This window comes from Argiope bruennichi, chromosome 9 (assembly GCF_947563725.1).
Source record: "Argiope bruennichi chromosome 9, qqArgBrue1.1, whole genome shotgun sequence".
Taxonomy (NCBI): Eukaryota; Metazoa; Arthropoda; class Arachnida; order Araneae; family Araneidae; genus Argiope; species Argiope bruennichi.
The window spans coordinates 73871211-73972852 of record NC_079159.1 but is presented as its reverse complement, the minus strand read 5'-3'; the positions used below and the strand labels follow the sequence as shown (position 1 = coordinate 73972852).

Genomic DNA, 101642 nt, shown 5'->3' with positions numbered 1-101642 from the left:
TTCTAATTTGGTTTCTTAGAAAAAGTAATTTTCTTATGAGGAGAGCTCTAGCCAAGATTCTCAGGGGATCAGAGAAATGGAAGACTATTCATAGCTATAATCTTTTCTTCCCAGATTCCATCTGTGAATTTTGTAATATACCCTGATTATCAAACTGCATTGTATCTTCTTCATTTTTCCAGCTTACTCGAAAACTAGATGTTGATCGTCTATCAGTCTACACTTTTAGAAACATGTAAACACGATAACAAAAAAGCAAAGACTTAAATAAATGAAATTCGGCATGTTATTGTGTGGCTACAAATAAAGCTCTGTGTCAAATTTTTGTTTCAATCGGTAGTCAAAAATTTGTGAAAAACACAATTTTGATTTTTGAATACTATTAACGCATGCCCGGGAGTATTTACAAAAAAAATTCGCCAAAAATTACTTGACAAATTTAGTAAAAAAGACTAAATTCATGCCAAAAATTACTATTTCATAATTATGGTGCGCCAATAAAAAGCAAAGTATTCTCTGGGATTACACCATTGTCAGAGAATAAGCGAGAAAATTTTGGGGAGGCCACTTCCACTGATTTTTTTTCATCATGCATACAGTATCATGCAATTTACCAGTGGTATCTGCCTATAAACATCATAAAATCAGCTTAATAGAATGTTTAGTATAGCACATATTAGCATAGATGCTAAATTTGTAGCTTTAAATTTAATGGATTGCAATGTAAATTACTTTTCTAACATATTTCTCCATCATCTTGTATCTATGGATGACATTGGCCAATAAACATTATCATGTTAAAATCACATTTATTGAATTTTTTTAGCAAAACGCATATTATATAAATACATGCATTACATATTGTTGGTTCTTCTCAATGACATTAATTATGGGCTATTTTGACATCACGTGATCTAGATCAAGGACTTAAATTGCTTGTTGATCTCAAATATTAAGGTGTTAAAAACTATCATAAGGGCTTATTCTTTCAGACATTTTCTTTTTTAAACAAAATAAGTCGAAGAAACTTTTTAAAATTTAACCAAATAATTGTTTTTAAGTGATATTTTAAAAATATTTTTGATTGTTTTATTTTCACATTTATTTTTCTACTTTGGATCATAGCAATATTTTATGGTGAACATAGGATAAGAAGTTAGAAAAATATTTAAGAAACCTCGATTTAGATGAGGGGAGAGGTGGGAGGAAGCAGAATAAAATCTTATAACTTTAAACGAGAAATTCTTGAATTTATATAAATTTATTCATTTTGTGTGTCTCGGAAACGGGTGTCTTTCCTGATAAAACACGATTTTACACATACACACTCGCGCAATTTTTTAATAACTATTAGAATAAATATATTCAACAAGTATGTGTATATTCAACAAGTGTTTCGAAGTGTGGGCAGTGCACTATAGCATGGTCAGAACTACATGAATGAAACGTATGTTGCGAGTCCCCGGTTCGAGTCGCACTTTTCGCCTTGTTTTTTTACTTATGTATTTATGTTTAATATTGTTGCTTTTTAAATTTATTTATACAGATGTCTTTCCAGAAGAAAAAAAAAGAATTTACATAAAAAAAACTCCTTATTTTTTATTACTAAATATTAACGTGGTTATACATAAAAGGTTTTGCTTTTTAAGTTTATCTATATAGGTGACTTCTCTGAAAAAACACGATTTTACACACATTTTTTTTTTTTTTGATTAACTATTAGAGCCATTTTCTATCTGCTCTCATACTGACAATGCCATACAGCGCCACCTCGTAAATTTTTGTAGTACTTGCATTGTTGCCATAAACTACTGGTGTATCAAAATTTTGTGTGATGACGCTGATGGATATGAGATGATGTAAGAAGGAAAACTATTCATATGTGATCAGTATGTGATTCGTGTCTAAATAATTCTTGTCTAATTCGTGTTCTTAAAAAAAAAAAAAAAAAACCTGCGGACCGAAGTTTGGTCTATCAGAAATTTAATGTTAAACGTGGATAATAATACCTTGTCTGCGTCTAACAACTATTTAAAAAAAATGTTTGTTTTTATATTACAAAATTACAATATCGTACAATTGTATCATCACAAAGCTTGACTAAAGAAATTTGTTGCTTTAATTGAAATGCATTGAAACCTCTTCCCTTGAAGAGGATTTCGGTTTAAATGTAATCCCGTTAAATTCTTAGTATCATGTTATTAGAGAGGCGAAAAGCAAGGCTCCATGCAGGTCAATAGTAACAATAATTGCCCGCGGCAGGCATAAGCGTCAATCCCACCGAGATAAAAAATTCCCGTGTCCTGTTTTCATCACGAGCGCCAAATTTCATCGAGGGTTACCATAATTTACTCGTTATCGCTATTCAAGAATATTCATTTTTAATGCACACAGGAAGAGAAAAAAAATGTGAGAAGTGTTCGATATTTTAATTTAAAAAAAAGCGTAGATATAAATCATGTAATATAATTTAAGGAATTCATTTCAATCTAATGCATTCTCTTTCAACAATTGTTCTTACAATATATTCGAGTTTATTTTGAAATATGTGCTAATTTTTTTTTAATATCATCTCTTATTATTTTCCTAAAATTGATAAATTTTAAGTTTTAACAATAAATAATTAAAAAATAATAAAGATAGATCATATTAAAGGATCTGATGACGAGTTATTTTTCATTAATTGACTTATTTTAATGTTTGGTACATTATATTTGGAATACATTATAATTACATTAATTAATGTTTGATAGATTAATTAATTATAATTGGTTATTTTTCTGCATCGTTTTCTTTTTTGCAATAATAAACTAATAAAATATGAAACTGCATTCTAATCAAGCTATTTTCTTGGACCAGAATAAAGGAAATTAAAAAATTAAATTATTATAACAATAGAATTTTCAAAGAATGTTTCCTTTTGCCATGATCAATTATTAACATCATTTATGATTTACTTAATTTTACTTATTTATTTATTATTTGCTTTGTTTTGCATACGTGATAAAAGTTATAAATAAGGATTTGTTTGGAAATAAAAATGAACCTTGGATTTATGATTAATATTTTAATGTTGATGCATTTGTATTTTTTTTTTAATTTATCCCAATAAAAAATGCTCACCTATGAGGTCTTTCTAAAAACTGTTAGGATTATTTCTTTTTTAATTAATAGCGTTTAATATGAAAGCATCTTATAGCTTTTTAAAAAAAATTAGATTTTTGAAAAGTTGAAAAAAGGCTGTATACTTTTCTCTGATGCTCCATAGTGAGCCAATAATGCCTGATTTCAAATTTCTGTGTAATGCTATAAGAATTCTGTTTTAATTTAGTTAGAAATAAATTCATTAAATTTTCATTTGAGCGAGTTCTAAATATTGTAGTCAGTTCTGTAGATAAATAGCAAGTGAAACTATCTTTTTAGCTAACAGAATAATTATACTGATTTATTCAAAATTTGCTGAAGTTAGAAAGACTGAAGGTCAAGATTCCTATGTAAACAATTTTGTAAACTGTGTATTAAAGAGAGATTAGTAACTAAAGGCTTTAATATTATTGCAATGATATTTTAAAAGTAATATTTTCTCAGAAGACATTAATATTTTCATTTATCAAATTCTTATTATAAATCATGTTGGAAATTTAAGCATTACTTTAGGAACATATATTTATTTATTTTTATTATTTATTTATTTATTTTGCTTATTTATATACTAAATTACTAGTTAAGTCATAAATTTCAAAGAGATTGCGAATTGCTTTTGAATTATTCTTGAAGATTATTGCATTCATACTTCTAAAATTTCAGTTTTCGCTTTCTATGAAAATTTATTATATAATGTTGAAAAATAACATTTCATACATCAAAATAAAAATACTTGTTTCACCTCCATTTGGCGATGATGGAAGAAACTGAATGGAAACTCATCGGGTTCATCCCGGCAACCCTTTGGAAAAGTCGTCTGCTCGAGAGGAAGTATGGAATTGACCGGCTAAGAGCGCGCGGAGATTTCCGTTTTCGAACACCTCTGGAATATATTCGCTTGAGTAAGCATACGAATGCGGGAATATTCAAACCAACGATTTGTTTATTTTTTACCGAAACACTTTCATTTGATCAGCAGACGATTTTTTTACAGTATAATTTAGCTTTCATTGAAAAGAAAAACTAATATATTTAAAAAATGGTTCACATGAGAAGTTGTAGTGGTTTTACAGACCTCAAGTCAGGAAGTATTATAGTCTGTCATTATGCTATGGTGAGTGATTATTCTTTTATTTTACTGATAAAAATAAGCTTTTTATGTTACTTAATTAAATATTCTGTAATTAGTATTTATAAGTAATTATCATCAAAAACTAATAAAGAAAAATTATGTAATTAGTACTGGACAACTTACAGCAATGAATTGTTAAAATATTCTTCCTATTTTTTTAAGTTAATTACAATTACATCTTCCATATCAAAAAAATAGATACAAATCGTTATTTCTTAAATATAAAATATGTCTTAACTTTAAAAATCCTAAAAATTAATGCTTAAGTTCCGAAATATAAAATCCATTGTAGAATTAATTAATTTTTATTAAGTTAATTTAATTCTTATGCATTAAGGTTTTCTGAGAGAAACCATTACTTTCTTTTTCAAAAACTTTCTCATTCAGAATTGTGAAATTTGTCTCCAATTTGTTTTAAGATTTTAAAAAAATAATATTGAATGTCTTATGAAGAAGCATTAATTTTTTTGCAATTAAAAAATCGTTTCTTATTTTTCTATTACTAACAAATAGAACAAGGCACTAATAGACACTTTTTAACAATGGAAACTAATTAGTAGTAGGTTTATTTTTAAAAAAAATATTAAAGTAATATAAATTTTTGGAGCGAATGTTTAAAAATTGCCGATTAAAAATTTATAGCAAATTAATTTCAGAGAAATATTTTAAACATAGTCTTTAATATTTTTTAAGTATTTAAAAATTGCGTAAATCCAGTTTCTTTTTTTAAAAACTGTCCTTTGTTTAAAATATATAGATAAATTTTTCTCATTATCCAAAATTATTAGATATAAACATTGTTAAATATTTATTAGTTTTAATTACTTGTTTAAAAATGTTGTAAGCTTAAAATTAAAAATCTTGAAGCAAAAATTAAATTAAAAATGTTTATATCCCGTATAATTAAAATTTTGAAACAGACATGAAATTTAAAAATATTGGTTTGTACTATCTTGTAAAAAATGTTTTAAAAAGTTGGTCTACTATAAAAATTTTATGAAAGAAATACCTCCACTGTTTAATATTTTACAATTTTTGAAAATACAACTGCAAAATTATACTAAAAAAGTAGTTTTATTTGTTCTCCCAAACTCATCTTAAAAAAATTTTTAGAATAAAATTTTTTTAATCTAATTAATTGTTTTAATTTAAATTAAATTAAAACAGTATGTATGAATAATTATTTATATCACTAAAGTTACAACCCTTATTCAGATTTATGTATAAATATTTAACTATTCAACAGGAAAATAAAGAAATAATCGAAAATAAGTTGCTCTTGAAATTTATTATATAAAAGATTAAGATTCAATGGTTTTTAGAACATGAAAATAAACAAAATGTAAAATGTATTTTCCATATCGTGTATGAAAAAAATAATTCTATGAAAAGAAAAAGCTTCGCTGATAAAAAAAAAAAAATGAAAATATTTTTTAAAAGGTGATTAGAAAAACACTTTATGAAATAAAAATTTCAAAAATAATATATTTTATAAAATAATAGCTTCAAATTTATAAAATAACAGTTTAAAAAAATAATAGTTTATATATTTGGTGAGTTCTCTCTAAAAAGCGGTATTCTTTCTTGAGTTTTCAAAATTTTAGGGCAGGTTTTGGGAGTACATATTTATATTTATAAACATGCTTTTAAAATATTTAAAAGGATGATACTTGATAAACCATTTTAATTTTTTTGCTCTTAATAAACCCTTTTGAATTTTTTTTTCCCAATTTTAGAATGCATTTTCATAGCAAAATATGTTTGGCATCGGAAATTTGTACATATCTTTTGATATTAAGCAATAAATTTTCAATACAATTCTCTGGTTTTATATACTAATTAATAAGAGAATATTACAAACTGTCCGTTGGCAATCGAAACTTAACTTTAAAATTTCATCCAAGATTTGTTCGAACTAAAGACTTTCATAAGTGAGCTCAACTCATATTGTTCTGTAGTTCCTCGGAGAATCATCGCATGTTTGTAATTACCGTAACTTTTAATTATACCAGCTATAAAAGAAAAAAAAAGATATGGTTCTGACTTTATTAGCTGTTAATGAAAATATTGGGGTGTGTTTCTTGCCTTACCGGCTATTAAAGAAAAAATTATGGTATTGGCAATTTCAGACAGATATTAACATTTGGAATCAAAATCAATAAATTTATTTGTTAAATATATTATTATGTTTATTACGACTGGTGTTTAATGAACAACAGCTATACGAAAATAATCAATAATGATGCTAGTCTCAGCTATGCTATCTGATGGTAGTCTGTGCAATGTTATAGACACGTCCTTCAAACTTCTATTTAACGATAGAGTGAGATGCGGGATCGTATTATTCAGAAATTTAAACACGTTAGTCTATTTTGCGAGTATCTTATGATAAATTTTCATTATCTCAGTCATCATAGTTATATTTCCAGTCCTTCTTGACAAAATGGTTTGAACTTTTGATGTATTTAATATTACGATTAAAACTTTGGAGCAGAAAAACAGTTACAATATTTCAGAGGCATCTTACAACCTAGATCTCATCCCAAGGGATTTCTAATTCTTTTTAAGCTTTTAAGAAATTAATAATAGCATTCGCTTTTGGAACCGGATAATTAAGTTTGGTTTTCGAAATAGTCCCACTTTAAAAGTGTGTGTGAAAAATAATTTAGTTAGTGTTGTTTTTAAAGCATGTTTTTTAATTAGAATTTTGATTTTTTTATTATTGTGGTAATTACATTTAGATTTAATTTCAGAATAAAAGCAATGCTAGAAACTTTTTATAGTTTGCCTATTTTTGAATATTCCTATAATATAATTGAAAGCATAAAATATATTATCTACTTTAACTGATAATTTATTTTTACAGCGAAATTATGTATATTTAAATAATAAATATTTTAAGTATATTAAATATACTAAGATTTATATCATAAATAAAAATTTATACTATAAATATTTTAAAAGCCATAGTAACAGAGAAAAAAATAAAAAAAGAGGATAATCTGCAAATTATAAAACGTATTCGGTAATATACACAGAAATTCATTGCTGAATGATTTTACCTACTATCCTTATACATTTTTTATGAACATGATTTGACTCAATAAGCAAATTATCGAATTAATAAAAACTTATCATTTCCCTTCTCAGATTAAAGCTTAAATGTTAGGTGAAGTCAAGCTAGGCATGCGCAGAGCGAAATGAACAGAACAGGCGAAAGGCTTTTAAAATATTGTGAGTCATTACAAACAAACTGGACCTAAAAGATTAAATTGAATTTTTGAAAGGCTAGTGCATAATAAAAACAAATTTAAATTGATTAGTGATTAATTAATAAATGCCACATTGTTCGAGCATGTGACTTAATCCTACAATTTTTTTGTCTTGAAATTGAGACATCAGATTTAAGAGAGAATATATAATTTTTGATAGATACTATGTGAAATATCTTCTTTGGGACTAAAAATATCAAAATACAGAATTTCGTTTGTTATCAACTTTCGAATATAGCATTTCTCTTTATTCGGTAGTTTTACTTGATTTTGAAAGTTTCCTCTAATATTATAGTTACTTTTAAGTCATTAAACTTAATTTTATTATATACTAAGTTATTTTAAATGAAATATATCTTTTACAGAATATCATTTTTTACTTTTAAAACTCGTTAAATTTGTACCTCAAAGGCAGTGATAGAAAAAGTCACAGATTTCAAAATTTTTCAACAGAATTTCAGATCATTTCACCTTTTAATAACATTAAGAAGTGAAATACGACAAAATAAAATAAAATTCATCAGCACATTTTTGAAGTGAGAATAAAATATTCCCCCGATTTTTTTAGCTGTAAGAAATAATAAAAAGATTTGATATAATTAAAATCTAAGCTTTGTTTTAAAAAAAATAGCTGTTAAGCTGTTTGTTAAAAATAACTATCATTAATTTTTAAGGAAACTCTTATTTTTATGAAGATAATTGAAAGAAGATATATTTAGACATAGTTTATTTTAATTATTATACAGTTAGGTAATAATTGAAGTTCAACAACCGTTTTCATAAAAGAGAAAAAAAATAAATACTGACTTTTTCCTTAATGCCATCTAATAATAAAATTTCTCTAAAAGCAGACGGAAGTCGATGTTCTGAAAACTTCACACACATAATGACGGAGAACTATTGATTTTAAAGGGAAAAAATACCAAATCTTTGACGTAAAAAGAAATATATGCACTTTAATATCTTAATTTCTTTAGGTGAGCCAAAATCACTATATACGATTTTTAATATATTATGTAAAATTTGAGGGAGTTAAAAAACTATAACATATAGAAAAGTTCCGAAATTTGATAAATCTTTGTTTTCTTGCTTTGAGATAAAAAAAAAAAAAAAAAACTTTTTTAATAAATAAATGCCAGTAAATTTGAATTTTGTCAATAAAATGCTTGACATCTACAATTTTCATTATGTATTTAAGTATTTAAAAGGCATTTGAAGCATAACATTCAGAAAACTTCAGTATAATTCAATAGATATATAATTCCAAATATAATGAATATTTTGAAACTTATTCATCCAGCTGTATGTCACATGAATGCATTTATATTGTCATAAGAAATAAAAAAGAATGATTTACATCAGTTTTAAAATGTAAATGTTATTATATTATATTATTTAAAATATAAAATAATAAATCATAAAAGAAAATTATTTTTTACTTAGTTTTAAAAATTTTAATTTCTTATAACATCACCAAAAATTATACAGATGTAAAAACATTTTTTTTTTTTTTTTTTTTTTTAATATTTAACCACTAATTTTCCCTAACGTTTAAGTAAATTTTTTTTAAAAAATCGATTTTTTTTTTCATTCAAAAAAAATTTGGGGTGATTCCCTGGTGCTTTTAATTTTAAAAAATCTTATTTACCCTGTCTTCTTGCAACTTTTGTATTGGCAAGGGTGCTGAACAAAGTTTTTTGAGGAAGCACATAAGTTTGGAGTGTATATAATTATATTACGTTATATATAGTAACATAGATGATTAGCATATTATTTTATAGGATTTGCTTATTTGGATTGCCATTGTATAAAATAATTTATAGAGCTATCTTTAATAAAATTTTGTCGCTCGCAGTAGGGATCAAAATTCTCATCACGACCACTTTTCTTTGGGCGTCCTCAAACGTTCTTGGTTACAAGGTCACTGTGCTGGGAAAAAGTCACTTCCGCGTCAAATATTTGCTCCATTTTTTTTTAACCTGTAGTTTCATTAATCATACAACAAGCAGTTTACGCATTACTTTTTTGTAAGAGCGCGTGTATTATTTCTATATTAAAATAGATTATAGATACTTATAATTTTAACTACATCATAATAAGACGTAGTTTTATAATAATATGTCATAAGACTATATAAAAACTACATCATAATAAGACGTAGTTTTATAATAAGATGCTATAAGACTATATAAAAACTACATCATAAGAGGAGGATACATACTGAAAAATTAGCCATTATGCTCCTCAGTAATGAATACTTTTTGCAATTTAAAATAAATAGGTGATTTTTTTTATCGGAATAAAATTAATTCATTCAGATTTAATCAATATTTTATTATTTTCAGAAAACTTTTAAATAAGAATGATAGTGCACTATTTTTGATTTCAAAAATTTTATTTCAATATTTAAATTATTTTTTTTATAAATAGTATCCATAAATGAATTTTGAAATATGTTTTGGTTTGGTTTGGTAAATAAGAATAATAGTGCACTATTTTTGATTTCCAAAAATTTTATTTCAATATTTAAATTATTTTTTTTATAAATAGTATCCATAAATGAATTTTGAAATATGTTTTGGTTTCTTTGACAACAAAAAAAAAGTATCTGATAGGATCAATATATATATATATATATCTTAAATTGGATTAAAAACAATATAAAACGGGGTTCAATAATCATTTCCCTTTAAGTAGCGTTTATTCTTTTTTTTATATAATTAAACAAATTTGTGCAACTGATGATGAAACATAATGGGCGAACTAGGTGATTGTCGAATTAGTAGATAAAGTTTTATTTATTTATTTTTTTGTTAAGTAATACATTTGTAATTTTAAAACTATTAAATAGGAGATAATTTTTAATTTTTAAACACTTTATCAATTTGTTCATTCTATTGGCAAAATGATGCCATTAAAATATCATTTAATTATTCATGGTTATTTCATGAAGACTGTTAAAAATCCTCGCATGAAAAAGAATCAACCAAAGCTAAACAAAAAATGAGATTTTTGGCTTGCCTGTCAGATTTTGTTTTGCAAAAATCAATGTTTATGTAGGAATGCCAGAATTGCATTTTCTTTAAAAAATTTTAATAAAATAATATCTATAAACTTTGTCTGTTTAAAATTAGTAATAATTAAAACCGATTTGTGAAATAATATTTCAATATATATATTAATATTGCATTTTTATTTATTAATACCGGGCTATTTCAACAGAGACACAAGACTGCTTTCTCAATTTAATTACATTTTAAGTTTAAAAACTTCACTTCATCATTTTTTAAAGGAACTTATAAGTGTTATTTAATATGCACAGTTTTAAATTTTCTCTATAAATCCAGTAAGAATTTTGTATTTAATGAATTTCAAAATCAACAAAAAAAGTCAAATGAAATAATTATATGAGTAAGGACGTAGACAGAAAATTAAGAGAATTCTTAACACAATGAACAGAACTATATAAGGCTTCTAAAATAATTGAATTTTTATCAAATTGCCTATTAAAAATATTGTACTGAAGATACCTTTAAGAAATAGTTAAATAAAATATTTATTGGAATTTTTAGTAATTATTAATCTTGGGAGAATCTTCTGGTCGCCAAAGGCGGCTAATGATAAAATAAAACGGCCGTTAATAGAAGAAAGAGATTGTGACCAGCTTTTGCTTTCAAGTTTCAGAGATATCTAAGAATAAATCAGATTCGATTCTTCTTTCAGTTTAAACAAAGAATAAAGGCTTACCACTTTCTACCAATATAGCATTTGAAAAGGTTCTTTTTATAGGAAACGCTTTTGTAGCAAAATATAAAGGCTGTTATTTTGTCGTCCTTAAACAAAGGGAGCGAAAAATGTTACACTTATTCAGCTTCACTTTACACACACACCAATTAAGTAATCATTAATTCTTGTATGTGCTTGATGTTTTAATTCTTTAAAAGCAAAGTACTGCATCAAAAGCTTCAGTTTTAAAATGTGTATGTTTTTGTGTAGCAATGTAAAGATAAAAATATAGTGTAAAGTTTTATAAAGAGTTTTTATAATAATTTCGCTTTATTATTATAATTATTATTTCACAAAATATTTCATATTTATTCAAAGTAGAGATTATGTTTATTTTTTTATGATAAATAATATATGCATCTGTTAATTTATAAAGTGGGTGACGTTAGAAAATAACCGGACTGTTTATGTCATAACAGAGCAATAAATAAGTCAATGGCAAATGATGCCTTGCAATATCACCCACCTCTCAACACCACATGTCGCCCCATTCATCTGCTAGTTTAATTGGAAATTATTCATTCATAAACGACACGTAAGGGGGAAAAAACTACCTAGGTTTTCAAAGGAAGCAGTTTACTAAAAGAAAATTCTTTTTATACTCGGGAAATGCTCGGTGAAACTGATTCGACAGATACCACTATACTCACATTATACAGTGCAAAGTTTACTTTCAATATAACTTTTTTATTAAATTATTTAATAGAGCTTCATATAGATAGAAAATTATAAAAATGCATACAGAAGCGAACAGAATGATAAAAGGTTTCTAAAATACTATAAGTTGCATGTCCATCAAAATTTGACATTACAAAAAAATTTATTTTAATTTTTAGCAAATATTAATTCCGCCCAAACAAATTGGCAAAAAAGGCAGTTAATAACATATAGCATAACACATAGTTTGTAAAAAATAATATAAAAGGCAGAATAATCTAAAAAGTATTTTTTTTTAATATATTCGAAACCTGTTCATAAATAAAAGTTCAAATAAGTTCTGGATTTTCGAAATATATACAAAAGAAATTGGAAAACGAATATATGAAATCAACTTAAATTAAGATATGATTTATATAACAAAGTACTATTTAATTTTAATTGTTAATTGCAATTAATAATTTTACAATTTTCATATAATAACCGTTGGAATTTATTTCTGTTGAATGAGAGTAAATGCCATGCACGTGTTAATACAATGTTAAAAATATTAAAATGCTGTATTCCGTAACTAAAATCAATATAAAATCGTATATAAATTACTTCTGTGTTAGTAAAAAATTATTTTTTAACGAATATTTATTTAGAACATTTTAACAAAGAAGTTCTTTTTGTTATGTTTCATAAAATAAAGAATTGTTTACCAAATTTTGTTATTATTAAAATATTCGAATGATTTAGCATTTCAAAAAAAAAAAAAAAATTCGTAGTAGTTCTACACAAAAATTATTTAAGCCAATAAAATTGTGTATGTCGCTGAAAGAAACTTAATAATAACTGTAGTATAAGTAGGTGTAATAACTGAAATTGGGTAAAAAAAATATTAAGTATGAATTAAGTTGTAAAAAACAAGAATATAAACATTCCTAACTCTTAATTTTTTTTGCTTCATAGAATTATGAAACAAAATCATAAATATTTTTTTGCAATCATATCTGTAATTTTGCAAAAATAAAATAGATAGCGATATTTAAACTAACATTGAAAGCAATTATTAATATATTTGTTGTAAATTCATGGTAAATATACATTTTTGTTAATTGTGGACACGTAATTTTTTTTGTTAAAAATAACATTTTATTATTTTTAATATACTTAATTATTAATAATATTCTTTTTAGAGGCTTTTACTGACAGTATGAAATTAATTTAAGTGCCAATAATTCAGCTACTAAAAAATATAGATAAAAATCGAGTTATATCTATTTGTTGAAATTTCTTTTATAGACATTTTCTATGGCTGTTTTTTTTTCTGAAAAATTTCAATCCTCAATGACATTTAATCTATCTATACTTATAATAAAGCTCAATGTGTGTGTGTGTGTGTGTTGGCGCTCTACAGGCCAGACCGTTTGACATACAGCTACCAAATTTGGTACATGTATACCTTGGAGGTTGGGAATGTGCACCTGGGGTTTCTTTTTTCGAATTTTTAATTAGAATTTTAATTATTAATTAAAAACTAACTTTCCCGCCAAAAAAATCTTGCATTTTCCCCACCGCCAACTTTTCCGCCAAAAAAATCTTCCATTATCCCCAGCGCCAAACGAGAAAGGCTTCAGTTTTTTTTTTCTCCCAACAGTAATGAGGCTAGGGTTAAAATTTTTCGGCGGATTATTTCAATCGGTTCTGTTTATTTTCTTAATGTTTGATGCATTTAAAATTAAACATTGTTAATGAATCAATCTTTCAGATTCATTCTGAAGTACTTTTGAATTAAAATAAAACAGAATAAAGGAAATTAAAAATTTCTAATCCGCATAGCGTTACCCCAACTGGCGTAGAAAAAAAAATCCCGTATTTGCGTTACGTAACCGGCGAAGAAAATTCACGCATGCGCATTCTGTTCTGATTGTTGCCATGACAACGTTATCAATGAATGATTTAAATTATTTTTGGGTTCGTTGCATGCTTTTGTAAGTAAATTGTATTTATGTTAGTTATATATTTTTTGTATATGCTTATAGTTTTAAGTACATCGTTTTTTAAGTAGTTTTTTTAAAACCTGTTTTCAACCGTTTATTTTAAACGATTCGTTTTATTTTCTTAGTGTTTGATGCATTCAAATTTAAACATTGTTAATTAATCGATCTGCTCATAATGAATCTAAGAAAATTTTGTTGACCAACTCTTGAGATATTACATAAATTTAAAAAGATATTCTTTAGTGCCCATAAAATTTAAACGCTGAGTGACTCTATTTTCAGTAATCAGATTATAAAAAAATGCTTTGTTTCAGTAAAAAATATTATTATATTAATTGAAGATAAATTCTTTCCACTTTAATTTAAAGCATAAATTCTACCGTTTTCAACCGTTTATTTTAAGCGATTCGTTTTATTTTCTTAGTGTTTGATGCATTTAAATTTAAACATTGTTAATTAATCGATCTGCTCATAATGAATCTAAGAAAATTTTCTTGACCAACTCTTGAGATATTACATAAATTTAAAAAGATATTCTTTAGTGCCCATAAAGTTTAAACGCTGAGTGACTCTATTTTCAGTAATCAGATTATAAAAAAAATGCTTTGTTTCAGTAAAAAATATTATTATATTAATTGAAGATAAATTCTTTCCACTTTAATTTAAAGCATAAATTCTACGGGTGCTAACAGAAAATGAGAGAGATACATATTACGTTATGACTGAAGGCCTTTATAATATTATGAATGAATTATATGATAATCAAAATTTGAAGTTTTAAAATATTTTGATGAAGAAGCTATTAAAGTAGAAATTGCATAAAATATTTAATTATTAAAATTTTAACGAACATTAAGATTGGCGAACCGGCTGGTCGCCAAAGGCGGCTAGTACTTATAATAAAGCTCAATGTGTGTGTGTGTGTGTGTGTGTGTGTGTGTTGGCGCTCTACAGGCCAGACCGTTAAACCTACAGCTACCAAATTTGGTACATGTATACCTTGGAGGTTGGGAATGTGCACCTGGGGTTCCTTTTTTCGAATTTTTAATTAGAATTTTAATTATTAATTAAAAACTAACTTTCCAGCCAAAAAAATCTTCCATTTTCCCCACCGCCAACTTTTCCGCCAAAAAAATCTTCCATTTTCCCCACCACCAAATGAGTAAGGCTTCAGTTTTTTTTTTCTCCCAACAGTAATGAAGCTAGGGTTAATATTTTTCGGCGGATTATTTAAACGATTCTGTTTATTTTCTTAATGTTTGATGCATTTAAAATTAAACATTGTTAATTAATCGATCTTTCAGATTCATTCTGAAGTACTTTTGAATTAAAATCAAACAGAATAAAGGAAATTAAAAATTTCTAATCCGCATAGCGTTATCCCAACTGACGTAGAACAAATCACGTATTTGCATTACGTAACTGGCGTTGAAAATTCACGCATGCGCATTGGTTCTGAATTCCGCATTCTGTTGACAATTATTATCAACAGATGCGGACTGGATTTAAATTATTTTTAGGTTCGTTGTATGCTTTTGTAATTAAAATGTATTTATGTTAGTTATATATTTTTTGTATATGCTTATAGTTTTAAGTACATCGTTTTTTGAGTAGTTTTTTTAAAACCTGTTTTCAACCGTTTATTTTAAACGATTCGTTTTATTTTCTTAGTGTTTGATGCATTTAAAATTAAACATTGTTAATGAATCAATCTGTTCATGATGAATCTAAGAAAATTTTGTTGACAAATTCTTGAGATATTACATAAATTAAAAATGATATTCTTTAGTGCCCATAAAGTTTAAACACTGAGTGACTCTATTTTCAGTAATCAGATTATAAAAAAAAGGCTTTGTTTCAGTAAAAAATATTATTATATTAATTGAAGATTAATTGTTTCCACTTTAATTTAAAGCATAAATTCTACGGGTGCTAACAGAAAATTAGAGAGATACATATTACGTTATAACTGAAGGCCTTTATAATATTATGAATGAATTATACGACAATCAAAATTTGAAGTTTTAAAATATTTTGATGAAGAAGCTATTAAAGTAGGAATTGCATAAAATATTTAATTATTAAAATTTTAACGAACATTAAGATTGGCGAACCGGCTGGTCGCCAAAGGCGGCTAGTATCTGATAAACTAAGATTTCATTTATTTTTATCAAACAAAGAGACATCAATTTTTTTTATTTAATAGTTCTATTTATATTTTAAATCTGGAGAATTGAATCTCGATCAATTTCTCTTTAAATAATACTTTTGAGAAGGAAGCATTTCGAAATAAGAGCATTTTGTTTTTTTGTTTTTTCAAGTTATTTTTCTCGTGAGTTCTTTTTTTAAAAGTCAGAAATGATTAAGAACGAACGCGTTTATGTTTCTTCCGCGTTTAGCACTGCTAAGAAAAACTCTACTCCAAAAAGATCTTAGCGTGTCTTGATAGTAGATGCATTTGCAAAGCGGGAAAAATAATCACGATCGTTTAAAAGAAATTTTTTAAAAAGTTCAAAAGTACACAAAAAAGCAAGTGAAGCGTTTTACTTAAACATGCTATTTTTTCATTTGTACGTGTTTTTTTTTTTTTTACTTTAACCCATTTTCAAGCATTTTACTAGGTTTTTTACCGGAAAATTTTAGCGTGAATGCTACTAATAGAGATGTTTTGCTGGAAATATAGCTTTCGAGTGGATAATTAAATGTTTAATTAATTATTTCCAAGATAAATGTTCTCAGGATAGTTAATTAAGTACTCTCAACGCCAGAAGTTAATGATTATGAAAAAGAAAATTTGTTTTGTATACGATTGGTTTTGCGAAATATTGATATTCTTAATTACATAGCTCAATAACATAGACAATTATTATATTGCTGTAGTATTCTAGTACATCCATTCTAATTGTAGCTCAATAATTTAACTATATATCATCAAACAAATAAAAATTGATGATCTAAAGAATTATATTTTTAAATTGCTTGAATCAGTAAACTTGCTACTAAAAAAATTATGAAGCTTAAAATTTTAAAACATTTCTCCAGTGCTATTAATCCTATTTAGTAAAACAGTCTGGATAAAGTAATATTTCAAAAGAAAATAGTTCCTAACTTCTACGGTTGAAACTTAAAAGATTATAAAGTGTTGAATATCATTATTAGGTAGATTCCTTATAAGAAAACTACAGATTGCAATGATTCTCATGACAAGACTTGAGATAATTTCTGCAACTCTTCACCGATTATGGCCCTTAGAACCCTTCGTTCAAAACTTCACACACACACACACACACACACACACACACACACACACACACAACTATGCATACAATGCTTTGGTTATCTTATTGATAAGTCAATTTTATTTGGATTTTAAACGACTTCGAATATGTTGTAAGAAATATAAAAAGCTCTGTTGAATTTGTAGATGGTCCGTCTAACTCAGAGACAATGAAAATGGTGGGGTGAGGTGGGAATTTTCATTTTGCTATAACTTCCTTAATATTAAAGATAGAAAAATAAATCAAATTAGCTCCTCATTGAAGGAACAACTTTTATATTGGCAGTTTTTCGATAGCTGCAATTGCTTCAAAGTTAGAGGCTTAACAGTGATTTTCAACTCTAATTTTGACTGTTTCTAACCTCAACAGTTTGTTTTGTTAGTTTTGAAAAAAAAATGAAATAAAGCTTCTACCTTTATTTCATTTCCATATCTTGAAGTTGTTTAAGTGCAAATGGACAAAAAATTAAAAATGTGAATAAAATTAATTAAACTAAAATAAAAGTAGAGAAAGATTTAATGTCAACTTTATATAAAAATGATCAGCTTAAAAAATTTCCATGAGCTGCGTGTTTTTTTTTTAGTTCTTTTGAGCTTATTTTTTTAAATGATCCTCAATTATTCCGGAGCTTTTGTTAATTTCATGGTCCTTTGGTTTGATATATATCGCGTTACTCAGAGTATATTGCATTAAAAATAATGTAATAATAAAAGACAACTGTTATGACTTTAATTCAAGTATAGGTACTTTTATTAGCCGACTGACAGCGATTAATCGCCAAAAAACGATCGGCAAAAATATGATGTTAGTCTATTGAGTGTGTTCGCCAATGATATGCGGTAAAGGCCAAAATTTAACACTGACATGCAGTAAATACAAAAGTACCGAAGTATATTAAAAAGAAGAAGAAGAAGAAAAGAACTGATGATAAATTTCTCTCTACTCATATTAATAATTACATTCAAAATATTTCAATGCCGAACAGATAACATCTTGATTCTAATATTAATTAAGAAAAGCAGACGAGTTTTCTTCCAATATAAATGAAAAATCAAACGATAAATTCATATTTTCCCACATAAAATGTTATTGTTTGCATTTAATTGAACGTGCTAATATCTGAATAGCTTAAGTTAAAATGTTATTGTTTGAATAGTTAGTTTCTTCAGATCCATATAAAATGCTGTGATAAACTTTCAGCTCTTGCCGACTAATACAAGCTTTGGTCACTTGTTAAAAACTTCGAAAATTTTCAATAATATAAAATACTAAGCAAGTCTAGATTTGTAAATTATTTTTTAATTATTACTTGACTTATTTTATTTAACTTGACTTATTTTATGTTTGTAAAAATGGAATTTTATTATCAATTTTTCACTCACTTCTTGATGGGCTGAAGTTTTGAAATTTTGTACACTAGTGTATTTTCGATGACAATTATCAGTATTTTCTGAATTTAATTATCATTTGATTGATTAAATGAATGATATTTTGATTTCATATAAGTGGCACCATCTCTCTATAAATTTGAGAGAAAATTCATAATAAGACTCCGTAATATTTATAATGATGAATTTCAAATTAACAATTAAAAATTAGTAATAAATAGAATAGAAAAATCTAATTTTAGTGCATTAATAAAAATGACTTCTTAAAAGCTTTTTAAAATTATCGTTTAAAATTTCAAGAGCTATTTACATAACGTTACAGGCTGAAAAATGATAGAAATAAGTAACGATTCTCATATGATGAAAGAATGCTACTTTCCACATTTCCTTATGAAATTCGTATAATTCTTACAGGAACAATGAAATTTCTATAGGAAAATTCGCCAGAGATTAGGATGTGAGTCTTAGCGAATCATCTAAATTTTTATTACTCGAATAACATTAATTCATATTCATTTGTTTTTCAAAGTATTCTGTAGAATTTCAAAGCTGCATTAGCTCTTTGTACAAAGTTAACACTTTTGTTTAAGATAAATTGTTTGCTTTTAAAATAAATTTCATACGTGACAACAATGAGCATTGGAATTCTTCTGTAAATCAGTATATAATTAAATAATTTTTTTAAAAAATTTAAATATTTATTTTGAAATTTAGTGGCAGCGACCTCAAGTATAGCGGACAAGTCAGCCCCTAAGGCCAAAGCGTGATTTTATTGGCGAATGAGGCCTTTTATATACCAGACGTTTTTCTTAATTGTTTTTTAATCTTTTTTTGAGTATCAACATAAAAGTTAATCCTTATTCAGCTTTCGCAAATGCAGTAACAATATTCTTTTCTTCTTATTTTACTTCTCATAACTGCTCATTGTGCATGGTGTATCATCAAAGGTCAAGCAAGTTTCAAAAATACTCAAAAGCCAATTACTATCTAAGCTCAGTTCATGTCTAAATACTGAAATATCTTGTGGCGAAAAAGGCCATTAAAATATTTCCACGATCTTGCATCTCTTCATCCTATTTAGTGCATGCCTTTTTTCCTTTTTTTTTTCTTTTTCAAAAACGTATCTGCTTTAACTGCAACCATTATCACAGTTTAAGTGCTAACTTATTTTCTTCTTGAAAACTGAGCTAAAGTTGTTTAAAAAGTTATATTGCATAGAATATATGATACTTTTCATAAACTTTGTGAAAAATTAACTATACAAATATTTAAATGATGCTACTGTTTTTAAGGAAGTTATGAGATTAAGATTTGACGCATCTATGAAAAATCTTCTATATTTATATTTATTATGCCTGTTTAATTTCGATAAATAATAGCGTTTTTATAATGATAAATTAAAGATTAAGTACTAAAAAGTGGAAAGTGGTTTTGTGGTTTAAAAAATAAATTTTGGATCATGTTTAAATTACAGGTGATGTTTTATTTATATCAATATAACACCTTCTTTTTTAACTTACAGCCGTACGCATTTATGATCATTAAAAAAAAATTCAAAATTAAGCGTAATTTCAAGCTGTATTTTGGTTTACAGTTCGTACAATAAAATACATACTATTTATTTTTTAATTATGACCTATCTATATACGTATGCAATTATACGTATATAGATTCATTTTTGTAAATTGTATACAATTTTTATAATCTGTTTGAATTAAAATGATAATCAAAAAATAAATATATAAATCCTACTTACGGCATATTTACTGGACTGAACTTTGGTCATAAATCGAGGAAAACCTTCATTTTATAAGCATTGCCATACTGGTAAAATGGAATAAATTTCATTAGTATATTTTAATATTAAATTAAAACGAATTAAATTGATTGTTAATCGTAGAAAAACTTTCGGACGGATTCTAATAAAATTTGCCTAGTTTTGTAGCAAGCTACCACAGGAAAAATCCTTCCTAATTTTTTTTTGTTTGATACATTGGTTCTTTTAGTCACAAAGCTAAAAATTCAAGTTTCAAATAAAATATAAGTGAAATTATTATTAATTCACTATATTTGTGGGGGTAAGGGGGGAGGTGGCTGGAGTTGTTATTTTTGTATTAGGAGAAGCTCTTAGGTAAAGAATGAATTTCTCCGAAAAATACAGAACACATTTAGAATCAGGCAATATTTTAAGAAACTTAATCAAATGTTCAAATTTGACATAAAACTGGATTTCTTAAATAGTCTTTATTAGTAGCCGCCTTTTATGAAAAAATTGTTATAAAATCATAATTGTTTTATTTATGATTTTAAAATTATTTTTTTCATCAAGTTTTATGTTCACCAGTTTTATGTTCAAATTTGACATAAAACTGGATTTCTTAAATAGTCTTTATTAATAGCCGCCTTTTATGAAAAAATTGTTATAAAATCGTAATTGTTTTATTTATGATTTTAAAATTATTTTTTTCATCAAGAATATACTGGAAAGATAAAAAAAAAAAGAGTTTTTATTTAAGAAAATAATAAAAAAATATTAAGAAGATAATTTCTAATTTTTTTTCTAAATAATTTCTCCTAATTTCTATAATTAAGAGTGGAAAATTGAAAGGAAATTTGTCAAAAGTTTCTTGAAAATTATGCAACGCCATAACATTTTGGATCAGAAATCATAACAATATTAAGTTCTAATGTTGTCTAAAAATGTAATAAATGCGCCAATTAAGAAATAAAACATTAAGAAAGGCATTTATAATTTCTATTCAATATATGAAATAACTCTTTTAGTCTCAACCTGCTATTTACCTACCATATTAACCAATCAATATTCGGGTATACAACTAGGAAAGCCAGGAATATTCTAGACGAACAAACTTATTACCAAGAGTAGATAGCATTGTATAAAGTTTGTTTTCCTTTCATTTAAGAATTTTCATCGTTCAACGAAAAAAAAATATAATAATAACAGTAATAAATCAAACTGGAAATGAATAGCAAACTCTGGATCAAAAACTGGAGGAAAAAATTGTCTTAAAGAAATCTTTTCTCTTTTTTTTAAACATAGTATTAAGGTCATAACTGTCTTCTTCTTTCAAAGTTTTCTCAATAATATGGTGGAAAAATTTGGAGAAACAGTACAGCTCAGGTGTAATCTTCGTCACCCGAATATGATTCATAATTGCGAGGATCATACCAAAACGGTCTTCGTTTAGCTTCAAATCGAGACTTAAACTGTCTAAACTATAGTCAAATCAAATTAAATACAGACAGTAATTATTAAAATTTAATAATAATTATTTATATCACTAAGGAATTATTTCTAAGAATAAATAGCATTTATTTTGCAAGCTCATATTTCTTTCCGCATTCGAATCTCTCCCAAGATTGCTCCGATAACCCATTTAAATCCTAATGACCTTCAAGGACAATACCACATTCAAAATATATTTTGAACTGGGCGAGAAAAAAAAATTAAATATATAAGGGCGTTTCCTTGAAGGGAATCCTGTCACATCAAATCCCTCATTATCTTGCGAAGCGGTCATCTTTAGGTATAATGAATTTAAAATATCATTAATGCTTCTGTCTTTCAATACCTGTTGCTATATTCAGCCAACCCGTTGAGAGAGATTAACATTAAAATATGTCCATTGATATTCCAAGGGAGGAACAGGTTTTCTAGCGAGAGATACAATTTGATCTGCACTTCTCACCCTACTATGTGGCAGGTCAGCTGTCTACTAATTCTCGGTTCCTTTTTTTTGTTCTATTATGTCATTATGGGCTAAAGACAACTAAATTGAACGCCAGATCGTGAGATTGGCATTGAAAAAAACCGCTTTTTCCTTGTTGGTTGGTTGTTTTTAATGCCATGCTTTGACAGCACGTAACAAAAGATAAACAAATACATATTTTGTGCTGCTGAGGAATTAGTAGAGTTAAAAAGATCCAGGAAGTCATTTATATCTTAAGTAAGTTGAAGGGTTAAGTTTTAGATCCACTGTGAGCTTCAATATATAAAGAAACATGTTTATATCTTCATTAAGGGGATGCTTCATATGGAAAATTAATCTACTGACATTACAATAATTTGAAGGATCAGTGCCATAAGTTTTGTAAAATTTGTTGAAAGTCATGCTTAAAACTTCAATATTTTGTGTACTTAAAGAATTCGACTAGGTTCGGAGTAGATTTTTCTGATAAACAAATATTTTAATGTTTTGATTTTTTTTATTAATATAAGGATAAAATGAGTAATAAATGTGAAATTATCTAAATATATATATATATATATATATAGCTTTTGAAAAAAAAGCATATTTTGAAATTTTAGTATTTATTTACAAAAACTAGGATTGTTCTAAAGAAACAAAAAAGTGTTACAATTTTTTTATTTTTCTTTGTAACATTACATGTGTAATCAAATTAGTAAAAATATCAAGTTAATATTAGCAAAAAGAATAAATATAGAATCAAAAAGGAAGAAATTACGAATCCGGCTTGAAGACTTTCTCAAGGGTCACTCTCAAGCAGGGATTCAAACAAGGGATTTTTTCTGTGAAGGGTCTGACTTTGTCCAACAACTTAGCATTTTTACTAATTTGGTTAAGTTCATCTGTGTTTTAGTAGTAGCAGCATTAGTGTTCTCTAAATAGAATTATATCTTTTTTAGTTTGATTCAGAAATAATTTTTAATTTTTTTAGTTTGTTTTCAGAAATAGATTTTAATTTTAATTGAAATTTCATAATGCATATATTTTTTATTTATTACATATGTAACATGTCGTAGACTGTAACTGACTATTATCTAAGAATTACATTCAAAAACAAAATATGAAATTATCTATGACATTTTAGAATTTTTTCAACAATATTTACATTAAATCATAAATCTACTTTTAGAGCATAAATCCACTTTTAGAACATCAAATCCGTTGTTCATTACGTTCTGCATAACATAAATAGCATTATTTATAAATTTCATAAAGATATCTTGATTATTTTTTGAGATATGACGATACTCGTACAGTAGAATTATGAAAAATTCGTTCTTCAGAAAATGCGTTAATAATGTTTAAATGCTTATAAACGAATATTACTTACAAATCAATGCTATAAATTGGCTTCTAATTGACATAGAGATAAAATAGGGATATCACTGCAGACAGAAACGCGCCTACTTTTTGAAACTGCAAAAAATAAAAATGCAAATTTTTATCCAAATTCAGATTTTCAACCTAGTCTGGTAGTTGAAATTATCAGACTTTTTGAATCTCTATTAAATAAAATAATATAAAAGCTATATTAAAGTATAACTTTGCTCTGTACTAATGTGAAGATATAAATATTTACATGAATACATAAATTAATTATCTGGATTATGTAATATTTAAGTGAATACATTTATGGGAGTAAAAAATGATGATTTTATATTTCAATGCTTCGACCATACTGGTAGATTAGATTCACTTTTCAATTGTATTTATGAAATTCGTCATTAAAAAATTATTCCCCGCTTATATAAACACTTTTTTTATCCTTATATTTATCATTTCTGTATAATATATTAAAATAAAGATTTTAAATCTTTACGAGTAACGAAAATTTAAAAAAAAAAATCGAAAATTGAGTCTACAAAATAATTCTCTTTATATCTGTTAATTGGAAATGCCCATTTCCAGTTTAAATTACGCATTAATATTGCGAATTTTATATTAGAAGGGACTGAAAAGTGAAAGTGTAAAAATAAATTTTCCCCCATAGACTCATAACAGAATACTTCTTTATTGTTGAATAAAACATGTTCTATACTTTTGAATGAAATACTTTATCAAAAATTGAGAAAATGAATTTGAATGGTTTTATAGAATGGCAAAGTAAAAATTATAATTATTCAAAAAAAAATCATTACATAAAAATTAGCTTTAGCTTTAATATTATTCATAAAATGGTTCATTTTAATTTCTTGATTCCAACTGGAATCCTTTAAAAAATACATGCCTTTGATTTTAAATTGAAAAGAAACGAAAATGTAGTTTGAAATTTTTATCAAATAAATATATTGCAGATGGTGAGAGTTGATATACGTTTTCATATGCATGTTGTTTTAATTAACAGCGAAACATAAATCAACCTATATAATCCAAATAATTTTCTAAAATGGAATTGTATTCTAAACCGGTTTATAAAATCTTAATTATTGTATTTTGAGATATTTTGAATATCCTCATGCAAGTCAATAATTACTAATTAACCGTGTTAGATGAATTCAGAAATTTAAATGCATTGTATTAGCTTTTCATATCCAGTTGCTATAGATTTTTTTCCAATTGTTTAAAGATCTCAAAACCTTGTTTAAACCACTCTTATCGGCTAACTGTAAATTATAAGATTTTTACGAGACATTTCTTATAAATTCGAATTTAAAAGAGAAGTAAATATAGAATATTCTCAGTTGCATATCTGTATTCTCTTTTGAACTGGAGATAAAAAGAAAGAAAGAAAAAGTCTAAAATTATCGAAAGTTCCCTTTTATCTTTCTTTCCTTTATATAATTCAATGGAAAGGCTTTCAAAACCGTGAAATAGCCGTAGACAAGATTTCGGAAAGTGAATTTGAATTCGTTAGGCGGCGAACCGAAACGTAAAAAAAAAATCCGATGCGATTGTTTCATTTACGGACGCGCGCATTTTCTTGAAAGAACAGGAAGACAATACCTGACTTTCCTTAGCGTAGACACACCTATATAGTTTTACAGGGAAATGAATGATCGCTATTGCTAAACAGGTAGTAGGCATTAATTTGACAACGCAGCAAGACTGATTGGTGACAATCATTCTTGTAAATAATACTTTGTTTCGTAATGGTGTGAAGACACAGCAAATGAAATCTAGCATTAAGACAGAGAATTCTTACGAAATTAGGTTCTTCATTTGTTTTTTCGGCCACAACTAAGGATTAAATTTAATTGGTAAATGACGGAGCAATAGCAATGCTTTGTTTTGAATATTTCAAAATTCTAAATGTTGGTCACACACCGTGTTTATTATTTTATTGAGATTTCATAAAACTTCCTCAACAATGACTATGAATATTATTTGTTTTTCTTGACTTCATCATTTTTTTTATTTTTAATGTTTTTGTGCCTATTTGGATAAAAATTCTAAAGAGTGCAAGAATCAGTGGATATTGTAAGTGATATGATTAGAAACACTTATGATTCATAAAAACATAATCAATTTTCTTAAAAATTAATTACTTAAATTATACAGAATGTCTCCTCTAATCTTGTTCAAAGACTACTTTTTAAACTTTTAGTAACTGGGATAGACTACCAATTGAAATAATGCTTTAAATGGAGTAAAATATTACACTTTGTATGTTTGAGTCAATATATGCAGAGCTAAAAAACTACGAAGTTTAAATTTTTAAACAATCCTCTTTTTCTATCAGTCATATTTAATAAAATATTATTGACACATTAAAATTTTAAAGATATCAGAAATTTAAAAATCTACTGTTCTGTGATCAAAACATTAAAAATAAGTTGAGAAGTTTTGAATATCATTATTTTAAGTGATTTTATACTATTTAAACGGCCTCTTGAAAAAGATCCGCTAGTCAATAAACTGTAGTTACTCGAGGCCGCCATTGATTGACCTAAAATGATGAACTTTTGCACTTTATTCTGCGATAACTTAATTAAATACTATTGCTCAAAAGGAAAGTTTCACACTCTTTCAAAATTAAAAAAAAAAGTATTTTTAATGTTATTTATTTAACAGTCATGTAAATTTTTCCTAAATTTTAGCAGTTTTTAAAAAGATATTTCTTTGTTTAATTTTTAGCATTAGATTACATTATTGCTCGAAATTTCATCCATTACTTTATAGTGTTATTTTCCTGATAGCTGCGAAAGAAACATTCTCTTTACTCTCTGTGTAATTTACTAGACGAATAAAAAAGTGAAATTATAATACTACAAAATTTAGAAGATAGATGAACCGAACATTTGCATTTTTAATTACAATTTGATTTTCAGAACTGGTTTAAAATTAGAAAAGTTCATGTACATAATAACAGAAAATATGTCAGATAATTAAAATGACACGGTTTTTAATACCTACCAGTTTGGCGAAACAATGGGCATGAAGTTATATCTGAAAGATTTAATTGAAATAAAATTTACTAATATTTTTGGCGAGCCAGTTTGTCGCCAGAGATGACCGATTTCAAATATAATAATAAATCAGAACTCTAGTTCCATACACGTGACCATATTCATATCAGACTCGGAATATCTAACTTCCGGTTCATTCGTTACGAAATTAAAAATGGGTTATTTAAACAGCATTAAAATTCTATCCTTCATCTTCATTTTTTATATTAGAATTTTTTTATTGCATTTCTCTGGAATTCTGAAAATTTGAAGGCAAATACCTGGGAGATGTTATTAATCAGTTTTTTTAAAATTCTGCATGATTTTGGAATTTTTAATTTAGCCAAGTAATTGATTTCTTCGTTCTAGTTCTCTTCTAAAAATTCTTCCTTCTTCTTCTAGTTCTTTTGGCAAAACTGTTCGTTTAAAAAATTTTCTAAATGAAAGTGATAACAAAAAAAAAAAAAAAAGCGACAGAATGAAGAGTAACTTGATTAACTCTAGTCGAATGCCATCAAGCGTTTATAAACATTTAATGCTAGCAGTATTTAGGTTAGGAATGTAAAGAAGAATTAAAGAAATATGTGTCACAAAGGAAAATTCAAAAATTTAGAAGAATTCACTTTGACCAAGTAAGCATCAAAATTTTTTTAAAAAAAACTTTTACTTTTATGAATTCAAGCTGAATTTATATTAGAATATAATTATTATAGTAAATCCAAAAAAAAAACAAAAAAAAGCGAAAGAAAGATTATTAATAATTAACTTCTAATTTGTTTTTATTTTCTTTCAAAAACATAAAAAGAAATCTTTTTTTTTTTTTTTTTTAGTTTTTATTGACATTGTATTGAAAAAATAAAACTGATAATGCGTTTGAATAAAGTTTACGCTGTTAATTAATACCCATTATAAAATAAATAAAATAGTTTTATGTTATCATGAAGTAATGTTTTAATCTAAACGTAATCCGTTAATTAGATCAGATATTTTTGAATATTTGATTTTAATAACTGCATTTTGTAATTAAAAACGATCATTGTTATGATCAATTTATTTTCTTTTCTCTTTTGCTCGTGTTTTCGTCAAATGAATAATAATATTAGCTGTGAAATCATTTAGTATTATACAGAGAGCATATGAAAGAATTACTGCGTATGAAAGAATGTTCCATGACATGAATATATAGTTCCAAAGTAAAAAAAGAATTTCTTCATTTTTAATCTTTCTTTCTTTCTAGAATTTTTCATATTCCTTTCTATGAGATAAAATTTTTTGAATCCAAGATATTCGTAGCGAAATGAAATAAGCCAATGGAACAAAGTGATAAATTCAAAGAATTTTAGTTAGATAATTATTTAAAAATTATTTAATGAAATATTCTATAAAAAGATGGCTCCCAATGTTTTCCCAAACCAAAATTCTAGCACATTACTCTTTTGGTTCCAAAACTTGCAGTTTTTATAAGCTCTTTAAAAGGGAAATAATACTTTCCTGGAAGAGAGTGTACCATGGGAATGAGTCACATAGTGATGACGATAAAACTTGCAACTTCTTAACAAATGAATGCTTGATTTAGTAATTTTAATTATTTCCCCGAAAATTAAATAAAACGAAGAATACTGAATAGTCAATCCTCTTTTAGTGAATGCCTTGCCATTGATGTGATAGTGGAGTTTGGAGAGACAAGTATAAGTTTAAATGCCATTTTCGTCATTTGATCGCAGTTTAAAATTGAGAGGTTTCTCACAAAATAGCTTTCGTGATATTTCAAAAATACATCAGTTAAACTTAAGCTAAATAAAATTCCCAGCTAATTAATAAGCTTCAAAGTTGTGGACAATCTTGAACATTGAAAGTGATAAGTGGAAATTGACACCAAAGACTTTTATTTAAATGAAATATATACAGACAAGTTGCCTTTAAATAAGTGTGTTCTTTTATCCATAATTTTGTGGAGTTCTAAATATATAACTTAAATTATGCTTTGAATGGTCCAGCAACAAAATATAAAAAGAAATCTCATACAAGCAATTTTTGAACAAGCCAAATCTATTATTGTTTCCTTCTTTAATGTAACTGATAGAGATAAAAATCTGAAAAACAGTTCTTTTAATTAGCAGGATGCATTTCTTAAAGGAGAAAAAAAAAGTATAATATAAGTACAAACGAAGTATTTTGTTTTTAAATAGCACTTACTGATTGCTGCATGTTGTTTAATTTAACAATGGCTCATATATAAATATTAGCATAATTCTTAACATCAGCTTTTTAATATATATATATATATATATATATATTAGCAAATTCCAAACTTTATATATATATATATATATATAGAATGTTATATATGTTATGAAGATCATATTAGAATAAAAACTACCACTTACTGCAGATTTATGCAAATAAAAATATGAAAATGAAAATAAAACTTCAATATATCTTGCTTGGCAATTGTTGTATCGCCCGCCATGTTAAAGAATTTACAGTTCATAAGGTTAATATGGCAACAGAACGATGCTTGCTAGTAAGTCGTGCTAAAGTGTTATGTGTAAATTCATAAATACATTTTATTCAAGCATGATAAATGAACTTCATGATAATGTTTCTCTTTCTTTGTTCTTCAAGATATCATTAAAAGAACACACCTACTTTTTTTTTTACCTCAGGCGATAGTGATGAGCGATACGCCTATAAAGATAATTGTATTGAAATCAAGTTTAAAAGTAGATCAAAATGCTCTAATTTTGTCAAAGATTCTTTAAGCGAAATAGACTTACTTCCTTTTAGGAGTCTTCATTTGCTTTAAGCTATTTACTTTGTCTATATAAAACAATCAGGATATTACCAAATTGTTTATTATTTAAATTTTAGCAATCTACTATAGCAGTTATTAGTCTGTCAGCATATGTAAAAAAAATAGCAATTTATTATTAATGATACTTGTAAAAAATTTTTTCTTTGTCTTAGATTTAAAAAAAATATATATCTCTTCATATTTTTATTTCTTAATATGTAATTTCCTGTAGTCTATATCTTCCATATTTTGAAAATTCGATTACAACCACGTACTTAATAACATTTTTATTATAAATAACTCTATTTTTTTAAAAAAATAATTTTGAAAAGAAGAATAAAAAAGACTGTACAATTATAAAATTTTATTTATTTATTTTATGTTGCTTCATTCATATTTAAAAACTACCTGCCGATGGCGATTAGTTGTCCCTACGGGATTTTTTAATTCTGTTTAATTTCAGTTCAATCTTTTATGCATTGGCAGTTCCTCATTCTCACTGTAAAGAATTTTTAAGCGACGAATTGTAACATACACGAAAACTGTGTACGAAGTTACTGTTAAATAGTCATGCACCTATTATGTTTATTAAATACTTGAAGTATTCTAACAGCTATTACAAATAGTGCCATTTAAAACGTTGCTATTGGATTAATCTATCTTCAAATTGATTGTGTCTTTTGCGGTAATGTAATTTCACTTTCTTATTTCCTCATGTTATTTGTGTAAATTATAAGCAAAAGATTTTTCTTTCTTAGATTAAAATAGCGGAAAAGAATCACTTGATTAAAATTAAATGGAGCAATACTAACGATTTATTCTAATTAATTTTTTTTAAAAAAGACATAAATCCGCATTTACTGTCAATAAAATCTTGAAGTGTTTTCACATTAATCAATTTTTTTCAATAATTGACTCATAATTGTTCATTTCACTTTTATGGTAAGGCGATGAAAAATTAAATTTAGATTATCATATAAACAAAATTCAACAAATAATGATGGGAAAAGGAATAAAATAAGAAAAAATTACTTCATAAAAGTAATCGACAGATACTATTTTTGAGATATCTAAATCTTTCATAATTATTTTAAATCTAACTCAAATCAATAGTTTAATTTATTTTACAGAAATTGTGATATTTTTAACAAATAATAACAGTATCAATGATAATGGGTTTTGATAGATTTTATAGGTAATCAAATATTCCTGTGAATTAATTCTACGATAATTAGAAAAAAGCATTATAACTAAATCTTAGTGAATTAGATGTATATACATCTATAATGACTTTTCAAAAATTTATTTTTATATTGGCCATCTATGGCGACCAGCTGATTCGCTGGGATTAATAGTAACTAAAATTTTCAGTTAAATATTTTATATAACTTAATATTCCTCTTCTGCAGTTCTACAGTTTCTTATAACTTATATAGTTAAATGCTTTTTAGTTTCAAATCCTGATAGACACATAATTCACATAATTTCAGAATTCTTACACCGTTCTATTCATTTCATTATGCCTTTCCCTTGTTTTCTGTCGGCTATCTTAAAATTTGTAAAACAAAATGTATGCATTCTTGTTCTTCTAGCCTTTTAATAATGTAACATAATTTCTAACTTAAAGCATTATAAAATTTGGCATTTTTTTCACATTAACAGCATTTCTGAAATATAAATTTAAATCTTTTCGGAATTCTTCTCGGAATTAAGTAAATATGTTGTTTGCTTTCCTGAAATATACTTTGATATTCATCAGAAGTTTAAGATCACTAGTTTAGAAATTCTCTTTCATTATTTCTTGTATTTATATCGATGGTAATTTGGATTGTAAAACTAAAGTAAAAATATCAAAACTATTTGTAACTTTAATAGTGACTTTTATCAATAACTTTAATCTTTTTCTATAATTTTTTTTCTTCTTCCTTTTCCATTTGTGATAAGTTTAATATTCGTTCAGAATTCTTGCGTATGTTTGTATTCTTGTTAAAAAGTATGCTTAAAATATTTTTCTTCAAATGAATAAATACAGAAAAAATTTCTATGCCAAAAAAAAAAAAGAAAGAGAATCACTGAAAGGATAATTTTTAAAATTTTAAGACGATGTAAAATTTAATTTTGTACTGTAATATTTTCTGAAATTATTGCTGGAAAATGTCAAACTTCAGTTTAATTTTTTAATTAATTAAAATTTTAAACACATTTTTATTTTGTAAAGTATATACTGTCCAAGTTTCGTATTTCTGGAGTAAACAATTTAGACTTTGGAACGCAGCATTGCCTCTGCAGATATATATATATATATATATATATATATATATTTACTATATAGTGATAATGTATGAATCATTTTTCTTCCATCTATATAAATTAGAAATATTGTGTAAAATATTATTTGTCATATTTAGAATGACTGTAATGAAACATAAGTGGCCTAATGACTAAACAAAAAATATATAGAAATATCGTGGCAAAAAAAATATTCAAATATTAACGTGTGAAAAAATATGGCTAAATAAAAAAAATGTTCAGAAATCCCATAATTTAAACCAAGAATGCCAGATCAACGTATCAAAAATAATTTATATATTATTCAGAAGATGTAAAAGTGATTTTCCACTTAAATAATTAATAAAATATTCTGTAAATAATCCTGCTAGTTTATGAGTAACAGTAGATAACGGAAAAAATATTTATTAGAAGCTTTGTAAGTATAATTAAATGAAGATCCTTTATTTTACGATCTCCTTTTTTAGACTTTAATTTATAAAGTATTACTACAAATATTATGAGATCTTCAGAACAATTTTTTTTTCTCAAATTTACTACTAGGTGGCACCGCTAATACAAAATAAAACTTTAATTAAATTACTGGTTTAACTTATAATTTAATTCCAAAAATATTAAAAAATAGCATTACCATCTAGAACACACAAGTGCACAAAAATTTCGAAATTTTTATATGGAACAACTAATTTCTCACGAATTTAGAAAAATTACTATTATACATACGAATATTATGGAATCTTGAATTCGTCTTTCTTTCACCTTGACTACCAAATGATATTACTCATATCGATTCAAAACTCCATTACATTTATCAGTTAACATTCCTATGTGATATTTAAATACTAATATTTGAAAATAACATTTTGAGATCGAGTAACAAATTCAAAAACTCAAGCACATCAAGAAGAGATTGAAAAACTGTCACATAATTCCAAATTTGTAAACGAGAAGTAAATCAAGTTAAATAAAAAATGTTTTAATAAAAGTTAATAGTTTCTGATGATTAAGTTGTAAATTTGTGATATAAATGATTTGCTCATTTATAAAACATAAACTATCTATCATAATATTTAGATATGATTATTAGATTTAGATTGAATATTAGATGAGATTAGTGATAGATTACTATATTTTTCATTTTAAACATTACATAACAATGCTTTTCAGATCATTCCTCCAAGCTAGAATACTTATGAGTCGTTTTGAGGAATAAAATGTTTAATTACTTTAAAAAATCCATTAAAATATTCTGTATTTGAATAGAAGTTTAGGACACAAGAAATTTTAACGATCTATCGAACAAAAGGAGAATTTATATTATTTTGGGTAAAAATAGTAATCACTGAGCATTGATTGTCGCTTTAGTTCAGCTTCGAAAGAAAAATGTACATTTTTTAAAAGAAAAATTGTATTATTTAGTAATTCCAGCTTATTATTCAACAATTTTTTCAATGAAGATAATGGAATTTATTCAAGAAAATTTATATTATTTACTAATTCCAGTTTAATTTTTAATGATTTTTTTAAATGAAAATAATGGAACTTATTTAAGAGTCTTGTTATCTCGTAATTTTATTCTATTATTCAACGATTTTTTTCGTTATGGATAAGACTTTCTTTAACAAACTATTCTGTTCTAGTGATTCACATCAGTAGCAAAAGATTTTATTAACAATATTTCAGCTTTTAAAATGAACTCCTTTCAAATCTTTAAATTTATTTAATATTTTTAAGTTTTTAAGAAAGCTTTCTTAATTTTACTAGTTAGTATGAACTCGATCCTTTCTTTGATGCATAAAGGGATTAGAATACAAAATTGCATTATATGAATGCATTAACTGAAATGAAGATTCAAAGCTTTAAAAAAAGGTTCCTATACAAATTAATTATATATTAACAAGCATAGAAAATGTGTTCATGTTCGGTCTTTCTATCTTTTTTACATTGCGAACTTTTATTATATGATATTCTGATGAGTTGTTAAAAAAGAACTTTTATTTTTATTCTATTTCAATTTGCGATTCAATATTTTCTCTTCCGGGATTTTTCTTAAGACTTGTATGAATTAAACACACGTGTAACTGCTGATTATGAACAGATCACTTCCAAGATTCCTTCCCCTTTAAAAGAATTTCGACACGAGGAAGTCGGAGTTCAAGTTCAGTGTTGAAACATACTTGAAAAACCTTTGAAGGTAACATTCGGCAGACTTGATCGCTTGACCCGAGCTTCGCAGTATTCAAAAAGAAATATCCTTCAATATAATTTGTGACTCAGCAGTTTACTTGTTGACTTTTAAGGCCAATTAAATTTACTAGGTTGCAAAAAATAATGCATTTTTTGGAGCATTTGATGTATTTTATTAGTAAGTTATTAACTCGAAGAATAGAAGCCAGATTAAACTAATTAAGAAATAATTCTTGAATAAACTTATTTGAAATTGGATAGTTCCATTTTAATAGCAATTTCGTATTACTTTGTGCATCTGAAATTCAAATCTTTTCATCATTTGATAGCTTTATTGGAAATAATTAGAATTTGCATGAAAATATTCTATGTAAAATACGTTTTCTGCTATAACAATATTAAGGACTAGATGTTAAAGCGGCAATTTTTCAATATAAAATTAAATCATACTATTCTACAACTGAAATGCAGAAATCAATTAATATTTATTCAGATTTAATTAATAATCAAAAGCTATTACGTCCTTGAGATGCTAGGAAAAGTAACTGTTTATGAGTGTTAATTATTTTATTCCTTAATTCCCAAACACTGTTGAGCATATTTTTATAAACAGCTTTCCGACCATCTTTCATGTCTTTTATTGCTTATTTCTTGAAGAGTATATAATTTAATAATAATGAAGAGTGTTTAATTTTTTTCTTGTTCCAATATCAATGTGCTGTCGGATGAGTTTGGCACAGCTAAGATATATTGAAAGATTTATAATATCTCCAATTATAATAACCTGAAATTGTGACAAGGCAGTATGCTAAATGACAAGCCCCTTGCTCAATTATCCACTTAGTTTGTCGTGGGATGACAATGTTTCTAATCTCAACCTATCTCACGTATTTGACATCTCCATTTTAATAATTGCTGATATTAACACATCATTATCACTTGGCATACTGTTTTATCATGATTGTAGCTCATTATTGCTAGAAGCAAATCCTGTATTTCGTTTCTTAGCGCCCTACATAGCTAGTTCCAGAACTTTTTGATTTACCTACGAACAACTCATTTTGCTTACATTTTATTCACTGATTAAAATTATTTGTCCGATAGTTAGTAAATATTTATTTGATTTCAATATGTTCACAATATTCCAGGGAGTTTTAATTTCAGAATCATTTTGTGCGATGCGATTGTCAGGGAATTTCAAATTGTTTAATTAATTCTGTAAACAATAACTTAGGCACTGAATAGGAAGTGATTTAGTTTTATTTACTTTGTTCTATGAACATAATATTATTATTTAAATATTTTTGTTTTTGAGGTATTCAGAAAATTTTTGTTGATTTAAAAAAAAACAAGTAAAAACGAAATTTCTAAATCGCAATATCCCAATTCATTACTTTCCATTTTCAGATTTCTTTTTTTTCGTTATTGCTTCAAGACGTTTATAGAACAAAAACGAAGCGAGCATTTACAGAAAAATAGTTGTCGGTAATAGTATTATTAATCCTAAAGAAAATCATTACTTAAAGCTTAATTTATTTCTTCAAAGATTTTATTGCATCAGTATGAAGGGAATGTTATACTTTTGAAGTAATTGTTTTAACAAACTTTGTTGCCATGTCAGCCAGTCAATTATATTTTAGGAACAATTGTTAATCAGAAACATTATAAATCAATATAGATAGAAATCTAAAAGAAATCCCTTAAAATATTTATTCTACTCTTAAATCAATCGTCAAAGATTACAAAAAAATATTTTTTAATTGGAATGAGTAAAGATTATAAATATATTCTTGATTAGTGGCGTATTCATACAATATTAATTTATTCTTAATAGAAAAAATACATTTAATTAATTCCCTTTTCTATTCTAACAAGCTTCCTTTTCTTTTTCTTTTCCATTTATAATTCTAACAAAATGGAAAAATAAAGTGCATCGAATTATAGAATTTTCAAAATTTCCATTACTAACCCATATTACTAAAAATAAAGATTACATGGAATACTTAAATAGCTTAAATATTATAATAATTAATTTGGATCAAACGAATGTAATTATGCCATTTCATCTATTATTTAAGAAAAAAATCTATCTTCAGAACTGAATTCATCATCTAAACTATGTGTCGCCAAGATAGAGAATTCATGCATCTAAGAATTAAACCTATATATATATATATATATATATATATATATATATATATATATATATATATATATATATATATATACTCTTGCTAAAAACTCCAACTGAACATTCCCTTTCAACAAGTTTGTTCTCAAGTAGCATCCTATTTTGTGATGTTTTGCTTCTGATTTGAATGGCATTTACGTGGGTAGTCAATAGCACGTTTTTCCGCTTTCTTGGCTGATATTAGAGTATTATTTTTTTAATGCTAGCGTATGTGCACTTCTACTTTGTTTGAATGTAAATGTGGAATCTTAAAAAGAATAGCCTAAAGTGATGCTATTTGGCCACTTAAGTGTAGCCAGAGGGCCAAGTTTGTTGGTGAACTGGGAAATGACTTGATGAGAGAGTAGAATATTTGATAATATCTTAAGCGTAAAATTTCAGTTATTACTTAGTTAGAAATGAACTTGAGATCTCTATCCAAGAGCGGAATCTCAATAAGCAACCCAAAAGGCCTCACCATTCTTGTTTTACCACAGATCCGGATTTGACCTCAATATTCTAGCGCAAAACCTAGGACCAACAAATTAGTATGAATATGTAGTTGCAACAGGAGAAACCCGATAGAGCTAGAAAAAAAATATATACTTTCTTAATCATTTTTTTATTAACCAGATTTTTGAGTATCTAATTATTTTTTGTCTAATTATTTTTTAAGCATATAATCATTTAAGTATATAATTATTAAGTATCTAATCAATTATCTATTCTAATGCATTCAATATTCATTTATTAAAATTGCTACTCTATATTAACCTATTTTTAAATTTTTCTCTAGCCTACATATATTGAATATGCTATAAAATTAATAACAAGGTATTCTTGATTAATTATTAACATCCATTCCAATTGATAGGTCGTAAAATTAAAATGATCGTAAGTTGAATTTATGTTTCTCGACTTCATTTTATTTCAAACGGATTATAAGCGGATATTGTTTCAAATTTAATGGATTTTATTTCAAACGGATATTGTGCGTAAAACGTAAAAATTCAATCTATGTAAATATGCTCATCATATATAATGTTTAAAATACATAATAGATATCTATTTCATTGTAAGTAGTGTAAACAACAACAACAAAAATAAAGCAATCTGAAATTATATTTTATTTTGTACTAGCCGCCTTTGGCGACCAGCCGGTTCGCCAATCTTAATGTCCGTTTAAATTTTAATAATTAAATAGGTTGAATCGGAGTTTAACCCTCTTCTTCGCCAAGTTGCGATAACGCGCCAAAGCTGGCAATCTTTATTATGCACTATGATTGAACATCTGGTCCTTTGCTTTTGTACATTTCGCAAGGCCATTGTTGGCGATTTTTAAAAATTGCGCAAGCAGGGGGTTAAACTCCGATCGTACCATTAAATATTTTACGCAATTCTAACTTTAATAGATTCTTCACAAAATATTTTAAAACTTCAAATTTTGATAGTCATATAATTTACTCATAATATTATAAAGGCCTTGTCATAACGTGATATGTATCTCTCTAATTTTCTGTTACCCCTCGTAAAATTTATGCTTTAAATTAAAGTGTAAATGATTAATCTGTAATTAATATAATGATATTTTTTACTGAAACAAAGCATTTTTTTAATAATATGATTACTGATAATAGAGTCACTGAGCGTTTAAACTTTATGGGCACTAAAGAATATCTTTCTTAATTTATGTAATATTTCAAGAATTTGTCAACAAAATTTTCTCAGATTTATCATGAACAGATCGATTCATTAACAATGTTTAATTTTAAATGCATCAAACAATAAGAAAATAAAATGAATCGTTTAAAATAATCGGTCGAAAACAGGTTTAAAAAAACTACTTAAAAAACGATGTAATTAAAACTATAAGCATATACAAAAAATATATATAACTAACAAAAATACAATTTAATTACAAAAGCATGCAACTAACCTAAAAATAATTTAAATCATTGAAAACAGGTTAAAAAAACTACTTAAAAAACGATGTACTTAAAACTATAATCATATATAAAAAATATATAACTAACATAAATACAATTTACTTAAAAAAGCATACAACTAACCTAAAAGTAATTTAAATCGTCTGTTGATAATGGTTGCCATGCCAACAATCAGAATACAAAGCGCATGCGTGAATTTTCTTCGCCTTTTACGGTAACGCAAATGCGTGAATTTTTCTACGCCAGTTGGGGTAACGCTATGCAGATTATACATTATTAATTTCCTTTATTCTGTGTTATTTTAATTCAAAAGTACTTCAGAATGAATCTGAAACATGGATTAATTAACAATGTTTAATTTTAAATGCATAAAACATTAAGAAAATAAACAGAATCGTTTAAAACAATCCGCCGAAAAATATTAACCCTAGCCTCATTACTGTTGGGAGAAAAAAGAAACGGAAGCCTTACTCATTTGGCGATGGAGAAAATGGAAGATTTTTTTGGCGGAAAAGTTGGCGGTGGGGAAAATGGAAGATTTTTTTGGCGGGAAAGTTAGTTTTTAATTAATAATTAAAATTCTAATTAAAATTTCAAAAAAGGGACCCCAGGTGCACATTCCCGACCTCTAAGGTATACATGTACCAAATTTGATAGCTGTATGTCAAATGACCTGGCCTGTAGAGCGCCAACACACACACACACACATTGAGCTTTATTATAAGTATAGATATAGATATAGATTTTAAAATTTATTTTTTTGTAAGTCGGAAGGCGAAAATAATTTTTCAAAAGAAAATTAAATCAATGAACAAGAATAAATGAAATAACCACAGATATTTTTGGAAATAAATGATTGAGTACTATTAAACAATTTTATTTCACTTTACAATATCTGGATCGTATCTTTTAAATGAACAGCGGTTATAATAATTATGATTTTTGAAAAATTGTTTTGATCAATCTTTTTTTGGAAATGATTTTGTAAAATATTCATATTAAAACATAAAGGATTTATTTCGACATCGGCACCGAAAATTTTCTGATTGCAATTTTAATATATGTAAGAATATTTTTATTAAATGAATGTATTCAAAATACAAAATAAGAGGTTAAAAGAAAATGAATTTCTGTAACAAATTTTTGTTAAAATTGTTATTATTATTATTATTACTATCTTATAAAAAGTATCATTCTCTTTTAATTTCTATTCTGAAGATTATAAAGGATTGCATCACTTTTACGATCTATATTTCAGAAAGCAAGAATTTTCGTCGTTCTTGTTTTGCTTCTTATCAAAGAAATCTCCCCCACCGATAGGCACCTTTTAAGAAGCTTCCGTGATGGTGATTGGTTCTCGTCATCCAAGTGGGTACAGAAATAGTGGGGGGTGGGGGGGGTAGTTATCTTCTTCCAATGAGGGAACGTATTTCCTTAGGGAAGGTTTGTACACGACCGGTGATGGCCCTTAGGACTCAACCTTAGTTCCCGACAATGCTGTCATGGCGATTCTTTCATTCAAATTTAATCGAATGCCTTTAATTAGGCGAGGTGGAGTAGCCTTGTGTGGTTATCAAAGAAATCTGGTTAGGAAATTAGTATTCAAAACAATATTTAAAAAAAAGTTATCATTTTTTATCTTTTGCCATTTTATAAAATTTGTATTTGAATTTAATTTTGAGAGATATTAGTGAAATTATACAATCACTTTTTATATTTAAAAGAAATCGCATATTTTCCGGGATTTATTATTTAATTAGATGATTATGATAATTTTTATCACTATCCATTGAAACATAAGTTGATTAAATTAGCCTTCTTTGAATAGCTGCATAATACCATTTTATTGGTGGATCTCTTGATTATGAATCAAGATCATTTAATGAATAAGACACATGATCCAGCAATCTTCAGAGGATATTTGAACCCATAGATTTAAAGATTGTATATAGAGAAAATCGGATATCGGTCCTATGACCCATCAACCCTAAAATCCAGCTCTAGTTAAAGCATCTGAAGATTTCAAAGGGGGGGGAGGGGGAAGGGAGTAGAAGAAGAAAAGCTGGAGATTCTGAAATAATTTAGAAAATTGATCAAAGCTCCAAAAACGTGAATTATTCGAAGTACTAAAAACTTTGAGAAGAATGCATTTTTATATTGTCCAATAAATACATATTTCCTACTTATTCTTTTCACTTTGCTGGTAATAATAAACGTGTATTACAATACGGAAGAAAATCCTTACAAATGACCGCAAACAATGGATATACTATATAAAAAAAAATGTATTGATATCGGATTCTGTAAATTCTCTTCTGCCATTTTGAGAGAATTATTTTCAAGAAAATTGAATTTTCGTATATTCAACGTTGGAGAAAATTTACCGTACCAAAATTACGATTTCAAGTTGGAATAACACTATAAACCGCTATACTATTTCTTTTTTGTGTGTAAATTGTTTGGTAACAGGATCATGCATTATATATCATATAATGCATGATATATGAATTTATATGTAAAGACAGCATTTTAGAAATTATAACCGAGATTGATCAACATTCAACTCAATATAACAATGACCGATAGATTAATAGAAATAAAAATGTTCAATGACATACATGCTATAATTTTTTATACACATCACTTAAAATTATGAATGGTTATTCTTCTAATATATAGGTTACTATTCCATATAGCGGATTTAAAAAGGGGATTTCTTGTTGGTGCTTTTCAATACATGATAATCTCTTGAATCTGTGAAATTTAATTATTATATGATCAGTGAAATTGATTTTTAAGACATAACTCCCTTCAGGTGTCTTTTACTATTTTATACTTATTTAATTCGAGGAAAAGAATTTTTCAATGTATTAATAATGTCCAAGAGTTACGTCTTCCAAAAGGATTCTTTAGTGACCTAAGACATGATTTATGTAAATGAAATTCACATTTGCTTATTGAAATGCTTATATTTAAGATTTAATAACAAAAATATCTGAAGTTGTATTATAAGAAAAAGTTTATTTTAAACTACAGACTGGACGCATCACGCCCTTGCGCAATAGATGGTTTATTTTGGTATTGAATTGCTCACTAATAGGTGACCCCATTGCTAATTTTCATTGCCAGTGACTCAGAATTACACTTTTCTCTATCCACTAGGGCCTCTCCTTCATGGCTTTGATCCTGCTCACCTGTCGTCTGCACGAAATCGACCGGGAAGTAGGCTACCTGCAGGCCGTGCTCACGGACTGGTTTCCCCCCACGCCACCCCAGCAGCAGCAGAACGACGTCACCACGGTCGCTCCCACTGTCAACCGTCACCTCAATCTACTGCAGGAGGAACTCACGCAGTTCTACTTGCGTAAGATTCTCGCTAATTTGTGGTTTCGGTTCACTATTATGTGTCTCTGGCATGCCAGTAAAGTGAAGGGAAAAGTAAATAATGCACGCAAAGAGAGTTTTTCGAATACTCGAAATAAAATTATTAACATTTTAAAAGTTATACCGAAAACCGAAACACAATTGAATTTCTGTAATTAGTATTTTAATATATTTATCTCTGAATTAAAACGATACCGATTTAGATTAATAAATGGCAACAAGATAATACAAGATAAAATGGGATAAATAAAATCTGATACACATATTGCATGTGCACAGTTTTATGTTAATATGAATTAATGATAAAGGAAATTTAACTTTGGATTTTCAATTTTTATTTTTAATTATTTCAACTGCATATGTATCAGAAAGAATACTTTTTAATATATACAAATTTTTTAAAAATTTGCACTAATTAGCCATTGGCATTGAAGAGAAACCGTACTTATTTAATGAAATGTGAATTTAGTCTATACTTTAATTGCCAAAAAAGATAAATTTATTTATATTTTTAATTTTTTCTCTCCTTAAACCTATTAAATACGAATTAGCGACAAAAGCAATAAGTTTTCCTAATTTTTATTTAACCATTTAGCAAGAATTATGATATTTCCGCGAATAAATTTTGTTTTAATTATAAAATTGTATTTTTATTTCAAATTATTCTGCAAAAAATTGACAATATGAAGCACAATCAAAAAGTTTTATTGAAAATGACTCAAACTTTAACTGGGGAAAAAGTATTATTTGAGCTGTTTGTTTTCCTAAAAAATTCAATCGTTATTTTTAAAAAAAATCTTGCCAATAAATCATAAATATATAGCAGAAATTTATAAATAACATATTTTTATAATAAAATAATAATATGTTTTATAAATATATGACTACTGATTTATCAAATAATTTTCTCGAATTTTAATTTTTAATGGAAAATTTTCAATTTTCAATTTCAATTCAATCAAATTTCAATTCAATTCAAATTTCAAAATCAAATTTCAATTCAAAATCAAATTTCATTTCAATTCAATTTCAATTTCAATCAATTTTCCTATTATTTTATAATTAGATTAGTTTAATTTTCGTACAATGATCTTCTTTGATGAAACTCCTAATAAAAATAAATTTTTGAAGATTAACCTATTTTTGATCATTTATTAATGCTGTATTAAAAAAAAAGAAAAAAAGCGGTTTATTTTCATTCTTAATGCCACATAGTTTTTTTTTCTTTTCCAAATAATAACGATATTAAAACCATTGAAACACAGATTCTGATTAGTTTAATTAAAAATATATCGACTTCAGCAAAACTTCTTTATAATATCAATTAATCCTTGTTACCTCATGATCTGGAATATTCTAATTATTTCAATATATTTTATCTTTTAATATGTAAAAATTACTTTTAGAATTAACCAGTAATTTACAGAAAATTACTTCAGATACTTAGGAATTACTTCATTTTATATTTATTGTATTGCTCATAGGCAATACAATAAATATAAAATTTCTGACTGGCATAACAAGTTTACACTTCTAAAGTTAGAACATGAAACCTATTACTGTCTATATCTGCTGCAGTAACAATAGTTAGAAACTAAAATGCTGATTATCTATAGAAGATATTAATCTTTCTAATGTTCTAAGTAAGACAATGATGAGCTTATTAACAAGAAGCCTTCATTACGTGAGTGCTTTTTTTTTTAATCCAATTGTTGAGTGACAGCCATTAGACGATTTTCTGAAAGAACCAGAACAAAAGCAAGAAGCATTACACTTGGAAACTGTTCCGATTGCTATCACTGTACATCAAGGAAAAATAAAACAAAAATTATTGTTATGGTTCACTCAACATTATTTCCGAACCGTTTACTTTTATAAAGGACCAGTAAAAAGTTCAAGGAACGGACGTTTAATGTCCAAGAACACGCGGCATTTAAAATGTTCCAATTTTTTCCCCGCTTAACTTTTATCATAAAAAAGGCCCATTCCTTTATGAAGTTGAGTTGTTTTCGTGTTTGCAGTAATTTAAGTCATTTCCTAGCTCCAGGTTGAAATTGCTCCCATTCATGAAATGCGGAAAATCTGTTCAGTGCGGTTTAGGTTTCTGAATGAAACATGTCAAATAGACGTTATTTCTTTTGATGTGTTTACATGGAACTGTACTCATTACTCATTTTGAATAGATGTTACAATTTATTTTTTTCTTTTGTAGCTCGAAAGAAGTTATACACGAGTGCTTTCTTAATGAGTTTTTAAAAGTGTTAGAATTTAAATGACAAAAACAGTACCGTTATCTAGAATTTAATTGACGAAAACAATATAGTTATCTAATATATAACAATGAATTTTTGTTTGTTCGTATTTTATGCGTTGCCACACTGTTCATCTGACTGCGATAGAACTTTGCCAGCTTATTGCTTACACTTGCACGAAAATTATAGGCATAGTACAATTATTATATCTAGTATATAAAAATAAATTTTTTTGTTCGTATTTTATGCGCTACCAAACTGTTCATCCGATGGTGATAAAACTAGAAAATCCATGTTTTTCACATGACCAGTTGTATGTTGGATGCTCACGAGTTGGACAACCACAAATTTTATTTGTTTTTGCTGAAGACGGAAAAACAAAAAATGCTGTCTACCCTGAAGTATACGAATAATAAAGCCAAAGAAATTGCATAAATATTATTTATACTTCCCCTTTATATATAATTTAATTTCACTGAATGTATTCATTGCCGACAAGAAAATAAATATCATTCTTTCTGTCATTCATAATTAAACAAGATAGCTATTCCACATTTCAAACGATATTTCTAAAATTACTTCTTCTGCGGCAGCAACGCACCGAGTACTAGCTAGTAATATATATTTTTTAAATTTAAAATTCTTGTTTAAAAGATGTTTCAGACATCACTTATAAATTTTCAGAGAACTAATAATTTTTAAAAATAAAATTATATACTATATATAAAATTCTGTACAATTACTCTTATTTAAAATTGTTATTTTTGGATACAATGAATATTTTGTATTATCAAATTGTTTTTAAAAAATGCTCAATTAAATAATATTTTATACAATTGAATAATATTTTATGGATAATCTTAAGTAAAATATATATTTTTACTGCTACTACAAAATGGTGGAAACGGATGTGTTTAATCCTTAAAAAGAATACCCAATTAACGAAATTAAAATATTTAATAAAAATTCATTTTTATTCAGATTTAATTAATCAAATTTTGCGTCACAACTGTTATTAGGTTTATAAAAATGTTTATATTCTGACTTATAAATTATTTAAAATATTTATAATACATATTAAAATAACGGATTTTATTAATAGATCGGGCCAAAAAAATTCTCATTTAAAAAGAATATAATTTATTTTTAACCTTTGTCTGAAAATGAAGGAGAATTTTAATTGGAATTTGAAATGTGGTTATTTGGAAGAAAGGGATTGTGTATGCTTCTATGTTATTTTTAATTAATATTTTTTAGTTTCTTTTAAAAATATAAATTAAACGGCCATTTTATTTAACAAACTAAAGTAGATATTTTTAGCTTAATTGTTTTGAGGAATTTTAGGATTAAAAATTTAATCTATTTCACTTTAATTTTTGTTTGAGTAAATCAAATATCTTTTAATTTGATCAAACAGGTACTTAAAATATCTTACTAAAATTAATGGAATGTATTATTCCCTTTTTTAAAAAAGCTGTTAAACCATATTTCTTTTTAGATAAAAAAAAAAAAAAAAAAAAAAAGATGGCAAGACCTTTTAAAATTTAAAATTTTTCTTTACTATTTCTTTCCAAAAAGAAAGAGAAAGAAAGTGCCAATTTCACTCAACCATAGAAGTTGTCTACTGTCGTGAAGATTGACTATAACAATTTAAACAATCTCTTCTTCCACTTTAAAGTGGCTACTCATATATAACTAAAAGTTTGTCAGGTAAAACAGCTATAAGTTTATCCATTTTCAACACACCACTTAGATATGCATGTTTACAATCAATCAAACATTATTGATCCTAAACTTCATACAAAACGTGTTGAAGCAAATCCACCAATATATAACTTGCAATGGCGTAGAAATTGATTGGAGGCAGGGGGTGTGTATGTGTTTTGATGCAGGCAAAACATTTGGTTGTTTATGTTTCTTTCATAAGTTAAATGTCATAGGAAACAAGAAAATAATGCTTAGTCTCGGGGACCGATAACCTTTACAAAACCACTAATAAAGATGTGGGGGGAGGGGTGCAAGTCCCCGAACACCATATATACTCTCTCCACTCTATTAGTCACTTGTATAACAACGCTGCTCGTCCAGTTACAGAATAGCGGCTAGTGAGACGCAACTTGATTTTATAGATTATTTGACGTCATTGACCTACCTCAATGATGTTATTTATAAAATAATTCTAGGTTTTTTTTTCATAATGGAATTCTATTTCATGCCAAAAATAATGTAGGCGTAATATTCGACTTGTCGTACTTGGACATTACTAGTTGTTTGAATTATGAGAATCGGTCCCAAACAGGGTATTGAGGAAGTATTTTAACGATTCGAAAATCCTAAGAAAAAAAAAAAAGAATTTTCAAATATTAGTCTATAAAAGTAATGAAGAAAATTGGTTGAAATTCAAAGCATTTCATAATGCTTTATAAAATTATTAAATTTAAATAAATTTCATTTTTTTCTAATTAATTTCTACTTTATTTTTCTGATTTTTTCTGCTACTAGATTGATTTGACTTATGTTTGCGAAATTTTGTTCGGACGAACATAGAATTCCAAAGTTTTTTTTAGTCAACTAGAAACACTGGTGACACACACACACACACACACACACACACACACACACACACACACACACACACACACACACACACTATTATATATATTTTCACAGATTAACTTAAAACTTTTTCATTAATAATCCATTGAAATGAGCTTTTATTTCTGCAATGCGCAAGTATTTTATATTTTTCTGTAGATGAATTAAAGATATGTTCCGAAATTGAATACAACTTGACCTTTATTCGGTTATAATTTCAAAATGTCTTGATAATATAATCTTTAACTATAGTTACATGTGTAGCTAATAACAAATTTTACTAATCTTCTAATTGGTGTTCCCAAATGGATGAGGTTTTATAGGACCTCATTTTATTCATTTTCTTTATATCTGACAATACTGAAAGAAATTTTTTGAAGTTATCATTGGAAAAAATAATTTTCTAAGAGTTGCGAAATGATTTCTTTTAAAAATTCTTTTCCATTTTAGCTGAACTTCAGTCCTCAAGAATAACATTGCTTCTGAGTGTTGTGTTCGTCGCTATATATATTTGCAGTTGGTGGTGGATGGCTTTTGCTATTAAACAAGTCAGCCAAGGTGTAAGTATATATTTTTTTTATTGAATTTTAACCTTACTGATCGATGATTTAAATGAAATCAAACAATTTAAACAATCCCAACAACTTAAATGACGAAAAAATTTTTTAAGGAAAAATTAAAATTTAGTATCTGTAGTTGTAAGCTTATCTTTTATATTTTTATTGGAAATTCATCAAAACGATTTTTTTTTTCGAATTGTGTTTAAACTAAGTACAAATATTAACGAAATCAACATCAATATTTCATTGCACGTTTGAATATCTACGCTATTCGTGTGCTGTATGGGTGCATGTGTGTGTGTGTGGGGGGGGGATCCTGCGTTCGGCCCATCTCAGAAAGATTGTCAGACTTTCCTACAGTATTGTTGCTAGAAGTAATTCATAAACGGAAATGATTATCTGCCAATTTTCTTTAAAGATGGTTTACAACTTACTTATATTGTATGTATTCGCACCACAAAAACGGAGATGAGAACCTTCCGGTATGGTGATTGGTCTCGTCACTTCTGTGAGTAGAGAGATGGTATGGGTAGGCTAACCTCTATTGATGACAGGACGTGAATCGTATGGGAGGTGTTGTACCGTGGCCGGTCATGGTCCGTAAGACTCAACCGCAGTTCCCGCCAATACTGTTGTGGTTAGCCGGTCATTTAGATTATTCTGAATGCCTTCGGGTGGGGTGGAGTACCTCTTGTGATTGCTTATGTTATATACTTATCCCAATTTCATTAAAATCGACAAATAGCTTTTAGATTTGTATTTAGGGTTTTCCGTAGTTTATGAAAACCAGGGACAATTCTATATGAATATTGCATGCATTTTCTGCTTCTTTATGACCTCATTGAATCTTTGCTGATAAGTTTCATTTTTTTCTTTTGAGCGAGAAATTCTAAGCAGATAAAACAGTGACACGTTCGTTATTATAAATAGCATAGCTTATTTCTGAAGTCGCAGATTATTCATCATCAGATATTTAACGAACTAGAATCTGTTTACATAATACAAAACATTTTTTTAAACTTCATGATTTTTAAAAATTTATTTATAAATCTGTTTGATATATTACTATGAAAATATAAGCTCACTATAAGATAATAAAAGTAATGTGATTGCGGAATTAATATGTACTTCTAAATATTAAAATTATACTTTCAGATTTTTGAAAGTAATGAGGAAACATGTAGAAAAACTTTGTTTATATATGTCCTTCTATCTAATATGTTATGCGTAGGGATTGCAATACCTGTATACCGGGATACCGAATACCGGTATTTTGAGCCATTTGTACAATTTCGTAATACCGGTATTCACAAGTTTAAATACCGATTTTTCGGTATTTACTAGAAATTTTTAAAATTGTCTCCACTATATGTTCAGGTATCGCGAACATAGCAAAATAGTATACGTTTTTGTTTTTATGTCTCCATAACGGGCGAAATTAATTAGCTAATTAATGGCTTAATTAATTGCTTAAATATAAATTAGCGAAACATGGATTATCCCTGAAAGAAAATATTGTATCCATAACGACTGATGGAGCAACAATTATGAAAAAAAAGTTGGAAAGTTGATTGGCGCAAATCAGCAGTTGTGCTATGCACATGGAATTCAATTAGGAGTAATAGATGTGTTATACCGAAAAAATAAAGAACAGAAGAATCCAAATACTGTGGATATAGAAATTTCGGATTCCAACTTTGAAAAGAGCAAGAGTGAGAGTGATATTGACAATGAAGATAATGACAATGTAATTGTTGAAGAAGATATCGCTTATGAGGATGAAATATTAACCTATCAAGAATTGCTTCCTATAATTTATAAAATTCGAAAAATTGTTAAGATATTTAAACGTTCCCCTATAAAAAGGATTTATTACTAAAATATATACCAACTGAAAATAAAACAGAATATATGTTAATATTAGATTCTAAAACACGTTGGAACAGTTTACTCCTAATGATGGAACGATTTTTGAAACTGGGAAATCCAATCAAAAAAGCTATAATCGACTTAAACCTGTAAATTAATTTTTCAGAATGCGAATTCGGCTTAATATCCAGAACTATATCAGCTCTACTTCCAATAAAACTGACTATTGAGGCATTATGTCGGAGAGGTTTTAATTTATTAACAGCTAATGCAACAATAAATTTCATGTTGCAGTCACTGAAAGAGCAGCACACATCACTATCTGAAGAATTATATATTACATTGAAAAATCTCACAGAAGAAAGGCATACCGAAATAGAAAATGTCTTATGGTATTTACATAATTATAATGATTTTAAAAATGAAAATGAAAAAGAAGAAAAGAAAATAACCAATTCAAATCTGATTAAGTTTAGAGTAAATTTTCTTAAAATTGTTTACCCACAAACCTATCCATATTCGGAAGAATTCGGTTCAATTATCGAAGATTATGATGTCACTACTGTCGATAGTGAAAAGGAATTGTCTCTTGAACAAAAATTAGAATTAGCGATAAATAAAATTTCAACGAACCAAAAAATACAATACAGAAATCAGTTATATCCAAAACCATCCGACGGGAAATCGATTTATTTGAAGATGAGGGATTTAAAGGTAAATACTTGGTAAAAGCATATCACGCATCGCTAGCAGTACCACCAACTAGCGTAGGTGCCGAAAGAGCGTTTTCAACAGCTGGTAATTTTTACACAAAATTACTTTTCAGGCTTAATGACAGTACAATTGATGCATCATGTTTTTTAAGATCACATTTCAGAAATTTGTAATAGTACCACAGACTGAATAGTGATATTTACACTTTTTTGTGATTTAAATAAATAAGATGTTTCTTTACATTTTTGTGATTATATACTGTTATAATTTATAAGTTACAAATTATTTTTGTGATATTTACACTCTCTAACAAAACTGGCAAATAAAACAAAGAAACACCTGTGTTTTCTTTCTTTTTCTAAAATTTCTAATACCGGTATTAAAACCGGTATCCCGGTATTAAGATTTAAAAAATACCGAATACCGGTATTGAAATTTTGGTCCGGTATTGCAATCCCTAGTTATGCGTTATACTCAGACAACAAAATGATGTATTAATAAATGATGAAAGGTCATTATTAACTACAATTTTTAGGTTAGAAATAATTGTACGCTTGGAGATTTTCAATACATATTTGAAATGCTATCTCATAATGTCAATATCCTTTTATGATACACTTTACGTACATTTATTTCGATTTGTTCCCCCCATCTTCCATGGTTGTCAGACTGCCGCTATTTAACAATGGAGGCCAGTTTGACTAATTCAGAGGTGAACTGGGTGACCGTAAGAGATAATTAGAAAACTTTTCTTCGTTTATATCTTGTTATATGCAGTGTAGTGTGTTATTAACGAAATTAGGATAGAGTTTGAAGAGTATTATTTTTTTCCCTTTCTTCTTTACTCTGAAACTTTTAATTTATCATATTGAATCATACCATCGAGGGGGGGGGGACCTCAGAAGTGAGAATGAAATTATCCCGGTATGGTGGTTGATTTGTTTTTGCCACCTTGATAGTATAGAAATGGTGAGGTTGGCTACCTCTTATCGATGACGGGACGTAATTCCCACGGGAAGGGTTGTACTGTTGCCGGTGATGGCTCTTAACACTCAATCATAGTTCCCACCAGTGTTGCTGTCGAAGCGGTTCGGTCATTCAGATTTTTCCGTGTGCCTTCGGGTGGGTTGGAGTAGCTGATTAAAGTTAAGGTTATCATGTTGAATCACTCAGTAAACAAGAGGTTTTTCAATAAATAATTTTAAATAGTTTTTAAGAACAGAACACCGGAGTCATTTATTCCTTTTTCTTTCCTAAATAGGGAAGTGTTTCTTTAAAGACTGTGTTATTACTTGCTGTCTTTGCCGCTGTCGACATTGCTGCAAGTACTGGATTCGTTTTACTCCGACTCATTATGGTAATGTAGTATTATTTATAAATGCTACCTTCTTATACATATATTTTCGTTACTACTTTTTACACATGAAAGATACAAATGTTTAGAATAATGTTTCTAATTATAATTTTATTTTTATTTTCAGTACATTCGAAGAGATCGTTTTTATCCTAATGCTTTGAAACCGCTCAGTGCACAAACTGAGAGTGACCAAATGGCTGCGTACACAGCCCTCAGGCTGATAACTATTAAGGTAAGAACGGAATTAACATTGATATGAAAGAAGTGTTATGGCGTATATTTCATATTAATACTAAATATTTTCTATTTTTCGTTTATTTTAGTCGAGTTGCGGCAATGCCGATATCTTAGTCACCGTAGTTGTAGGATTTCTCACAGTTCTGAGGGTAAGTTTATAAGGCCTTATTTAAACTATTATTTTTACTAAAGCCAAAACTCACAGGTCAGTTTTATAAATGCTTCTTCTTAATCTAATTTTAAAAAGCTCTAAAGGGATTTAAAGCGATTTCATTGCTGAAACAAGAGAAATAATTATTGACTAATTGATATACCCGGCGTTGCTCGAGATTAAAATTATTTCATATATATTTTTAACATAAAAAATTTTATAATCATGTAACTTTTTTGTCGTAACTTCTTTTGTAAAAAATATTATTATATAAGAAATCCTTTTATCATCTAAAATATTATCTTTTATTGTCTGCTTTTAATAAAAATGAGAATATAAATTGAACTAGACGATTTTTAAAAACCACCGGAATTATTTTTTTCTTTTAATTATTAATATACGTTATATAAGGGTTGGAAAACTTATATTAGTACCTGCCAACTAAATGGCGGGTAAGTGAAAACCATTCATGTCACGAAAAGTGCTCAGGAAAAGAGAAAAACCTCACAAATGCACATTATTAATATTAGAAAGTATTTCTTTTTTTGTTACTAGTAATTATCTCGAATAAATATCCACTGCAGATTATTTTCTGATTCTATTTTGACTTAATGATTTTGCTCATCCATTAAGAGAAATGATATTTAAAATATTCTTTAACTGGTTACCTCTCATCATAAGGACATGGAATTTCTAAGACGAAATAATTATGTCTTTCGCTGCAAGAAACATCAAAATTTTAATATCTGTTTTTTATTTACAATAGGAATTTACAACTTTGTGTTTACAATATGAATTTACAACTTTGTGTTTACAATATGAATTTACAACTTTGTGTTTACAATATGAAACACATAATTACTGCTTCGTATTGAAATATGTAATAACCAAAATTGACTTTTCCTATCTCTTGTTCTTTATATCCTCTTTTTCTCCATTCCTTTCAAGTTCATGAAGATTATGGAAATCATTTTATACTCAGCTCCCATTAGGGCCCGATTATCAAATACATAAAGTAGACAACTTCCTAAGGGTCCAGCAATTTTGGAAAGTCTTAGACTCTGAGACTGTTTTACTATATTTCGGAGTCACGTATTTGACCACAATCATATTAAATATCAAGTATTACAGAAAGTTTAGAAAGTTATTTTTAGAATTTGTTTAAATGTTTTAAAAGTCGTTAAATAAAAGTTAAAAGCTATAATAAACGTTGTATTTAAGTATTTATAATGCTTTAAAACTTTTATATAATTTTTTATAAGCTTTGTGTTTAAAAAAATTTTAATTAAATTTAAAAAAACTGTTTAATTTTTTTTTATTTGCAAAATTTTTATATCAACTTTCTGAGAATTTTTTTAATTAAATGTTTTTTTTATTTTCAGTTTTTAAGCATATTAGTTTTGAATATGATTTTTGAGGTTTATATAGGGAAGGATAGGTTCCAAATTTTGCATTACCTGAGGACCCCTACAGAACTCATTTCGGCTGTTGTCTAACCTGAATCATGGTTACTTGAAGCTTTTATAATTTTTTACGACGCCATTTACTCCAATCATCCATCCCCAGCCCACTGCCTAGAGTGATGAAACGGCAGATAGCATAAAAATTCATAAATGTAACCCTGAGGATTTTAATATATTTCACAATTTATTAAAATACTCAAGTAATTAAGGTATTAAAATCCTCATAGGAAATCTAAGGAAACGAATCAAAAGAATAGAAACGAAAGAAAAATATTAAAGGCGGGAACATATAAGTGGGGTAATACCATATTTCTAAATATCAGTTATTTGTATTTATCTGAAGGAAATTATCTTCTTTAATTGTTTAATTCTTTTCTAAAATAATTAATTCTTTTGAAACTAGAACAATTTCTATGGAAAAAAACTATATGCAAGTGAATTAATAAGAAAAATTTGTTTGGACTCATTCGACCATCTATGCCATTTATTGAAGAAGTTTAATCTTCGGGAGCTTTTCCAAAAATTATTTTGAAGACTTTTTCTTATTTTATTTGATTCCTTTAAAAAATGAAATTAAGGCATACAAGTTCTATTAAATTTACGTTCTTCTGTTCTATTAATTGCTTGATATTCTTTGATGATGATGATGCTAATTTAGCAAGCTAAATTTATTTTATTGTACTTTTAGATTTACAGCGTCGTATGCGTTGCATCATTTTACAAAAAAGCTAAAAGTGGATCAAGAGACATATTTCAAAAAGGTAAGAATGAAAAAAAAATCAAAATGAAAAAGATAAACCATTATATACAATAAATAAATACAATAGAACTTCTATTAAAACCCAAAATTTAAAATTTTTTAATGATTTTAAGATGAAAATAGCTATTTAAATTATTTTGTATTGTTAAATTAAAAATGAAAGACAGAGCTCGATTCTCTATGTCGACTTGACTAGAAAAAATGTCAGATATAAAGATCCTGATAAATGAAGTTCTATTATGGCAGGTTCAACAACATTCGTTCTAATAACAGCAAATATACATACTTAGTATAATAATCTTAACCTTTTAAGAGTATTAAAAAAATATGTAGATAACGTGTATTTTTTAATGGTGATCATATTTGACTGTTATTTAAAAAAAGTTCTTAATTATCAACCAAAATTTACCATTAGTTCAATTAAAGGAGATAATAAATGAATATAAAAGATCAGTTTTCATAGATATAAGCTTATCTTATTAGAAGCAGCTTCAAAGGAACGTGTCCCTAAGTTCGGTTAATTAGATGCAAATCCGGATACCCAAAATCGACATGGATTTCGCATGCCCTTTATATTATATGTCCTTTTAATCTCTGGTAACATTAAGATTAAGATATTCGTCGTTTTGTGAGATTTCTGTGAAATATGTAATCAGCTGCAAACACGAAATATTTGACATGATAAATTTGATTATATCAAGGCTTCTAGATTTTTTTCTTACTCGTGATTTAATTTCTTATTAAAAAATTCCTTGATACCCCGAAATAATAAAATAGTTGAGGAAATTATGTATTAATAATTGATGACAAATAAAAGGAAATAGAATTTAAAGTTCTAGAAATGTCGCAAATGATTGAGTTAAATTAAATTTGATGTAAAAATGATTGAATTAAAATCAATTATGTGATTTTTTTTCCTTTACGAAAACTAAAAAAACAGAAAAAAGGTCACAGTGTAAGAATTTTTACTACAACATTTGAAATAATACGCTATGGTACAGGTTTAACTCCGATATATTATGCAGTCGATGCCACCATCTTAACCATCATTTTTGAGAAATTTTCGGAAGTTTTTTTAACAGTCTGTTCCTGCCAGATTTTTAAAAAATTCTTTTTAATTTGCAAAAATCGTACAGAATGTAACGAAATATAAAGAATATTATTGCATTTCTGAAAGGATATTAAAAACCGAAAAAATAAGGTAAAAATATTTATAACATTCGTTACTAACTTAACTAATAACAGAATTCTTTCTGGAAACTTCTGCATTTTATTTTCTTTGACATAAGCCTAATACAAAGAGAGTATATTAAATAAAATTAGCAATATATGCATGATGTTATCATTGACATGACATCAAAAACAAATGTCATAGACATCCAAAACAAATTTCAGTAGAATGACAAACGTTTGTTCTATCCAAAGATGCATGGATTTTTTTATTTATAGATCTATTTTTTTTGTAAATTTTTATGGCTTTAAATGATGTTACGAGCAAATTCAACAGAAAATCACCCAAAACAATATAATAAAATTTAATTCATTAAATTTCAAAATCCAGCCTTCAATTTGCGTTAATTCGCCAGTACAAATTATATGGTTTAAGTGTGATAGACTCGTCTGGATATTGCGCAAATAATTCCATTAAGTATAGGTTAACAATTATTTAATGAAAACTAATATTCTAATGATATTTGACAAATTCTGAGGAGTCTGATAAATGCCTCAAATTACCAGAAGTCTGGAGTTCGAAAACTTTAATTAATTTAGAAATCCACCACTTAGTTTTAAAAGCAAAAATACCGTGACGCATATTAATATCTTAGACGTCCTTTATGTTCTTATCTAGATCGGGCAACTTATTTATTTACAAAATACAATGCGTAATCTATTTTGGTGGAAGATTAAATTCATATTTTCAAGAATTGCTTTATCTTTCAGCAATAATTATGCTACTTACGCGTTGCCCTTGAAAATTGTGAATATAGAATCAAGAAGCTAATATTAATTAAAAACAGAAGCATTGTAATGTTACTATCTCTTAACACTCATTCATTTTCAGAATGACCGTAAAAAGAATTATCATTACTAAGACATGCCATCAATTGTTAACGAATACAACATGCCAACCGTGCAACCGTTATTCCTGAAGCATTGGAATTCATTATCGTTTGCGTGCATTAATAATACGAATATTATTTATATTACGAATAAAGATTTGTTATCTTATTTTGAAAAGTGTTCTTGGCACTGAATAGCAAAACAATTTACGCTTCAAGAATAATCAAAACATTTTATTTCATATATTTATTTTTAGAAATCACTGGCAGCTGTGACACTTCGGACAGAACAGAATCTATAAAAGATTTTGATGAATATGCTCCAAAGTCCCTAATAATAGATTAGTAAGTATATTCTTTTTTCTAATCCATCATAATCTTTATAAAGTATTTAAAAATTCTGAGGAAATTGGAAAAAATTGTATCAAAAAATTGGGAATACTTGGGTCAGAGCCGTATTTTCTATGTTTGCTAAATAAATAAAAACCGCTACCCCATTAACTGTATGATTTCTGTATAAACTCGTGGGCACTTTTTGATCAATATTTACATGTCGCACTTGAGAAAAAATTTAAACCCGTTTGCATATACAAGGTATTCATTCTAATCATAGCTCAATACCTAATTTATAATCACTAGCCATTTCTAAGAACCAGCTGACTCATCTGGAATATTTATTAAATTTCATTTCACTTGAATCGTTCAAATATAATTTCATGTCTATGATTCGGTCAAATTGTCAGACATTAAAGCCATGTTATTTTAATTGCTTACAAATGCTCTGTTTATTTTGTGCATGTATCATCTATCTAATGGAGATCAGTCCCATGGAATTATATCGTTTTATAAACGCAAATCACCGGGTGATCTATCTTCTAAATTTCTCGTGATTGTAAAGTAGACACCAATATTAGACAGAATTTTTCTTCCTTAGCTTGGAACATTGGTAGGAAATTATGCAATAAAATATTTGATGAAACTATGAAAACGGTTTGTATTGCGGAAAAACAATGTAATCTGTTATTAAACAAACAAAAAAAAATGCTAAAAATTGTTCTTTTAATTATTAAAATATTTTTATACACCAAAAGTCTACTTCAATTATATTGTGTACAAATATAATATCAGGCAGTCTGGTGTCAAAATAGATAAATAAAAAAATATGTTTTCACAAAATACAAAAAAATAAATAAAATATTAACTTAAAGTAAATTATTGACATGTTAGAATTGTGTTGAAAGTTAAACTAAATTATACAGTTTACAGTGACGTAAGGGTAGTGGTGGCTGGGGTACAATATAATTTTTTTTTCTCTTTGCCATCATCAAAGGTTTTGCAAATCTAAACTGCGTGTAGGACATGGTAACAATTTTGCGCTCTTTCGTCATATTTTTTTTTTTTTTGAAACTGATATGTACGTACTAACATTTAGTTTCCATAGTGCTAGGGGCATGTAATTAATTTTACGCTTTTTCGTCATATTATTTAAATGACATATACACACTAACGTTTAGACTCTATGACGCTCCGAGCATAGTGTTAATTTTAAACCTTTTCGTCATATTTTTTTTACTAATGTATACACACAAACCTTTAGTCTGTGTGTATATGTGTAACGTGAGTTCGGGGAATCTATACCCTTCTTCCTGATCGCTACGCCTCTGCCAGTTTATTGAAAGAAGGGTCGCAAAATACTTAAATCCGCCATTGAAAATTACCCTATAACCTCTATTTATTCTGACATCGTATTCTATATCAAAAATTTCTTGCTTCTGTGCGCTCTACCTAACCCTAAGTTTCTGTTCCTTGATTTTAGAACATCCTGTATACTTTAAGATCATCTCGTGAAATTAGCTAATGCTGATGAAAGAAAGTTTGGTTCAACCGGAAGTAGAAGCATTGACTTCCAATCTTATTTGTGCCGATATTCCTTACATATTCAGAACTGGATTATAACAGTAAACAACTGCCCAGTAACTTTTAGAAAAAACCGAGTTCTCTACTTTTTACATTATTTTCAGGTTAATTTAACTTTGTGATTTCTTTTAATTTACAAAAACAAACGCGTTTGAACTCATTCAACCTAAAATCACTTATCTTTAAAATTGGAAAATATTACTCTAAAAGCATGGTCGCTTTGAAACTGCGAAGGAATTTAGTTTAAAATTACATTTATTTACATTTAAATTACATTTTTAAAATTTTTACATTCTGAAATCAATTTCTTAAAAGTGACACGAAACGAAATATTTCTGCTATTCAACTTACAGAAATGTACTACTTAAAAATGTTTAGATAGAAATTAAATTGAATCCTCTCCCAAAAAAATCTTGAGACATACTCTTACAAAAAAAATCTCTGAGACTTGCCCTTACATATCTTAATGTATCTCTATTTCTATTATGACCTACATATGACATACCTACACAGATTCCATCTGGTCAACTCTCCTTGCTGTATCTGTGGGGAGACAGGATCCCCAATTCAATATGCCACCGAATGCTTACTGATTCTCTCATGGCACATGAGAAAGCCAGAAACAAGTCTCGAGGAAGAAGGGTACAGGAGAGGTGCATCGAATACCGTTTCACGCGGCAAGATCCACTCCATAGTAAATCATATTCATAAATACCAAGACCTTTCCATGACTACACAATAACTGAGACCAAAATGCCACTTGTCAAACTCAATTAAATAATTCATTCAAAGTGCAGTTCTCACGAAGGAAATCAAAACACAGGACCCAAACGGATGCTACAGATTTCTGACTCTACAATGTTTGTTTATATGCTTATACATGTCATAAAGATTTCACAATGTAATTTATCATTTTTTCCTTTTCAGTTAGAAATCTCATTTCCTTGTAAGTTCAACCATAGTCACCATTTTTTTAAGTATTCTTGTCCCCTCCATTTAGTTATTACTTCACCAAAAATTGAATACAGTCGTGTAGAATTTGACACCGATGGGGTTCTCTCTGGAGAACCCTGAATGGTTTGTCGTCTCGTTCTTTCTTTTAACATTTTTTCTTTCTCTTTTTCCCTTCCTTCCATCTTGTGCTCATCCAACTGGTTAGATAACTTAGTGTTAGTGGCATCGGGGCACAGGATGGCGTTATGCCATGTTATTTCTATTATGATACCAAATAATTTCTTTTATTAACTAACTTCATTTTTTGTGCAGTGCTAAGAAAAGTAACCACACAGCCCATAGGGATCGCAGTCGCCGATCCAGCATGGTGGCCCAGTCCACTTTACCACCAGATGACGACATGGCAGAGCTCAAAATCCAAGCTTCTGATATGCCCATAGACATGCAAAGGGCAGCCCTGAATGCAGCCTCTCAAGCCATCCGCATCTATTCCACAGAAAAACACATAGCGGAGAGCATTAAACAGGACTTTGATCAACTCTACCACCCCACGTGGCATTGCATTGTGGGAAGAAATTGGGGAAGCTGTGTCACCCATTCCAAACTCTGTTATATCAGGATGAGCTATAAAGACATGACAATCATGTTATATAGATCGACGTGAGGGACTCATATGAGCATTTTGGAAGTTAAAATACATGGACTATTGTGAATTCAATGGCTCTAAGGTAAAGACATGCCAATTAGTTTGGAATATGCTTCCAATTATATGTGTTGCCTTAAAATCATAGATTTTATGGATTTCTATGATTATTTATACGGAGTAATATATAGGGTGCCCATTCTAATCGTGGCTCTATAGCTAATTCCAAAGCCGTTTCATACAGGCATATATAAGTAGAAAAATGCTTTAAATGAGATGAACAGTTTTATTTTATGGCAATAAATTTACTACTGAAAAACTTTAAGATCTAAATTACAAACGGTCATATTAATCATGTTTAATATTGTAAAATATCCTTGAATACACTAATATTTGAAACAAAAAAAAGTTATCTCACTTTTCTGTAATTAATCGAGTTTTAAAACTGAATATGATTGTTTTGGGCAATTTTAGACTATTTCAATTGCCGTTTCGATGATCATGTGCCAATCAATAGGGAGCACTTGCCGCAAGCAGCTGTTAGTTAACTTAAAATAATAAAACTTAAAGTTTCATAACTCGGTTAGTTTTAGGCATGGAAGAGAGGGACATTTTTTGAAACTTAAAGTAGAAGAAATGTTTTACTAACTATGATTAATAGGACAAACAAAAACGTTCAAAAATTTGGATTTTTTTTTTTTTTTTTTTGCAGCATTACATTTATGAACAACCTAAAAATGATTCTTTACATCATTTAAAGCATTTTTTTTAATTATTTGGTAGTATATGCTTGTACCTATCGGTTTAAAATTTAGTTTTGGATTATGATTACAATGCAACCTTCTGTATATATAAACTACGTTTTTGTTGTTGTGGAAGGGGATGATAAAAATATTCAGTCTAATGTTTTTATGAGTTAATAGAATGTTCTGACAAAATTCATCTTTATCGAACATAAATTAGTTTCTTCAATTGTTTAAAAATTAAAATTGAAGTATACAATTTTATTTTTTATAAATTGTTAATCCGTTACCAATTATGAGTAAACTGAATATCTTTAAAGCAGGCTAAATGTAAATTTTGGCATGTCTTTACTTTATAACAAGTATTAAATAATGAGCCATATAACAAGTCTGCCATACATTTTGTTAATTAATGTTTAAAATAATGTAAATATAATCAAATAACAATTCAAGATATGGCTCCTTTTATATTGCAATCAATGGAATGCATATCACAATACATTATTACTCAATAAGATTATTTGATTAAAAATAATTCACATTCATTTAACTATTGAGAAAAATCAGTTTTGCCCAGTGAAGCTAGTTAATGACGAAAAAATGTGAAGTCAGTTTATTAATGATAAATTGTGATCCATTCATCAAAGAATACATCATATGATTCTTTAAAAAAGAATTAGTTCAATATAATTTAAAAATCAGGCATTAGCAGATGTATATATATATTTTTTTCTGAATTTAGAAATGATTGGGATCCAAAAGTGCCGGACAGAAAGTAAATTTGAAGGCAAACTGTATGTGATATAATGACAAAGGATGTTATCTCTGGATACAAAGTAGGATCATATTATGAAAGTAATCCGAACAAGCAAACGGAGTATTTCTTTCAGCAACCTTATGCACAGTATTGTCAGCTATTTCGATTTTGGGTATCCCGCGATGCGAAGAGGCATATTAAAATAGGTTTCCGGCGTGACTAAAATAAATTGTACCATAATCAAACACGAATTTTTTATCGGGGATAACTTGCCAAATGTGGTATCTATTCATGAACGTGATAAATGTGTTTTTATTGCAACCCTAAAATCCACGACGAATTTTAATGTTTGATTAATATGATTTGATGACATAAGTGGAAAACCGACATCGTATACTTCAAATTTACCAAAGTACCTTATGCCTTTACAGAACAAACCTAAAATAACGGGTATAATTTTTACAATTTCAGAATCAAGTATGTTTTAATTATTCCTTGATTATGTAACTAAATAAATAGATGATATAAATATGCTTATAACCGTTTTAAAATTCTTTTCAGTAAAAATAATAATTCTATTCTCAAGGCTAAAGTATTAAATTGAATTGATAAATAATTGTATAGATAAAGAAGAAATGAAAATAAGATAAATGTGTGTAGGAGAAAACAAAATTTTTACTAATGACTTTGTATAAATATCATTATTATTATTAAATGAGAGCAGAAGTCATTCATATTTCAACATTTACATAATTTTTTGAGTGATGTTCGATTTCTCGCAAAACCTAACAAAACCATGTCAATTATTAAAAATTTCGCCAAAATTCCTCTGTTTTAGAGGGCTACAGAAAATGGTTTCAAGGATTGCAATAAAGATCAACAAAATTAGATTTGGAGAAAAATCGACAAAGCAATTATCATTGTTGGCGAAAGAACATAAATCTGACATATTTCTCACAAAACTATAGGAATAATTTCAAACACAATAGAAATGAATTACCGTTTCAAATTTTCTTAGCTTTTGAGGAAATCTACTTACCGATAAGATAGCTTATAAGATATCAGTTTGTGATTTTTTTTATAAGAACCATAGATTGATCGAAATCTTGACAATTTATAATTCATGCAAACACAAAAATTGCTGCTTAATCAAAAAGTCCGGACTGCATTTTTGGAAAAAAAAAACAAAAAAAAAACACACATTTTGACGCATTAAAAATGAGTTTAATGATTAAACTTAGCTATATTTTAGTGTAGTCGAGCTTTAAATATATCAAGCATAAGAAAAAAATAATAAATTTTAGATTACCAAAAAGATTTTATTTGCATTTTTATATAAATAAACAATATAAATACCTTCAATCCTCCTATAATATTCTATTTTGATCTGTGCTACATCAAAAACATTGATAACATGTTTGAAAAAAATTTCAAAATAAATAAATAAAATAAAAATAAATTCTTTTGCACTTTATCCCAAAAATATCGATTCAAACATAAAATACTATCCAATAAAGAAAAAATAAAATGATTGGTGTGATGTATGATTAAAAACGATACAGAAAATATTATTAAAGCTTGATTTATCGAAAAAAAAATTTAAAAAAATTACTTACCCAATTTTATAAATAAAGAAATTGAAATCTTATCCATATTACATTTATAATGTTTCACGGATGAATTCTAAAGTCTAAGAACGTACAAATGCTTGTACATAATAGAGTTCCCATTGTTTTTGGTTACTTTAAATGTCCGCGTTTCCACTGAAATTTCACTTTGCAAAACTCCTGGGATAATTCTTACTAATTTTACTTAGTTGCTATTTTAACCTCACTACTGGTACCAGTTTTCGTACTTGCTTTATTTTTCCACAGAGCTAAAATCCGAAGTCTCACTGGTGTGGTGTGGAGAGAGGGGTGCCAGCTCAGGTGTCGTCCTCGTCATCTGACCGCGGTTCAAAATTACTAGGTCCGTACCAAAATAGCCCTAGTGTTGCTTCAAACGGGACGTTAATATAACCAAACCGAACAGTACGGGATATTGATATTTTCAGATTATATTAATTTGATAAACCATTTTTTTTTTTATTATTATTATCGAATCAATGCTTCATCTTTCTGACTAGCACAGTCATGTTCTACCCGCATATCTACAATTACAGAAAGAAATTATGTGTTCATATTAGCTAAGAATACTATTTATTTGCTGCAAATGTCTAAAACCCTTAAGTTCGAAACCACGCCATTATAAATGATCTAACACCTCGCAACTTGCAAAATCATTTTGGTTCAATTCTTAATTTATACATTTAAAACTTATATCCGTCGATTTTTTTCATAATCACTAAATATGGTTCAGAGAATTCATTAGAACGAAATTGTTTCTAAATGCTATGTTTTACAACCAAGATTCTATGAATATATTTTCCTTTGTTTATCAGCTCCCTATTGGACTATTTGTCAACTTTATTAAAAAATTCATAAATACCCTATAAAGATTACAAAAACTTTTGAAATTTCTTTTAGATATTTTTTCTTAACTTTTTAAGATAAAATTTGAATAATCACTTTGAAATCCTTTTAGCTCTCTGGCATTTCCAAGTTCCAGCTCTATACTGGTGGGCCAGTTTCTCTTTCAAACGAAGGATGCAAGAGCCATGCAAAGCGAATAGGCTCTTTCATAACTAATGTTCTCCAAAGATATACAATTAAAACACAAGTACCTTATCGAAAAATTATAAAAATCTGATATAAATAAAAGCTATTATTAAAAAGGCATCATTGAAATGATTTTAACCATCCAGCTGCGTATCCCGCAGGATAGCAATCAGTCCATTTTCTATTGTATTCCCCGTTTTTCGCAATTTAGTGTTTATTTTTACAATTAGAGATTTTTATTATATCATATTATAATCATGTAACATATAAGCTCATCTTGTTTGAAAAATATTTGAATTTATTGCAAACATCGCATCTAAATAGTAATTTAAAAAAAATTATGCAATCAGAGGTTTAAAAAAAAGGCAATACATTTTAAAAATAATTTTTAATCAAATAATTTTATTTTATGCAAAGGAGTTTTTTTCAATTTTCTGAATTTAATGCTATTTTTAATAATTACTATTTAGCAATACTATTTTTAATAATTACTTTTCCCCCTATCATTTAATTGACTAAAAAAACAAACTGAATCCTATTAGTACATGAATTATACTTTTATTTAGAATGTCATTTTCGAACTATTTTTATTTTAGGAATAGAGTGCATATGAGGAATGTCCATAATATACATCCTGTTCCAAAATATAATTATACAGACATATTGTTAAACAATGGTCTTAGAAAGCCATTGCAATTTATGCACCATATTATCAAACTGCTTATTGTAGAAAGTTGTTGTAAAATTCATTAATGTTTTGCACCACATATTTTTTCTCTCTTTTGGAAAGAGCTAATAATTTAAAAAACAATTATATATGAAATAATATATGTATCCCATTACTGTAAAGTGTTATTTATTATATGTTAAATTCTCATGGTATCATGGCCAGTTATGAAAATGTCAAATGAATTCTTTTATTACATAAATGTCAGAACAACTGTACAGAGAACAAACAAAATGATTAATAAATTATTTATTTATGAATATTTTACAATGTTTCCATGAATCATGCAACACTTTTCATGCAAGAAACATTTTACAAAGTGTAACACCACAAAGTTTACACAAATAGTTTATCACAAATGAGCAATAAAATACAGAGTTGACACAACCTATACAGCATCATTATGCATTTTAAGATGGGTAATAATTCAGAGCATTGCTAAGAGTATCTGCATGCAAACAAAGGTTTTTAAAAAGTCACAAGCAATAAAGAAGAGATTTGACACTAATAAGTTTCATATTAATATCCTAAAGTAATTTTCAGAGTTTATTTTTAATTTCTACATGGGAAAGAAAAAGTTTATGCCCATTACATTTTGGGTCAAACTGAAATTTATGATTATGTATATAAATTAAAATAATTTTATCTATGCAGATTAATATAAGCTTCAAAAACTGCATTAAACAGGTTTTTTTAAAAAAAAATTTAAAATTAATGAAAGCTATTTTGCATTTTTTATAGATTTAATGAAATAAATTTATAATATATAAAAATTAATACAATGAAATAAAAGTACTATTATTTAACAAATATAAAATATTTTTTTAAAATTAAAGCAAATATATATAATTTTTTTTTTTAATTTGAGAAGGACAATTATTTAATTATAAGCTCTAAGATGCTAATTACACTCAAGTACATACATTATATTTGTAATACAAATATATTTTATATCTTGCCTTTAAAATAAGTTACAATTTCTTGTAACATGAATATAATTGGTGCAATTCGGTGCCAAGACACAGATTCTAGAGTAAAAAATTTTCTTTTTCTTAAAATATTAAATCCCTAATATTCATTTCAAAATAGATAATTGCAATATTATACAAAAAACATCATATAATAATAACAGCAGTAACAATTTCCTTCCAAAATCAAAACTTAGTACTTAAATTTGAAATTAAAATAATATAAGCACAAAACAAATTAAGGAAATGTTGAATAGCAATAATAATAACCATAAGCACAATTAAATTTGAAATACAATTTAGATTTAAAAAAAAGTACAGCTTTGCCATGATAAATTAATTGAAAAATACAACATATTCCAGCCCAATTATTTAAAAGCCACTAAACATAAATTATTATAACAAATGTTTTAGATTTTGTTGTTAGATCATATTTTGATTAAAAAAAATTGTTTATTTTTTTAATATCTGGTTGGATCAAATAAACCAGGATACCTCAAAAAATTTTCTTTCTAAATTTATAGTGTAATTTTAAGTAAGTTAGGAATGCCTATTAAACTTTGAACCCTGTCAATATACTAGTATTTATAGCTATGGTTTAACAATATCCTTGTTTAAATATAAAAATATAGCTTAGTAAATTTTTGCAATGCCTTTCAATATTTTTATTAGTATTTACAAAATTCTTATATTGTATTTTTTAAATGAATTACTTATGTGATGACTTTCTTTCACTCTCTCTCCCATATACATATATATCTTTTTATAGAGCTTTATTTTTAATATAAAATGAGCTTAATATTAAATAATATAATACAATTATTTTAGAAAAAACTGATACAAAATGTACAAATTTTCATGTTATTTCTCCAAAATAATAAAAAAAATTGTCACCAAGAAACTGCCACAAAAAGTTTCCTAACTTTTCACAGATAATTTATAAGTAAAATTATACATAGCAGGAATATGACTAAATTTTTTCAAGCAAGTAAATAAATAAATGTGAATGAGGAAACAAATGAAAAATTAAAATGTTCAGCTACTTGTCCAAATATACCACAGAGGAGATAGGGGGTGATGAGAATAAATACTTTTAATAATTAAGTACAAAAAAAATTTATACTTTGCATTTTTTATGAATTTTAACATACATTAAAAACTTAAAAAGAAAAATGTCCAATTTTGAAAGCAACAATAAAAGAAAACATTATACCTAGATCAGAAAAATTACATTTTTATTTTAAGTAATCACAGATGATACAAACATGGAATTGTGAGAAATGGTGGAGTAAAAATCCATGACATTTAAAATACACATAATTCTAGAAACAATTTTGAAGCATGAGTTAATACTTTTTAAGTGCTTTAGGCTTTACACATTATGAATGAATAACATACTAATATACAACATGCAATAATTTACGACTAATTTTTGATTTTTTTAAAAGAATATTTCACAGAGAAAAGTTTTAAATAACATTTTCAATAAATTACAAAAAAAAAAAAAAAAAAAAAAAAAAATGTTATGCTGAATATAAAAATTCAGAATTCAATGCGATTTGCCATTTTTAAACAATATATAAAATTACAAAAACAATAACAAAAGAATTCAAGGATATTATTGAAAGACTATAAAATGTTTTTTTTAGATTTTATCATTCAAGGAATTTTTTTAGTATTTTTATTCATTACTAAAAGATCTCAAATATAACTTAAAAACAGAAGAAAGGAAATGATAAATGAAACGAAAATTGAAAAAAGAATGCCTAAAATGAACTTAATTTACATATGTACATACAAAAAGACAAATTCAATACTTAATGATCAGGTCATTTGCTCACTTGAGATATGACTATTGCTTTTATCATAAATGAAATCAACTTCGATCAATTAAAAAAAGATATAAAACGAAATCTGTAAATATTTAGAAAACAAATTTTATTTCTTACTGGAATTTTAAATATTCTTAATTCATGGAATGACCATCAAATCATAAATAAACATTTCAAATATATTATTCATAAATGTCAGACTTTTAACAAAAAAAAAAAAAAATAACAATCGGCCAGAATGGTACATTTCTCAGCCCTAGAGCAAGAGATAAAGTTCTTAAGATGCATTCTTTGATAATTTGACTAAAAAGAAGAACTGTGGTCAAAGGGTTCTTAGTTTTCCTCGTCCACATAAGAACAAACACACTCTGTCAACTAGGAAGGCAAGGAAGAAATCCGAGAATAGTGTCAAAAGTACAACATTTTGATACTGAAAAAGAAAAATAATTAATACAGAATATGACATTAATGGGAAAATTTTTATGCAAAATCTATTTTTCTTTATTAACTTTCACCTCAGAGACTTTTAATAAGTATAATTGTTTTAGGATAAAATTAAAATATAATCAGACAGAATTAAGCAACAGAAAAATAATCACAATGTTATTAATTTTGAGCTGATTACTGAGTAATAATAATAATAATAATAATAATATATATATATAATCCATGACACAACAGACTATTTATAATGCAATAATTAATTTTAGAAAAGTGCAACATTAAATTTTCCAAAAAAAAAAAAAAAAAAATCATCACCTTTCATATGTGTATTTTGAAGTTTATCACTCACTTCTTCCAAAAAATATTAATCACAGAATGTAATTTATCTAATAATTTTTCTTCTTTTCTACAATTTTATTATGTCAAAATCAAGTTAGCTCCTTTGGTTTATAGTTTGTATTCCCTACTGCTACTATTATGTTCAACATATTTCAATGAAACTGTTTTAGATAAAAAAAATAAATAAAAAATAGTGAAACAGATCTGTGTGTATATATATATATTTCAATTTAGTTCTAAAAAAGAATTTTTTTTAAAAAAACAAACCGTAGCTTACTTCAGGGGTAAAATCAACAATTGAAAAAACACCAGCTAAATCGGGTGATAATCCTGTAACTAGCATAAGAATTGCAGTCCCTGATACAACAATACTGTACATTAAAGGCTTGTTTTCTGATAAACTTTCCATAAATGGATGACCCTATAAAATAAAACAGAACAGAAAATAATTAGAAATCAAATATATACAATGAAGGAACATTGTTTCTTATTATATAAATCGTCAAGAAAAATATCAGCAAATGTTAGAATAATCATCACCAAATAAAGAAAAATGCAAACATCTCAAAATTGGAAATAATATGAAAGTGTCTTAATATTTTAAAAATTATGCCCTAGAGTAAGACAATTTAAAAATTTATCCATGAAATCTTTAAGAACAATTTACTGTTTTGTTAAAATATGCTACAAGATATATAATAATATATAATTAAAAAATTTTAAAATCCAAACTACTATTTAAGTAAATTAACAATTTATTTTTAAGTAGGCATGTCTCTTTATTATTACTAAAATATAAAAGAAATCAAATTCACTATTTTCAGAATAGCCATGATTAAATGCCTTGCCACTTAAATATTAATTTATCTACTCAATGATTTTGATGGAAAAAAGACCACATTTCACAGCTTTAAAAAAAATTGAGACATGTTAAAATGTAATATGTATTCTGTGTGTGTGGGGGGGGAGGAGATTGGTTTGGGTATTAAATGATACACTTTTACACATCAAGAATTTATCCTTCTACACAACAAAAATACAAAAACAAATTTGCAAACTGACAATATGTATTTTTAATAATGATAAGATGTATGTTAAAAGGATTAAATGCTTTATAAAAAAAAAGGAAATAAGTGTGAAAGGAATACAAGAAAGTAGGGAAAGCTACACTTAGGCAATTATATTTCTCACTACTTTATTTATTATAAACTATCACTATTTGGATGATGTTCCATGACATTCTTGAAACATTAATTATAACTTATCAAGTTTATTGGTTTTTACTCTTATAATGGGCTTAGTATATAAAATGCTCCTCCACTCCCTTTTTTTATTATAGAACTGCCAAAAAAAAAAAAAAAAAACTTTGAAATCACCAGGAAAACAATTAAATATCATTAGCAAGAAAATTTTGGATCATCCTTGTTTTCAATTACGGAGAAGAGTTCCAATTATTGCTTCATAAAAATGAAAAAAGATAAAGAAACTATAATGTTGGAGGCAGAATTCTCATTTCTAATTTTTCAAGATAAATTAAAGTTAATATAGAAAACTGGCTAGATTTAAACAATTTTCTAAAATTCAGTCAATTAAGTTAAAACATTCAAATAAAATAAGTATTGATTTCCTCAGTCCCTACCATCCTCAGAAACAATACAGCAAGTAAATATATGCAAATAATTAACCAAAACAACAAGTATAACCTAATAACAATAATTAACAACAAAAAAATATATCGCAATTTTCTATATCAAATTTTAAAATTTGAGCTTCAAGGTACATTGAATCATCATTACAACTATCTGTGTACTAACTTTAATGGCTATACAATAAATTTGTCTGGGAATGGCACACAAATACTTCCCATTATAGTCACAAATAACATAACAGATAGTTACCCTATAATTAACTGCAAACGTGGATAATTGCAAGGCCATAGAAATAATATACACAGTACTATTTAAAAGAGAAGGTTGGAATTCAGCTTCAAGATCAGCAAATTTTTCAGTTCTGAAAAGATAGGATATGAATAATGTAATCAGTGATTATAGAAGTTCATTTCACACAATCACTACTTAATAATTGGTAAAAATATTTAACATTTTAAAACTTAAGAGGTAAATTTCTTAAAGCAATTCTGAGTAATAAGCCCTTTTAAGGTACTAATTTATAGTAATATTAATCAAAATACCTCGGTGGTGATCTTGCAGTAGCTTCTTGTACTAGATATACTAAACAGGTAAAATGAACAGCAAATTGAAGAAGAACAGTTAGAATAGTATAAACATTAAATATATTTGGAAGAGGCCGTTCTTTGGATAATGTTTTCAGAGGCTGTAAAAAACAACAACATGTATAAGCCATGAACATACCTGTATTAATGAGCTAACAAATATTCAATTGAAAAGTGAAAGAAATATTTTCATTTAAAATGGTATACCTTTGATCTAGATATGAACAGGAAGCAACCAGCTAACAATAAGCCTTGAAGCGTAGCTTGAGTGTCACTAAATTTAATTCCATCTAGATATAGAACACTCTGACAATAAGCAAGAATCAATGCATTCAGAGCTAATATTTTAAACATCTGTAGAGTAGTAACAAGAGTACATCGGCCTTGTTTAATAACATGACAGACTGGAAAAAAACATGTTGTCTTCAGATCAAGGAAATAATTAACAATATAAATATGCAGATATATCATGATTAATTATCAGTTAATCATCTAAATGAACAATTTTTTTTCTTTCATCAGTGAAAAAAATACACTTCTAAAACAAACCATATAAACATTTCACACAGAATTGAATCTTTGTGACCTGAAGAATAATTTACCCATGCTAATTTAAAATGTATAAATAAATATGAATGAACCATTTTAGAACTGAACATTGAGAGTGAAGGCAGAGAAAGGGAAACCTTTGGAAAATAGAAAAGATAAAATTTATACAATATTAAAATGTAACATTGATAAATTTAGAAATCCCAATAAAATGCTTCCCAATTTCAAACAGAATATACTTCAGAATTATTTAACCAGACTTCAATTACTAATTTTAAAAATAATTACTATATAACCTAAAAATGAAATATATGTTTAATTGAATCTTATCAGCTAAATTTGATCAGCTACTGATTAGAAACATATTAAATATAAGCCAAATCAAATCTAATTATTTGTTATTTCACAAGTAAATCTGTATACAAATCATTTAAATAATATTAAAAATCAATAATGCTTTGTGAGTAATAAGGTACTGAACTCTGAAGGATAACCACGAGTGTACCAGTGACACAAATAATACGAAGTTAAGAGATCAAGAATGCAGATTTACATTTTTATTGCGTCACACAAATTTCAAAGCAATATGAAAACTTCACTAATATTAATAAAATTATTATTTAGCTTGCATATCAAATCATAGTTTACACACTATTATATTCGTTAAAGTTAATAGAATTTGACCTATAATAAATTACTTACTACATTGTATAGATGATAATTTTGAAGTAAAGGGTGCTGCTATACTGGCATCACCTAATTTTACTATTTGACAAGGATCTTCTTCTTCTATTTCCTTCAAAATCTTCTGGATTTTTTTCTGAGAGAAGAATAAAAAATAAATATAGAACTATTCTGATATTGAGAGAGGAGAGGAAATGTTACTGTAAGCAATAAATTTTACATTTTTACACTTATATTGTTTTTTACAATATTAATCAAATATTAATTAAGAATTAAAATTAATTTAATTAATTAAACATTGGAAAATGAAATTTCTAAAGAGGTACCCTTTATATTTAATAAGCACAACGGCAGTTCAATATAATTTATATGGTTTATAATAAATATCTTTCTATAATAAATAATTTATAATACATCATTAAAAAGCAAATGCTAAATACGAAAAAAGATATGCATTTATAATGAATGATAGTTAAATAACTTTCTGCTATAAAATACTGAATTTAAAACTGAAGAAGAAAAAATGTCATTTTCATCAACAAACTCATAAGATAGAAACATTTGACAAAATTTTGAACAGGATATTACTAAAGCTAAAAAATCTCTTGAATGCGTGAGATGCACCACATAGGGTACATATACAAGCATGCTTCCAATATGAAAATTTCAAAGAAAATAAATTTTAAATTACTCTTGCAATAAACCCATCAGAAATAGATTTTGAATCATAGTAAATAATTTGTACTTAAAAATTTTCATAAGTGAATATGAATTTAAATTTTTTTTTCTATTTTGATTTGCCAATATTACATATGAAATCCATTATAATGGTAATTCTCATAGTAATTATGAGTTTTTGTAATAATAAACTTTTACAGTATATAGAAAAATTTATTTTTCTCTACAATTTAATAATTTCCCTTCGCATATCTATATAATTTATATTTTAACAAAACAGATTAAATTACCTGTGCTTCTGTTAAATTGTCTGGTTTGGAAACTTTATTTTTACCATCAGATCTCCTAGAAACTTTTCCTTTAGAAGCCATGGCTTCGAGTTTTGATATAACAGGGTTATTTGCAGCATGGTCATTGGAATCTTCCTCTTTGTGTCTCCTTATCCTGGGAGCTGGTCGGTCAGGAATACCAGATAATATGGCAACACCTTTCAGATAGATAAACATCAATTTAAGTAAAATAAAAGCTTGAATTAACATGAACATATGGGTATCTATTTCACCAAACATCAAAATAAATAAATAGCATATTAGTTCAAATTATCCTACTTTGTAGTAGGTATAATAATGCTTTAAAATTAAAATAATTCAAAATAATGTTAGGTACATTATTTTGCATTATTTTATTATGCATACAGAATGCTAAAATAAGAAATGAGATGCATTTAAGATGAAATGACATATTTTGAAAATTCAAAAATAAAAACTCTTCCACAAAAAAATTTATAATTCAAACACTTCTAATAAGAAATGTAGTATAATTTTTTAATATCTACAAATATAATTTATAATTGATGACTATTAAATTTTGATATATCTGATAACATATTAGCAGTTAGACAGTAGCATTAAAAAAAATCTAGAATTTTATCGCTTAAGAATACTTTCTTTAGTAGCAGATTATTAAAATGGCCGGTATTGATCTCATTAAAATTATATAAAATAATAATAGGAACACAAAAGATTAATACAGCAATCTTTTATATGTAATATTTGTATTTGTAAAAAAAAGATAAAAATACCCTTGAATTATAAAAATTAATCAGAATTCATTAAATAATTGTTTTAAATAGAATTTATTCTAAACTGTCATTAACCAATGCTTGTTTTTTTTTAAAAAATATTTCATTATTTGGAAATATTATAACATTTTTAGAGCAAAAATGACGCAACAAGCATAAATAGCTTAAGAAACCCCGATCTATAGCCAATTACGATTACATTTTGCAAATACATTCTATAAAAATATTACATTTAAATTCTAAAAATGTACAAATTTTATAAATGTCACAAAAAGTGCTAAGTTGTTAAAATTATCTTGACTTTAGTTTTCTGATAGTTGGACATTATTTAGCTTTTTTAACATAGGCTTTTAAAAAGTAAAGTAGAATACTCAATAATATTAAATGACATAACACTTATAACAAAAAAACTAGCAAACAGTAATTGATTTTAAAGAAAACAGTTAAGTAAATGATAAAAATTATTAAAAAAAGAACATAAGCTTTGATATGCTTACCCACATGTGCATGTTTCAGAGCACCAACATCATTTGTTCCATCACCACACATTAAAGTTACACACCCAAGACTTTTCAAAGCAGTAATTACATTTTCCTACAAATGAAACACAGATTAACTATCAACTACTTAAAATCTCATATTAAAAGGTGCCTTTTTTTAAATGTGAAAAAAAAAAATTAACTTACTTTTTGTTTTGGAGCTACTCTAGCAAATATTTTCACATGTGGTAGAATAGTTTTCAGAAATTTATTATCTTTGGCAGCTAAATATGTCATACCCTAAAAATATCATATACTATTAATATTAGATAGAATTATATCGATAAGATTTTGAAACCTTAGAAATAATAAATTATGTAAAAAAGTGGAAATAATTTTGAATGGAAAGTAAAAAAATATTACTATTTAAATGGGCGAAAAAATGCTTTTAGTTAGATGTTGAAATGATTAGATTTAGATTTAGTTGACATGGAGAATAGTCTAGAAAAAATACAGGCATTTACAGAAAAACATTTTATAAAATAGTAACAAATTGCTATGTAGCTTTCATTTTGAATTAATTTTATTTCAACAAATAAGAAAACTTGTTACTCTTATTCTGTTAATCGAAACGAGAATAAATACCTTCATAAAAACATATGGAATTCGAAATTGTTAGATGACTTTATGAGAAATTCTTAAAAATCCTATTTTCATTTAAGATATTCTGAATTGCTACACATATGTCTACAAATTCACCATCATATGAAAATAATGATCAAATCAACCACCAAACTTTATATTTTGAGTTTATTTCATATTGTTTTGAATAAATTTAATTATGATTTCAAACTTATCAAATTTGGTAATGTTCTAAGAAGCTTAAAAGATTCCTTTCAATAGTAATTAATAGTATGATATAACATTTGGCCAGTTAATAATACTTAAAGAAAACAAGTGTACCCCTAGGGACAAAAGCAATAAATACTTCATTTAAAGTATAAGCCATCAATAGGTATACATTTTCCCAACTGTCCTTCAAATAAGGAATGTTTTTCTAGAAAAATTGTTCACAATTTTTCAACATTTTCGTAATTGAAGTGTTGCTAGGGAAGTGTTTGAGATATCAATGAAAACAAGTGGTAGTTAAAAGCCAACTCTGGTGAGTATGGCGAGTGGGGGAAAAAATTACACAGCCATATCAATGACATTTTGTCTGATACTATCATAGCAATATATTGGCACAACAGTACAGATTGTGAACCAGCCCATGAAAATTAAGAATAAATCACTGAAACACCTAAGTAAATTAACTTCAATTCAAGAAAATAATGCAACATTGATATTAAATTTCAAAATATTAAAAAACTTTTTACCATTGGCATTTTGGAACATCTTTGAGCTCTAAAGAAAATCAAGAGTATCTTCAAATCAATCAGTCAATCTTTTCAAAATATTTTCAAATCAATAAAAATATCTCAAGAGAGTTAAAAGTATTTACATTCTTTTATTTAAATTGCGTCCCATGATTTTTTGCTTAAAATATTTCATTTTGTAACTTGTTATAAAACATACATTTTTGGTTCAAATTATCTGAATTACAGAATTGTAGATTCATTTTCAGACAAAAAACAACAACAACATATAAGTGATGAAACAAAGAGCAAGTAAAAGATCTATTCTTTCTTCTTTCCTAGTGATCTACATAAACAAGCAATAATAGACACCTACCTCACCAGTAAGACATAGATCAAATTTAGAATAAAGTGTTGATGGTTTATCAGGTATTTCAGGTAATGTCACACTTTCATCAATAGATACCCAGCTCCATTCAAAATCTAAAAACAAGTTAGATACATATAACTTTTTAATACTATAAAGTGAAATTAAGAATTATTTCAATAAATATCTAGATATTTGATATTATATATATTTTAAATAATTTGATGTTAAATTTTTTTAGTTTTGGAAGCAAATTATAATTGATGAATCCCCATTTTTGTTTAATATTATATAGACTTTCATTTTAGTTCCAATAGAATTAATTTAATCAAAATTGTCATTGAAAACAATATTAATCACAGAAAGGCGTCTAACATTTTTTGACATTTTAATACCTGATAATTTCTACAACTAATAAAAATGGACGGGTAAGTGTTTACATTCTACAAAGCAGACATCTTACCTGCAACTATTAAATTTGATATAAATGCACTTCGGAAGCTAGAAAATGCATCACAGGGCAACTGCTTTGAAATATTAATTAGAATTTTATTAAATTAAGAATCAAACAAAATTCTTAACTTTAAAAAACTAGATGATATTTCTGATAATTATTGCAGTTTAAAATATTTGTACATTTACAATACCTATACATGCAAAAATAAGAAATAAGCCTTAAAAGTTATATTTCTATTGTTTAAGAGTGTAATAAAAGGAACATTAAACCCTATACTGAAAATATAAATAAAAGAATTAATACTCTATACCTTCTAAGCAGAAAATTCAATTACCTGTGTTCTCAAAAAGATAGTTATAACAAGAACTAAGATTTGAAACTCAATACTCAAGTATTTCATGCGATTTATTTTTATTCTTTTAAATTTAAGCATTCAAATAGTAGATACAATTTCAAAAACAAAATAAAACTTTTTTTTAATATTACCTTGTTTAGATGCAGGCGGAGGTGTGAAAATAAGGGTTTTACTATGACTGGTGAAGTTCAACTCCCTAGCAACGTGACATGCAGTTAGTGGAGCATCACCAGTAATCATTATCACCTATAATATCAATTAATAAAATAGTTTTTAATTGCTAAATTACTTGGAAATATTTTTTAAATAAAAAAATTAGCATCATACAATTAAAGTAAAAAGTCATAGGATTTATATCACTTTCAATTTATTAATTCATTCATGTATGTGCTCAAATTACAGCAACACAGACATGCATTTGTCATGGTGCCCCCCCCTTCCCCCCACACACCATAAAATGAATGTGTATTAGTATCTACATATTCAAAATATATTGTACACATAAATACATCCCTAATAAAAATATGATTTAAGTTTGAAAAAAATCCTTGAATCATAAAACTTAATTCATGGCATAATAAGCTTTTTGTTTAACAAACAAACAAAAAGATGGAGGTATATATTCTCACAGAGAAATTTTTTATTCCATGAAATAATAAATTCATTCAAAAGCAAAGGCAGTCAAATCAATGATACTCATAGAGCATTTAATTAAAATTGGCTCATTCAAAGATGGCCTGCAGAACAACTTCATTACAAGATCAATATAACTTGATGATGAGAAAGAAATATATAGATTAAAACCTAAAACTGTCAGGAAAAACAACAAATGCATTGATCCGAAAAACTAAACAATAGGAAAATTCTAGTAAATGACATGTTCTAAATATTTAATTACCGTTATCTTAAATCTCTGCTCAAATAAATGTTTTTGCATTAGATTTAAACAGCAATGATAAAACAAACTATCAATTAAAAAAATATGAAATATTATAAAATAAATTTTAAATATCCAATGCAGGTTATATATATATAATTACAATATAATAATATTTGATATGGCTTAAATTTATATTAAATATCAATTTAACATTACACAAATTTACATTAAATTTCATAAAAATCTTTTTATTTTTATTTATTATTATTATTATTATTATTTTTACTGGTTCAATTAGAGCCTTATTAAGAAAACACAAAAAATTGTATAATCTGTTTCTAAAATGTCTTGAAACTTTGCTTTTAACAAACAATATAATTTCTAGAATTACATAGTATACAATAATTGATGTAATAATAATTAAAAACACACGCACAATTTCAAAATTCAAGAAGGATTTAAGAAGCTCTGAGTAAAACAAACCTTGCATGATATTGCTAAAACAAATTTAAAAAAAAATATATATTAAACGATTATTAAAGATATCCAACATACCCGATGGCTTGCAGCCTGGATTTCTTTAATAACAGCTTTGGAATCAGCTTTAAGTGGACACGAAATAACTACAAAACCAGCAAAGGTCAGTTTCTTTTCAATATCATCTCTTGTGAGAGCACGAACCTACAATAGATATCAATATTCTATACATAAACCCACAGATTATTTTCTTTTATTTACGCTAGATTTTCTAGCCACTTTATTTAAACTTCATTGCCAAAAATAAATGTCTTTTTTAAAGCTGAGTAGCAGGACAGAAAGAATAAATTTTAAATAATCATTATTAAATAGAGAAACAATTAGCTAAAATAAAATTTCAATAAAAAAAACTAAAAAAAAAAAAAACTGGACCAATACACTGTGAAAAGAATAAACTAACATTTCAAGATTTTAATTAAACACAAATGTATTATTCTACTAAATTAGTTAGTCCAAATTTTAAACAAAATGTGACAATTTAATACCTCTTGGTGAGACAAAATTCCCAGCTCTCTTCTCCCTAAGGCTAATACTCTAGCACCGCGTCGAGACATTTCTGTGTAAGTTTCATCATAATCCCTAGGTATTTCTTTAAACTGCAAATAACAAAGATTAATTTATTAACTTAAAGTATTTTTAATTAAATATTCAATAAAATGTCAAATAGTTAAAAAAATTATTAATTCTCTTAAATTCATTTCTTTAAAAAAATTATTTGAATTATAACACAAATCCTTTTATTTTTTTAAAATGACAATAAGAATTTGCATTTTATTTAAGTATTAAAAACATAGTTAACAGCAATTATTTCAAAATATGATATTAGAATCAAATGACCAATTCATGTTATTGTTTGTCACTAAAATAAAATAAAATTCAAATATTCAATTAAAAGTTCTCATTTTAAAATAGAAATATCCTATAAAAAGGCTGAATATTACAATATATTTAAATAACATATTACTTTTTAAAAATTCAAATAGATACAAAGATATAAATATATTACAACTGGCATTTTATTTCAGTTTAATACTTTACCATTGGCTTCAAAATCTCCGGCGCACCTTTCACTGCAACTATATATGAAGTATCAGAAGAGCCTTGAGGATTGTATCCAGCAATAACAGACATTCTTTTTAAACTGCTGGAGAAATGAAAGCGATGAAATATTTTCAAACCAGACATTTTTCCTTTTCGAGGAACAACAGCATCACCTACAAAAAAAAAAAAAAAAAACCAAAAAAAAACACAATTTTTAAAACAGGTGATGTCTAAGCTTTTTAAGAAAATTTTGAAATTAAAAGATGGAGCAAAAAATACTAAGTTATCTACAAAAATTCCAAATAAGAATTTTAAAAGAATTACATTAATGAATGAAAAAATAGCTTAGAAAAGTATTGGATACATGAAGAAATTAGCAACTTTTTCATGTAGAACGGCATATAAAAAGAATTTAAAGATATAATAAATATAAAAAATTTATCACAGCTTCATGATAACTTTCAAGAATTTGACAAATTGAAAAGGTGGCTGTTTAGATTAATCCAAAATACACACTTCAAAAGAATTAAAATATGCAATAATTTTCTGCGATGTCAAAAATAACAAAAACCTTTAGTAAGGTTCCATTCTACAGCCATCAGAGTTGCCTTTTCTAGAGGATCCCCAACAATGCCATCTTCTAATTGAGCCAAGGAATGGCATGTTGCAAGGACTTGTATAGTCTCTGGTGGAACTTCATTTATTGAACACACTTTGTCTTTCTTTCTGCAAGAAGGATCAAAAGTGCATTAGAGGTTTTAAAAAAAATATCCCCTATCATGTAAGATTATTTTATAATAAATATAATCATTACAGTTTACAAAAACAAATAAATGAACTCACTTTAAACCAGCTACTCCTTCAACTACTAAATTATCACTTGTTAGTGTACCTGTCTTGTCAAAGCAGCAGACTTCAACTTTACCAGCAAAAGGTATTCGGAATGGTTCAGTACAATATACATCTAAAAAAAAAAATTAATGATAAATAATATCTTTCATCTCTGCTGAAAATAACAGATAAATAATATACATTATGACAATTTTTTAATAAAATATTCCTATTTGTTTAAAAACAATGCAATTATATATATATATATATATATATATATATATATATATATATATATATTAACTTCATTCTAAAATGTTCTCTTATTTCCTGATCTAATTCCAACATTTTTTATTTAATTAATTCAACATGCATTCTATAAAATTGCTTACTTTAGTATTTTCTCATGTTCTGAATGAAGGGATAAGAATTCCTAATGCTTACAACAATCTTTTAAAGATACCAAAATTTCCCCTTCCTAAGATTACAAGTGTCAAAGAAATCCCAATTAAATTCTTATAGTAAAATGATTGAAGGGAGAAATTTCTGTCTCTTCAGTTCTTGTGTAGAGATGTAGACTGACAGAATTCTCACAGCTTATTCTTTTTACATATATTATGCCTCCCATGGTGAAATAAATTGGTTGAAAATTCAAAAATGTCTTTTATTTGGACATGAATCTGCTAAAATATGTTTACATTACATATATGTGTGTGTAATATCAAGCTAGATATATATTTTCATGTATAAGATATTCATAAAAAAAAACCTAATACCTGGCAGAATAAATAAACGATATAAATATGCTCATGCATCTTAAAATTCTTTTCAGTAAAAATAATTATATTCTAAATGCTAAAATATTAAACTGCATGATAAATAATTAAACAAATAACAAAACATTATTAAGCATTTTAACAAATCATTAATAAAACAAAATTTTATTAATGATTTTGCATAAATATCCTTATTTTACTCAAATGAAGACAAAAAAATTTCATAATTTACCACTTACATAATTTCGAAAGAGCTAATAGAGATGTGTTAACTGCTAAAGAAAGTTCAATTGGAAGCTCTGGAGGTACAACAGATGTTAATATCAGGGCACATTCCAAAAATAATTTGTATCTGTTCCGTTTAGGATCTTCAGTACCTATTACGAATGATATATATAGAAAAAAATTAGCATGGGATTTAATTAAATAATATGTGAATAATGAGCCTCATAAAACTTTGCTACTTGGTTTTTAAAAAAATTAAACAGTTAATAATATCAAAATAACTGCTGAATAAAATTTAAAATAAAATAATTTTCTTACCTTTGATCCATACATAAGCTGAAGCAGCAATTGCAAAAATAAGAAGGAAAAGGATGAAACAAAATGTCTCCAGATTGTTAGCAGTGACTCGCTTGACACCAAAGAGAATAGTTCTCAAAAGTTTTCCTTGAGATGTATTGAAACTAGTTCTTAAAACATATGCAACACATCCATTATCAGCAGCTAAAAAGTAAATAAATAATATTAAAAATCAACTGTTACATAAATGTTAATTTTTAAAAATAAAAACAGATTAACAAGCTTGGCCATTATGATCATATACATTATACAGAAATGTCCATCAAGACGTACAAAGAAAAGCTAACAAATAAAATCATCTATTTATAACTATATCCTCAATTCCTCAAAGTATATAAAGCTACTATTTCAAATCTTTAAAAAAGAAAAATCTCATATTATGACTTACAGTAGTTTCAATATCATGAATAAAGTGTCTTCTGATTTGTTTTAGATCACTGTTGCGAACACATATTGAAAGTTCATTTTCAAATAATTGCCAGTTTAGTGTTAAACAATCAATCATTTTCCCAGCTATTTAACATCATTGACTATTGAAAGTACAATTGAAGAAATTATTCAGCAACATTCAGTTTTTGTATGAGTTTAGCAAAATCAATTACAATTAGTAACAAATATCAAATTCAAATCAAATAACTATTTTACCACATATAATTGATCAAAATATTGCAATTACAGCTTTGTGGATGGTAAGGTCTGGCCATTAAATTATATTTAATTAACAACAATAAAATAATTAAAATAATTTTATAAGTAGACTCATTATATAATGGATTATGATAAATATATACTTAAGATAATTAAATGAACATCATGATTCATAACATCGATGAATGAAAGTGGACAGATAAGTATCTAATAAAGTTCAAAGTAATGAATTGCTTTGTTACAAAACTCGATAAAAAAATGACAAAACCAAGTTGAGGTTGTAATAATAAGTTGTTACCGCTGGTATTCAGGGAGACAATAAGCCAAAATATCAGAGAAAAAAATTTAGCTTCCAAATTTATTTGATATTAACCTAATTAAGCGATTCACACTATTTTAGTTGTCTTTGATCTATCGCATACAAATGAAATAAAAAAATTAGCTTGATAAAAAAAAATACAAATTTAAATAAATATACTAATATTGAATACAAAAAAAATTATAAGTAAAAATTCATTAAATTAAAATATAATACAAAGGACAAATGCTAATATGGAAAAATTCCCCATTGAAGATTATGGAATTTTTCCTTAGCTATTTATTAAAACTAAAGGGAAATTTACAGTTTATGAAATCTTACTGAATTTATCTTAAACTAATTTTGAAAAACTATGAGTAAATACGAGTTCTATTCTATATGTTCAAATTTATTTATAGATTTCCTTTAATAGAAAATTCACCTTTTCTTTTGTTTTTCAAATATACTAATGAACATCAAAATAATCTTACTTTTAAGCCCAGGACTAGTTTTTCCTGGAGGAGTATGCTGCAATACTTTAGTTCCACCATATAACACATGCAAACGGCCATGCTGATCTAAATCCAAAATATCTTTAGATTCTAACTCTTCAATAGGTTCCTGAAAAAGAAAATCAAATGCAAAATATATTTCAACATGACTTATTGTATTCATAACTAAGAGAACTAATTTTTTTACACTAATAAATAGTACTTTACTAGATTTATAAAGATGAGTCAAAGCCAGAATTGATTTAAAATACTTTTTTAACTTAAAAGTTTTTTTAAGTATTTTTTTCTTATGTATTTCAATAATAAATAAAAAAAAATATTGATAAATATACATAAAAGAATTCTGAATTTAAAATTTTTTTTAAAGGAAATGTTTAATTTTGATGTTAAATAAAGTAACTTTGATTTAGCAACTTTTTTTTTCAAAACATAAAACTTCCACAACTTTATTTTTATTAGAAAAATTTTGCTACAACTCTAAAGTTAGAAAAAAAATTTAATGAAGATTTAATTAGGCATCATATAATCAAACAATTAATGAGAAATCCCAATTAGTCTAAAGCATATGAAATTATTGAATCAACAAACCATTGCAAATAAAAATATGGAAAGCACAAACAACACAAAATAAATCCTATTACACTCTTGCAAGGAGGTGCATCCTATCACAAATACTGTAACAGCTAAAAATTTTCATTATCCCTCCGAGAGTATTGAGAAGTTAACTTACACAGCAATTTTTCAATCCCGAATTTACAGTGACCTCTCAAAATAGAACAAAATCTTTTAAAGAAAAAAGACCCCCCCCTTATAAATGATGAAAAATGTTGAAGATTTACAAAAAAAATTTGTGACCATCATTTAGGTCCCAAGAATCAAAACCCATAGCTTAAAAAGCTTTGCTTTATACAAGAAATCCTTAAATTCCATTACATTCTGGATGTTCTTTTAATTTAAGAAATAAGAGTTTTCATTAGATGATTTTTTTTTAAATGTAACAAAAATATATGCATCATTCTGTGAAATATTTAGATTTTTTTTTGTAACTAGTTTTTTAAGTAATATATTTTATATGACATATTCATTTACATATTTGATATATTTATTATAAGATAAATTTTCAAATATAAATTTTAACTGTTTCTAATTAATAAAGAGTTAAAATTGTTATACAGAAAAATCTTGCTTTATAAGTGTTTGGATTGTGCTACAGACCAGAAAAAAAGTTTTTAATTTGCTGAAGTATACTTCTATACAAATTTATAACATTTCTTTTACCACTTCCATTTAATATTTAGATTATCGATAATTCAATTTCTTTTAACCATGTAAAGTAAAAAATATTATCACTGATAGCCAAAAGATTACAATTAATTAATATCAAAATATTTAAACAGGCTTAAATAAAGATGATGATTTTTGTTGCAAAAGCTTAAGATAAAAGTAAGGAATATAAAATGTTAGGCAAGTGATTTTAAGTTGATTTTTTTACCATAGCACAATTCTGTAAATTGTGAGTTTTATTTATTTATTTATATATTCCTTTTTTGTATTACCCATTTGTATTTCAATGGGATGCGAGAAATGCCATTGATCTCATTGCAAATTTTGTACAAAAGGTTGTCCAAGAAGTTGAATTTATGTCAAAGACTTGGGATAATGATCGTTTTATTAATTATGCATGCAAAAAGTCTATTTTGTATTCTTTCAAATCTATTTAATGAAGGTAACATTGTCTGGGAAGTCTCTACTCATGACTTGATATTGGCTTCTTTAATAATTTTCAGATGTTATTTGGATTGAATTCTTTTTCAAATAGGAGATAATGTCCTCAGAAGTAGTACAGACTACAAGAAATTGATATTAGAAAATGCACTAAATATTAACTAAAGAATACAGTTAGGTAATCAAACTTGACAAATTATTGCTTTAAAAAAATTAAAATTTGGAGATTAAACTATATTCTTTAGCTTAACCAACTATTCAGCCGTGTAAAAATATAACTGAATAAATTGATGCATCTTACTTTCATTTGCGGTACTGATTCTCCTGTTAACATTGACTCATCCACAATACAGGGTCCTCGTAATAAAAGCAAATCACATGGCACCAAATTTTCATTTTGAGATCTACCTATTAACAGTTACACACAAAAGAAATGTATAGCAGATATTATTAAAACCAACAATGAAAAAACATGAGCAAAATTTTTAAGAGAAACTTAAAATAAGAAACATATGTATTTTTAAATAGAGCAGTGTAATTTTTCATTGCACTGAATATTAAATAATATTACTGAAGAATTTCATTATTAAAAAAAAAAAAATATGCTATATGATTTGAACTGCTATGTATGAACTAAAGAATAAAACTTTTCAGAATAAGTAGGAAAAAAAAAGGTTTTCTTGATTGAATGTTTTTATAGAATACAAAATCAAAGAAAATAAATACTTTCTATTAACAGAAAAAAAAAGTATTTTAAATTTTAGTAAAATCATTGTTCAATAATTTTAAATAAAAAATTTTCTCACAAAAATTCTAGTTGACAAAAAATGGACACTGATTTTTCCTCAATTATTTTTACAGTTTCTTTAAAAATTTAGAAAACTTTATTCTGCCTGGAAAGCATTTGAATATTTAACTAGTAAAGAAATTTTTTTTAATGATAAAATTTTCAATTTGCATAGTTAAAATAGGATAATTATAGAATATACCTATAGACACAATATCTCCTGGTATTAAATCACAGCTAGGTATTGGCCTCCATTTTCTGTTTCGATAAACCTAGAAATATCCACGCAAAAAGTTATTGAGAAATGCTGAAATTATAATCACTAGTCTGGGAAGTACAGAAATAGACTCACTTGAATTTGATATGGCTTATTTCCCATTTTTCTTATTTCAGACAAGTTTCGCAGTTGCTGTTGCACAAGAGTACATTCAAAAGCAATGAGCATAAAAAGTGTAAAAACACTGTAGTACCAATATTCATCCAAGCACCACAATAAAACACAAAATACTTGGAATACAAAGAATGGAGCTGTTGCTCTTTCTTTAAATAATTCCATAAATTCTGGCACAACCATTTCCAATCTACGAAAAAAGGAAAAGGAGCCATTTAATTTCAAGATTAAAAAAAAATTCAAACAATTATTAATATTTAAAAACAGCAAATCATTTTTTTTAAATTTTTTCTAGTAACTGGCATTTAAATACAAAATTATCCTATATTCCAAGAGTATATTTTACAATTGCATAAAGAATAATATTTACTTAACTTAAAAACATGCATTTTATACAGATTTGCAATTTTGTAATAAGAAAACTATCCAGATGAGGGTGTTATTTAATAACCGAATTAAAAAGAATTTACAGCATTAGAAATTTCTGACAGGAATGTTTCAGAAAAAGTTTAATTTGTTTTCCACTTAGATAAATTTTGATATTATCAAAATGTGTTTGTATTGATATATTTCTTAATTGTTGCGTAGCTAAGAATGCAATGCATGAATTTGTAAAATGAGTAAATTTTTGTAAGTAGCACAAGCAGCCCCATTTGAAATCTTCAATTTTCAACAGAAAAGCACAAAATTAATTAAACTATATCATCACACATTTACTTAAGAGTGTGAATATATTTATCTAATAATTTTCAACTTCTCAAAAACAGTTTTTAAATTGCTTAAACTTTCCTTTACTAAAAATCTGAAGAATATTTCTTAAATCACGAAAATCAATAAAAAAAACCCACTATAAGGATTAAGGATTTCTTAATTTATTTTTTTTAAATCGATTAGAGAGTAACTATACTTATTATGTAAAGTAAACTATATTTGGAATCTAAAATTGCTTTTGTAATTGTAAGGAGTTGCATTTTAAAAATCACTCAAATGTTTGATTTCTCCATTTTCTCATGTTTATCTACAAGCAATAATTACTCCAATACTAATACTGGCGAGACAAGAGGGGTAGAAAATTAAATGTGTCAAAAAAAAAAAAAAAAAAAAAAAATCTCATCCTTCATAATTTACCCATATAGCACAAGATACTATAGAATATCCTTAAATTATCAAAATGTAATCTGATTAAATAGTCTTTTAATGAATGATACATGAAATTATCAGATATAGAATAATTGTATGAAGTATATTGAGATATAAATAATTATATGAATTTACAAACACACACATATATATATAAAGCAAAGCACATCAAACATTTTTACTTATTTTAGTTTTTACATTTTGTTCTTTATTTATTTTTTCCAAATGGAAAACTTATTTTTCATATTTGTACTTTCCAGTTCAATAAATAATTCTACTCTTTTGTCTTAAATCCTAGTGAAGGATTCCATTTGTTTAGTAACAAAATTTTCTAAAAAACTGATAAAAGGAACAGAAATATTTTTCAAATCGTCCATTTAATTAAAAGATTAAAATTGAATTCAAAATAATTTTAGTAAAACGTACTCATTTTTTCCATATTTGCTTTCAGCAGCTTTTAATTCTGTTTCATCTGCAAAGCCTTTCCATTCTTGATAATGCTTAAAAGAGAGATTATCAGGAAATGTTAAACCTTGAAATGACTTTTTCTCAAAATCATATATATATTTGGTTTTTTGAAATTTAAACCAAGCATGGTGACCATTTTCATCCTAAAAATGAGAAGAAAAGATGGCATTACTATAAACCAAATAACTACTTGCCATACATAAATAACTGATTATATAAGTAATATATAAATATATATATATAATCAATTTGATGTTTTAATAAAAAATATTCTACTACCTTACTATGGGAAAGAGCCACCAGCTCTGTGGAACCATTATTTGGTGTGGGTACAACTTTAGCAAAACGTGCTTTTAAAACGTCAGATTCCTATGGAAGCAAAAGAACTAGCATAAAGATAAATAAAATAATTATACAAAAATAATTATTCTGAATTTTTATGTAATAAAAAATTAATTCATAGAACAGATGAAAAAGAAAATTTAAGAAACTTGACAATTAAGAAGATTAATTACATCTTTAATACTACTATAATTTTATTTTCACTTAAGAAATTAAACTACCGCATACTATGACAATTTTTCAATGTTCATTTTAATCAGATTTAATTAATGACAGACACAAAGCATGTAAAATTACACCGTTTTATTTGCTAATTTTCAAAAATAAGTTACAAATTCTTAATTTCATTAAAAAGTAAAATTATTTAATAGAAATAGGAGCAAATTGATAACATTCAATCTAAATTTTTAAAATGAATGCTTTTAAATGCATTCATAATTACTTTCTCTTCCATAAAATAATATCAACCTCTTTGTCCCCGATTTACTTGAAATTTTAAAGTAACATTTTGAGCACTTTTAAATTACAAATAAACTGAAGCAATAAATTTCATTTTCAAAATTAAAAAAAAAAAATATCTCCAATGCTATCAGAAATACATCAATGGCTATTCATATCATGTCTTTTTTAAGATTCAAAAATTTCTTTGGTAAAATCTTGTAACATTATGGATACTTACTCAAATGTTTTATTAGATATTTATGAAAAAGATTAAAAATGCATTCAAATGGATAGATTTGAATGCATTCATTAGATATTCAAAATAATTATGAAATGATAGGCATACAAGAAAAAAATGATTAGGAGTGCATCCTGCATATTTATCTTTAAATCTAATTTTTGTAATATAAGCTACCTAATTACAAGCAAAACTATGATTATATATACCAAAATTAAAACTAGCATACAATAAATTTAAATAAAAAAAGATGTAGTACAAAAGAATAACGATGCAAGAAAGCTGATAATTACATGAACAATTGAAAAAAATGTATTCAATGTTGCAATCAAAAGTAAATTGTGAATATATCAGAGAATATGACAATATAGAAAATTTACTATATAATACACAGTATTAGCGCAAAAAATTTCCAATCTGTTTCGTACAGAATAATACAATATGTTCTTCAGTGAATAATATCCTTTAGGTTCCAATTTAAGATTACATAAAACACTTTGAAATGAAAGTGTGCTTTCAATATAATATTCTAGGATATAAAAAGATTTAAAACAAAATATTAAACTGCAGATTCATGCAGTTGAAAACGTTTTCATCAAGAAAGAAAAAATGAAGAATATTGCATCATGCACACATGTTGCGTGACAATCATATTTCACAAGATCAAAAGCTCAGTTGTTTTTTACAGTACAAACGGTTATAGTCATACTTCAAAATGAAATATCACAGAATACTTACTTTGTTATAAGCTAGTAAACAACGAATATGAACAGACCATAGACCAAAAAGACACGTCAGTACTTGAATAATCCCTATTATAGCTATAGCTATCATACCGGCTTCAAAATACTCTGAAACTCCATACTGAAATGCCCAAATATAAAACCATATAAGATAGAAAATGAAGAAAGGCCCGACTTGGCCACAAAATAAAAGACGGCGTGAACGATACAGTGTAACATTGTTCACTAATTCATCCACACCGTATGTGCTCGACGCCATCTTGTTTACAAATGAACACATCAACAACACTTTAGAAGAAGTTATAGTTCAGTTACAATAGTTTCGAAATAAACCTTGATCAAGATCGAGCGATCGAGCAGTATTTTTCATAACAGTTACTTTTTTTTTCTACTAATAAATCCAAAATACGAGTTTATAAAATATTATATGACAATAATAAACCGTTTTCTCCGTTTACTGAATTAAATAAAAAATTTCTTAATCGAAACTAAACTTAAAGTGATGTCACAATCTTATGAAAGCTGACGGTATTTCAAGCTTTATGTGCAGACAACAATGAATAAGCAAGCAATGTTCTCTTCGTTTTGTATTTACTTTCGTTTAAAGTTGCATCTTTTGAGGCTTATTTCTCAATGTTATCCAACTTGGCATACAGCATTCAACATGGAAATGAGTTTTCCACGAAATTCGGTTCCAATGTATCCAGACTTGACATCGTTAGTCGTTACTTGATACAAATGAATAATTAAATAAATTAATAATTCATTTATTATACCCATAAATAGCAGAAATGTCACCCCTGACTACCTCATATATATTTGCTGTATGGTTTTTCTTGGATGTATTCCACTAGGGAAACTCTACACTCCACTTTTCCTTTTCATAATTTTAGCAGAAATTTTCACACTGGTTTATAATTTCAGTTACGTACATACGAATTCTAATATTCATTCGTGCATTACTCCGGTATTTCCGATAGATAGAGCTTATTTATCGGAGGTGCTGACTACTTTCGCTCATTTTCGAGTAATCGTCCTCGCAGACAGATATAATCTGAAAAATGATTTTTTTTTAACTCAAGGGGGGAAGCTAGAGATTCATTAAGATATAGAGATCTAGTTTTTTGATTTGAAGTTTTTTTTTTCAAATATATAATATTTTTATACTTTACATATGATGAAACGTAAAAAAGCAAAAACTAATAACTTTAATTCTTTTGCTAGTTTTGAAGTTTTTTTCAATAGATTTATGTTAGTTCTTGCCTCGCATCTTGCATGAGGAAAAAAAAAAATCTTGTAATACAAATGTAAAATAGATAACTGCTATACCATTATATTTGTCATCTAACTTGGGCATCACACGAATGGACTTCTTTTCAATGAATTCTGAAATTGAAGAGTGTAACTGAAAATTATTGGAAAATTTTCATCTAAAAAATAGTGTTATATCCCATGTAATATCTTTTATTTTCTTTCATATCATTCTTTGTTCAACAAAACTTTCTTACTTACTTTTGTAACTCACTCTTTCAAATTCTAAAAAATTGCAATTAAATTAGCACGCAGTGATCAATTCAAATTTTAAAAACCATAAAATCGCAATCCAGTATTTTGTAATAAAACATAATTTATCATGCTACATTTTCAAAGGAAAAAAAAAAAAAACTTTAGTACAAATTTAATTTTTCTTTGAAGTTGAAAATATCTTAGATAAAAAAGTATTCTCTCATTTTTAGTAGAACCGGATTTTTGATTAAGTTGCTGAGTTTAGGGAAAAGGAGACCGCAAACAGGGTCGATTTAAAAAAAAGTGATAATAGTCTAATTGTTAAATAAAGAAATATGTAAAATGTAAAATTATTTTTAATTATGAAATAGTAAGATAATATTAAACACTTTATTAAATAAAATTTCACATTCTGTTTGTTTGTCTTGTCACCTTTCGCGACTAGTTAATCAACCAACATTATTGGTTGTAAAAGAATTAATTAAATTTTTTTTTAACGTATCTTAATCCTAAAAGTTTCTTCAGTAAATTATTTTTAAACAAATTTTTATACATGTCTAACTCATATTATTTTAGACTTCTTATACCATTATAGTTATAATTTAATATTAAATTAAGCATAATTTAGCATAACTATGCCTAATTTACTTCTTACTTACGTTTACTTAAATTACGTTTCACTTCAAATTTGAAATTTAAGTAAGATAGAATAAACTTTAACTAATCTAACTACATGCTTACTGAATCGAAACATTTTCATAAAAATATAAAGGTAAAAATTAGAACTATGCATTATTGAGGGTTCGTATGTAGTACAGAATATATTTCATGATACTTGTGATATCTCAAGAGGATTATTCAATAAAAACTTCTCATTCAATGAAAAAAAAATCAATGTATTACAATAAAAAAAAATCCAAGCTAACAGAGTGATAATATATGTTATGCATCCAATTACATTACAGGAAAGACTAACAGTACTTGAAAGTGGTCGAATTAAAAAAGAAGTTCAAAATTGATTATTTCTTAAATTAAATCTTTACTTTAATTTTCACAAAATTAGAAAAAATTCAAGAGTTTTATTGAAATCATGCATTAAGCAGAAACCTATTCAATATGGGGAAATAAACCGCATATCCATATCTGGATCATCACCAATAAAAGAAAAAGCCAGGATGAAATATTTAAAGAAAAATGTAAGATGATTTGAGATTCATTAAAACAATAAAAACATTACTGAGAATTATACTTAAAAATTTATTTAAAAATTAATTAAAAGTAGGCGAAAACATTTTGTGGTTGCTGAGTTGGTATAAATGAAAAGACAGATTTTCGAAAACTTATTTTTCATTTCTCCAATAATATTTGCCGAAATTATGGCTGACAAAAGGAAAAATTCCACTGCATTTTTAATTTATTAAAAATTTAAAAACTGCTTTTATGCGCTCAGTTCCACTATTCAAAGTGCACTTCTACCAAATTTGGTAGCTCTAGGTTTAAATTAAATATTCTGCAGAGTGCCAGAATACAAACATTCACGATTCTTTATTGCTAATTGGTTTTGATGATTAGTTAGTACTTAAGGGACAACAGTTGTGTTTAATTTCATTAAACCCAAATATTCGCATTGCTTATGTATTAATGTTACTGGCCTTCTCAAAAAAGTATTTTGAAGAGCCTCAAAGGACTAAAGATATTTAAGTCAGGTTATTTTAAAAATTTTACACTAGTTTTATCACTTACGTAAATGAATATTCCTAATGGAGTCGAGTCCCATTATATCACAATGCTATTAAAAACCGAACTATCCGAGTAATCTGCCTTTTAATTCCATGTTGCCTTTTGATGAACTTAATTTCGCTTTCTTATTTCTCATATAAACTGAACAAACAATAAGCAGGATCTTTCGTTTGTTTTAATAATGGAAAATAATCGGGTAACTAAATATTTGATGAAACAAGAAGAACGTTTGAATTTCATTACTGCAGTAAAATGTTAAAAATTATACAAGAATATTTTTTTTAATTATCAGAATTTAGGAAAATTGCACACTAGCTAAATTAATACAATTCAAAAGATAATTATGATTTTTTTATTTTAAAACGTTCTAAATATTATTTTTTCTCGAAAATATTTTTCGGAAGTTGTAATAAGAAAATACGAAAACCTGACTTAATTTTGAATTGATTTAAATTAGAATTAAAATTACACACACACACACACACGCACACACACACACAAAAAAAAAATCTGCAACGTATATTTCAATTTTCATATTGCATTTGTATCAAATTTAGCAGGTGAAAAATAGATACACACATTCTTCTTTGTTATTAATGTGAGATTTATAAATATCGAGCTTCAACCTAATTAATAATGTGTACAGATATGAATGTCACTCCACCATCAGTGAGATGTAATAAATAAATAAAACGTATTTACTCTCACAAAGATATTAAAATGAACCAGCAGCAGTTGCTGTCGCTTTAAAACTTTCTCGCATTCTTCTTAATAAAGATATCATCCCCTCGCTCTAATCATGAAAATTGCGGGTCTTGGTCAAAGTCGTGAACATTACGGGTGCTCAGATTTATATAACAAAGAAATTAAGGACAAGGCGAAAGGCTGATAGTATAAAAGGATATAGCCCCTCTTCTCTCAAGTAAAATAACTGAGTCCCGTACATAAGCTTTTTGTATTTTATGAGTGTGCTTTATTTCCGTACAACATCGAGTTATTTGCAAAAACATCGAGTATGCATTTTGGGCACATTATTTTTGGCCGATTGAAACCAAAATTTAAACCAGAACTGTAATTTTTATAAGCATTTATTTAATATCACCTAATAAATATCATTTATGTAAATTGTTGTCTCTTCATGCTACCGCGTTTAATTTGCATTCAAATTTGCAGATCGACGATCATCCCTTTGAACGGATTTATGTTTTAAATGCTTAAGCTGGGAATAAAAATTTTTGGATTTAGATATTTATATTTTCTAGTTATAGTGTGCACTTGCGATTCGGAGTACGTTCACCTATCGATGGATTTCATTCAAAATTTGTTAAAGATCTATAAACTTGGTGCAAAAAAACCACCCACCTTATTTCATCTGTCTAGCTTTATATCATTTTTCATATTCACTTATAGACAAATGGATATAATTCCAAAAATATGCATTTCAGATTCAGTTAGATCTGACACACAGAGATTCATCGAATTTTTAGGTTAAATGTTTTGGCGATTGTAACATATTTTTATGAATATGAGAAAGTAAAAATTCATGTAAGATGAAACTTTAATATGATATAAATTCAAAAATGTGTTGAAATATAAATCTGAATTAACTAGTTTATTAAAAGATGAGTTTCACAGTGCACATTTTCTCGGATCGCAAAATGTCAGAATCCGTTTCTGTTTCTTAGTGTGTTGTTCTAAAGTAACGGTATCATATTGTTACAGAAAATCAATAGAATCAATAGCGGATAACGGCGCTTTATTTAAACCTAACACGAAACACACACATCAAAACATAGCACAAAAACAGCATTTGCAAAAATCAACCGCATACACGCAAGCAATCACACACGCAAGTTATTAAACAACCGCAAAAGTACAAAGCACTCAGAAAGAACTCATTAGGAATCAATACTCGAAAGAGATAATTCATTCTACGACAGGCTTCGATTTTATCTATCGGATTTTTATAATCTCCGATATAAGGTACCGTATAGAAAGATCCATGCCTTAATTTCCAAAAGAGTCAACGCCAGTGAAAGTTGTTGCCAAAACCGAAGGGTATTGATCGGCATGCATTCGAATTACCTGCCCAAACTCTTTTCTTTGCTATGAGATTAACTGCGCATTTATGAGATTACATTTTCTTAAACAATATTCTTTACATTAACAATACAATATTCTTTAGATTAAAAAGATTTGATGAAATTTTTGTTTTCATTTTAAATTATTTAATTCTTATTTCTTAAAGAATTCTAATATTCATTTTTCTTTTTCCGTTTACTTTTCCTTTGCTATTTTTTAAGTACATTATAATTTTTCTTTACAATTTCTTCTAAAATTATCGATTAGATTAAGTTAACTTTAAATCGAGGCTTTCTTTTTTTGGTGATTTCATTATTATGTTTCAGAGCCAAAAATTTATTACACAATCATTTCGTTACTTTAAAAAAAATGTTTGAAACTTTGAAATGATTTTTTTTTCCTTTTGCAATTTGTTTATGAAACCCTTCTGTATTTTGCAAATTATTTTTATTGCTTTTTCTTAAGAACTCAAAGTTTTACAGAAGTATCTGGGCTAAAATTTTAATCAGTTTCACATAGCTGTAATATTTATGTTTGCCATTAAATCCTTGATAATTTAAGCATGTTTGCACGATTATCTTTCATGAAATTAATTCGTTCAGAGCCACTGATATTACAAGCGAAAGTGCTCCCTTCTCGACTTTCTCCTCTTAGACTATTTAGCATTCTTTTTGTCTTCCTTTCTATTCTATGAACAGAATCTGGGTGGCGTAGGATAGGAAAGTATGCGGTAATATCGCGAAAGTTATGACAATTTCAAGCTTTGAGTGTCCCTCTCTTCCCTGATTGCGTGTGTTGTGATGCAGTAAGGTCCATTTTGTGCTTTGCAATATAACGAAGAACTCTGAATATGTATTTGAGACGCTTACCTTTCCACCGTTTGGAGGAGCCAAAAATTGGCACACATTTACAACTTCAGCCACAAAATAGAGCTAAGACACATACACAAACGTACGTACGCACGCACGCACACACGTGCAAACTAGTACATGTTGATAGTAATTATACAACCAGATAGCAGATTGCTAATTACATAACTATAATAGCACTCAGCGATCACGGCTCGGAAGTTCGCTTTGTTAATACCGTTTAGGGAGAGGATGATTCTGTTGCAATTGGCGATAAGCGAGGATCGAACTCGCAACCTTTGGGTTCGTAGCCGAGTAACAAGACCACTAGACAAAAGAAATTTCTCATGTCTCGTAGCTGTTATCTGGCTTATAAAGCGTCACCACATTACTCCCCCTTCAGTGCGTCGGAGGTGAGACGAACGATTTTTTGTCCTGTTTTTGCTGTTATTAGTGGTGATATATTGGCAGTAGCGTCTTATCCATTTTTTTTTTGGCTGATTATTTATCAGCTTTATTTATTTATTGGCTGATTATTTATCAGCTTCATTTATTTATTGGCTGATTATTTATCAGCTTCATTTTTTTTTCATTTTTTATTGGCTGATTATTTATCAGCTTTGATTTTTATTTATTTCTGGTAGAGGGCGCTACAACAGTTGTATGAAGGTTTTTTGCGTATGACGTCATCGGGTCACCAATGTTGCTGTTGGCGATAAGCGAGGATCGAACTCGCAACCTTTGGGTTCGTAGCCGAGTAACAAGACCACTAGACAAAAGAAATTTCTCATGTCTCGTAGCTGTTATCTGGCTTATAAAGCGTCACCACAATTCCTTGTACGAGTACCTCGTGTCATATTGTCTCCTACAGGCTTTAGGTAATACGCGTTTCTTCAGAAGAATCTTCACTTTTTGTTTCCTAATAGAGATGAGTTCATAATTCTAGCATTTTCCAGGTTTCAAGCATCTGTTCCAATTTTTCATTGGATTAATAATAAATGCTGCCCGAATCAATAACAAAACAATGACTTCATGTATAATTTATAAATTTATGTTCTACAGCCACTTAAAAAATATTCACAATTGCATATTTTGCGAGAAATTTTTAAATAGAAAAGTTTTAATTTAATGACATAAACTGAAATTTAAAAGTAGAAATATTTATCGTAAACAATGTTTAATAACTTTTTAAAGATATTAGAGACATAACTTTTTGATTTTAACTAATATAGAATAAAAAAAAATACAGAAATTCAATTAAAATCTATATTTTTTTAATCAAATTATAATTAGTTGTTTGGAATTCAGAATGTAAATCGATTTTTGGTTTTGAATTCTGTTTTTAATTAACATGTACTGAAAATTATTTTTCCAGTTTCTTTCCAAATACAATGTATATCAAAAGATAGATATAGTTTTTTATTTCCATTGCATTATCAAATTATTCTCATTAAATCTATGGGATTGTGATATCTTGTACCACAATAAGTGCCAAGGGAAAAAAAAAATAATAATAAAAATCAAACATTTAGTTAAAGGGTTTTTTTTCTTCTCTTTCTTCTCAATAACAATATTAATTGAAAATGTTGCTTCGAATTGAAATGAAGCCAGTGAAATTATTATGTTGCAGAACGAGGAAGATTGGAGGAAATGTGTACCCCAGAATGTGTACCAAAATTCACTTTTCTTTTGACCAATCCCAGCTCGCGGAAGAAAGCCGCTACGTATATCCATGTATATGAGCAATGCAATCGTACATGTGATTGGCTAACGTGCAAACGTGATTGATTGTGTATGTTTACATTTTAGAAATGAACAGCAAACGTGTGTCAGATTCTGTCTGGTTAATCTTTGAAAATTCACAGGTGGTTTGAGACACAGAAGTGTGAAAGAATTTATGAGCAATTGTTGATATATGTGGGATAGTAAACATAAAAATATAGTTCTTTTTATCATGCACATAATGTTATTCCATTTACATTAACTTACAAATCTTCAGTAACATGTGGGATGATTATGATTTAAAGTATATTTGTATGTATCACCAAATAAGTAGCATATTTAGATAAATGATTTTTTTAAAAATATATTTCAAAGATTTTATTTTCTAGTGATTTTTTATTTTTTGTGCAGAACATGCAAAGAAGGCTTTCTATCAGTATCATGTTTTCACAAGTATTGAGTCATAATTTTTAACAATGATTATCATGTTCATATTTAACTATCAGAACTTTATTGCTGCAGATATTCATATTTCCTCAATTTTAAATACTTTCATCTCTTTACTTTTTGTTCCCTTTTGTTTCAATAATACTTAAGCCCAACTAATTATTGACATTCTTATTAAATACTAATTTTACCTAATTGTTACATGACAAGTCGTAATAAGCATTGCCCTTTTTTTTGTTTATTTATTTATTTTGCATTGAAATGGAATATGTAGGGGAAAAAATATTCATATATTGAACATATACAAAGTGAAAAGGAAAATTTGTTTTTTAAAAATATAAAATTGGGTTTTTTTTTTGTTTTTTTTACTTCTTAAAATCAACTACATAGACTCAGACATTGATTTCTATTTATATAGCAATTTCAGCAGAATTAGTCAAACAAATGTCTTTCTCAAACTATAATGTCACGACAATTTGTGTAATTCTTAATTGCTATTCCTTCGATATAAATTATGAAGATCAAGCAACTCATATATGTGTGAATTTTTGAATTGTTTGTGTGTGAATTTACATTGAAATATTTTAATACCATCTGCTTTTACTTTATTTCATATTAACCTTTTTAAAATATATCCAAATTTCAATAAAAGACATACTTCTAATAACACGTTTTCTGTATTTTACTCAATATTTTGCAATACATATATATATATAATGTAATTTTAAATAGACACGTTATATTTCTTCAAAAAAAATTTCAGCATATTTTTTTCTGAATTGGTTTGAATTAGTTCTTTCAATAACATATATATCCAATACAAAAACTTTCATATTCCAATGAAGGTAAAATATGCCAATCTATTGAATATCTTTTTTCGTGTAAAGGTGAATATTTTAAAATCCTTTTATGGAAGGCTTTATACAGATGTATGAGGCCTCATATAATGCACTTAGAATTTTAATACAATATTTTACTCGTTAAAGAAATATAATGATCATCGTATGATATTAAAATGCATACATGTTACATTTTTTTAAAGGATTGAGAAATTATGTATATTTAAAATAAGCTATACAGAAGTTTCATGCAAGCATAATAAATAGTACTTAGTTAGCTCCTAATGAATTTGTTTAATTATTAATGAATTAGTGAATTTGTTTTAAATACAATTAAAGTTGGTACCATTCAGCAACTACATTTGTTGACGATTATCTCAGTGTCAAATAAATGTTTTAAGATTTAAGTTCTTAAAATATCTCTAATTTTGTATAAACCTTGTCCTGGTTTTATATTAATCTTCAGTTTCCAAACTTTTACATTACATTGCAACTTCATCTCTTCACATAATATAGTGAAGCAAAAAAAGAGTAATATTTATTTTTCATTCCTTTTAACAATTTGCTATTTTGTTAAAATTTGTTTTTAAATTAAAATAGCTTTCTAACAAGTAAGATGCCAAAATTCTTTCTCTTGAAACTTAGCAAAAATTAAATGCTTTGCTATTTCATTTTCTGGAAATATTTAATTTAAACAATATTAATAAATAAATGTTGTATAATCCTGGTTCAATGTAAACTGATTTCATGAAATATCTCTGATATTGCAAATTCAAAAAACAAATACTTATTGTAGGGAAATAATTAAAATTCTTCCCATGAAATTGCAAAATTGCTGATTTTTCAATGAGTAATTGATATGTTATTATTCATATACTACAGTTTAGAATTCGTTTTGTATTCAAAACATTTCAGATCCCCCTTCCCCCAAAAAAAACTTGTATTGCTTGCCTATATGCCTCTACAGAGTTTAATTTTGACCTGCTATCCATTATAAGGTTCTAATCCATTCAATTTTTTTTTTTTTTTTCATTTACTGCTTATTGTGCTAACAAAGAATATAATATTAATAAAATAAAAATGATACAACATATAGCACAAATTTAATGAACCCAAATGTGGTACATAGTGCAAAGATTTGGATTATATTTCTAACATGATAGCGTTTATAGACTTGTGTACTTTTTATAATTTCACCATGCATGACAAAAATCATTCAAAATGGTTTACAGAACAGATCATCGCATCTGCAACTACAAAAGTTACTTCTTACGTTGCTGATGCTCATTAACCCTTTCAAGAGATATGGAAAATATGCTTCCTCCCAAATATTTCAATTTTTGGGTGAAGTTATGTAGGTTTACTTAAGTTCTGACTCGAATTTTCTTTAGTATGGTATGGTATAGTTTAAGTTTTCTGGTACAAGGTACAATTTAGGACAAGTTGTGTAATCCACAAGGATATTTAAGCAGTTCCATCATAAAGGTGTAAATAAAACAAGGATACATTGTAAAACGTCAAAAGTTTAAAAGGTCTATGATTTATAATGATTTGGCACAAGAATAAAAATAAATTTAAAATGCTATGAAAGAAACCAGTAGGTTTTAAAAAGTAAAAAATTTTCAGTGAGGTTTCTCACTCACCAGGTCCTGTAAATTTGAAATAGGCGAATGAAAGTGAGTTAAATGATCAGAAATAAAATTAGGACATTGAGTAAGAATATGTGCAATAGAATTGATCACTCCACAGTTCGTACAATGAGGAGCTTGTTCACCAAACAGCAAATGTCTATGTGTGTCCAATGCATAGACGAATTAATTTCACATCTGCGCATCGGTGTGGTAAAACTGACCACAAAAGTAATTCGGTCTGAGAACAAGTACATTTGATGGCTTATGGCGGCATTGAAGTTATGGCGGCACTATAATAAGGCCAGGTTTGGGTGTTCTGTGTAAAACAAATTTTTTCGCTTCTGCGTATGAAATATTTTTTCTAACTTTCAGGTTTTGAATTACTTTTTCCATTTAGGACAGTCACGGGAATAAGCAGGATGGAGCCCAGAGCAATTTAAACATTTGAAGGTCTGTGAGCTACAAACTGAAGTTTCATGAACATCAGCTGAGCATTTGGCACATCGACGGCTGCCATGGCAAGTTCCCTGCGAATGTCCGAATCTCTGACATTTAAAGCAACGTAGAAGATTCGGTACATATGGTTTAACTTTGGATTGTATATAGCCAGCACGTATAAATTTCGGAAGTTCCGGACTACTGAAAGTTGACAAGAATGACATGTTTTGTTTGGAATGAATGAACCATTACGTTTAGTTTTTATGCGATGAGCTGCACAAACTTTTTGGGAATGCAATTCCCGAATGAGTTCATTCTCCGAACAATCAAAAAGATCTAAATCAGAGATGACTCCTCGAGAAAAATTCAGTGTCCTGTGAGGAGTTACCTCTACAGGGAAGTCTTCAAGTTTTGTTAATTTCTGCATCGTAGCAATCTGTGTTTTTGATGAGGTCTCAATAAGAAGATCCCCGGATGGAAGTTTTTTAGTAGATTTCACATCACCAATAAATGAAGAAATCAATCTTTGTACTATGAAAGGTCTCTGGTGTGTGTAATATTAGAAATCTAGTATCTTCAGTGATAGGTAAACATGGCAAAGTGTCTGAAAACCCATGCAAAAAGGGGGAAAAAATTCGGGCCACGACGACACCGCCTTCCACGGAGCCCAACAAGGGAAGGCAGCCACTGGCTCTGCCCATTCCCAGCCTTAGCGCTTATCATGGCGCTAGCTGGAACCTATACGCTGAGAGTCACCCCCGGGGACAGTGACCACCCTTAACGCCAAGCCCAAGGAGTAACCCCTTCGCTTGATCCTCCTGAGCAGCCCAGTCAAATATCTGGGATACCGGCCGATTGATGCATCAGAGACCGAAATGTACCACCCGTTTAGACGGGTGGTACATTTCGGTTTAGACCCTTAGAGGGTCGCCACGCACGGCGAACACGTGGGGTTTTTGGTTGTCCATGCGAAGCAAGAAGCAAACAGAGCGGCGACAGCTTCTCATGGAGAGCTCCCTCGCTTACCGTCCAGAGATGGAAGAATGAAGAAAACAGAAGGGGAAGGGGGGATTTTAAGAGAGAAGGGGATAAAGAAGAGAAAAGGGATAGAGGAGTAGGAAGAGAAAAGAAAGAGTAAAGATCCCTGGGTACCTCGGGATTGGAACACCTGTACCCACCTAAAGAAGGTGAGCCCCTGAGGGGACAAATTTTCTATAAGACAGGAACTTAGATGCTTCAGTTCCTTATTTCACATAAAATAGTGTGTCTTGATTTGTTACTTAATTATCAAGAAATCAAATTTAATTAATGTAATTAGCTAAATGAGTCACTTTTCTTAAGCCAAATTCAATCCTAAAAATATTTTAACAAATCATGATTGTGTAAAAAAATGACCTTTTAAAGGATTAAGAAAGAGTTTTTCAAAATTTGAATTAGATTTTTCACCTAAACATTATTTAAAACTTTACATTTTTCCTTCAATAATTTTGAAGCATATCAGACACAAACCATTTTTTAAATTATTTTTAAAATACAAAAATGAGTTTTCCGATGAAATTTATTTTATTGCCGTGCGTGTTTTTACCTGTAATTTATATAAAATTTTAAAAATATTTTTTAATATACTTTCTAATTTTTTATCTGTAGTAACTGGATTTATACTCACACACATTCCAAAGATATTAAGTATATTCGTTAGTAATTATTTTCGGTACAATAAAATCAGAGGAATCAAACATAAAATATTCCAGTCGAATTATCATGAAAAGTACCAAAATGTGGAGCAAGTTCGGGGGAAAAAAAAAAATTAGGAGCAATAATCCCCTTTTTTTTCAACACGTCTCTGATCACAAGGTATTCTTAAAGTCGAATTAAAGGACTTATTTGCAATTCTAAAAAATTCAATTGAAAACGATTTTCTATCATTGGGGCAATTGTGTTCTTTAGTAGTCAGACAGAATAACGTTTAGAAATTTAGAATGAAAGTCTTTAAAGGAGTGCTATGGAAAAATAAACCCATTCATCATAATAAAAATTCTTATAAAGAATATTTCCAAGTTGAAGATCTTAAGTCAGATAGTGAACCGGATTAAAACGAAGTCTTCGAATGCCAATTATACCCTCAAGGGGTCGTTTCTCTTTTCCTCTCCTCAACAATATCTATATAAACAGTTTTAAGAAGAAAATTTCATCAAACTGAAATAA

The 101642-nt window shown here is 27.0% G+C and overlaps 2 protein-coding genes across 2 annotated transcripts; one reads left to right on the top strand and one right to left on the bottom strand.

Annotated features, from left to right (window-relative positions):
- Positions 1 to 3990: 3990 nt before the first annotated feature.
- LOC129983602 (uncharacterized) lies at positions 3991 to 64201 on the top strand. Its single transcript, XM_056093133.1, has 9 exons — positions 3991 to 4258; positions 41346 to 41547; positions 46865 to 46974; positions 50819 to 50914; positions 51039 to 51146; positions 51238 to 51300; positions 53454 to 53526; positions 55843 to 55930; positions 58769 to 64201. Exons 1-9 carry the CDS (start codon positions 4184 to 4186, stop codon positions 59118 to 59120), a joined length of 1167 nt encoding a protein of 388 aa, XP_055949108.1. The 5' UTR covers positions 3991 to 4183; the 3' UTR covers positions 59121 to 64201.
- Positions 64202 to 66516: 2315 nt separating this feature from the next.
- LOC129983600 (endoplasmic reticulum transmembrane helix translocase-like) lies at positions 66517 to 88448 on the bottom strand. The gene is made up of 25 exons (XM_056093132.1): positions 88180 to 88448; positions 86700 to 86789; positions 86379 to 86563; positions 84774 to 85002; positions 84624 to 84693; positions 83936 to 84042; positions 81889 to 82018; positions 80413 to 80595; positions 80109 to 80246; positions 79106 to 79226; positions 78834 to 78988; positions 78260 to 78435; positions 77707 to 77817; positions 77240 to 77365; positions 75936 to 76050; positions 75002 to 75108; positions 73478 to 73570; positions 73289 to 73385; positions 72001 to 72197; positions 71051 to 71168; positions 70007 to 70203; positions 69758 to 69900; positions 69465 to 69576; positions 67844 to 67987; positions 66517 to 67213 (listed from the first exon to the last, which is right to left on the bottom strand). Exons 1-25 carry the CDS (start codon positions 88441 to 88443, stop codon positions 67106 to 67108), a joined length of 3516 nt encoding a protein of 1171 aa, XP_055949107.1. The 5' UTR covers positions 88444 to 88448; the 3' UTR covers positions 66517 to 67105.
- Positions 88449 to 101642: the final 13194 nt, after the last annotated feature.

What these genes read in the sequence shown, in the direction of transcription:
- LOC129983600 (XM_056093132.1), bottom strand. Translation starts at nt 88,443, where the DNA reads ATGGCGTCGAGCACATACGGTGTGGATGAATTAGTGAACAATGTTACA. An exon ending in AGCTTATGTATGGATCAAAG is followed by an intron (nt 80,247 to 80,412) that starts GTAAGAAAATTA and finishes CATTCGTAATAG; the next exon opens with GTACTGAAGATCCTAAACGG. An exon ending in GAGTAGCTCCAAAACAAAAA is followed by an intron (nt 73,386 to 73,477) that starts GTAAGTTAATTT and finishes TTTCATTTGTAG; the next exon opens with GAAAATGTAATTACTGCTTT.
- LOC129983602 (XM_056093133.1), top strand. Translation starts at nt 4,184, where the DNA reads ATGGTTCACATGAGAAGTTGTAGTGGTTTTACAGACCTCAAGTCAGGA. An exon ending in TTTTACTCCGACTCATTATG is followed by an intron (nt 50,915 to 51,038) that starts GTAATGTAGTAT and finishes TTTTATTTTCAG; the next exon opens with TACATTCGAAGAGATCGTTT. An exon ending in AAGTCCCTAATAATAGATTA is followed by an intron (nt 55,931 to 58,768) that starts GTAAGTATATTC and finishes TTTTTTGTGCAG; the next exon opens with TGCTAAGAAAAGTAACCACA.